This window comes from Narcine bancroftii, chromosome 3 (assembly GCF_036971445.1).
Source record: "Narcine bancroftii isolate sNarBan1 chromosome 3, sNarBan1.hap1, whole genome shotgun sequence".
Lineage (NCBI taxonomy): Eukaryota > Metazoa > Chordata > Chondrichthyes > Torpediniformes > Narcinidae > Narcine > Narcine bancroftii.
This window is the reverse complement of record NC_091471.1, coordinates 217081807-217189547: the sequence shown is the minus strand read 5'-3', so window position 1 is coordinate 217189547 and position 107741 is coordinate 217081807. Positions and strand designations below refer to the sequence as shown.

General features: G+C 41.9%; 1 protein-coding gene and 1 long non-coding RNA gene across 6 annotated transcripts; one reads left to right on the top strand and one right to left on the bottom strand.

Annotated features, from left to right (window-relative positions):
- Window positions 1–34503: 34503 nt before the first annotated feature.
- On the top strand, window positions 34504–50344 carry LOC138758115 (uncharacterized). The gene is made up of 4 exons (XR_011354152.1): window positions 34504–34585; window positions 38533–38609; window positions 47609–47746; window positions 49172–50344. It is a non-coding gene; the product is annotated as an uncharacterized lncRNA (long non-coding RNA).
- Window positions 41955–106008, bottom strand: mettl14 (methyltransferase 14, N6-adenosine-methyltransferase non-catalytic subunit). 5 transcript variants are annotated; one of them, XM_069926593.1, is made up of 12 exons: window positions 105798–106008; window positions 99310–99398; window positions 84839–84853; window positions 84228–84315; window positions 81318–81395; window positions 67703–67790; window positions 64839–64929; window positions 64570–64711; window positions 58851–58943; window positions 58029–58145; window positions 48364–48574; window positions 41955–44902 (listed from the first exon to the last, which is right to left on the bottom strand). In XM_069926593.1, the coding sequence occupies exons 1-12, from the start codon at window positions 105861–105863 to the stop codon at window positions 44592–44594; spliced, it is 1389 nt and encodes a 462-aa protein (XP_069782694.1). In that variant the 5' UTR covers window positions 105864–106008; the 3' UTR covers window positions 41955–44591. The 5 variants fall into 5 exon arrangements, with proteins under 5 accessions (XP_069782694.1, XP_069782698.1, XP_069782695.1 ...); XM_069926597.1 differs by lacking the exon at window positions 105798–106008 and adding an exon at window positions 96117–96180 and having other exon boundaries at window positions 99310–99399; XM_069926594.1 differs by lacking the exon at window positions 84839–84853.
- Window positions 106009–107741: the final 1733 nt, after the last annotated feature.

Genomic DNA, 107741 nt, shown 5'->3' with positions numbered 1-107741 from the left:
ACTGCACACAGCACTCCAGGTGTGACCTCACCAGTACCTTGTACAGTTGCAGCATGACCTCCCTGGTCTTGAATTCAATTCCTCTCACGATGAAGGTCAACATTCCATTTTTCTTCTTAATAATCTGTTGTACCTACAACCCAACTTTTTGCGATTCATGCACAAGCCCTCCCAAGTCCTTCTGCATGACAGCATGCTGCAATTTTTCACCATTTAAATAATAATCTGCTCTTCTATTTTTCCTACCAAAGTGGATGACCTTGCATTAGCCTTGTGCTCCACCTACCAGACATTTGCCCACTCACCTAACTTAACTATATCCTTCTGCAGCCTCTCCACGCCCTCTGTACAATTTGCTTTTCCATTTAATTTAGCATCATCCTCAAACTTGGCTACACTACACTCTGTCCCCTCTTCCAATGTAAATGGTGAACAGCTGCAGGCCCAGCACCAACCCCTGCGGCATTGTCTGCCAATCAGAAAAACACCCATTTATCCCAACTCTGCCTTCTGTCAGTTAACCAATCCTCAATCCATGCCAATATACTTCCCTGACTCCATTCATCTGTATCTTATCAATAAGTCTCTTCTGCGGCACCTAATCGAATGCCTTCTGGAAATCCAAATATACAACATCAGCGTGTTCCCCTCTATCTACCGCACCCAAAAAACTTCAGCAAGTTTGTCAAACAAGACCTGCCCTTTCTGAATCCATGTTGTGTCTGCCTTTGTTCTAAATGTCTCGATATTTCATCATTAATGACAGCTTCCAGCATTTTCCTGACTGCACATGTAAAGCTAACTGGTCAATAGTTACCCGTCTTCTGCCTATCCCTTTATAAAAAGTGGTGTGACATTTGCTATCTTCCAATTCTCTGGGACCTGTCCAGAATCCAGAGAAATTTGATAAATGACTACCAACACATCGACTATAACTCCCACCATTTCCCTCAGTACCCTGGGATGCATCGCATTAGGACCAGGGGATTTGTCTGCTTTCAGTCCCATTATTTTGCTCATCACTATCTCTTTTGTAATAATTATTTTATCAAGGTCCTCGCCTCCCTTCACATCTCTAGCACCACTCTTTGGCATGGTAGACATGTCTTCCAACAACATGAAGACTAACACAAAATATTTGTTCAATGCCTCAGCCATTTCCTTATTTCTCAATATCAGTCTCACTTTCTCATCTTCCAAGGGACCTATATTGTCTCTAGTCACCCTCTTCCATTTCATATATTTGAATTTTTTTTACTATCTGTCATTCAGTATTCAACCATCATTATATTTTTATTTTAAAAAGCAAATTATTTCTCTCCCTGTGTAAGATGTAAGATTTGTTAAAATATTTATCTCCATTTCAACACTGCCTAAAACGTACATGAACGGGATAAAAGAAATGGGAACAGGAGGAGTCCATCAGTCTGTCATGACTGGTGTTTGGTGAGTTTACATTTAGAGGCTTTCATCTCCTTGAGATGTTCTTCCATTTCCTATCTCCATTTCACTTTTTACTTGGCATAGAATGAACTTATTCTTACATGTTTTATTTTTCTATTATTTTGTATTTGTGGATGCGTGTTTTACACACACACACACACTCACACACAACACACACACACACACACACACACACACACACACACACACACACACACACACACACACACACACACACACACACACACACTCTCTCTCTCTCTTTCTCTGTATGTACATACATATACACCTTATATAGAAAACCATACAACCCAACAGAAGAACATCTGATGTTTTTTTGCCATCATATCAGATAGCCATTGAGTAGGAAGGACAGCATTTTTCCAACTCATCAATATTGAACATCTAGCAATCAGGGAGACAAAAGTGACTACATGGGATTGAGACATAGTTAAACTCAAATCAGTTGTTTTAGTTGATTGCAAAAGAGCAATTATGGGATTAGGTATCAGATTCACATTGAGAACTAAAGATAAGGTATGAAAGATATCTTCCTAAAAAATGGAAAAAAAGGAAAAAGACCAAAACATATGTAACAAAATACCTTCTTCAGTCTTACACCTGTCATATTTCAAGGAAATTTTGGAGTAAAATTTAGCCAATTAAACCTTAGAAAGGTAAGCTCCATGTTCTACCTTAAATTGTAAAAGTGAATGTTGGGCACAGAAAGAAAATGAATTTATCAATTTTAAGATAGAATCCCATGTATTATCCAAAATGTAAGTTGAAGATCTTGCTCCTATAATTTTTAATCTTATCTAGGGAATTATTCCTGGACTTTAATAATAAATCATATATAACTGATATCAGCTTTTTTTCATTCGGTTTAAAATTATAGATCACCCTTACCGTATTTATAACAAGGTCTTGAGGAAGTTTCAACACTACAGAGTTCAAAAAACTCCTAATTTGCAGGGATCTAAAGAATTGATGTTTTAGAAGTTTAAATGTAAGAGGTAGTTGTTTGAATGTAGCTAAATTATCAGTGAATAAATCTTGAAGCCTTTAGATACCCAACTTAAGCCATTCATGAAAAGCAGAATCTTGCACAGAAGGTGGAAAAAATAAATTAAGTAATAGAGGGATAGTAAGTCAAAATCTATCATACCCAAAGATCCAATGTTCTTCTATTGTAACAGATTAAAATGTTCTAAGTTTATGGGGTTCTTTTATTAAATTATTTTCATAATTCGTAAGATCACTTGGATCTTATTTTATGAGTTTATGGTTTCTTTTTATGGTTGTGAAATTATATGTACTTACCTGATAAATTCAGAAGGGAGGGGGTAGAATTTGTAGCATTGTCTAATATTTACTTTTTAAAATCTTTTTCAGTTAGGCATATGTTGTAATTATTTGCTACTTTTTCTTCTGTTTGAGTGTTATGATATTGAGTTTATATATAATTATTTCATTTTTCTTATAGAACTTTTTCTGTATATGCCTTTTTATATATTACCTTTGATTAATGGCTTCTACTTATGTACTATTTCTGTAAAATCCAATAAAAAAATTGAAAAAGAAAACCATAGAATACTACAGCAGAGAAACAGGCCCCTTCGGCCCTTCTAGTCTGTGCTGAACAATTTTTGTTCCTAGTCCCACTGACCTGCATCCGGTCCATATCTCTCCCATCCATGTACCTGTCCACATTCTTCTTAAATGTTAAAATTGAGCCCATATTCACCACCTCAGCTGGAAGCTCATTCCACACTCCCACACTCCTTGTAAAGAAGTTCCCTCTCATATTCCCCTAAACTTTTGCCCTTTTACCCTTAACCCATGAACTCTGGTTTATATCTCACTTACACTCAGTGGAAAAAGCCTGCCTACATTTACTCTGTCTATCCCCCTCATAATTTTAAATATCTCAATCAAATCTCCCCTCATTCTTCTACACTCCAAGGAATAAAGTCCTAACCTGTTTAATCTTTCCCTGTAATTCAGTCCCTGAAGTCCAGGCAACATCCTAGCAAATCTTTTCAGCTCTCTTTCTATCTCGTTGATACCTTTACTCCAAATTTGGCTTCATCAATGTCTTATACAATTTTCCCTACTGCTCCTACACCCAATAATTTAAAGACCTACCACACTCCTCAGGCTGTACTATTTACCGTGTATGTTCTTCCTTGGTTTGTCCTTCCAAAATGCAACAGCTCACACTTGTCTGCATTAAATTCCATCTACCATTTTTTTAATCCCATTTTTCCAGATGGTCCAGGCTTTGAAAATCTTCTTCACTGTCCACAACGCCTCCAATCTTAGTGTCATCTGCAAACTTCCTGATCTAATTTACCACATTATTATCCAGATCATTGACATAGATGACAGACAACAATTAGTTCCAGCACTGATCCCTGAGGCACACCACTAGTTTCGCTCAGCCATTGTTGAATCCAGTTCAGTACTTCACTATGAATACCAAGCATCTGAAAATTCTGACTAACCTCCCATATGGGACCTTGTCAAAGACCTTACTGAAGTCCATGTAGACAATATCAATATTGCCAAGAAAGGCAAGGGTGCTCCAAACATCGAAAGGAGAGAATGCCTTTTAGTAGACTTAATCTCTAGGTCAATCCATCTTGATGACCTTGGTATTCATTATAGATGAATCCAAATAGTAGCAGATCTACTATTAGCTGCCCAGTTATAAAATCTAAAATTAGGTTATGCCAAACCTCCATTTATTTTAGTATTTTGAAGTAAAATATTTTTGAGGTGGGGGGTGCTTGTTTTTCCCCCAAACAAAAGAAGAGATGAGAGAATCTAATGAATCGAAAGAAGGATTTAGGAACAAAACCCATTACACACTGAAAGATGTACAAGAATTTGGACAAAATATTCCCTTTGATAATATTAACATGTCCAATGTTGGGTGAAGCAGCTGATTCTGATGTTCAAAAATGGGGAAAAACTCCACATTTATCTGCAGAAAATAATTGAAAATTGTGACACTTGCCAAAATAAGTCTTTAATGGTGTTGTGACCAAGCTTTATAAGGATCTGAATCAGAATTACAATTCTGTCAATACAAGAGTAAAAAAAGTAACTAGTGCAAAAAAGAGAAAAAAATTAAGTAGTGCTTATATGTTCATTGTCCATACAGAAATCTGATGGCGGAGGGGGAGAAGCTGTTTTGCAAATTTAAGGTTGTGTTTTCATGCTCCTGTACCTCCTTCCTGATTGTAGCAGTGAGAAAAGGACATGGCCAGGAGGTGAGGGTCCTTGAGGATGGAATCTGCTTTCTAGAGGCATCGCCTCTTAAAGGTGTCCTTAATGTAGTGAAGTCTAATGCCAGTTAGTTTACGACCCTCTGTAGCCTGTTCCTGTCCTGTGCATTGGCACCTCCATACCAGACAGTGATGCAGCCAGTTAAAATACTCTCCACGGTCCACCTGAAGAAATTAGCAAGTCTTTGATAGCACATCAAGCTCCACATGAAATATAGCCGCTGGTGTGCCTTTATTGTTGATGTCTGCATTTTCAAAGAGGAAAAGTTTATGTCAGAAGTTAAATTTATCAGCTGTTCTGTTTGTGGGAACTCTGCAGGAGGTTTCAAGCTAAAACCCTTAGCAATTTGTCACACAGGAGCATCAAGGACTTTGAACTCCTGCATGCTATTGTGTGATCAAATAGACTGAGATAACTGGGACAAATGTTCAAGAATGGTTTTCTACATGCAGGCTCCTGCTGGGAATGAATATCATATCAAAGAAAATCTCAGCTTCAAGATATTTCTTACGTTTAGATAATGCCCAAGGTCAGTTATCAACCTTAATTACAAATTTGAAAAACATTAAAGTTGTTTTCTTGCTGCACAGACAATTTGATTGCTGCAGGTCATGGATGAAAGGCAGTAACAATGTTCACGCCTCTTAACTGAGTTCACACTTTCTCTCAGCCCATCAAGGAAATACTGTAGATTAGAGATTTATTTTCATTCTAATTTTTAAATGCTAGCCCAGGAGCCCGCATTACCCAAATAAACCAATGTGACCATTTAACGCATTAACGCTGTATGGACAGAGAGGATCATTAGGGTCCCTTTCCACTCCATCAACATGATCTACTGGGATCATTGTCTGAAGAGGCCTCACAAAATCGTCGAGGACTCCTACACCCTGCATGCAGCATCTTTCAGCTGCTCCCATTGGGGAAGAGATACAGGAGGATCAGAGCCAGCACCACCAGGCTGAGGAACAGCTTCTCCCCATGGGCAGTGAGAATGGTGAACGACTGAATAAACTGCTCATATTAACCCAGTGGTTCTCAACCTTTCTCATTCCACTCACATACCACTTTAAGTAATCCCTATGCCATAGGTGCTCTGTGATTAGAAAGGGATTGCCTAAGGTGGTATGTGAGTGGAAAGAAAAAGGTTGAAAACCACTGTTTTAATAGTTCCTAATTGACTCGTTACGTGCACAGTTTCAGAACTCAAAGGAAATGGGCCAATGACAATTTTTCTCAAGCAAAATATTTCAGTAGCAATTGGGTCTGGAGCAGTGATTCTCAACCTTCCTTTCTCAATGGCAAAAGGATTGCTCTACTGACCCTTGGACGGGCCTATGAATGCAAGACTGTGATGGCCGCAGAGTACGTGGAGGACTGAATAGGGATGCCTTTGTCGCCAGAGACTACTGGAGGAAGGTGAAGGGCAGTCGAATTGCCAGGCACACTGGAAGTGGCCCTTCAGAACATAGAGGCCTACTCAACCGACAACATAGCTGCCTCGTGGTTGCCCTGAGCACTGCCAACTGGGGACATGCCACCACTGTCACATTCAACCAGTGCTCTAACCATGGCAGTTATATGGCATGAGTGCCTAACACTGCTACCACCATGTCCCATAAGTGACCCGAAATGCCACTTCTGCAGCCTGAACAAGCACCCAAGGAAATTCTGCCCAGTGAAAGATGCGGTCTGTTCCAGCTGCAGGAAGAAGGCACATCCTGCTGGTCAACTGTCCTGAACAGAGGAGGGGCTGAGGGACAGTCACCTTTATTCAGGAGCCTGAGGGAGGGGCCACAGGTACAATCGGCCGATGGATATGCCCAGTCAGATAAGTATATACATACAATGGTTTACCACATTCATCCCTTCTCATCTTCTGTTCACTCTGCTGACCCACGTTTTGCAGCTCAACACAGCTCGAACCACATCATCAAGCTCACTGATGACATGACCGTGGTGGGCCTTATGAATAAAAACAAGGAGTCAGTGTACAGAGATGAGGAGAAGTCATTAATGGACTGGCACAGAGCCAATAACTTGAATGTTAAAAAAACAAAAGAGATGGTTGCCGACTTCAGGAGGGCTCGGGGGGCCCAAGCTCTGCTGACCACTGACCGCTCAACCGTTGAGGTCATCAAGAGTATTAAGTTCCTTGGAGTGCACTTGGCAGAGAATCTCACCTGGTCCCTTATCACCAGCTCCACAGTCAAGAAAGCCCAGCAGTGCCTCTACTTCCTGCAAAGGCTGAGGAAAGTCCATCTCCCACCCTCCATCCTCTCTACATTCTACAGAGGATGTATCGAGAGCATCCTGTGCAACTGTATCACCGCCTGGTTTGGAAGTGGTACCTCTTCGGACCACAAGACCCTGCAGAGGATAGTGGAGTCAATGGGGGACCTCTTCCGACCATGAAGGACATCTACAACACTCGATGCAGGTGAAAGGCAATAAACATTGTGAAGGACTCCACACATCCCTCACGTAAATTGTTCTCCCTTCTTCCATCTGGTAGGAGTCACTGCAGCACTTGGGCCCATGCGTACAGCTTTATCCCCCAAGCCATCAGACTCCTGAACTCCCAGAACATATGGGGATAGTGTACCATGGACTTTTACTGTATACGTCTTAATATTTTAATGTGTTTAACTTCTATTCTAACTTATATTTCTGTAAATGTGCTCCGTAGAGAAACACTGTCTCGTCTTTACCGTGTGAGTATGGTATGAATGATAAATAAAGGTGACTTGACTTGTCTGCAGACTTTCTCGTTGCACTTTTTGGTTGTTCTGCATTGAAGTTTGATGTTGTGATTCTACTTTATCCCAGTAGATGGCAGTACTTCCCCATTAAACCCCAAATATCTGCCAGCTGTTCAATATGGACACACATTTTCTTTTATCTCAAAATGTTTGTCACTTCAAAATTGGTATATATTTAAATAATCAGAATTATAAAAATCACAAATAATAAGTATCAAACAATAAACATAAAGGCCTACAAATTGCATTTCACCAGTGTGCTAAACTGTTCTCCTTAACACTGCACCTCAACCACTTCCATCACAAAAGTGGTGGTAAAGAAGTTGGAGCCAGTGCAACAGTGGATTCCTCCCCAGGACGTGTGTTGAATTGGGGCCTGTGTGTCTCCCTAAGGAAGCTGTGTGCAGGGAAGATGCCCATTCATCAGACCTCAAAGAAGCTACCTGCCGCAGCAGACACGGGCAAGCTGCCAAAAGGTTGTCATGGAGGTGTGGCGGAAACGCGCTGCAGGGTAAATATGCAGATTATCAGTTTGGGTGGTTATTCACCGCACATCTCAATGCCAGTGCAGTCAACACAAGACATTGGAGCAGAAATTGGCCATTGCCCCCCCCACCCACCCCATTCGAGTCCACTCCACCATTCTATCATGAGCTGATTCATTCTCCCACTCAGCTCCACTTCCTATAGCCTTTGATACCCTGGCTATTCAGATACCTATCAATCTCTGCCTTAAATACACCCAACGGCGTCTCCACAGCCGCCCGTGGCAGCACATCCTGCCTTATCCCCATGATCTTTTACACCCTTTGGCATCAAGAACCAGATGGCACGGTTGGCGTAGTGGCTAGTGCAACACCTTTACAGCGCCGGCAATCGCGACCAGACCTGGGTTTGAATCCCACGCTGTCTGTGAAGAGTTTGTATGTTCTCCCCATGTCTGCGTGGGTTTTCTTCTGGGGATCTGGTTTCCTCCCACCTTTCAAAAACCTATTGGGGTGAAGGTTAATGGGGTGTAAATTGGACAGCACGGTCTCATGGGGCCAAATTGCTGTATATCTAAATATTTTTTAAAATTAACTTATCAACCTCCACTTTAAATATACCCAATAACCTGGCCTCCACTGCCAACAGTGGCATCAAATTCCACAGATTCAACACACTTTGTTGAAGAAATTCTCCTCATCTCTGATTTCCTGTCTAAACCCAACTACCCATATAACTTGATTCTTTTAATCTTTGGAGATTTAGCAATCCCTGTTTGAGTGAACAGAGTATAGAATTACAAAGGTTCTCTGCTCCCTGAGAGAAGAAATTACTGCTGATGCAGGGTCTCATCTCAAAATGTCACCATCCCTTTGCCTCCAATAGATGCTGCTCGTTCCATTGTGTTCCTTCCACAGATTGGTTTTGTTTTGGAAACAAAGAAAAGCTGGAAGGACACAGCAGGACAGGCAGTATCTATGTAGAGATGAGGAGAGTCGACGTTTCAGATCGAGGCCTATGATCAGACTATGTAGGAAGGAGGAAAGAAAGGGAGAGAGATGGGGGGAAGAAAGGGGTCATGGAAAAATGGATGTGAATGTGGTGGAGAGACGTTTAGTGTTAGGATGGGGAAAATGTGAACTAGTAAAGGAGAAATGGAAACAGTGGAACCGGACCTGAATGGGCGTTATCAGGAATTGGGTCAAGGGCTACCCAGGTGGAACACAATCCTAGTGTGGCACGGTTAGCATGGTGGCGGGGGGGGGGGGGAATGGTCACGATTAGTAGAACCAACAATTCTAATGGCTGCACCTGTGTGTGTGCGTCCACGCACCTGCGTGCGTATCTCTGTTTGTCCATGTGTGCATGTGTCTGTTAGGTGTGTGTGTATATGTTATGGTGTGTATGTGTTCATGTGTGTATGTTTCTGTGGGGTGTGTCTGTGTATATATTTCTTGTGTGTGTGTGTGTGTGTGTGTGTGTGTGTGTGTGTGTGTGTGCGCGTGCATATGAATTTGTGTGTGTGTGTGTGGGGGGGGGGGGGGTGCGCGCATGCATGTGTGTGAGTGTTGTAAGGTAAAAACATCATGAGATGGGACCGGAGAAGGAGTCACCCAGTACTAAGGAGTAACAGAATGCAGATGTGACCTTGTACACTCAAGATAAGCTTGGCACTAACAAGAATGATGTGCAGCAGACTAACAGAGAAGGATCGCAACAGTTTATTCATTGGACAATGTCATGGTATGATCATTTACTAAGTACGTATCCTGAGGTATAAAAAAAACACCACTTGCTGATAACGGCAGAATGCGCCTTCTCCAACTAACACTGTTAGTTGCAAGTGTTACAATCCGGCAATAAAGAACAAAGAACCTTGATTTCGACTCAGTCTGGTGTTTGACTCACTCATTCATGATCAAAGCAGACCTAACAGTCTGTATATACATGTTTGTGAGTGTTTATGAAATGAATAGGTTGTAAAGTTTGTGAATGTAATATGTTACTCATTTGGGATTCGTGCGATGTGAACAGGAACTTCAAATCCTGCTGTTAAAATACAAATAAAACAACCTCTTGGAATTTGAGTTTCTACTCATTGTCCAGAAATATGAGGGGAGAATGACTTAGTTTGAGATGTAAATTATAAAAATTGTGACTGGATTTGGGCTGCTTCGCAACAGGCTGGGGAATGGGCAGCATCTTTCACCTCTCCCTCACGAGTTCATCGTCTTCTGCATCTGCACCTTAGAAATCTTTTAAATTTATAACAGCACATTCATTCATAGAATTGATACTGTTTTGTTGCTAAACAACGTTGCTGACCAAGAAGTTGAAACAAAAATCATGACTATCTCAGGAAATCAATCTTGATCACTAAGGCAGTCACATAGAGACAAGTGAGGAGTCCAAACACACTTTTAATAGCTTACAATCAAAGGCCCATAGATACAATAGTCCTCAGGTGTATCTGAGGTAAGGCGGGAAAACCAGGGTTTATATTGGGATAGGTGAGGGTAGAGCTAGGGGAGGAGCCGGCCATCTGAGCAACACAGAGGCAGTGAATTCCAGTTCACTGCACATATGACATGTGCATCTTACAATATGGACTCAGAGAATCTCAGATTCCTGATAATGAACAAGGACTGTTTCCCAGCATTAAAACACAAGGATGCTGGAGAAACTCAGCAGGTCTCTCAGCCTCCATAGGAGGTAAAGATATATAGCCGATATCTCTAGCCTCAGCCTTTCTTCAAAGTGTGAGGAAGAAGCAGACAGGAGCCTGAATTAAACGGCTGGGTTGAAGGAAAGAAAAGGCAGAGAGAGGAGTTCAGACAAACAGACAAAAGGAGCTCATTGGATATGATAAGAGGATAGGAGGGAGGAAAGGTGATCATTTACAGGGGGAGGGAGGGGTTTGTTTGGGACCCTGAGTGCAGCACTAGGGGAAAAGGAGACAGAGGGAAGGAAAAATGGGGCGGGGGAGGGGGGTGGTTCTAATGGAAAATGGAGGTCAATGTTAATGTCATTGGGTTGGAGGGAGGAGCCCAGTCAGAAGATGAGGTGTTGTTCCTCCAATTTGTGGGTGGTTGATCTGAACTATCAATGACTCCAAAGGCTGAGCGAGAAACGATCGGCTTTAATATACATTAGATTTCAGCTGGCCTAACTCCACATGCTCAAATGAATGGGGGGGGGGGGGGGGGTGTAGGGAGGTCGACCTTTATGGCCAGGTCACAGGGGGCAGGGTTACAGGGGATCAAGTCATCAGTGGGCAGGCCAGCCACAAATACACAGAACAGTATATACATATCACAACATTCACCCCCTCTTTAAAAAAACAAAACCCAGTCCTAAAGGTTCAGCCTCTGTGATCTGCACAGCTCCGCTAGTGGTGTACTGGATGACTCCATGGCTGGTCGGGTGTCTTAAGGTGGGAGGGGCAAGGATGTCACCATGGGGGTGGGGTTTGGTTGTCTGTGGGGACAGTTGTGGTGGTCGATTTGGCAGGACAAGGGTCCTGGGCACTTGGGTGGGTGCCCAGGGGGCGTCATTAACCTGAACCAAGTCCCTATAGGGGACAATGTGTGTATATGAGGTGGTTGGGGCCGGGGGTGGGTGGGTGTCTCCGGCATGTGCCAGGTCCCGGACAGGGACTGTGTCTTCATGGCCGTCAGGTTACTGGACGTATGTGTATAGTGAATTTGCGTGCAGGAGCTGCACCTCTTCCACTAGTGGGTTGTTCTTATGGCCCCTCATATGTTTCCTCAGTAGGATGGGTCACGGAGATGAGAGCCAGGGTGGCAGAGTGGTTCCGGTCGCTGACCTCCTGGGGAAGGAAAACATGCATTCATGTGGAGTCATATTTGTAGCTGTGCGTAGGAGGGATCGGATGGCATGGAGTGCCTCTGGCAGGACTTCCTGCCAGTGAGACACAGCCAGGCCTTTTGACTTGAGGGCCAGGAGGATGGCTTTCCAAATAGTAGCATTTTCTTGCTCCAGCTGCCATTTCCCCTGGGGTTATAGCTCATAGTCCTACTAGTGGCTATGCCTCTGGCCATTGGGTCAACGAGGACCCCCGATCACTATGGATATAGTCCTGGTACCCGAAGAGGGTGAGTATGCTGCGGACTGCCCTGATAACTGTGACATAGGTCATGTCGGGACAGGAGATGGCAAACGGGAATCTGGGGAACTTGGCTATTATGTGAAGGAAATAGATGTTCCTATTAGTCAAGAGCTGGTATCTCTTGAAATTGACATTCAGCCTTTCAAAAGGGCGTGCGGCCTTGATGAGGTGTGCCTTGTCAGGCCTGAAGAACTGCAGTTTACATTCGACGCAAACCCAACAGTGTCTGGTCAGAGACCTGATGTCCTCAATGGAGTATGGGAGGTTCTGGCCTTTTATAAAGTGGAACAACCTCATGGGGGAAGGGAGGTTGACATATATGGCCAAGTCACAGGGGGAGGGGTTACAGGGGATCAAGTCATCAGTGGGCGGGCCAGCCGGCCACTTATACACAGAGCAGCACAGAACAGTATATGCATATCTCCATAGTGGTCTCAGTCTGGCAGTACATAAGACTATGGACAGTCATGTTGGCAAGGGAATGGGACAGGGAATTGAAATGGGTGGCCACTGGGAGATCCACACTATTGTTACAGACAGAGCCAGGATGCTCAACAAAGTGATCGCCCAGTTGGTGCCTAGTCTCTTCGATGTAGAGCAGACCACAGAGGGAGCACTAGATGCAGTAGATGACCCCTGCAGATTCACAAGTGAAATGTTGTTTTACTAGGAAGGACTGTTTTGGGCCCTAAATGGTGCTGAGGGAGGAGGTGTGGGTGAAAGTGTAGCATCTCCTGCAGTCCACAGGGATAGGTCCCAAGGGGATGATTGGTGGGCAGGGAGGAGTGAACAAGGGGGTCATGGAGGGAGTGGTCCCTGTGGAAGGTGGAGAAGGGAGGAGAGGGGAATATGTGTCTAATGGTGGGATCATGTTGTAGGTGGTGGAAATGGCGGAGGAGGATGTGTTGGATGCGGAGGCTGGTGGGGTGGTAGGTGGGGACAAGAGGAATCCTGTCCTTGTTGCACTTGGGGGCGGAGGGGCCCAGGGCAGATATACAAGCAGTGGAAGATGTGCAGATGAGGTCCGAATTGATGGTGGTAGAGGAAAAGCCATGTTGTTTGATGAAGGAGGACATCTCTGATAACCTGGCATGGAAGTCCTCATCCTGGGTGAAGATGCAATGGAGAAGAGTCGAGCATCTCAGCACACACCATCACTGCTACACCAAGATAAGGAAGGCCTACTATTCTTGCCTGAGACCGCATTTTGGGAAGTCTGATCACCTGGCTGTGCTCCTTCTGCCTTCATACAGACAGAGCCTAAAAAGAGAGGGTCCAGAGATCTGGACAACTAGAAGGTGATCACAGGAGGCTTGAAGAATGGTTACAGGAATTCCTCGTGTCAACAGATTGGGTGGTGTTCAAGGACTCAGCTGAGAGGATCTGAATGATTACACCAGGCCTATCACAGACTTCATCAAAACAGCTGTGGACAAGTGTGTCCCCACCAAATTGTTCAGGGTTTTCCCCAACCAGAAGCCCTGGATGAACACTGAAATCTGGAACCTGCTGAGAACAGGCATTTCTGTCTGGAGATCCAGATCAGTATAGCAAGAGCAGGTATGACCTGAAAAAAGCTATCTCCGAGGCAGTGGAGGATCTGGATGAAAATGAAAGCAACAAGAGACACCCGACAGCTGTGGCAGGGACTAAATCCCATAACCTGCTAGCAAACCAAATCTGGTAAGGCAGCAGACAGCAAAGCTTCTCTCCCAGAGGAAGTCAATGCCTTCTATGCCCAATGTGATGACAGTAATAGTGAAGAACCACCCCTCCACTCCTCCACATCTTCTGATGATCCCATCCTGTCCGTATCTGAGGACAACATGTGTGCTGCCTTCAAGAAAGTGAATCTAAGGAAAGCATCTGGCCTGGATGGAGTAACTGGCTAAGTATGAAAAATCTGTGCTGACCATCTTACCAATTTATTCTCAGATATATTCAATATCTCACTCCAGCAGGGAGTGGTACCCACCTGTTTCAAACATTAATGAATCTACTGGTGCCCAAGAAGAGTGTAGTACCCTGCCTTCATGACTATTGACCAATCGCATGTACATCAACAGTGAAATGTTTTGAAAGGCTGTCTGAGCAGTGACATGGATATCTTCCTATTTGCCTACCATAGAAATAGGTTGTGATAGTACAGATTCTATCACCAATGTGTATATGTTCAGATGGTAGTGTAGGATGACTGTGATTGGCTGAGAGTGTAGCCACAACTACTTAAAGGATTGCTCCTAGCCAGACCAGGTCATTCTGGACTGGTCGACCTACTTGTGATATGCTCTAGACTTTTAGTTAATAAAAGCCTTGGTTTGGATCAACAAGTCTTTGGTTCTTTCAACGCACTCTACTTAGGTCTACGGTGGATGCCATCTCACTGGCTCTACACAAAGCCATGGAACACCTAAACAGTAAAGATGCATACATCAGAATGCTCTTTATCGACTACAGTTTGGCATTTAACACCATCATCCCATCGAAACTGATCAGCAAACTCCAAGACCTGGGACTTAACACCACACTGGGTAATTAGATCATGGATTTCCTTACATCCAGACTACAATCAGTGAAGATTGGTAAGAACTTCTCCTTCACAATCTCCATCAGTACCAGAGCACCAAAGGGCTGTGTTCTTAGCCTCCTGCTCTACTCACTTTACACTCATGACTATGTGGCTTGGTACGACAATAACACCATCTTCAAATTTTCTGATAATACCACGGTAGTGGGTTATATAAAAAGGGGCGATGAATCAACATGCGGGAGGGAGACTGAAAACTTGGCTGAATGGTGTGCCACAGCCCAGGACATCACAGGCAAAACCCTCCCCACTATTGAGAACATCTATGGGGAGCGCTGATGTTCTCACTGCTGCCGTCAGATATGGGTGCCACAAGACTCACACCACCAGGTTCAGGATCAGCCGCTACCGCTCCACTATCAGACTCCTCAATGACATACGCAATCAGGGACTCGTTTAAGGACTCTTACTTGTGTACTTTATTGATTATTTTCCTTCTCTTACACAGTCATTTTGTTTACATTCATTATCTGTTTACAGTTCTTTATTTGTTTACATGTTTACACTGTGTGCAGATTTTTTTTACCCTACCAGGAAAAGAATCTCAGGGTTGTATGTAATGTCCTGTATGTACTCTGACGATAAATCTGAGATCTGAGGCAGAATAACTGAGAGAGAGGAATGGTGTCCTTACAGGGGACAGGGTGGGAGAGGTGTTGTCGAGGTAGCTGTGGGCATTGGCGGGTTTGTAGAAGATGTCTGTCGAGAGTTGGTCTCCCTAGATGGAGACAGAGAGATCGAGGAAAGGGAGTGTTGCTAGAGATGGACCAAGTGAATTTGAAATTCCCAGCATTAACGACAAAGGATTTAAAAACCTTCTGAGATTGTGAAAGAGACTTCGTTAATCCAAGTGCTTCAATTATAAATGAAAGCTTTTAGATGTTATTAATGGTTAAACTAAATATGAACAATATGGGCTTAGAAAATGGAAATGAATTTAAGTACATAGCATTGTGGTGTGCCAATACAGTGTACAGATGAGCAGGAACAAGTGCTTTACCACCAGGTTAAGAATTGCCTTTCGAGGGTGATAATGAGCAGAAACTTGGCATCCTCCTCACTGAAAGGAAGTTTAAAGATAATCACATTGGGGATCCTTCTGCCCAGAAGAAAGATCAGCAAAAGTACTGTGAATCACACAGAACAACATTGGCCGCCCATCTCCCCCTAGAAGGATAATTGAGAGGAGGAAGCAGACAATTAGGAAGAGAGAAAATAAAAACAGGGTTAGAGGCACAGATTAAACAGGGCAAAGAAAAATGAGGTCGAAACGGCTGGTAAGTAGCAAATATTCACTCAGAGAGAGGTACTGCAATATTCATTACATTCAAAGTCTATTTCAGACCTCCTTAAATTAAAGGACTGTAAAGCAAAGAATACCCTGCCAAATGAGTCCACAGTCTTCTCAGGGGAAAAAAAAAAGATAAATAAGAAGTGCTCATTGCTCAAATTATCACAGGCCAAAGGGAAAAGATGATTCAGTACTTTTACCCCACCAGGTTTGGATGTCCCAATTAGAAATGGTGTAATGTAAATGAATAGGGACAGTGTAAGGGAATGGGTGCAGGGTGAGGCCATGGATACGTGTAAGGGAATGGATGCAGTGCAAGGGAATGAAAGCAGGGTAAGGGAATGGGTGCAGTGTAAGGGAATGGATGCAATGTAAGGGAATGGATGCAGGGTAAATGAATGTGTACAGGGTAAGGGATTAGATGCAGTGTAAGGGAATGGATGCAGGGTAAAGGAATGTGTACAGGGTAAGGGAATAGATGCAGTGTAAGGGAATGGGTACTGAGTAAGGGAATGGGTACAGGGTAAGGGAATGGATGCAGTGTAAGGGAATGAGTACAGTGTAATGGAATGGATGCAGAGTAAGCGAATAGGCTCAGTGTAAGGCAATGGCACGATGTAAGGGAATGAGTGTGGTGTAAGGGAACAGGTGTAGGGTAAGGGAGTAGGTGTAGTGTTGAGGAATGTGTGCGGTGTAAGGGAATGGGTGCAGGGCAAGGGAATGTGAACTGTACAAGGGTATGTGTACTGAGTAAGAGAATGGAAACAGTGTAACATCCATGGATTGAGAGCTGGTGCTCAACAAAGCAGTTGTTCGATCTAGGCTTGCCTCACTGATGTAGAGGAGGTCAGCATAGAGATTAGAGCAAAGTTATAAAGGAAGAATGGTTAGTATAGTAGTTTGTGCATCTATATTAAAACACAAGTGACCCAGTTTCAAATCTAGCGCTATGTGTAAGGTGTTCAAATATTATCCTCTTGTATGCATGTGTTTCCTTTGGTGCTCTGGTTTCCTCCCACCTTTTAAAACATACAGGGATTTCAGGTTATTTGGTATATTCAGGCAATATGGGTTTGTGGGTCAGTAGGGCCGATTACTCTACTAGATATCTAACTTTAAATTTATGCTTCAGGGTTACTATGACAACCCTGCTGCTTTTGCAGCTTCCATTTTCTGTCTATCCATCTGTTCCTCTATCTCCCAGTTGCTATTGGGAGGCCTGTTGTCAATCCTATCAGAGTGGTTGCACCTTGCCCATTTCTAATCTCAACCTACACTGCCTCACTACATGAGCCCACCATGACCTCCTCACTGAGAACAGCTGTGACGCTCTCCCTGATGAGCATTGCTATGCTTCGAACTCTTTTTTTACCTCCTTCTCTCCCCCACCTAAACCAATAGCCCCTTCTATCCTGTAAGGCCACCTTTTTCTCATAGAAGTGACCTGTCCTGGGAAGTCAGCTTGCATCTTCACACAGAAACAAAAAAGCCGGCTCCGTGAGTCAAATATGCTCCATTGCTGAGACTACCTACCTCGGTGGATCGAAGCCAGGTAAGTCTAGACCCCCTCAATCCACCTTGCGATTCTTTCACACAGTGCTCAAGAGGTGGATAAAACCCATCTTTCATGCTCTGTGTAAAAGGGGCTAATGAAACCCAGGCAAATTCAGCTGCCAAATCTATCCCTTCTTGTAGCCATGTCTCTCTAATGGCCACAACATTGTATTGGTAGATTGTATTGGAACATGAGTTTCTCATGCATTGAGAAAAGTGGAAGTCTTCCTTATCCCCATATGAAATATTAAATTTAAAACCTGCAAATTTAAATGCAAGTGCCAGAAATTATTTTATTTTCCCTCTTCATTTGCCAACTAAGTGACTTGGGAATAGATTTTGTGACAAGGTGTGAAAATCACGACCTCATTTTTAAAGACTGAATGATTGCTCACAAGCTTTCTTTAAATAAATTCAGTGACTGCAAAGTTTAATCCTCCAAATAAGGTCAATTTGTTTATTCACATTACAAAAATCTACTGCGTAGTAACTTCCTGGGTTAGATCCAAAGTTAAATTTCAAGTTCATTTGTCACGCTGTGTTACCAGTACAAGCCGACGAAAGAGCATTCTCCGGTCCACGGCGGAGAACATTCCGACAAATATAACAAACGTACAAACTACACATATATCCACTACATCCAGTATGTATAAACAGGTCGAGTACCCTTTATCTGAGAATTCGAAATGCTCCAAAATCCAAAACGTTTTGACTACACGAGTAGAAAATTCCACCCCTGACCTCACTTGCCCACGTGGGGCTCTGATGCTCTGCTCGCCAGTTTGTTACCAACCATCGTCACTACCAGACAAAGACCATTGTTAATGATGCAGATGACTCTGGAAGAATCATTTTAAAAAAGCCAGAATTTCTAGTTTTTGGTGCTGCATTTATCTTGTAAGCAGAGAGCAAGTTTCTCTTGGTAAGTATAAAACATTATTTTCAAGTGAAATCTGAAATTCACCTCCACCTAAAGTGCCATGTTTGAATGTAACATGACATAAAATAAAATACAATGTACTGAAACCTTTTGATTAACACACAGCATCGGTGTTTGTGGCTGATACAGGTGTACTACTGATGCCATTGTACTGCTTAAACACATTATTCCAAAATCCGAAATAATCCAAAATCTGAAACACTTCTGGTCCAATGTATTTTGCATAAGGGGTTATTGACCTGCATTTTATATTAAAATAAATATTCAATAAATAGTAGTCATGGAGAGCTGTTTTAGCATTCTCTCTGCCTGTAGGAAGAAGCTGTTCCCCAGCCTGGTGGTGCTGGGTCTGATCCTCCTGCATCTCTTTCCCAAGGGGAGCAGCTGAAAGATGGTTATAAAAGTCTTTAATGATTTTGCAAGCTCTCTTTTGACAACGACCCCAGTAAATCCCATTGATGGGGGGAGAGGGAGATCACATTGACCATCTCTGCTGCTTTTGTGGTCCTGCGGATAGACCTCCGATCCATTTCTCTGCAGCAATCATCCCAAACTGTGACGCAGCCGGCCAGGACACTCTCAATAATGCTCCTGCAGAAAGTTGATAGAATGGCGGCCGGTAGCCTTGCCCGCCTCAGTCTTCTAAAAATCATATTTTAGCCTCTGAGTAGCAAGTCTTCAGCAAAAGTAATCCAATTACTTATATTTAAATATGAAGGCACAAGGATAAAATTGCTATTGATTCATATGATGTGGTATCTTCAAATTATTTCCTTGCTCTTTCCCTGCACTTTCCAGACATTTTATCTTACTTATTTGTGGCCATTGGACTGACTTGCCACACAGTTTGCTTCTTTCATGCTGAACAAAATAAGCAGACAGGTGCTTATCTTTCCTCAGAGATTGGCAATTGCACACCAGTTAGAAAAATAAAAGCACAAAATCTGTGTTCAGCTTGTGGAAGTGCATTTAACCTATTTATTGCCACGGAACTGAAGAAATTCACAATGCAGCTCATCACCAAAGCTGCACAGAGCAGAAGAGAAAACACACCAACATCATACCCCAGAGGCTGGGAGAGAAGCTGTCCTCGCTGGGACTCAACAGCCCTCTCTGGAACGATATTCTGGGCTTTCTAACGGAAAGACTGGGGTCTATCCGGGTCGGCAGCAGAACCTCGAGCACCATCATGGTGAACATGGCGCACCTCAGGGCTGTGTGGTCAGCCCACTCCTGCTCATGCTACTAGCCCATGACTTCAAACCAGACCCAGCATCACCAGATGACAAGACAATAGTCGGCCTCATCAGCGATAATGGTGAGTTGCACTACGGCAAAGAGGTGAAAAATCTCGTGAAATGGTGCGAGAGTTACAAACTGAGTCTCAACATGGGCAAGATGAAGGAGATGATCGTGGGCTTCAGGAGAACCAGGAACAACCACCCTCCATTACACAATTAATAGCTCGGTAGTGGAGAGAGTGGAGAGCACCAAGTTCCTTCAGAAGTGATCTATCCTAGACACATGCCCTCTCTTCACTGGAAGGTATATCAGTGACTGCACTTCCTCAGAAGACTGAGGTGGGTAAGGCTTCCGGCCACCATCATGTCAAGCTTCTACAGGAGCTCTATTGAGATCTGTCTAACCACAGTGTGGTACAGTTGCTGCAGGGCATTTGATAGGATTAAAGCATCAGAGAGCGTCAATATAGTCTCTCTCCCTCTCTCTCTCTCTCCCATCGATGGGATTTACCGGGATCATTGTCTAAAGAGGGCTCGCAAAATCATTTTGGACCTTTACTACCCCGCACACAATATCTTCCAGCTACTCCCACCAGGTAAAAGATATCAGAGCCTGAACCACAGGCTGAGGAACATCTCCTTCCCACAGGCAGTGAGAATGCTGACTGGCTACTGACGCAATTCTCCGTGTCTCTACTATTAATTAAGAATATGTATTTTAGTATATGTACATATGTACTGTGTACATGAATCATCTGTCTGTATGTGTGTTATGTCTGTATGCGAGTTCTGCTCTGAGAACGCTGTTTCGTCTGGTTGCACTGGTACAATCTGATGATAAATGAACTTGAACTTGATTTTGAACACCTGCATGATCGATCTGATGCTTCCAGTAAAATGAAAGGACATCAGTTTTTCCATCAGAGAAAGTGAAATGAAACACCCCTTCTGGACTTACTTCCTGCTGAAATAAAGAATAAAAAAACTCTGTCCATAAAATGGTACAAAATTAATAATGCCTGAAAGACAATGAAGGTGGTCAAAAATACAATAGAGGGGTGTTCTTGTCCAGAGAGTGCTAATTGTTGCCATATGATAGAAGAACCTTTAATTGTAATAAAAATAGAAAATGCTGAGGACACTCAGCTGGTATGACAGATGCTGCAGAAAGAAGCCACAGAATTCATATTTTAAGTTAATTTTCAAGACTCTTCATTTTATTTTAATTTAGGCCATAAGATGCAGGAGTAGAAGGCCATTCAGGCCATCGAGTCCGCTTCACCATTCCACCATGAGCTGATCCGTTCTCCCACTCCCTGCCTTCCCCCCATAACCTGAATTTACTTGATTTTGCAGTTAAAAAAAAGCAATTTCTGGATTGCAGAGAACATTTCAAAATCTTCAGCCAATCATAATTTAAAAAAACAGACATACGGCACGGTAATCGGCCACTTCGGCCCATGAGTCCGTGCTGCCCAATTTTTATACCCTACACCCCTGGTATGTTTGAACGGTGGGAGAAAACCAGAGCACCCTGGGGAAAACTCATGCGACACTGGGAGAACATGCAAACTCCTTACAGACAGCATGATTGCTGGCGCTGTAAAGCTGTTGTGCTTTCCGACCACCAGACTTAATCCTCTGGATTGTCCAGCTGCTTGCCAGGTATCCATCATTGGAAGAGAGAAAAATTGCTAACTAAATATTGCATTGGGCATCATTTGTCTCTGGTCCCCATTACAAACTCCACTTCACTACTCACAAAATGATGTACTCTCGCTGACAGCAGTCTGAAACAGAACCAGAATCTCCAACTTCTGATTCAGGTTGTGTTGTCACCAAGGCCATTTATTTAAATGTTAATAAGATGGGCTCACCATGCCCTGACTCAGCTCATCTGCTGTTGGAGCTCTCAACTTGTGTTAATGCCACATGCTTTTAGACTGCCTCCTTCATTATTCTTGTCCTAAACCTGTGGTTATTTTAAACTCTGCAGGCCACATTCCCCTGTGGACCCTTCGACAACGCACATTTGAATCTGGGTTGACATTGCTTTACTGACTCCTGCCCTACTAGGTTGTGCATTGCAGCAAGTCTCCCTCCGGCAAGCCATAGGGACTGCATTTTGTTCAATAATGTGAAAGCATAAATAAAGCAGCCTTTTCAGTGACACGCTCCCTTATGAGGGCTTCATCGTGTGCAGTCCCCAGCTGGATCAGCGTCTTCCACCACTCAGTGTTTATTTCTCTGTTAAATGTTTATTTCTGTGCTGAATTTCCCTTTCAGCAATTTCACTGTTGGTTTTCTCCGGCAAACAACATATAGTTATCTCAGCTGTGTTTGTAACTTAGCTCCAAATTTCTGCAGAGCATAACTCCATATGTTTCTGCAGGAGTAGCCCAGCGTGAAAATATGCATTTGTCTTCACTTCATTAAGGACATCTTTAAGATATGGTGTCTCAAGAACGCGGCCTCTGTCCTCAAGGACGCTCACCAGGTCATGCCCTCTTCTCACTGCTACCATCAGGAACAAGATGCAGGAACCTGAAGACACGCACAACATTACAAAACCAGCATCTTCCCCTCCTCGGTCAGATTTCTTTTGCTTTTTTAAATATTTTTTATATTTATGGAATTGTAATTAGCAGTGATTTTGTACTGGCACTGCACTGGCAATGCACTGGCAATGCACTGGCAATGCACTGGCAATGCACTGGCAATGCACTGGCAATGCACTGGCAATGCACTGGCAATGCACTGGCAATGCACATCACTGCTGCTGATAAATAAATTCGGTGACACATTTTCACAACAATAAAACCTGATTCTGATTCTAAAAATATGCAGTGGGATATTTGAACAAACCATGTTTTAGATTAGCTGAATGAATTACACGGGACAATTGTTTTCCCCAAATGTTTGTTTCCTGAAACAAAAATTGGGGTTGATGATAGAAAACTTCAAGCGGAACACAAAGATAATTTCAGATCTGCTGTATCACGGAGGAAGTTAGAGAAACATTAACTTTTATTGAATCTAGCATGTTTAATCACGTATTGCGATAGTTCAACCGACCTAAAAATGTTTGGCAGCTGATTTTCGTTTGCACTCAGCATCTGATGCCTCTCATGTCCGTGTCCAACAACAGTCGTCCAGCAGTGGTGGATTCCACTTGCCCTGATACCACTTTTCCATGGTCGCAATGTCCCAGTGAAACCTTTCACTATGTTCGCCAATGACTGCACCAAGATCAGCAGGGAAGACGTCCCAGTGCGAATGCAGAAGATGAATTGGATGCTTTGTGGGCAATATATTGGTAGACTTAAAATATGACTGGAAATCACAGAAATAGGTTATATCTAAACAAAACCGCACATGAGAGAAGAAAAATGAAGGTAGTTTTTGTGATCAGCAGCCCAAAATCCTAAAATGCACCTGAAAGTGTTCAGGTTCAGGAAGAAAAATCTTTGTTGTCAAGTATAATACATGTGCAGGACCTCATCCCTCACTCTACCCATGTCATTTCTACCAATGTGTGCATTGGCCCCTGGCTGTTCGTTCCTTTAGAGAATGTTCTCCAACTACTCAGTGGCATCCCGAAACAATGCACAATCCTGGCATCTCTCCCACAGCTACCACATCTCTTGTCTGTCTCCCTCACTAGCACTATCGCCCTGCCTGCACCCTTATTCTCTGTTCCTCAGAGTCGGTCACATTGCCACTGGCCTGGTTGCTGCTGCTGGCCCCCAAAATTTCATCGTCCCCCCCCAAACAGCATCCAAAGCAGTAGAACTACTCGTGAGGGGATTGGCCACAGGAGCACACTGCACTGCCTGCTTACTCCCCTTGCCTCTCTTCATCTATCTGCCAGATGATCCTGAGTGCTTCCAACTCCATCTCCAGTTTCTTGACCTTGTCTGCTTCCAACTCCATCTCCAGTTTCTTGACCTTGTCTGCCAGGAGCTGCAGGTGGACATGCTCCTACTATGGCCACTCCACTTTGAGCTTCTTTGCCTTCCATTGGCTACAAGGCCAGTTCACTTTCTTTATATCTCCCACATCGACCGGCAATCACGTCTCCTATTGGCTGCAATGAATCCGGTTAACCTTTAGCTTATAGTAAAGTACGAAAGTCTGCAGGCCCCGTGTTTGAAGTAAAAACACAAAGCTGGAGAAACCCAGCAGGACAAGCAATGTCCTTCAGCTGATATTGAGAATCATCAACATAATGAAAAAGGACACAGAGGGGGAAGACAAAGTATGTTAGAGCAGCCATTCTCTAACTTCTTTTGGCTATGGCTCTGTGGAACAGAGTTAAAAATGGGTTAGAGAGTGGCCCACAGGAACCTACCGATTTTCTCCATAGGGGGGACACGTGAAATGTCTGACCTCGTCCATGCTTGTTACAGGATCCTCAGCCTCAGCAACTGATGATGGGGGAGAGGCAGAGGAGACCTTGATTGAGAGGGAGAGTGAGACGTCTTATGTTACTAGTGGAAGCCTTGACAAAAACTTCATCCATGGCTGTAGAAGGGGGAGGGGCAGGGTCCCTCGACTGATCCAGAGCCTGTGGACTCTGAGAGGAGAACTGTAGATTGGATTACACAGTTGTCTGTACCACATCTGTCAGGGGTTGGATGTTGCTGATATATCAAGTGTGACGCCTGACCACCAGGATGCCTCAGTCTCAGATCAGTCTGTCATCCGTGATTTTAGTTCTGACATGGCTGTGAATGTTGTTACAAGATCAAACCAGCAACCACAAAGAAGGCATCTCACACAGGGGTAAAGATGAACAATTACTTTATTAACAAAAAAAATTCATCTTCAAACTTTTGTTCAAAATCCTCCCCCCTTTTATAACAATGCCCATTGGCTACTATGCAAATTTCTATAATAGTGTAAAACTAACACATTCCCCAGCCTAAATATAACATATGTAATTAAAGTCTAAGCTACACTTCCAACCAGCCCACAGAAAAACTTAGAATCAAAACAAACACAAAACACACGAAACCCACAAAACTTCAATCTCAACCGAAGCAAAGATCATAAACAAAATTCAGTTTGTTTGGTAAACTGAAGCCAAAAGATCTTTGAGAGACATAGAGAGAGAGAGCACAAAATTTGAAGTGATCTTGTGTTGCTTGCAGAGAGAGGAACCACTGGCTTGGTCCGGATCCTTCTGGCTGTCTTCGGAATGTTCATCCTTTTTGAAATCCCAACATTCTAAACTGTCCTCTAGACCATGACTCATGCTCTTGGCCTCCTTCCACTCCCACAGCACCCCCCAGTGGTGTTTTATCATCCAAGACCAGAAATTTTTAGATCGTATTCTGCACATGCTCAGTCCGTCTCCCACTCTCTCTCAGCAGTTCACCTTCACCTTGGCTCTCTAAGGCAAACTGTCACTTTTTAACATAAAATCACACAACACAGAGGCCAATACACAACACAGAACTCTGTAACAATGTTCAAATGCATAGGAGACAGCCAAACCCACAGGTCAGTTCGAGATTTGGTCGCCTAGTCAAACCTATGAACAGGCTCATGCAAACCATGTCCAGGCAGATTGTTGTTCAGGACAAGGCCAATGTTGAGGCTGGTTGCAAAGCTGTGTTTCAGGCTCTTGTTGACTAAAACATTCCTCAGATAGCCTATGGGTTAATAAGTTTTGTATTGGTAAAAATGATCCACTGCTTCAAGCTCTTCTCTGTCATAGGCCTGTATTGGGGTCATGTGGGGTGTAAAAGGCACCCTATTACCAGTTGCTGGATTGAGAGATACACTTCATCTTTATGGGATCTCTTTGGTGTTGGTCTTCTTGTCAGACGTAGTGTTTTGTATGGTGCGTTCTGTGTGTTGGAAACTCATATTCAAAAGAATTCAGTGGGGGTGGGTGTAACAGAGTTAAAATTGGGTTTCAATAATTTTTATTCTCAATTCTGTATTTGTGAATTTTACCTCAATGAAGTATTTGTATTAACTGTTATTTTAATCATGTTTCCAGTGGGAATGAGTTTTGGGTGCACACCTCTTCTGTACCTCCTAAGCCCCTCCCTTCCTGTTCCTCACACTGCTTGTTAGTTGCTCAGGGTAAGTGTGGGGAATTCAGTTGCTGGGCTACATTAATATTTTCTTTAATGTTATCTTAATATATATTGTTCATAACTAATATTGCTATGTTTTACATTTGATTTTGTATTGTTTTAACCATTAATGTAAAGTTTATGGATTTTTTTTATCTTACTGATGTTTTGACTCCATTATCTTGTGCTGGTCATGTGATCAATGTGGCTTTGGTGAGATTTCAGTGTAAATTCTGTTATTGTATGCTTAGGAGAAAAGAGGCTGAAAAGGAAAAAAATATTCAGAAGGCAATGGTTGTGCTATTTTGACTTCAAAAAAGAACAGAATTTTCTTGTTAAATGTATAATTTTGGCCAGTTAGTTACTCTATGGAACTTCTAACTCGACCACCAGGTGCCACTGTTTTTCACTTTGTTTCTACACAGTTTTTGATAAATAGTTTGAAAGGATTTTAAAATGCAAAATGTTTTCTGAGGCAAATTTTACACTAAGTTGAGTATATATTGAAATGTTAAAGAATCTGTATGTAATTGAGGAAAAGAATGCAGACACTGCTTGTTACTTGCTAAGGAAGAAAAGGGGCAATAAAGAAAGATAACTCAGAAGGCAAAGATTGTGATATTTTGCCTTTCAAAAAGGGAAAACAGTTCTGTGAGTCATCTCTTTTTCTACATCCTATGTGAACCCTTTACATCTGCTCAAATGTTATGGGCCCCATTCCCTGTGAAGCAGTCATGTTTTGGTTTCTTCTGCATTTCTCTTCTACTAACTACATTTAAAAAAAACAGAAAATGTTATTTACATCAGGTGAAAAGAATTGAAGGCTTTTACTTCAATGTGCTGTGGCCTGCAGGCGAGTTCCAATTTGAGCAAGTGCGCATGGTTTGAAGCAACAAAGCATCTTTTGAAGGGGAGTTTCATTGAGCCTGAAGCAGATGGCAATGCTTTTTGCTGAATTTACTTATTTTGGAAACATTGCAAATGGGTAAACATAGGGAGAGAGTAAACTTCAAGGTCTTTGTCTGCTGAATCAAAGGTTTATGGTGGAGGAGCAGCAGAGAGGTGTTCTTATTCCACCCGAAAGGGACAGAGGGCTAGGAAAGACTGATGTCTTGCCCTCTGAGGGTAGGTTTCCTGGTTGTGGCTGCAAGATTGTCAGCAGCCTTACTGTCACTATGGAAACCCCAATATATAGCTTGTTGTTTGCATCATTGAATAATGGTTATTGGTCATCAATACAAGCTCTCAGGCAGAAACCAGATACCCTCCATCACCATGAGACTTCAGTCCATAGATAAATGTCTGTAATCAACTGAACACAGAATGTTCTCTGGCTTGGCTTCGCGGACGAAGATTTATGGAGGGGTAAAAGTCCACGTCAGCTGCAGGCTCGTTTGTGGCTGACAAGTCCGATGCGGGACAGGCAGACACGATTGCAGCGGTTGCAGGGGAAAATTGGTTGGTTGGGGTTGGGTGTTGGGTTTTTCCTCCTTTGCCTTTTGTCAGTGAGGTGGGCTCTGCGGTCTTCTTCAAAGGAGGCTGCTGCCCGCCAAACTGTGAGGCGCCAAGATGCACGGTTTGAGGCGTTATCAGCCCACTGGCGGTGGTCAATGTGGCAGGCACCAAGAGATTTCTTTAGGCAGTCCTTGTACCTTTTCTTTGGTGCACCTCTGTCACGGTGGCCAGTGGAGAGCTCGCCATATAATACGATCTTGGGAAGGCAATGGTCCTCCATTCTGGAGACGTGACCCATCCAGCGCAGCTGGATCTTCAGCAGCGTGGACTCGATGCTGTCGACCTCTGCCATCTCGAGTACTTCGACGTTAGGGATGTAAGCGCTCCAATGGATGTTGAGGATGGAGCGGAGACAACGCTGGTGGAAGCGTTCTAGGAGCCGTAGGTGGTGCCGGTAGAGGACCCATGATTCGGAGCCGAACAGGAGTGTGGGTATGACAACGGCTCTGTATACGCTAATCTTTGTGAGGTTTTTCAGTTGGTTGTTTTTCCAGACTCTTTTGTGTAGTCTTCCAAAGGCGCTATTTGCCTTGGCGAGTCTGTTGTCTATCTCATTGTCGATCCTTGCATCTGATGAAATGGTGCAGCCGAGATAGGTAAACTGGTTGACCGTTTTGAGTTTTGTGTGCCCGATGGAGATGTGGGGGGGCTGGTAGTCATGGTGGGGAGCTGGCTGATGGAGGACCTCAGTTTTCTTCAGGCTGACTTCCATTTTGGCAGTTTCCGCAAAACAGGACGTCAAGCGCTGAAGAGCTGGCTCTGAATGGGCAACTAAAGCGGCATCGTCTGCAAAGAGTAGTTCACGGACAAGTTTCTCTTGTGTCTTGGTGTGAGCTTGCAGGCGCCTCAGATTGAAGAGACTGCCATCCTAAATAATATGCTACAGCACAAGGAAATGGTCTTGATCACAAATAATGGATAAAAATGCAGAAACCCCCCCCCCCCCCAGTATTTGGCACCTATGGGGATTGGTAGGTGCCAGATAAGTGAATTTGCCGGTTGCTTGAGATTGTGTGTTGCATGATTGGCAACACTTACAGTACGAGAGAGATGCAAAAGGAAGTTCCGTCAGTCACCGAGTGTTGGTGGATTCGCCTCTAGGGCTTCTGTAGCTGGGACAGACTCCTGTTTGACCCATCAGTAACCCTAACCCCAGATCTTAACCTCCAACATGATCAGGAAGCCTTCAGCACCCAAGGCCCCTTGGGAACCCTTGTTGCCCTCAGCACCCACTTGAATCCTAGTTCCCATGACCCAGTCTTCAGCAGCCCCTGTGGGTCTCCTGACCGCAGGTTGCCCGCAGCCCTTGTGGGTCTCAGTCACTAAGCCCTTCATTGGTTCACTGCTGTGGCCACAGACCTGTAGGGTCGTCTCCTCTGCTTCTCCTCCGTGCTCTGACAGAGTCTGCCACCCGCTGTGGCTGCTGCAAGCACAGGCACCAGCATATTGGGCACAGACTTCCACGGCTGCAGGATTTCACTTCCACACACCATCAGTTACTTTACCGGCCTTTTAAAGCCTGTATGTAGGGGCCAGCTTATAGACCTGGTGGTTGGACCCTGCAGTGCAGCGCTGTGTCTCCGCTCTCCGTGTCCACATTAGCAGCAGGGCTGCCATTACTGCAATTCTGGTGCCTATGGCGTTTTTGGTTCAGATGCCACAGGACTTAGTTTTCCAGTCAAATGGTCAAAGAAAAGCAAACATCAGAATAATGTACAAGTGTTTATTTTGTACACCTCCTAGAAAATCACCAGCAGGGCTTTGGAGCAAACCTCTTCAGTTGAAAATATAGAACCATAGAACACTAGAGCACAGAAACAGGACTCTTTGGCCCTTCTAGTCTGTTGGGGGCTTCGGGTTCATGGTGACTTTTTGTTTGCCTTACAGCTGGCAAAAGTTAAAGGATCACATTTTTAGTGTAGCATAAGGAGACCTTGACTAGATGACTAGTCCTCCAAATATACAACCAACTTGTTTGGCGTCTCTTGATAGTGCAAGCCTCTCATCCGAGAAAAAAGCCTGGTGAAACTTTGAACGAGCTCCTGGGCCACAGCAGCAGGACAACACAGTGGCATGGAGAACAGAGCAGCTGTTCTCGGGTTCAACCCTGACCTTGGGTGTTATTTTTTAAAATAATTTTCTTTTAAATGTAGACATATTGCACGGTAACAAGCCCTTCTGCCTGTGCCACCCAAATTAACCTACAATGCCCAGTACATTTTGAAGGGTGGGCGGAAACCAGAGCCCCCAGAGAAAATCCACACAGACGCAGGGAGAACATTATCTTAAAGTTAGGGCTGGATTCGAGCGCGGGTCACGATACGATAACCGCTACTCTAACCATTCTGCCCAACAGTGTTATCTGCGTGGATCCTGTTTCCTTCAGGGGCTCTGATTTCTTCCCACGTCCCAAAAATGACCAGAGCATTCATGTTACTGGATACTGCAAATTGCCCTTGTGTTGTAACTGAGTGGGAAAACCTGTGGGGGTTTGCTATAATGCACAGAGAATTGGATCAGTGTAGGTTGAACATGTATGGATGGTTGATGGTCGATCTGGACTCCATGCCAAAGAGAAAACAAAGAAGAGTTGGAGAAACTCAGCCGGTCTTATAGCATCTAAAGGAGATAAAGATACATTAACGATATACGGAGCTTGAGCTGTTCTTCACACGTGTGAGTAGATGCAGGCAGGTGCCCGAATTAAAAGGCTGGGGAGAAGGAAAGAAAGTTCAGGGGAAGGATCACAGGCCAACAGACAAAAGGTGATGATAGGAGGGCGAGAGGAAAGGGGAGAATTGATTGGGGGGTGGAGGGCTTTACCTTCCCCCCCCCTGTCTTTTTCTTTTCTTCTCCCCAGCCTTTTAAATCAGGTGGCTGCCCTGTTTTTACTCTGACCTTGAAGAAGGGCTCAAGACTGAAACGTCGGTTATATTATTTTTACCTCATATGGACACCGAGAGACCTGCTGAGTTCCTCCAGCATTTCTGTGTTTTTACTACAATCACAGCACATGCAGACTTCACGCAGTGTGCCAAAGAGCCTGTTTCCGCAACATGTCCGTCTATGATTCTGTATCCATAGAGTTATCTTGGAGGATCTTTCCTGGACCCAACACACTAATGGCATTGAGAGGAAAGCACGTCAGCGCCTCGACTTCCTCAGGAGTTTGAGGAGATTCATAGGACACCAGAAACTCTGGCAAATTTCTGCAGAGGTGTGGTGGAAAGTGTGTTGACCAGCTGCATCTTGGTCTGATACGGGTGCACCAATACCCCTGACCATAAAGCCCTCCAAAGGCAGTGGACAAAGATCAGGACATCACAGGCAAAACCTGCCTCATTATCGAGAATATCTACAGGGGTCGATGCCATCGGAGGGCAGCAGCAATCATCAAGGATCCACGTCACCCAGCACATGCTCTGTTCTCACTGCTGCCATCAGGAAAAAGATGCAGGTGCCACAAGACTCGCACCACCAGGTTCAGGAACAGCTGCTACCCCTCCACCATCAGACTCCTCAACAACAAACTCAATCAAGGACTCATTTAAGGACTCTTGTGCACTTAATTGATTTTCTTTGTTCTTTCTGTATTGCACAGTCAGTTTGTTTACATTAGTTATCCGTTTACAGTTCTTTATTTGTTTACATGTATCCACTGCGTACAGGTTTTTTTGTACTACCAATTAGTAGGAATTCTGCCATACCCACAGGAAAAAGAATCTCAGGATTGTATGGATTTCATGTATGCATCTGACAATAAATCTGAAATCTGTCCTTTGTTAAGTCAGGGAACCAAAATGAGCGCAGCAATCCGGGAGACGTGCAGGAAACTGAAGATGCTGGTATTCGGAGCTGAACACGTGCTACTGGAAGTACTCAGCAGTTGAGCAGTATCCAGTGGAGTAAAGGAATGGTTGTCACTTTGAGCTAAAGTCTTCACTGAGTCTGGAGAAATGTTCAAGGTGCCAGAGTGGGAGGGGTGGGATAGGGTCTCCATGTGGGATTTGTGAAGCATGATAAACAGAGGATCGGCTGTTGCCAGACAAAGGGAGAGAGGCAAGAAAAACCAGTGGGCCAGAGGAAGGTGAGTCAGACTAGGTGGAGTGAGGGATTAGAGGAGCAGATGGAAGTGAAGGGAGGAAGGGGAAGGGAGCGGAAGAATCCAGTGAGATGGGGGTGGAGGGGAATCAAGACTGGGTGGAAGAGGGTGGGACAGGGGAAGGGGTAGAACAGAAGCAGAAAGAACAGGAGTGAGGCAACTCATTGTCTGAAATTTGAAAATTCTACATTCATACCATTGGTAAAATGCGAGATGTTTGCTCCTTAACTGTACATTGGGCCTCACTCTGTCAGTGGAGAAGGCCCGGGGCAGACAGGCTTTAAGACCATTTGAGAAGTTTGCACTCAATCTATGAATATCACATAGCAAAGTCACAGTTACCTTCATCTGCCCATAAGTGGTGGAAAAACACAGGAGACGGCTATTGCTGGGATCTGAAGCTAAGCACAATCTGCTGGAGGAACTCAACAGGTCGAGTAGTGTCCGGAGGGAGAGAAAGAATGCTCGGTGTTACGTACCCAGACCCTGCGTCAGGACAATAGGTGGATGAAGGGGTTCCAGCCACAACATTCATAAATGACACTGCTTGACTGACTGAGTTCCTTCTGCAGGGTGTGTTCAGTATAAGTTGGGCAGGTGAGCAGAGGAATGGTTAATGGAATTCAATACAGAGAAATGGGAGGTTTAACATGGGTAGGATCTACTCCAGTGGTTCTCAACCTTTTTCTTTCCACTCACGTAGCACTTTAAGTATTCCCTATGCCATCGGTGCTCTGTGATTAGTAAAGGATTGCTTAAGGTGGTATGTAGGTGGAAAGATAAAGTTTTAATCGTACCTCATTGACTCGTTATGTGCAGGGTTTCATAACTCCAAAGGAAATGGACCAATGACAATTTTTCTCAAGCAAAATATTTCAGTAACCATTGGATCTAGAGCAGCGGTTCTCACATAAGCAATCCCTTACTCATCACTAGATAGGGATTACTTAAAGAGGTATGTGAATGGAAAGAAAAAGGTTGAGAACCACTGATCTACACAGTGAATGGTAGGCTATCTGGCCCGTGTTGTAGAGCAGAGGGATCTCGGAGTACAACTACATAGTACCTTAAAAGTGTTTTCACTTTATCTAGATAAAACCCCTTTCACCACATTGGCCTTCAGATTTATTGAGTACAAAAGTTGGGACGTAATACTACTGTTATATGAGACTTTGGTGAGGCCCCATTTGGTGTGCTGAGTTCGGTTCTGGTCACTGCTCTGTGGGAAAGATTTTGTCATCCTAGAGAGGGAGCAAAGAAGATTTCAGAGGATGTTGCCAGGGGCTCATGGGCCTCAACTATTGTGTTGATCTTTGGAGCGCAGGAGGGATCACATAGAGGTGTATAAAATCATGAGGAATAGATCAGGTGGACAGTTAGTCTTTTGCCCAGAGTAGGATAATCAGAGGAATGGGTTTGAGTTAAGGCGAGAGAGATTTAACAGAAAATTGGGCAGTAAACATTTTTTACACAAAGGGTATATGCAATGAGCTGCGAGAAGAGGAGGTTTAGGCAGGTGTTATAGCCGCACTTAACAGAGAATACGACAGATACATGAATAGGACAGGTTTAGAAGGATATAGGCCATATGCAGATGGATGGGACCGGAGTGGGCGGGGCAGTTTGGTTGGCGTGGGCAAGTTGGGCCCAAGGGTCTGTTTCCAAGCGGTATGACTCAAATTGGTGGATGATAAATTTGCATTCGTGTTGGCTGGTCATTGAGCTGCAAAATGACAGAGCTGGCATTGGTTCAACATTAGACATCAATTAAGATCATGGTCAGTCTGGGCTGCACATTTGCAACCCAAGTGTTCCAGGCTCAAGAAGATTAAAATGTTTCATCCATATCTGCTGCAACCCAGCAGCAGCTCTCTTTAATCAGATATGCTCAGCCACGGTCCAGATACTCATAGACAACATTCTTCGACACATTTCCACACCATACAAATTTGTTTGCATCAGAGGTGTGGGGACAGTCATCTCGCATTCTTTATAACTTGTTGACATAAAAAGTCAAATATAAACTACCACCATTAATAAAGCATAATTCTCATAGTGTGCAAATTTTGACATTTCTATGGTGTGTTAGGCTAACTGGAACTCTAGTATGACAGATGATTGAGAGCATTCTCTTCTCATCATGTAGATGCTCCTTCTCTGAGTTAGGGTTTCTTCAGGGTTTCCTACCTCCTCTAGAGTACATACAAGATTTGTTATGATCTGCAGATATAACTCTAAGGAAGATAACCTTTATTGGAGTTTTATTTGTGTGGTTGAGTCCAGAATATATTTGATTTGGAAAGCTTCAAACAAGAATTATCTGATTCCCTTCATGGAACCATGGCCCTGAGCACTCAGAATTCCATTTTCTGGTCTGCTCTCTCTATATTCCCTCTCTTTGGAGCTCCCGTTTTAGTAAAATAGGATTATCACTGTAAGGGATAGTATGGACAGGAGGGACTGAATGGTCACCATTAACATTTAACATATCAAACAAGCACCATCACAGCACAAGTCACAGCCCAGCGACTATGCGATATATTGGAAGAACTGAGGAAAGGTTTGTCACTGTCTGTTCCAGATTCGATTCATTTGCAAAGACCTTGTTATTTTGCAAAGGGAGAAACATTCTGACTGCTGGAGAGAAAACAGCTTTTTAAAGCAGCTCTTGAGGTCAGTCATTTTGAGGAATTCAGAGCAAAGACAGAGCCTTTTCAGTGGATTGACCTGTGCCAGGAATGGTCTTTTGGGAAGCAAAGGGCTTCATTTTGATTGTGACTAACAGTGGAAGGTCACATGGAGAGACGACCGGTGGGCGCGCGCGCGCGCGCACGCACACACACACACACACACACACACACACACACACACACACTATAGTTTAAGATTTAGAAATAAAGTAATTGTTTCAAAATTAAACACTGGTTCATTGTCCCTCGCTGCTCATTATGCTCGGTTCAAGTATTTTAAGACAAATGTTTTGACTTTGATGTTGGAAAGATAAATCAGGAGTAGAATATTATCAATGCTGACAGATCTATTACTGCCAATTTTTACACTTTTTACCCAGGGTTAAATTTATTTTCTGATTGCAGATTTATGAGGGGAAAAACAATTCAACTAGAGTGATCCCAACTTCTACAATGGACAGAGTGAGTGAAGCTGATATTTATCTGAACAATGTACAGATGCTATGAAACTCTTGCATGCTGCTGTGTCCCAGATAAGTGTAACACATAACACACATAAGAAAAAAAATTGCAATGGAAAAGAAAGAGGAAAGAACTACTGGATAATAAATATTCACAAAATATGTGCTAAGTCAGTAGTGGAGACAGATGCTTGGAGGTCTGGGAATAGTGTTAAGTTTGTGTTATACAGGGAGGTACAAAATCCTGATAATTATTGATTTTTTAAAAAAAAGTGTCCTTGAAGCTTTTCAGCTTTCAGTTCCTTCTGCCTAAAGGCCGCGATGAGAAGAGAGCACTGGGCGGTCTTTAATGATGCTGGCAGCCTTCTTTAGGCAGGCTTTAATAGTATGAAAGGGACTGTCTCGTTGAGAATAATGTTGATTAATACAACTTGATGAATGCTTGTGGCAGATACCCAAGGGAAGTGGGGACCCCCCAGGATGTTTGTTGCCGAGCTGATAAAATTCCATTAGCCCTGATTTCTCCAAAATCATGTGACGTACAAGAACAAGGGGAACATTATGACTCCAGCCTTTTGTCAATTGTAGAACTTCGGATTCATCCCCAGCTTCAGGTTAGTGTACACCCATATAGACTTAGCTGGGATACACTCATCCATGCATTTCATTAAAATGTTGGTGACGACTGGGACGTATTCATTCAGATCCTCAGCAGGATACAATCCATTCTATTGACTCCAAACACTCACCAAGCCAATCTGCTGCCTCCTCAGACCACCTCTGTACCCACCCCTTTACCGTGCAGTTTCTGCCTGTGCGCAGGAAGAAGATGAACACCCAGGTGATCCTACTTTCCAAAGTGTGGTTGTGGTTCATGCAGGGAGGTTAGCATTCACTTTAATGTGGTTGGAAAACAGCCCATTTTAATGTAGTGCTTGGACCTGACTACTTGTGTTCAGTGAGACGTTTTATTTGGAAGCTAAGTTGTAGCCTTGACTGTAGTCAAAGACACTAGCAGTGGTTAATGATTTTTTTTTTCCGACAATTAGCAAAACTATAAAGTTTTAATAATAATTACAATCAAGGTCCAGTTATAATTTGTGATGGTTATATTCCATGATGTAAACATAATTTCTGTAAAAGTTGGTTGTCTTTCCATATTAATATATTGTAAGTAGAAGTAGACCAGAGTTGGATAGCAGTGGAGACTGCTCCTTGCACTCCATGACAGATCATGTGAAATAAACTCTAAAACGACACTGGAGGTCTCTGAGAGGTTAATTTTGATGGCAGTAGGCAAGGGATGGAGCAGTAAGCATTCTTGATGGTGGTGTAGCAATGGTTGAGGGAGTTCATACTCCTGGTGTCCACAGGACAGGACAATGGCAAGTTGGAAGTACCTTTTTTGAGTTGAGTTTAGAGGAATGAGAAGAAATCTCACAAAAATGTGTAAAATCGTGAAATGAATCTATAAGATAGAAGCAGGGAAGTTGTTTCCAATGATGAGGAGACACGGTCTCAGGGGAGTAAATTTAAGACAGCAATGAGAAGGAACTGCTACTCTGAGAGATCATCGAATCTGTCAAATTCTCTGACAATGGGAAAAAGTAGAGGCTGCTTCATTGAATATTTTTAAGATTTACAGGAGATAGACGATTGTATAGTTGGAGAATTAATGGTCATGCGGAAAAGACCAGCAGATAGAGAGGAGTCCACAGCCAGATCAGCCATGATCTTGTTGAATGATAAAGGATAACAATGGTGGTGCTGTTGTAATGCCCTCGGCACCTCCTCGCATCCCTGTTCTGATACCTGATAAGTAGTCAATGCTTTCTTTGGATTAGATGTTTCCTCCCAGGTGCCAGAGTCTGAGATATGCCTGATCAAGCCCATGACGTTGAGGAGGGTGCACGTTGATCCCAATGACATAGATAGGAAAAGGGACAAAGTCCTGAAGAGTGAATATAGGGAGTCTGGAAAGAAGGCCAAAGGCAGGACCTTAAGAGTGGGCCAGTTGCCGTAGTGATTAGCGCACACTGTTACAGTGCCAGCAATTGGGACTGGGGTTCAAATCCTGTGCTGTCTGTAAGGAGTTTATACATTCTCCCCGTTTCTGCATGAGTTTCCTCCAGGGACTCTGGTTTCCTTCCACCGTTTGAATCGTACCAGGGATGTAGGTTAATTGGGTGTAATTGGGCAGCACGGACTTGTGGACCGAAAGGGCAACAGTTGTCTAAATTTTAAGGATAATAATTTCTGATTTCTGACTCTGTCATGCAGTCAGTTCGATGGGTTGAATTGTACTTACTTTACTGTGAGAAGTATTAAGATTCAACGTTATGTTATTGTCATGTAATAATACAGAAAATGTGATATTACACAAAATTTCCTTTAGTCTATCGCAATGCAAGCAAGGATTCGCTATCACAAAAATTGCTCAGCCACCCCCCCCCTCCTTACAGCCAGGGAAAGAGAAGCAAAGCCCTTCAGAGCGACTGAGTGTGCGTGATTTCGCCTCCAGCAGCCTCCGCCTTCACTGTTCTGTCCAAACCATCAGCCACCCGAGATCCAGATGCACACTTCTGATATGATCAGAAGCCTCCAGCACCCTCTTGCATCCCAGTTTCGTTACCCTACCCTTCCTTCAGCCAGTCTTGAGCCAGACTCCAGCAATCCGCAGCCTGGTGTGAGTCCTTTGATCAGTCGCTAATACCGCTCATCCACCGTGGGTACCTTGCCTCAAGTCACCATGTTCTTCGCCTCAGAGACCCTCACTGTGACCTACTTCTCCTTCTCAAACGAGGGGTGGTCTCTCAGTTTTCTGGTGTCCTGTGCCAGTCCTCCGCAACATCTCGTGGCCACCGCTGATCATAGATGCCACCATCCTGGGCACAGACCCCGGGATTTTAAAATAAACCACTGTCAGCTCCTTTAACAGGACATAAAAAGGATGCAGAGTTGTGGTGAGAGGTGGCAAATGGAGTTCAATCTGATTAAGTGCAAAGTGATGCACTTTGGAAGGTCAAACCTGCAGGAGGAGCATATGGTTAATGGCAGGATTCCTATCAGAGTGGAGGAAGAGAGATCTTAGAGCTCAAGCCCACAGATCCCTCAAAAGTTGCTGTGAAAGTTGATAGGATGATTAAGAAGGCATATGTGTGTTGGCTTTCATTACTTGGGGGATTGAGTTAAAGAGCCAAAGAGGTAATGTTACCTCTGGTTTGACCACCCTTGGATTCAGTTCTGGTCACCTCATTAAAGGAAGGATGCAGAGAATTGCCAGGATGTTGCCTGAATTGGAGAACATATCTTATGAAGAGAAGTTGACTGTGCTCGGGTTCTTATCTTTAGTGTGATGGAGGACAAGAGGGAACTTAGTAGAGTTGTATAGAATTATGAGGCATTCAATGGTGTGGACAACCAGCACCATTTTCCAATAGGTAATACCAGAGGACATCTGTTTATGGTGAGTGGAGGGGAGATGTTAGAGCTGAGTTTTTTTTAAATACGGAGAATTGTTGGTGCCTGGAATGCATTTCTGATGGTCGGAGTGGAGGCTAGTACAATAGGAACATTTAAAAGACGTATGGATCTAAGAAAAATAAAAGGTTCTGGGCAGCGAGATTCACATGGAGTAGGTTTAAATGTCACTTGTTGAAGGGACCATTCTGTGACACTTCATCGGTTTTTAAATGCACCCCATTCTCTCATGTTTTCAGTTATAATTTCTAATTTTAAAATGCATGCTGTTGAAAAGTACTCTGCACACCGTTTGATTCCACCAAGTGAGAGGTGACTTATAATGTTTCTGTAACTTCCGATTGTAGCTAATGTTAACATAATGTTGGAAGAAGTTCATCAATGCACAATTGGCATAACTTCAACAACTTAGCATGTCTGTGGTTTGAAATATAGCTTTAAATCTATTCTAATTGCTTCATGCTTTAGTCTTTTAGCGCCAAGAAGGAAAATAAAATCTGTATGATTTGGAACTACATGCAGATTGGAGGCAATTATGAAGTGAGGTATGGAAAATCTAACTGCTCTCAACCTCAAAATACCTTTGCTTGACAGCTCTCTTCAGCCTCAGCTCTGAAAATGTACATGTTAATTTTAATGGTCTGGTACGTAACTCTTGCATTATGCCAGTCTTATTTTGTGATACAAACCTCTTCAAATTAAGAGTGATCGGTATCCTCGCGGTAATTGTTTTGGGAGGCTGAAGACTTACAAGTATCTGATTAATACTGTTGACAAAGAAATCTGAAGCTGAGCCAGGGGGAATTATTACTTCTTGAGAATGGAAATGGGTTCATGAAAGCTTCAAAAACATGTTGGCACAGAAAATAAATGGAACGAATAATACCTTGGGGTTCTGTGATTTCATTTCACCTTGTTAACTGGGCTATTTTCCCACTTGCACTTGAGACGTTTATTAAAGGAGAAGCTAAATGACTGTTGTTTTAGTGGCCTTTTGAAGAAAAGGGTTTTCGTTTTGTACTCTCTTCTCCTCCTTTAAGGGATCAGGCCCACACTCCCACTTCGGAAGAAGAGGTCCCCAACCTGGAGCATTGACCATTGTTTCTCTTTCCTCGGAGGCAGGCTCTTGAATTTCTCTGGCATTTTCTGCTTTTGCCCCACTCCTGTTTCCAGGCTCATTGGTTACAATGTGATGCGCTATCAATAACTCCAAAGACTAGAAGCTACCTGACTGATAGGCTTTTATTACCATAAACTGATGGGACGTCTCATTGCTGTTGACCTGAGCTTGTACTGGGGAGGGGTTATGGCGTTGCCACCTTTATTAGGGGAATCAAAGGGGAGGAGTCACAGATACAATCAGCAAGGGGTGGGCCAGCCATACACGTACAAACAGTAATACAGTGGTTCCATCATAAGTTTGAAAGTATCAGTGATTGTCAGTTAATAGTACAAAAAAACTTGGATATACGATTTGCCTGCTGCAAAGGTAAAAAAAGAGTTAGCATTGTCCGGTGCCCCAACAATAAGAGAAAGAGAAGCAAGAGAGTCCCTGCAGAGAGAGAGTCTGCAGATTCACCTCCAATGTTACCGCAGCCTCTGCAGCTGCCCAGATTCCTGTTCGATCCATTGGCAACCTGAGCTCTAGATCCAAACCCCTTGATGCGATCTGAAAGCTTTCAGTTCCTGAGCCCTTTGGAAGCCCTTCTTGCCCTCCGCACCCTCTGAAATCCTGGTTCCAATACTTGTCTCCAGCAACCCATAGCCTGTGCAAGTCACCAGCAGGCCGAATCTCGTGTGAGTGCTTTGACTGCAAGTCACCACTGAGCTGCTTGCTGGTCATCTTCTCTGTAGGATTGTCTTCCAGCCAACTGCTTCTTCTCAACAGGGTGTGTTCACCTGTTTCTCTTGCCCTGCACCCCCAGAGTCTGCAATTCCTCGAGGTCCACTGTGCAGCACAGACCTCTGTAATTACAAGATTGTAGCAGCTGCTAACGGCAGCGCCTCTGAAATGAAGCACATCCACACAACACGAGGGTGAACCAGTAACAGACTTTATTTGATTCTCTCGTGTTGCTTTTAGGGACGACCCACTTCCTGTCTGGTGTGCACTGGTGTATGGGAGTGACGTCAGCGTATTGTTGAGTCACTGCCTGCCCAGCGATGTGCAACCAGGAAGTGGTGACATCTCCCAGGCAACGCTTGTTGCCAAACGCAGGCTTCTCCCGAGAAGGAAAGGTGGACCCGCGCCATCTTCTCCCAACCAACTAGGGCGCTGATTCTACCCATCTAACCGTGTGGTCGCTCGGCCTGCTTAAGGATGTTAAAAATACTTGGCTTTTCTAATAGGTTGTTTAAAGTTGAATGGAGATGTTGGGATCACTAAATCCTGGGATTGTGAATATTCTGGGGCAAGAGATATAGGAAAGCTAGAGTGGGCTGCGAAATGGCTGATGGAATTTAATATGGATAAGTGTGAAGTGTTGCATTTTGGAAAGGCAAATTTAAATAGATCATATACATTGAATGGTAGGCTATTGAGATGTGCAGAGCTACAAAGGAGTTATGGTAAATAGTACCCTCAAAGTTGATACTCAGGTAGATAGAGTGGAGAAGAAGGCATTTGAAATGTTGGCCTTCATAAATCGGAGTATTGAATTCAAGAGTTGGGATGTTATGATGAAATTGTACAAAGCATTGGTGAGGCCAAGTTTGGAGTACTGTGTGCAGTTTTGGTCACCAAATTATAGGAAGGATATAAACAAAATAGAGAGAGTGCAGAGAAGGTTCACGAGAATGTTGACAGGATGTCAGGGTTTGAGTTACAGAGAAAAGTTGTGCAGCCTGGGGCTTTTTTCTCTGGAGCGTAGAAAATTGAGGGGGGATTTGATGGAGGTGTTCAAGATTTTAAAAGGGACAGAGAGTCAATGTGGATAGGCTTTTTCAATTAAGAGTGGGGGAGGGGAATATTCAAACCAGAGGCCATGGTTTGAGATTGCAGGGGGAAAATTATAAGGGGAACATGAGGGGAAATTTCTTCACACAAAGGGTGGTTGGGATGTGAAATAAGCTTCTGGCAGAGGTAGTTGAAGCAAGGACGTTATTTACATTTAAGGAATGACTGGATAATCATTTGGAGGGGTATGGACCAGGTGCTGGTCAGTGGGACTAGGAGGGCCAAACTGACCTGTTCTGTGCTGTATATGATTAATCAATGCTTTCCGTCTGTGTTGATCAAAAGGTATACTGTATTATTTCAGTATACGTTGAACCTTGTAAACCTCAAAAAGCACTCAAAATTAGGGGTATTTTTATTAGGCAGATACAAAAATGAGTCCTTAAATTTAAAAACTAGATTTGGCGTACACCCCAAATTTGTTTTGTATCGCAATAGTCAAGTTATAATGACAACAACTAAACGAAGAAGCAAAGTAGCATTTTCGACAGCCAAGGAGGATACTGGTACTTACCATGGCTATATTCTAAAAAGACTTGAGGGGTTCCTTGTGGAGATTCTGGCAGGTTACGGGAATTCTGGATAATGCAACACAACTAGACAGTGGGTGGTTTACAATTCAGGGCTCAGCGAGTAGTGTTTTCACTTTTAATCCACTAATTTAGCTGACATTGCTGGGTGGTGTGCTACTGTGTAGATGGGATGTTAAATGTGTACCCTCTGAATCGTAAACAGAAAATGCTGGAACCACACAGGTCAGGCAGTATCTACAGAAACAGACTTAACATTTCAGATTAAAAACAGTCAGTCAGAAAGGTTCTTCCACCCAAAATGTTACGATTTATTTTCATACTCGCCACGTTTCTTGGTGTTCTTCGTTCAGATTTTCAGCAACTCTCTTTTTCTTAAAAAAAAATCACAAATAAATTCCATCTTCACAAAAGGCTTTTTATTGAAAGAGTGAATCCTTCTGTTTTGGACTGCAACTCTGGGGAGAACGGAGCCAGGGATTTGCCTTCCATATCACAATTTTGTGTAATGCAATACAAAATGAAAGTTGAAAGAAAAATAAAATGTATTGATCTACATCTTTTCCACATGAATTTCATTGAAGCAACTTTTTGGGTAGCAATCTAAGTAGCCGTAAAGCGTGAAGTGAATGACATTGACTTTGTGTCACCTTCATTTGTCTACTTCAATCTCCAACAGTAGCTAATGATGTTGATGAGAACAGAAAGAGAACGCAGCTCAATGAAGGATAAATTGCAAACACCAGCAGACACTGTGGTTGAAGTAAAATCACAAAATGCTGGTGAAACTCAGCAAGTTAAACGGTGTCCTTTATGTAGCAAAGATAAAGATACATAATTAATGTTGGCAGGCATCTGAGAAAAAAGGAAGGGCAGGGGGATGGCAAAGGCAGGACATGATAAGTGGAGAAGGGAGGGAGGGGAAAGAAAAGGCAGGTTTAGCAGAAAGCAGAGAGGTCCTTGTTAATGCCATTTGGCTGAGAGTGCCCCGATGGAAAATAAGGTATTGTTCCTCCAATCTGCAGGTTGTCAGGGTGGGATAGCACACAAGGCCATGGACAGCCATGTGACTCAGAATTGAAATGGCTGGCTACTGAAAGGTCTCTGTTGTGGTGGACAGTGTAGAGGTGCTGAGTGCTCTCTCAAGCTGGAAACCACAAGGCACAAGATGGCGGCAGAGACAAGTAGCGAGGAAGGCAACGTGGCTGTGGAATCGAGTCTGGGTGAGTATATGGTCATAGAGCTTGAGAGCAGCCAGGTTTGCAGATGAGAGCAGTGAGAGAGAATCCCAAGCTGGAAACCATGAGTCACATTGAAAAGATGTGTCAATGAACTATGGTTATCAGGTGCACAAAATTTCATTCCCAAGAGGGACAGTGTGTTTGAGTGACGTTTCTATTCAGGTTTTCCCGAGGAGATTTATGAATAAAGATCAGGATTTGGAAAATTTCTGAACATATCTGGAAATAGTTTGAGTAGGGCACAGAGTGTGCAGTAATAAATTCAAGGTTATAAACTCCAAATCAATTTCATTTTTAAAAGTTGGCAAATCTAATTACCGTACATGTTACACATGCAAGCATGAAATAGATATTTGCCACCTACAACATCAAAGAATCAAGCACATGAACACTTTATCAAGTACAGCCACGTAATAAAACAATTTTATCTGGCTAGATTTGGGCTATAATTCATCACAAAGTTCAATTTGAAATTGTAAATGAACCGATGAACTCTACACTTGTAAAGAATTTTAATTTGTTTCATATATAAAATTCATGTGCAAAATAATTTTGAAGCAATTTAATTATAAAGATAAGTCCACAAAACACAAAAGACCTTTGGAAATACATATCCAAGCTTGCACTTCTTAAATGGCCAGGGATTATCTTGTGGTCAGTCGTGGTGACTTTTTTTAACTCGCTGAAGATGTCAAATACATTTGGCATCACAATAATCAGATTTAACCTGATGTTGCTCCCAAGCATATTCATTTAGTTATAAAAATATAAAAGAATAGACATTTAAAAAAAATCATCTCCATTGATAGTAAACAAAAATCATCTCTCACATGTAGATGGTTTAACAGCCAACTGTGAATTCCTGAGGAACTTCAACAAATTTATAGATTGAGCGAGCTTTCCACTTAGGAATTTATATGATCCCGTATTTTCCTAAAGGTAACTTGCAGGGATTCATCCTCTTAACACTGATCAGTTGTGACTAATTTGACACAACTGGATATCGACTTGCTCTACAATCTGCTGCTAAATATTACCTGACAGGAAATTTTAAAGGGGCAAAGAATTTTTAAATTTTTAAAAATCCTATAAAATGTAAGAAATGATCTTAAAAAATTCTTGCTTTGAAGGTCCAGATGCAAAATTCAAATTTATTGCTAGTGGACACATTTATTTGCAGAAATACGTTGAACTCAAGATCAGTTGGTATTTTAGAACATTGCGTTGACAAATGCTGAGTAGAAATGCGTTCAAATTGTTCTGGAAGTTAGAAAACAAAATGGGTGCAGCCAAATAAACTGATAACTTTATTTATTCTACATTTGGCAGGCTTTAAAGCTTAGTATTAAGCAGATGTAGTGGTTCAGGGACAAAATACTGACTATTGGTTACACTTCATGTGGCAGAAAATTATTCTATCATCGAATCAGCATTTCCAAATCTTTGTTAGAATCCCAAACTACAATTACATCACTAAAAAGTGACCAAACCCAATATTCAAAAGTTAAATAAACTGAACTTTAAACACTGCATAAATTGAGAAGCTACAATTTGAAGTCTTTGTAACAAATTTTAAACCAGAAAATAAATTGAATTAGATTTAAAAACAAATGCACTGCATTCCAATCTTTACAAAATGTCTTTGCAAAAGTGCAAAAGCATTTTTCTGTCACACTGCTGGTGTATATTAGATTATTATGAATTTTTTTGTTCCCTATAAACGTAGAAAAGTGGAACAGTACCAATTCAGATTGAGATTCTGAAGTTCCATTCCTAACTTAAGACTTGTGAAATCTGTCATCACCGAGCAAATCCTCCACGATGGGCAGCACCTCCACGACCCCTGAATCCACCTCTCTCTCCCCTGAAATTTCCTCTGTTTCTTTCCCTTCCTCGCTCTCCACGTCCTGCTGAAGGGCCACCTCTTCCTCCACCTCTGGAGGCTCCACCTCCTCGATCTGACTTAGATTTTGGTGGTGGTGTTTTGGGACGAAGTCTCTCAATCTCTTCTGTACAGCCAGTCAGATGGACATTTGTTCCAGAGAAGTATGAGCTGTACGTTTCAGCATTGAAGTTACTGTTTGTAAGACTAGGACCCACAGTTAGCCATCCTGTTGAAAGGCAAAGATAAATAGAAAAATTAAGGAGTTACAAATCAGAGGTAGAGACAGCTGTGAGTATCAAGGTCAAGAATACATATTTATAAAATAGGAAAATCAGGAAAAGTTAGACAATCAGTTAACTAACCTTATGATGGAATTGATCAAATGCTCAAAAATTATTTAGCTATTCAGTACATCAGTAATCATTGGTTTCCCAAAAGATGTTATGATAATGAGCATCGCAGAGGCAATACACATAATGTGGTGTAGGCTCAACATAAGGAACCTAATATATTGCAGTTTTGGATATATGGCAGATATTATTGCCCCCAAGACAGGTCTCTCTTCTTCTTTGGCTTGGCTTCGCGGACGAAGATTTATGGAGGGGGTAAATGTCCACGTCAGCTGCAGGCTCGTTTGTGGCTGACAAGTCTGATGCGGGACAGGCAGACACGGTTGCAGGGGAAAATTGGTTGGTTGGGGTTGGGTGTTGGGTTTTTCCTCCTTTGTCTTTTGTCAGTGAGGAGGGCTCTGTGGTCTTCTTCAAAGGAGGTTGCTGCCCGCCGAACTGTGAGGCGCCAAGATGCACGGTTTGAGGCGATATCAGCCCACTGGCGGTGGTCAATGTGGCAGGCACCAAGAGATTTCTTCAGGCAGTCCTTGTACCTCTTCTTTGGTGCACCTCTGACACGATGGCCAGTGGAGAGCTCGCCATATAACACGATCTTGGGAAGGCGATGGACCTCCATTCTGGAGACGTGACCTACCCAGCGAAGTAGGATCTTCAACAGCGTGGATTCGATGCTGTCGGCCTCTGCCATCTCGAGAACTTCGATGTTAGGGATGAAGTCGCTCCAATGAATGTTGAGGATGGAGTGGAGACAACGTTGGTGGAAGCGTTCTAGGAGCCGTAGGTGATGCCGGTGAGGACCCATGATTCGGAGCCGAACAGGAGTGTGGGTATGACAACGGCTTTGTATACGCTTATCTTTGTGAGGTTTTTCAGTTGGTTGTTTTTCCAGACTCTTTTGTGTAGTTTTCCAAAGGCGCTATTTGCCTTGGCGAGTCTGTTGTCTATCTCATTGTCGATCCTTGCATCTGATGAAATGGTGCAGCCGAGATAGGTAAACTGGTTGACCGTTTTGAGTTTTGTGTGCCCGATGGAGATGTGGGGGGGCTGGTAGTTATGGTGGGGAGCTGGCTGATGGAGGACCTCAGTTTTCTTCAGGCTGACTTCCAGGCCAAACATTTTGGCAGTCTCCGCAAAACAGGACGTCAAGCGCTGAAGAGCTGGCTCTGAATGGGCAACTAAAGCGGCATCATCTGCAAAGAGTAGTTCACGGACAAGTTGCTCTTGTGTCTTGGTGTGAGCTTGCAGGCGCCTCAGATTGAAGAGACTGCCATCCGTGCGGTACTGGATGTAAACAGCGTCTTCATTGTTGAGGTCTTTCATGGCTTGGTTCAGCATCATGCTGAAGAAGATTGAAAAGAGGGTTGGTGCGAGAACGCAGCCTTGCTTCACGCCATTGTTAATGGAAAAGGGTTCAGAGAGCTCATTGCTGTATCTGACCCAACCTTGTTGGTTTTTGTGCAGTTGGATAACCATGTTGAGGAACTTTGGGGGGCATCCGATGCGCTCTAGTATTTGTCAAAGCTCTTTCCTGCTCACGGTGTCGAAGGCTTTGGTGAGGCCAACAAAGGTGATGTAGAGTCCTTTGTTTTGTTCTCTGCACTTTTCTTGGAGCTGTCTGAGGGCAAAGACCATGTCAGTAGTTCCTCTGTTTGCGCAAAAGCCGCACTGTGATTCTGGGAGAACATTCTCGGCGACACTAGGTATTATTCTATTTAGGAGAATCCTAGCGAAGATTTTGCCTGCAATGGAGAGCAGCGTGATTCCCCTGTAGTTTGAGCAGTCTGATTTCTCGCCTGCTTTTGTACAGGATGATGATGATGGCATCACGAAGGTCCTGAGGCAGTTTTCCTTGGTTCCAACAAAGCTTGAAAAACTCATGCAGTTTGGCATGCAGAGTTTTGCCGCCAGCCTTCCAGACCTCTGGGGGGGATTCCATCCATACCTGCTGCTTTGCCACTTTTCAGTTGTTCAATTGCCTTATATGTCTCTTCCCGGGTGAGGACCTCATCCAGCTCTAGCCTTAGGGGCTGTTGAGGGAGCTGGAGCAGGGCGGAATCTTGGACTGAGCGGTTGGCACTGAAAAGAGATTGGAAGTGTTCTGACCATCGGTTGAGGATGGAGATCTTGTCGCTGAGGAGGACTTTGCCGTCTGAGCTGCGCAGCAGGCTTTGGACTTGGGGTGAGGGGCCGTACACAGCCTTTAGAGCCTCGTAAAAACCCCTGAAGTCGCCAATGTCCGCGCTGAGCTGGGTTCGTTTGGCAAGGCTAGTCCAACTCTCATTTTGGATCTCCTGGAGTTTGCGCTGAAGATGGCTGCATGCGCGATGGAAGGCTTGTTTCTTCTCTGGCCAGGATGGCTTTGTAAGGTGAGCCTGGCAACTCCCAAGCACCCAAATGGTATGTAAACATAGAAAAGTAGGATCCTTAATCCATAATCTCCACCAAGGGGAAGAGCAGCAGGTGTAGGACATTCCACCTCCCCCCATGCAGAGTCTGTTACCTGCCCTACAATGCTACCTGGGATTTTATGGCTGCAATGTTCTCCATGTATTCATTATGTTCTCCTGTACTCGTTATTCCAGGGGTCAAAGGAAGACGGTAAAATTCCAGGTAGAATGCAACAGACCCTTTGTGTAAGACCCCATGACAACAGTGAGGAAAGAAGATTGAGGAAAGGATCAGCAATCTGGAGCTGGGGATTGGCTCTACAAATTGCAGTTGTAAGTACAGCAATGGAAATTGAGGATGTATATTGGGGAAATCAGATCAAAACATCTGTATGCACAGACCTATCTGTATTCGAGTATCGGTGAAGCCATTTTGGAATATGGAAACATATCATGGAAATAGAATTGAAGTGTAGATCTTTGAAGAAGGATTGAAAATAAGTAACACTAGTTTTGCTTATAAATTGGGCACTTTATAGTGCAGGAGCTGAAGTTGACCCCAACACCAGAATTACCTGAAGGTTTTGCTTTATGATAATTGAATTGTTTATTGCTACATGAGATACAATGAAAAATATTGTTTTGTGTGCTATGCAGCTGAGTACGCATAAGCTGGAGCACCACAGGTACTCCAAAATAAAACCAAAGTGCAGAGAAAATGTTCAGTAAAAACAGTGCAAGGGCAGGATCATTTTACGAATGAGAGGACCACTCAGTAGTCTGAACCCATGCAGATATGGGGAAAATGGACCAACTCCTTACACAACTGAAACATAATGTGCCTAGAAAAATCATGATTCAACTTTACCACATCTTTCAGACAAATGGAAAACCTAAGAGGATAAAAAGGTTTTGCATTCTGATGATTTATTTTTTGAAAGATCACGTACCTGGCCTTATTGTACTATCCCTTCCAAAAATGTGCAATCTTCTTCGCCCCAAACAGAAATGCTCAATGATGTGAAATATTTCCACAGGCTTTTCAAGGTTCCCAATCTCTGGCTCTTCTGTAATGATCAGATCAATGTCTACATTTGCATGGATAAAGTCACCATCCATACTTCTGCGCACTGTCCCTTTGATACCCATTAGGCAGTGCTCCTAGAAAATTAAATGCATCACACATTATGGATTACACCATGCACAATTAACTGTGAAACCATTAGCTCAAACTATACTACTGGATGTGCATTCGAGATAAATTAGTAGAAATGCAAAACTAAAAATGATCAGGAATACGGTTAGGTCAGATGATGGAGCAGTTAGTGGAAAAGTAAGTATAATGTGCAGAGACTGTGAAGAAGGAATGGAACTAGATAGGGCATGAAGACAGTGGGATGTCTTTAAATATGTGTAATGTGAGAATTATTAAGAATAAGAGTGATGTTTTTTAATTTAAATTTTACCTTTTAAATGTAAATTTAGACATACTGCACAGTAACAGGCCGTTTCAGCCCATGCCGCCCAATTATACCCAATGGACCTACAACCCCGGTACGTTTCGAAAAGTGGGAGGAAACCAGAGCACCCAAAGGAAACCCATACAGACAAGGGGAAGAAAGCATAAACTCCTTACAGACAGCGCGGGATTTGAACCTCAGTCCCCATCACTGGCACTGTAACAGCATTGCGAAAACCGTGCCACCCAAACTCAGCAATGGACCAGTAAATGGAATTGCAATGTTGTTGTCATTACAGAGACTTGCAGTCAGGCATTGGAATCAGAAATAGCATCACGGCTGCAGAAAGAGATGTCGTTGTGGAGGGACTGTCTACTGATCCAGTGTGGATGGAGGTCAGTAAAAAGAAGGGACCTGGGAGCCCCTGCTCTACTAACTTTACACCTATGGTTGTGTGGCTCAGTACGACAATAACACCATCTACAAATTTGAGGACAATACCACGGTGGTGGTTTGTATAAAGGAAGGAGATGAGTCAGCGTACAGGAGGGAGATTGAAAACCTGACTAAACAGTGCACCAACAACTACCTCACACTCAATGTCACTAAAACCAAAGAACTGATTGTTGTCTTCAGTAAAGAAAAGCCAGAGGTCTACAATCCAATGATCACTGGGGGAACAGAGGTGGAGAGGGTGAGCAAATTTAAGTTCTTGGGAGTCTCAGAGAACCCAACACACTAATGGCATTATGATAAAAGCACATCAGTGCCTCTACTTCCTCAGGAGTTTGTGGATATTTGTATGGCATCAAGAACCCTGGCTAATTTCTACAGATGTGTGGTGGAAAGTGTGTTGACACCAATACCTCTGAGCAGAAAGCCCTCCAAAAGGCAATGGTCACAGCCGAGGATATCACAGGCAAAACCCGCCCCATCATTGAAAACATCTATGGCAGGGGTTCCCAGCCTTTTTGTTCCTCTGTACCCCTTGGGCATTTTTATAGGTTCCCGTGTACCCCTAAAAATTAAGGATTTAAAAAAAAACAATTGTGCAATCTGACTGCAGATTATAACACCGTGTATTGTACAGTAGTGGTTATTCTCTCAGACCCAATGTACCCCCTGAAAAGTGCAAATGTACCACTGGGGGGACATATACCCCAGGTTGGGAACCCCTGATCAATGGGGAACGCTGGCGTTGGAGAGCAGCAGCAATCATCAAGGATCCACACCATCCAGCACATGCTCTGTTCTTGCTGCTGCCATCAGGGAAGAGGTAGAGGTGCACAAGACTTGCACCATCAGGATCAGGAACAACTGCCACCCCTCCACTATCAGAGACTATTTTATTTTCTCTTGATAGTTTGCTTACATCTCTTTTTTGCATTACCAGTAAGTGGAAATTCTGCCTTGCCCGCAGAAAATCTCAGGTTGTATGTAATGTCATGTATGTACTGACAATAAATCTGAAATCTGACCACTTTATTGAGTGTATTCACTTGGTAAGAAGTGGAAGGGGTGAGTCAGTAAGATTGCAGATGATATGAAGACTGGAGTTGCTGTGAGTAGTGTGGAAGGTGGTCGTGCATCACAGCAGAACAAAGACAGGATTCACAGTTGAGCAGAGAAGTGCCAGATGGAGTTCAAACTGGAAAAGTGTGAACTGAAGCACTTTGGAAGATCGTACTTGAAAGCAGAATACATGATTTTTTGCTGCTTGGAGTAACAGAGGGATCTTGATATCCAAGTACATAGATCCTTCAAAGTTATCACACAACCTGATAGTATGGTTAAAGCAGCATATAGGTGCACCGGTCTTCATGAGTCAGGGGACTGAGTTCAAAAGCCATGAATTAATATTGCAGCTCTCTATAGCTCTGGTTAGACCACACTTGTGAGCATTGTGTTCTGGTTGCCTCATTAAAGGAAGGTACAGAGAAGGTGAGGCAGATATTTATCCAAATGCTGCCTGAATGAGAGAACATGTTTTATGAGCAAAGGTGGAGCTTGTCTTTGGAGCAACAGAGGATGAAAGATGCACAAAAATTATGAGGATTGAAAGAATGGAGAGTCAGCACCTTTTCCCCCCGCACAGTAGCCATGGCCAAAATCAAAGGATATTGTTTAAGAAGAGTGGATAAAATATGGGGAGATATCAGAGGTAGGTTCCCTACCCGAGAATGGTGGGTGCTTAGAATGCTTTGCCAGTGGTGATGGTAGAGGCCGACACAATAAAGACATTTAAAAGACTTAAATAGGCACATGGATGTAAAAAGAATGGAGGGTTATGGGCTGTGAGGGAGGAAAAGCACAGCATTGTGGGTCAAAATGCCATATTGTTCTACCTTCTAAGTAAATACTACAAATGCTTGAAAATATGATTACAAAATGAGCAATTTCCACCCCTTTTTTGGGCCCAAAATTGTTTTTTTTTGTATGACTGGTGTAAAAGTCAAACCCCACCACCCCCACTATTTTTGGGTCAATTGCCCGCCCATCTGAGCCCACACCCTGAATGGGGATATTTACCCCAGCCATCTGAACACCAGAGTCCCAGATTCTCGCCTCAGCCATCTGAGCTCCTGACGCCCAACCACAAACCTTTGCCCCGGCCACATGCCCACCCGAGCTCTCGACTCCCCGACTGCCCACTCATCTGAGCTCCTGATATCCTGACCATGGACCCTTGCCCTGGCTGCCTGCCTATCCAAGCTCCAGATGCCCCGACCAGATATCCTCACCTCCCACCCACCCGAGCTCCCAGCTTCCTCCATGGACTCTTGCCCTGGCTACCTGCCCATTCAAGCTCCCGATGCCCTGGTCACAGAATCTCTCCTTGCCCTGGCCATACAAGCTCCTGACACCCTGAACATAGACTTGCCACCTCGTCCCAGCCATCCAAACTACCAATTGACGCAATTGTCAAAAGTAGCTTCCACCCTAAATACGACCCGAAAAATTGCTCCCCAAAACCTCAACTATTACACGAATATATATGGTACTTTTGTGGGAATTTTACCTCTCAGAAGTATGACCCATGTAAAAAGTTGACCTCCTTCCCCCTCCCCAAATTTGACCCAAATATTGGGGGGAAAAAAAACTCAACTAATACGAGTATATAGTAATTATATTACTGATGCATTTTCAAAACTTTATGAACTAGTTCATTGTGAATTTGTGATGTTTACCTTTGCACATGATGAAGGGTGCTTTAACACTACTTTAAGCACAGTTCTAATTACGCTCACCTTGAGTTACTTTTGTTGCACATTATTCATGAGCTTAAGGCTCAAAAATACTTTATTTTAATAGAGGAAATTAACATGCTCATTGTTTATTCCACAATGCGATAACTTTTTCATTTGCTACATTTTCTCTTGACAATATCATCATTTATTATCATCTGACTGTACATAAACAACCAGCCAAAACAGCATTCTTCAATTGACCACAGTGCACACATACAGCAATGTATATTAATGTTTGACAGCTCTTGGCCTTCACTCATTGGAATTTAGGAGAATAAGGAGGGATCTCACCGAAACATTTCAAATGGTGAAAGGTTGTTTCCCATGGTGGGAGAGTCTAGGATAAGAGGGCACAACTTCAGGAGTGAAGGCAATCTGCTTAAAACAAGAATGCAAAGGAATTTTTTTGGCTGGAGGTGGTAAATCTGTGGAATTTACTACCACAGGAGGTTGTGGTGGCCAAGTAATTGTGTGTATTTATTATGATTATTTAGGGCACCAAAGGATATATAAGGAGAAGGCCGGGCAGTGGGGCTATGTATCAGCTCATGATTAAATGGTGGGGCAGACTCAATGGGCTATTTCTGTCCCTTTGTCTTCTGGTCTAAAATATAATAAAATAAATGCATAAATATTTTGAAATAATTTACTAATTTCCCCAAAGTAACAGGATACCATTCATCAATCTCCCAGCCTGGCAGTCCTGATTTTCATGGTCCCATACTTCCTTCCTGTTGGCAGCTGGTCGAAGACGCTGCGTGATGGATGGTAGGGATGATCAATCTTTTTTTTCCTGCTTATTGGGTATTCCAACAGCAAGACACATTTCTGCTGAAACCAACTGTATGCCAGTATTTTCATGAGTCTTTTGCCATGTCGCTTGAAGCAGCCATCATAAAAAGGTGACACTACTACTATTCTCCACACTCTTTATGGCAATCCATCTATAATTCTGCAAGTATTGAAAATGATTGCGTGAGCACACCTGTGATTACCAAACCACATCACAAACGTGTGTGTAGATTTAAAAATAAAATCAGACTGTAGGTGCTGGGATCTTGAGCAATACAAAAGCTGCCAGAAGAACTCACCAAGTTGAGCAGCAGTAGAATGAAAAAAAAATGTCAGGCAAGAACCCTGCACTAGGAATCTGGCATGCCACACTGACAATTAAGACTGGTTGGCCACATCATAAGATTTTAGAGGCATTTACTTGGGTGGAAAACTAAAGGCCATTGGCAAATCCATCTAGATATTCATGTTGGTTTCATAACTAACTTCCAACTCTGAGTTGTAGGTTCAGTTACAACTCCAGAAACGTGTGTAAATCAATTTCCAGGGTGGTACAGATTATTTACTCATCACCACATTGCTATTTGTGAGAGTTTCCTGTGCAAATCTTATCCAACACACTTTTGGCTGAACCAGTCATTTCAGCTTAGAACTAATAAACTGTTGAGCATTAGCCTTGCGTGGATCCTTTTATCCAAAATGTTTCTGTAATGATGGAGTTCTTCCACTCCCCTCACCACTTTATCACCTGACTTCCAATAATCTTTGATGGGGTGGGTACTTCAGGAACTGGCTTCTTTTTCCCCCTCTCCATATGATTTGCCACACAAACTCTCCCAGTGAGTACACAAAGGGAGCATGGCATGGCAATGTGGTGCATACAGTTCAGTCAGCAATCAGTGGGAATGGCATCCTGGCATGAGACGGCCAATAGTCCACAGCCAACATTGGAGAGCTCCTATGTGAATACAACTATGCCTTGGCTGCGTGCTTGCTGGACCGATCCCTGGCTCCCCATGGGACAGCACAGTGGCGTGCCTTCAAACAATGGAGGTGCATCCGCCTAGATGGCCACCACAGTAGAGTCGCTGGCCAAAGAAAGGGCTGTGGGATTTCGGATTAAGGGAAATCCGGATGGCCTTGCAGATGGACGCGGTATCAGTGCTGTTGTTGGTGAGATGCACTCTACACACATCCTGGACAAGTCAGAGAGTCAGTGACTGACAAAAAAAAACAAGTGGATAGGAGGACAGTTCCTGCAGAATGACACTCCATGAGGAGAACAATACACCTTTCAGTCTGTGGGAAGTGGTAGGAAGTTGTTATTTTCTGAAACAATACTTTCACCCTTCTGTGGTGCTTATTCATTTATTCACCAGGCATTTAAACTGTAACCATGTATTTACCTTTTGTGACAATGCATAAATTTATATTTTTGTAATATTGTTTTTTTTAATCATTTGGCGTGGGGTGGGATATAGCACTTTATAGTGGAAGGTCATGTGACCTCTCCGTCTGGAATTCAGTCGAAAGTCATCACCTGGCAATCAAGGTTGGACTTGATTGCCCGGGCCACTAGTGATTGCCCGGGCCAGACCCTCCAACTTACTGTACTATATATGCAAAATAAACAATTAAGAGTATGTTTGAATTTTAATCACATTTTTACTAATTCTGCAGTGGCAAAATAAGCAGATGCTACAAATCTGATACAACATAAAAATACTGAAACTATTCAGTTACACAGCATTTATAGCTATAGGAAATCTCATTTGAGATTAACGGCCTTTGGAAATAACTGGTAGTACCTTTGACCCAAAATATTGTGCTGAATTTTGTCAGGTTCTGATCCAAACACTCAGCAACCAACCATTTAAACTGCAATTCCTGGAAAGCCGAATCAAGCAGCAGTACTGTGCAGGGGGAAAAAAGCCACATGGATCCTTCCTGTATCATAATGCAGTAGCTAAATCCCCACTGATTTCCATGGAGATTCTCGGCCATGGATTAGGGGACTTGGATGGAAAAGTAGGCAGCTGGGTTAAGTAAGTTTTCAGATGACACGGAGATTGGTGGAGCTATGGATTTTGTACAGCAGCCATTGTCAACGGGACCACAGCACATTTAAGGGGGGAGGGAGGAGTTACAGACGGAAATCCTTAATAAAAGGAGGGAGGCAAGATGTCAAACTGAACCAATTACATATTTTTTGGGGAAGGATGAAACTTTGTTGCTTAGTTTTGTTGTAAAGTTGCCGAGCAATGAGAGATTCTTTTCAAGGTTGAAGTCATTTAGAGAGAGCCTGGAGTGACCTCAATAAATGCTGGAAATTAACAAAGCTTTCGGAGCATTCATTGCTTCCACATAATTTTCATCTTTTATAGTATCACCTTCAATTCCAGGAATGAAGGGTGCAAGCTGCAAAGTTTTGCGTCTGCAAGCACCCTCATTTTGCTTATGTTTTCGTGACAGGCAGTGAATGCGTGTCTCCTTCTTAGCAGAAGGGGGCATGTATTGTTCATGATTTTTACATAAGATTTAAACCAATTTTTCAGCCAACCCTTGTAAGAAGTGCTTTTGTTTTGTAATCAACTATCACTGTCCAATTTGGAGCTGACATTTAAAAAAAAAACTTGCACAGGAACATCAAGCTCAAAGACCTCACCAAAATGTTCAAGTTTTCACATCCTCGTGTTTATGCTTAAGGTTCATTTTGTACAAATAATTTGCACTTCAGGATTTTAAAGAAAATGGTTAGTAAATATATGGCACATTTCCTTCTTTCCCATATGTTCAATAAGAATGATTTCCTTGACGTCTGTTTGTTCTGGAATCACGAGCTACAGTTGTTACGCTCAGAGTAAGAGCCTTGAGCACAGTCCCAAGAGAGACAGCCAATAAAAATGTTGACAGTGGCTGGTGTGGATGATCAAAGAATACAAAATTATCAGTTACAGATACAAGTCAAGAAATAGCAGATGGTGTTTAATCCAGATAAGTATTACACTTTGGGATGTCAAATGCAAGGGGAAGGATCAGTTAGCAGCAGGATTCTTGAAAGCACTGATGAACAGAGTGATGTGGGGGTTGGGGGGGGGGGGGGGGTGGTTCATGTCCAGAGATCCTTGGAAGTGGCCACACAAATAGATAGTATAGCAAAGAAGTTCCATGGTATGCCTGGTTTCATTTGACAGGGCACCAAGAAAACAAAGTGTACCATTATGCATTTGGTAGGAAAGAAAATTAAACGGGAAGACTAGTTTTTTTAAAATAAGGAGATCATTGAAAATACCCAGATACAAAAGGCAATTGCAATAAACAATGAGCATGTTAAATGCAAATGCAATGCTGCCATTCATTTCAAGAGGAACAGAATACAAGAGCAGGGATGTGATGTTGAAGCTTTATAAGGCACTGGTGAGACCTCATGTTGTAGCGAGCGATTTTGGGCTACTTATACAAACACTGATGTGCTGTGTTTGGAGAGGTTTTAGAGGAGGTTCACAAGGATGATTCTGGGAATGAAAGGATGATGATATGGAGCAATTGACAGCTCTTGGCCTATATTCATTGGAATTTAGGAGAATAAGAAGGGATCTCATTGAAATATTTTGAATGTTGACAGGCATGAACAGAGTAGATGTAGAAAGGTTGTTTCCCATGGTGAGAGAGTCTAGGCCAAGAAGACCCTGATTCAAGATAGAGGGCATCCACTAAGAACAGAGATGCGGAGGCATTTCTTCACCCAGAGGGTGGTAAATCTGTGGAATTTGTTGCCATTGGTGGCTGTGGAGGCCAGATAATTGGGTGTATTTAAGGCAGAGATTGATAGGCTCTTGATTACTCAGTGCATCAAAGGCTATGGGGAGAAGGCCAGGCACTGGGGCTGTGGGAAAATGGATCAGCTCATGATTAAATAGTTAAAGACTCGATAAGCTGAATAGCCTACTTCTATGTCTTATGGTCTTGCACAAAACTTTGGTTAGGCCGCACTTGAAGTATTGTGTGCAATTTTGGTTGCCTCTTTTCAGGAACAATGCAAAGACTTTGGAACAGATATAGAAGATTTACCACAGTATTGTCTGGATTAGAGGATATGAGGTGTGGAGAGAGGCAAGGCAAACTTGTGTGGCCTTCTCTTGGGTGAAGGTTGAGGAGAGATCTGAGTTTATAAAATGATGAGAGGCAGAGAAGACCTTCTCCCCTGCCTCCCCCAAGATAAAAATGTCACATACTAGGGTCATGTGTTTAAGCTGAGAGGTGAACAATTTAAAGGAGATGAGCAGGGTAAGTTGTTTTGTTTTTAAACAGAGTGATTGATGCCTGGAACAGGCTGTGAGGAACAGTGGTAGAAATGTCTAAGAGGCTATTACATAAATACATGAATATGTAGGAAAATAGGGGATGTGTGTCCTAAGCAAGTAGCAGTTTTTAATTTTGGCATCACTTTACAACAGACATGTGGACCAAATGGCCAGTTCCCGAGTTTAACTATTCTGTTGTGAGAAAAGGGAAGTAAGTTATTCATAAAATTTTTGCTTTAATTTCAATGCTTTTAATTAAAATTGCTTTTGTGTGTTGAAGTTTACTCTTTCTTTAAAAATTATGTTTTGCTTTTTCTCCCAATTTTAATAATTATCAAAGACCGTTATCATTTTAATGACAGGTTGCCACAGTATTTCTTGTGAATTGACGTGGGTACTTTGTTGGACAACCAACCGAGTGGAGTCCAGAGCGTGCACAGCCAAGGACAAAGGCCCTTCACACTTGACCTTGGTACATTCAAGAGTGGGTGCTTGATGAGGAGTGATTCCAGAAAGTGGGTTTTATCCAGCCTGTCAAAACTCTTTTTAAATAGTCCTTTCTTTCCTGCCTTCCCATAAGTGAATTAAACTATGTAAATTTAAACAAAAAAACTATACAACAATGCAAAAGCAAATAATGCTTCCATATTATTTCATACAAAATAAAACGAGTTGTCAAGCAATTAATTGCCCATTCTGAGCTGCATTTCACATGTAATTCAATCAAACAGACGTTTCTTTTGACATGACTATGGGAATTAAGTTTGGACTTGATGTATAATACTGCCCCAAGGTCAGACAAGACACTTGCCTTTGTTCTCTGGAAGACTGCTTTTGGGTCCAGGGTTTTGGTTTTCCCAGGGTTATCTTTATTAGTTTTGATCCAGCAAATATCTTCACAACGTCTGAACCCCCACTTGCGCAAGCACTGAAATAATAAACAAAATATCCAATTTGAGGCTGAGTAATTTGCATCTAAATTTTGAATAATAGATTTGGAGTGAAATTTATCATCTATTATTCAGTAAAAGTGGGTAACAAACTTATTACATTCTCAAAGACATTGCCATCTTAACTACCATAATAGTCAAACTTTAATAAGAACAAAACTCTCCTTTGATTATGAAGGCAATAATCATTGAATTCTTATGACAGAATATTTAAACCATTTTGTTGAGACAATGGAAAGAATGGATTGGAAAGGTAGGATTCCAGAATGGAATAATTAAAGTTTACAAATTCTAATAAAACCTTACACTACACTTAGCAAAGTAAATAACTGAATTATTCTAGGAGTTTTTAAATTCAAGGAAACCTATCAAAGCTTTCTAGACAAAGATAGCATTTTAAGTTAGAAGATGTACAAAAATATTCAGTGAGAGATTTTTCGTTTTGTCAAAGGCATTATAACGGACAAGGCTTTGACCTCTGCAAGAGGAAAGCATTAATCAAAGTGACAGACAAAACAGAAAAGCACGTCGGGCATTCAGTGTGAATTGTGCCCGGAGCTTAAGACTCAATATGCTTCTGCCGTGGATGGCAGACAATTGGGCAGTTGTGCAGCAGACAGAATTTATCGTTAGAGTGAAGGAAGGACTTTTTTCTGGCCTAGATGGCTACAGGAATAACTCACCACTCTGCCAAGGTCGAGACCATCCCCAGAGCCACACCACAAAAATACAAATGATCTTAGAGCAGCAATTTCTTCAATTTCCAGCTTCATGATCTACAGAAGAAATTAAAAGAAGCAGCCTGTAGTTATTTCCCTGAATACTATAAACTGCACCTAATTTTTATCAATTCAGACCATATATACTCCTTTGTAAAGTAACATCAGTCCTTAAGTATGTAATGTTGATATCTACAAATATGAGCACGTAAAAGTTGATGGGGAAAAAAAACTTGATCTTACTACACATTTCACCGAGAGAAGCCTCTGGAAGAGGGTCAGAAGGGAACAGGATGAAAAATTAAAGCAATGGCTGAGCTGTTTCAGGATCGTGCTGGCAGAATGAATGAAAGTATTAAGCTCAATTTACATGTCATAACCAGCGAGAACAATGAACACAGAATCCCAAATTGAAAGAGAGCCAAATAACTTCTCATTTCATCTCTGAGACATGATTGTGGGCAGTGGGAAAAGTGGTAGGGAACAAAGACTGCAACTTAGTGTTGGCATGGGAGAGGTAGGGGTGCTTCTCCAGCTGTGGTCTTCTGCAGGGATCAGAGCACAGTTTGGGCTGTATACAAATGATCTGGATGAAAATGAAGGTGGTCGCATCAGTAAGCTTGCAGTTGACACAAAAATTAGAGTTGTGAGGAAAGGATGTTAATAGATCAGCTGTAAAGAGAAATAGCAGATGGCGATTAATCTGGATAATTGTGAGGTATTGCCCTTTCGGGAGGTCAAACGCAACAGTAAATGGTAGGACCCTTAGGAGCACTGGATTTACAGAGGTATCTCAGGGTGCAAGTTCATAGCACCCTGAGAGTGAGAGCACAGTGGATGTATGGGACACTGAGTTTAAAAGCCGGGACTTCATATTACATCTAAATAAAATTTTAGTTAAGCCACATTTGGAGTACTGTGTGCAGGTCTGGTTTCCACACAATATGAAGGATGTGGACAGTTTAGAGAGGGTGCTCAAAAGGTTAACCAGGATGTTGCCTGGATATAAAAGTATTGGCGAGAAGAGGATGGACAAACTTGGACAGTTTTTCCTGGAGGATCAAAGATTGAAGGAAAACATCATCATAGTACACAAAGTTATGAAAGGCAGATAGAGTAAACAGTTCGAGGCCTTTTCCCCAGGTTGAAAATGTCATACATAGAGGGTACGGGTCTAAGGAGAAACTGGAACAAGCTGAAAAGTATTGGAGGAACTCTTCAGACCATGCAGCATCCATGGAAAGCAATAAGTAGTCAACGTTTCACAATTGAGCCCTTCACCAAGAGCTTGATCCCTGATGAAGGGCTAAGTCCCTAAACACCCTATTGCTTTTCATGGTTGCTGCATAACTTGCTGAGTTCCACTAGCATTTGTTTATGGATGGCAGATGATTTGTTGAAAGTGGATGGAAAATGGTTTGTGTGGAATGGAATTGGTAAGGTGTGTTCAGGAAGGTTTCCTGACACAATATGGAGAAAGGCCAACTAGAGAGGCTATACTTAACCTGACATTGGGAAATGAAACAAGTCAGATCTCCCAGTGGGAAAAGAAAGTGATCACAACTCTCTCTCCTTTACCATAGTGCTGGAGAAGGACAGGAATAGACACTTTGAGCAGGATGAAGGAAATCTCCAAGGCATTCTACAAGTACGCAAAGAACAAGACAAGTTGGATGAGGATAGGTCGTTGGAAATGTGTGCATAGAGGGAACAGGTTCCTTGCTGAATATTTACCAAAGGTCCTTGGCAATTGTGAGGATGATTTAAAGCAGTCTGATATGCTTGAACATAAGAAAGAGGATATGTTGGACCTTTTGAAAAGCATGGACTTTGATCAGTGGCCAAGGCTACGGTGGGAAGTGAGGGAGGAGATTACTGAGCTATTGGCAATGACTCCACATCATCACTTGAGTGGGAAGAGGTACTGAAGGATTGGAGGATTGTAAATGTTGCTTCCCTGTTCAAGAAAGGGAGCAGAGTTAACCCAGGAACTTGTAGACCAGTGAATCTTACTTCAGTGGTGGGTAAGCTATTGGAGAAAATCCTGAAGGACAGGATTTACAAGCATTTAGAGAAGTATAATCTGATTAGTGATCGTCAGCATGGCTTTGTCAAGGGAAGGCCTTGTCTCATGAGCCTGATTGAAGTAAGAACAGTGGATGTAGCGTATATGAATTTCATTAAGTAATTTGATAAGGTTCCCCATGCAAGGCTCAAACAGAAAGTAAGAGGACATGGAATCCACTTTGTGGATTAAAATTCGCTTGCCTGCAGAAGGCAGTGGGTACATGTAGATGGTTGGTGACCAGTGGTGTTCTGCAGGGATCTATTCTGGAACACCTCCTCTTTATGATCTTTATAAATGACCTGATGAGAAAGTGGAAGGGTGGGTGAGCCATTTTGTGGATGACATCAAGGTTGGTGTTGTTGGTAGCCTGGAGGGTTGCCAAGGTTAGAGGGACATGGATAGGATACAGAACTGGGCTGAGAAGTAGGAGATGGTTTAACCCAGAAAAGTGTGAAGTAGTTCATTTGGGTAGGTCAAATTTGAAGGAAGATGACAATGTTAATGGGAAGAACTGAGACATCTTGGGGTTTGTGTCCAGAGGGAACTCAAAATTGCTGCACAGATGGATACTGTTGTTAAGAAGCCATATGGTATTTTGGCCTTTGTTAACTGTATGATTGAGTTTAAGAGCCCTGAAGTAATGTTGCAGCTGAACAAGACCTTAGTTAGACCTCCCATGGAATATTATGCTCAGTTCTGGTCACCTCTCTACAGGAAGACATGGATGCTATAGAGAGGGTACAGAGAAGATTTACAAGGATGCTGCTTGGATGGAAGAGCATGCCTTATGAGGATAGGTTGAAAGAACTTGGTCTTTTCTCTTTGGAGTGAGAGACGACATGTGGTGACCCGATAAAGGTGTACAAAATAATGAAAGGCATTGATCGTATGGATGGCCAGAGGTTTTTTCCCAGGGTCGAAATGGCTAACACAAAGGGGATTTAGGTGCTTGAGAGCAAGGAACAGGGGTTGGGGGGGGGGCGGGAACGGACAAGTTCTTCCAGAGAGTAATGGGTATATGGAATGTACTGATGGCTACAGTGGCAGAGGAAGTACAATAGGATCTTTTAGCAGACATCTGGAAAGGTAAATGGAACAGAGAGAAAAGTAGGGTTATGCAGCAGGTAAATTCTAGGCAGGTAGTCAGCACAACACTGTAGGACAAAGGACCTGTACTGTGTTGTAGATTTCTACGATCTCTGGAAGCTGTTGTGAAGTTCTACAAGTAAAATAGGCAAGAGCAAAAGCATGGGAAATGGAAACACATTAACCATACTGGGTTCCAAAGACAAGGAGAAATATTACAAGAAACCAGGTTATGAAAGTGGAAGAAGAGTTGAAAATGGTATAAAATTAAGGAAAATAAATGTTTGAGAGCAGGGCATCGATATTCAATGCTACAAAAAAAAAATTGAAGGAAGACACTAACTGGAATGCTCCATGTATTTCATGGAGCCAGGCCAGAGCCAGGCCAGAGCCAGGCCAGAGCCAGGCCAGAGCCAGGCCAGAGCCAGGCCAGAGCCAGGCCAGAGCCAGGCCAGAGCCAGGCCAGAGCCAGGCCAGAGCCAGGCCAGAGCCAGGCCAGAGCCAGGCCAGAGCCAGGCCAGAGCCAGGCCAGAGCCAGGCCAGAGCCAGGCCAGAGCCAGGCCAGAGCCAGGCCAGAGCCAGGCCAGAGCCAGGCCAGAGCCAGGCCAGAGCCAGGCCAGAGCCAGGCCAGAGCCAGGCCAGAGCCAGGCCAGAGCCAGGCCAGAGCCAGGCCAGAGCCAGGCCAGAGCCAGGCCAGAGCCAGGCCAGAGCCAGGCCAGAGCCAGGCCAGAGCCAGGCCAGAGCCAGGCCAGAGCCAGGCCAGAGCCAGGCCAGAGCCAGGCCAGAGCCAGAGCCAGGCCAGAGCCAGGCCAGAGCCAGGCCAGAGCCAGAGCCAGGCCAGAGCCAGGCCAGAGCCAGGCCAGAGCCAGGCCAGAGCCAGAGCCAGGCCAGAGCCAGGCCAGAGCCAGAGCCAGGCCAGAGCCAGAGCCAGGCCAGAGCCAGAGCCAGGCCAGAGCCAGGCCAGAGCCAGGCCAGAGCCAGGCCAGAGCCAGAGCCAGGCCAATATAGATTTCCAGAGTAATCATGAATTTGGGAGAAGTGAGAGGAGTCAAAATAAAAGTTATTCAATGAGAACACAAATTCAGTTGGATAGACAAGTGTAGTGGATGGGAATGAATTTGGTCTCTGTTCAATACCGTTCAATCTGGTGGGATAGGGAGATTTTGAGGGGTTGAGAAAAATGATACACCTCAGGCCATAAGAGTAGAAAATGTTCATGTAGAGAGGGCAATGGCAGCTTAGTATGGCAGACATTCTCAACCAGGGCCTTGCTGACTTGCTGGTGGCCACAACACATTTTAGTGAAAGCTTTGTTTTCTTTTCACTTCAGGTAACATGAATATTTTTAATGATTTTTAATGTAGGTCAGTAGGAGAGAAGTACGGGTTTATAAAAAACAAAACAACTGTCATAGGAAGGAGGCCGATATCCTTTGAGCAGAGCACGTTAATGGGGGGGGGGGGGGGGGGGGGGTGAATAACCAAAACAAGTTGGGATTGGCTGATGTAAGCAAATCTAGTATTATGTCAGATTTCTAATAGCAGCACTGTATTCATTTGGATTCTATTTAGTGGAAATAGATTCACATGCAGCCCGGTGGCTCATTTAAAATATTTGTAAGAAAGCTAATGTTAATCCAATCTCTATTTTTCATTAAAATGAGTTCATTAATGTTGGGAGCCAGCCTATACACAAATATAAATTTGTTTCATTCTATACATATATTTCAACAAATTCTTACATTGTCTTCCAATTAAGATTTGCATTTCAAAATCTACTCACTGGAAAATGCTAATTGATTTAGCAATCTTTTAATGATTCAAAGATGAACAAGTACCCACAGACATAGAGGAGATGAACAAGTACCCACAGACATAGAGGAGATGAACAAGTACCCACAGACATAGAGGAGATGAACAAGTACCCACAGACTGCAGATCCTAGAAACTGGAGCAAAAACAAAGTCCCCAGAAGAACTAAGCAGTTTGAGCAGCACCCTGTGGGGGCAAGCCCCTGTACCACAACTAAGTGTAGAGGGGACATTGGCAGTATAAAGAGACAAGATGGAGGAATGAGGAAGGGGCTGGTATGTGATAGGTGGAACTAAGAGAATAAATACCAATGTCTCTGTAAAGTAGCAAGTGTTTTTTATGCCATTGTCATGCATCACAAAGCTGGCATCCAATCAACAAGTGAACCACAGCACTATGAGTAGCATAATACCCATAATGAGTATGATCAATTTACCATGTTTGTCTATACATCAATACTTAAAATTAGACTACTTCTATGAATAAATAGTTTAAACAATTGCAGATCCTAATTTTGGTGACACTATGTAAGAATGTGAATTGGTAAATTTGCTTTTTAAATAATAATATTCTGAAATTATTTTAAAAGATTAGTGGCAAAATAATAGTTGGAAATAAAACGTACCCAATTTTATCCTTTTAAAAAGATAGCAAAGGGAAAGTTATTAAAGTAATTTTGTGGATGGATAAAAAATGGTTTTGCAAGCAGGACACTCACATCATCCCATGTCCAGCATTTTTCCATGGCTGTTACCCCAGTTTCTCTGTAATATTCTTCCAAGGGTGGTTCCACCAAAATAACATCAAATTTGCACTTGAGTTCTCGAATATCAAATGTTTCCAGATCAGCCTGTAAATACCTGTTTAGAAACAAAATTATAAAGTTAATTTCAAAATATATTCTATGCAGAATATTTTTCTGGACGACGTCATTTCTGCATCTGCAAACATCGATCTTTGTTAAGAATTGGACAAGGAAGCACTTACATGGGGGGAGTGTTAGTTTGTGAAATCAAGTCGTCCTTCAGCCGGATCAGCTCACGAAGTTTAGGATACTCTTCAAATCTGTCTGCGAGGCCTGGAATAAAAATTAAAGTATATTTTGATTTAGACAAGCTGCAGTTCAACAGACCATTGTTCAGCACCTTATGCTTGTTCCAACATTGATCAAGATCAAGGCAAACGTTTTACTGCAGCACCACATGCTTCGACCATCTAAAAAAAACATTTAATTTGTAAAGCACTTTCTGAATTTAACAAATCTCAAATCATGAAAAATGTGACAGGTTGAAATTTTAACCTCTCAATGATTCAAAGAAAACTAAATATTAAAAGACTCACTCCTGCTTTCAATGGAATGGTATAAAACGTATTTCATTCATTTAGATTACAGGTAGCTCCCAACTTACAATTGTAATGGGGACTGAAGGATCAGATTGATCGCAAGTCGGATTCGCTCCACTCACATGCCTGAGATCATGGAACATTCAACAAATGAACCTTTAGTGGGGACCTCAGGCTGCCGACATGGAATGGGGACTTGGGGCTGCTGCTTGGAGTGGGGACCACTGTATACAGTACTTTTAATACAAAATATGTACTTGTATAGTATTTCTATAAAGATTTTTTTTAAATTTTGGTTGTAAAGGTGGACGTAACTTAAGTAGGTTGGAAGTGGAGAACTACCCGAATATTGTATTGTAGCTAACTGCTACAAGCTATGGCTCTATGGAGCCTATAGTACAGGGGAAGTTATAGCTGCATGCAGGTTAGCTTAGAAAGAACATGCTGTTCCCAGAAAGAATGACACAAACCCCAGTTGGGTGTAGTTAACACACTCAGCTTTATTGGGCTCAAAGCCCTGCTTTTATTCTCAAGCTGATGGGCGTGATCAAAGCCCTCTCAGCACTGATTGATGTGTTTCCCTGATAGGCCAGTGAAGCTCTTTTGGTTGTGGCCAATGCTGCGGGGCTCGTGCAGCCTGCTGGATCGTCATGTCCGTCCTTCATTTTGTGAGGCCCCGAGGGGGAGCTGCGAAGGGCCACCACAGTATAACCTGATAGTCAGACAGCACCGTCACAGCTCAGATTGTTGTCAAAAATGCTGGAAAATCATGGCTTAATGTGCAATATTTGGCACAAGATCAACCTTAAAAGTTTACATCAGGAGTGGATAACTTTTTTAAAAATAAAACATATTTCACCATAAGTATTTCCTATGCCATCAGTGCTCTGTGATTAGTAAGGGATTGCTTAAGGTGGTATGTGAGTGGGAAGGTAAGTTTGAGAACCACTGCTCTAGACCCAATTGTCATGGAAATTCTTTGCTTGAGAAAAATTGTAATTGGCCCATTTCCTTTGGAGTTATGGAACTGTGCACATAACGATTAACACAGTGGTTTTCCAACCTGTTTCTTTCCACTTACATACCACCTTAAGCACTCTGTGACAGAGTATATCGAGGTGTTTGGGAGATAAATTGGGAAAGGTTTGTTAGCGAGATCACACACAAACACTTTAAAACACAGAATTTTTGCAGGAGCTTTTGCAAGAGTGCTCAGACTCATGATGGACTGTCAATTGCAAAAGGCAACAAACGAAACAACAGGCAGGAGCAGCTTTGTCTGGAAAACAACTTTCTGTCTGGAAGGTCATGTGATCTTTGCAGGCAGAGAGCAAGGAAAAAAAACAGGTTTGCTCTCAGAGTTGGTGGGAGAGAGAGAGAGAGAGAGAGAGAAAGAAAGAGGAGAGACCCAGACATCGGTTCCAGAGGGACAAGCTCGCCAGCTTTGGAGGACGGCCTGGTCAAAGGAGAGGACTGGCTGTCCGGTGTTTCCCATGGAATAGGGGAAACAGAAAGGAACTCTGTGATGATCTGAAAGAAAGAGGTTATCATCTGGAGAACCCTGAAGGGGGCAAGTTTCGTCAGCAAAACACTGGAGTGGCTGATTAAAAATAAATCAGTTATGGATGTCCTGGAACAAGAAAAATTCTCTCTCTGAAAACCAACAAGAACCTTTCAGAGTGGTAACCATTTACCTGTTAAGCACCAAAGCCTGGTGAACTTTATTAATATTAACATCTGTGCACAGTATAAGCATTGCCTCCAATCAGTGAGATTGGACTGTGAAGCAAAGAACTTTACTGAACTTACACACACGTGCGCTTAGAATTAGAGGGGGTTAAGTGAGTAATTTAGGTAAGTTAAAGTTTGATTCTATTTTCATGTTCAAAGATAACTGAAAGCAACTTTTGTTTAAGTAACCCTTTGTCGTGGTGCATATCTATTGCTGCTGGGTTTTGGGTCTTCTGGACTCAGAACAACTCCCTTACTAACCACAGAGCACTTATGGTATAGAAAATATTTAAGGTGGAATATGAGTTTTTAAAAAAAAAGGTTGCCCACCCCTGCTTTACATCAAGTACCTATCCCACATCATCAATTACATATTCAGTTAAAAAAAATACTTTAAAAATGTACTTCTGGACCAGTTTATGTGTTCATTAACAAAGCACCAAGTTCTTTAATCCTGACACTTAGCTATAAATAAAGTGATCTTCCAAGAACTGTACTGCAGAAAGCAACCTGGTTGCACTTCTCACAAGTCCCCACAAATTTATTGTTCCAATATCACACATACATTTGCCAACAGACAATTTAACATTAGCACCATATGATCATGGAATAATTTTCAGTAAAAATAAGGGAAATCTGTATAAGCTAAATATCAGGGTTTAAGCATCAGATTAAAATCAAATCAAACTTTTAAATTGGTTCTGCTTTCCACATTTAATATCATCTGAGCATTTCTGTGCAGTCTTAAGGACACACTGATTATTCTTTTAACTTACCTACGTCACGAATAAAGTTCTGAGGGCGATGACCAGTGTCCACAAAATGTTGGCAGTAATCATTGTGCGGATTCAAGCTTTGTGTGCCCTAGTGGAAAGTTGAATGAAATAAACAAAAAGATCTCATAACAGCATGGACAACTATACAATATTAGCATAAACTACAATACCTTTCTTCTGGATGAGGTCAATGGTTTCTGTGCTTTGCTTTGAAAGGAAAATCAATGAAGAACCCACACAAGCCCCCAGGGCGACTGTGCTCCCAACTTCGAAAGCTGATGGGAACAGAACCTTCAGGAAGACGAATCCACGAAAAGTATCAGCCACCAAAGTCACAGAGAGAAAGCCGGGGAGTTGGGCTGAGTGGGAGGATGGATCAGCTCATGATTAGAATGGCGGAGCATACGCGATGGGCCCACTTCTGCTCCTATATCTTGTGATCGTCAGTTCATTGAGTAGCATCACACCAAGAATCACGTACTCCGCGTTAGCAAAACCAAGGAGATGATGGTGGACTTCAGGAGGAAGTCAGAACACGACGCAGTCCTCATTGAGGGCTCAGTAGTGGAGAGGGTCAAGAACCTCAAATTCCTAGGTATCAACATCTCCGAGAATCTGTCCTGGAGCCTCCACATTGATTCAATCATGAAGAAGGCTCGCCAGTGGCCATACTTTGTGAGGTGTTTGAGGAGATTTGGTATGTCACCAAAGACTCTCGAAAACTTCTACAGGTGTGCCGTGGAGAGCATTGTGACTGGTTGCATCACTGCCTGGCATGGAGGTGCCAATCTCAGGATAAGAAAAAAAACTCCAAAGGCTTGTTCACTTGGCCTGTGATATCAGAAACCAGACTTCACTCCATCAGGGACACCTACATGAGGTGGTGTTTTAAAGAAGCAGCCTCTATTTCAAAGACTCCCACCACTCAGGCCACACCCTCTTCATTCTGCTATCATCGAGAAAAAGGTTCAGGACCTGAAAGACGAGCACTCAGTAGCACAAGAACAGCTTCTTCCCTGCTGTCATCAGATTCCTGAATAATCAATGAACCAAAGATTATGGCCTTACTTTTCATGCATTATTAGTATATTTTTTTCATATTTATTGTTGCACGATGGTTTATAATATGAATGTTTGCTCGATGACGCTGCTGCAAAACACCAAATTTTGTGACTTGTTCATGACAATAAATTTGATTCTGATTAACTCAGACAATGGACCTGACCGCATCCTAAAACTTCTGAGAAACCACTGGCTGTGGCTTTTGAGGACACAATTTAATTTAATTTTTTTTTAATTTAGACATACAACATGATAACAGGCTCTTCTGGCCCATGAACCAATACCGCCAAAATATCCCAATTAACCTACAATTCCTGTACATTTTGAAGGAGGAAACTGGAGCATCTGGAAGAAACCCACGCAGACATAGGGAGAGCATACAAACTCTTTACAGACTCTTGCCAGATTAGAAACTGGGCCACTGGTGTCGTATTAGCATTGCAACCTCTCGCCACAACTGTCAGAGGTTCTCACCTACTTTAAAAGCAGTGCCTCAGAAGAGTAAAATGGCATACCTCAATGCCCATCAGCCAGTGGCAATGATGTCTATCTATTATGATGAAGTGCTTTGAGAGTTGATTATAGAACCAATCAACTCTTATCTCAAGAAGGTCCTGAACCCAATGCAATTTGTCTGTTGTCACAATAGGTCAATGTCAGGTGCCATCTTGCTGGCCCTAAACTCTGCATTAGATTACCTGAACCACAGGACCACCTGAACCACAGGACCACCTGAACCACAGGACCCCCTGAACCACAGGACCCCCTGAACCACAGGACCCCCTGAACCACAGGACCCCCTGAACCACAGGACCCCCTGAACCACAGGACCCCCTGAACCACAGGACCCCCTGAACCACAGGACCCCCTGAACCACAGGACCCCCTGAACCACAGGACCCCCTGAACCACAGGACCCCCTGAACCACAGGACCCCCTGAACCACAGGACCCCCTGAACCACAGGACCCCCTGAACCACAGGACCCCCTGAACCACAGGACCCCCTGAACCACAGGACCCCCTGAACCACAGGACCCCCTGAACCACAGGACCCCCTGAACCACAGGACCCCCTGAACCACAGGACCCCCTGAACCACAGGACCACCTGAACCACAGGACCACCTGAACCACAGGACCACCTGAACCACAGGACCACCTGAACCACAGGACCACCTGAACCACAGGACCACCTGAACCACAGGACCACCTGAACCACAGGACCACCTGAACCACAGGACCAATTTTCAATGACTACAGATCGGCTTTCAACACCATCATACCAGCAAGACTCGTGTCCGAGCTAAAGGACCTTGCACTCTGTCCATCTGCAACTCAATCCTCCACTTACTCATCAGCAGACCTTGAACAGTGAGGATCAGCAACATCACCTCCTCCATAGTGACCATCAACAAAGGGGCACCTTGCTTAGCTGCCTTCTCTTACTCTCTGCACATTCATGACTGCATAGCCAAGTTTGGCACCAACACAATCCACAAATTTACTGATGACACAGGAAATGATGAGTTAGAAAACAAGATGGAGACTTAGAACCTAGTTGGATTGTGCCAGACTTGCTCTCAGTGTCACCAAGACCAAAGAGTGTATTGTTGATTTTACAAAGGAGAGGCAAAGGGACCATACACGTGTCTGCATCGTTGAGACATAGGTGAAGGGGGTCAGACCTCCAAGTTCCTGGCAGCCAATATTTCAGAAGACCTCTTCTGAAGCCAGCATATTGAGCCAACATCTTCACTTTCCAAGGCGTCTGAGGAGGTTTGGCATATCATCAAATATTTTATCGGACTTCTACATGTGCGTTTTGGAAAGGATACTGACTGGTTGCATCCAGCCTGGTTTGGGAATTCAACTGGTCAGAAATGCAGAAGAATTCTGCAGGTATAAACATAGTTAGGCCCTTCACAAGGTCAGACCTTTCTCCACTGAATGCATGTCTGAAAGGGGCTGCCTCATAAAGACAGCCAATATCAAAAAATGCTTCCATCACCATAGACACAACCTTTCCTCTCTACTCCCTTTGACAGAAGGCACAGAGACTTGAAATCCAGAACCTCCAAGTTCAAAAACTGTTTCTTTCCAACAGTAATCAAGCTCATACACATTCCCATTACACTGCAATTTTCCTTGCAATTAATATATATATATATATAATTTGTATGTCTCTTTTTGATTTAAAAATGTATACTATTGTACAACACCTCATATTCCACCTGGGCACTCAACAACCAGATGGTATTAACATCAACTTCTCCAGTTTCCGTTAAACCCCTCCCGAGTCTCTCTCTTTCCCAATGACTGTCTCCTCCAGTTCCCCAACCCTCCCCTCTCCTATCAAAGAGCTACCCTCTTCTGTTACCACTTTTTTCTCTTTTACTCTCTTACCTGCACCCACCTGGACTTAACATTGGCCTGTACTCCTCAGCTTCACTCTTCCTCCCTCCTCTCCCACCATTTTATTTAGACGCCTGCCTATTTTTGCTTATACCTTAATGAAAGGTTCAGGCCCGAACATTGGTTACTTTTTACTTCCTGTAGATGTGGCATGACCCGCAGTTTCTCGGGCACATTTGTGCATTACACACGGCCCCAGAATCTGTTTCTTGTTAAACTACCATTATAGGTGGGAGATATTTTAGTATTAAGTACCCGTTTAGCTGCAGCAAGCAAGGATTTCTGTGCATATGCACATTGTACAATGTATATGAAAATTCATTATCATAATCTTGTTATTCAGATATCTTTCAGCAAAACAAAGTAGTATTAAAGCTTCATTTAAAAACTCAAGAATTGTTTTTGTAAAAATAAAGAGATCATCTTGATTAAGCAACAATTTTCAACCACCTACATCCATTTAAACTATCCATTCTCAATAGGGGCCACAATTCTCAATAGGGGCCTGGGGGGGGTCCACAGACTAAAATCATAAAACATATTTTATGTAGACAGAAGTACAGAAGAACCCAACTAAATGGCTGCTTCACAGGGAAGGGGGCCCATAAACTTTGAGCAGAGTCTTTTGGTTCACTTAGTGCAGACCAATTATAACAAACCGATGGATCCACAAGTGATCCACAGACTGCCGAGGCTGAGAAAGACGGATTTAGATAGCTATTTCAAAGTTGGTCAGCACTGTCTGAAAATACCCAATACTTTACCTTGTTATATTTATTGAGGGCAAAATTAGATGCTAATTATTGAGCTATGTCTGATGTTCAAATTAGTATTTAAACTTTTAACATTTTCCTGCTTAAAATGAAAATCAGTAACTAGATTACAGAAGTCACAATGCGAAAGGTTTAGATGGGGTAAAATTTGTCAAAAGTGTTCAGAGAAGTATCTTCCAACAATATGTGAAGGCTCCCACAAGGGAGAGGGCAACAGTTGATCTAGTCTTGGGAAAAACCTTTGGAGACCAGCAATCCTTATACTATTAGTTTTAAGATACAATGCCCTTCATAATGTTTGGGACAAAGACACAAATCTTCCTTTTTTTTGGCCCCTGAGCTGAACAGTTTTAAATTTGCAATTAAAAAAAACACATCATGTGATTAAAGAGCAAATTCCAGATTTTATTAAAAGTTATTTGTTTACATTTTGGTTTGACCATGAAATAATTACAGCTCTTTTACACATAGTTTCCCCATTTCAGGGCACAGTAATGCTTGGGACATTTGGCTTCAGGTGTGTTTAATTGCTTTATTGGTGCTGGTACAAGAGAGCTAGGCTTGCTTTTACACCTTTAGTATCTGGAGTTGCTATTTTTCAACACGACGACCAGATTGTGGCAATGAAAGTCAAAGAAGCCATTGTGAGGATGAAAAATAAGAATAAAACAGTAAGAGATATTGCCCAAACTTAGGATGACTAAAATCAGAGGGACCTCCTGCTGGGCGTTGATGGAGAAGCAGCTTTTTGCAGTTGGTCCAATTTACCTTACTGTTTCCAACCTTTTTTAATCCTTATTCTTATATTCCACATTGCTTACTGAAGCTACTGGAGTAACTGTCTTTATCATTGCTACAAGGAATAAAGGTACTAGATAAGAAGTGCACCCTACTGTGTCTTTGGAGACTATCATCAATTTGCTTCAACAACATAGAAAAGAATCCTCAGATGAATTACTGTGCAATAATTCAGAAATGCATTTAAGCAGATGGATGCCAAACTGGATTCTGTTCAAAACACCTTAAAAGAATATGATAAATGTATTCAAGTGTTTTGGATGGAAGTTTTTTTTAATTATTTAAATAATTTAGTTTGTAAAATGTTAAGCTCTTTGATTCTGAATTAACTATTAAAATATTTTAATATTTGTGTATTCTTTACTTTAAGGTTTTCTCTTGTTAATAATGGTGATGTGTGTTATTAATATTATGGAAACATCTAACTGCACTAACTCTTGTTTTGTCTCATTTGGAACACATTCAAGGTTTCATTCTGTTACGCCTCACCAGCAGCAATTGAGAGGACACATAAACAAATGGGTTAAGTTTAACACAAAATTTATTAACAAACTAATAATAGAATTAACCCAATAAACTTAACACCCAAACAACAGCCTTAATGGAAACTCTATATAAACAACAGATTATTATACAGCATATGCAGAGAAAAAACACAGAACATTACAGTCCAAGCTGAAATACCCCGAAAAAAAATCACTAAAAATTCCCCAAAACAAAACCCCCATGTCAGTCACATCAGTCAGTCAAGAAGGATCAGATCACACTGATCCAGGCTTGGGATTATTTGATTCCTTGCCCACTGGTCTTTTAATTTGAGGATGTATGCAGATGACCGTGGTCCCTAGAGACTTTCAATCCTGTCAGGGGAACACAAGACTGGCAGGAGTTTCGAATGTGGCATCAACCACCTTTACTTTCTTCACCTGGGAATTTCACGGTAACCTCCCAGTCACCACATGAGGTTCATGCCTCCAAAGCCCTTTTTTGGATTAACAAGGGAATTTCTGTCACACGAGTCTTTTTAAAGCACTTTTTGGGGTTAACAAGTGACCTTCTGTCACACTGGCATTTTAATTCAACCCCACAATCTGATTAAGATCATTTTTTAAAGTTCTTGGAGGAACAAGTTACTTTCTTTTTTGAAAAAAAAGCACTGTGAAAGAGAATTCCAGTCTTATTGTTTGGGACGTTTTTATTAGGGGACAAATGACCTCTTATACTGCAAGCATCAAGAAAAAGTAAAATAAAGAGAAAGCTGATTTAGCTAACCAACTGAAACAATTATATCAAAGATATGCTCTGGCTCCAGACCACGCCTTATATAAACAGCATGTTGAAATTAAAACTAAGTATGAGGTTCTTCTAACATATCCAATTGAAAGCCAATTTTTAAAAGCTAAATGTCAATTTTATGTACATGGAGAGAAAAAAAAACAGGTAAACTATTGGCTAATCGATTAAAAACTTTAGTAGCTAAACAGCAAATCAAAGAAATTCATAAAGCTAATGGTGCAATAACAAATGATCATTTAGAAATAAATGATATCTGTAAGGAATTTTATTCTAAATTGTATAGTTCTGATTCTCCCAAGGATGATATTGTAATTAATAACTTTTTAGATCAATTGCTGCTAATCGAAGCAATTGGATCAACCTACTTCACATGAAGAAATTGCCAAGGCTGTAAGTTCATTACATTTTGGGAAATAACCAGCTCTTGATGGATTTCCTGGAGAGTTTTCCTCAGTTCTTACACTTCACCTATGTTGTTTTTTTTTCTGATTCTTTTAAACTGGGCAAATTTGCCACAGTCTTTTTATGAGGCTCCCATCTCGCTAATTCTTAAAAAGAATAAAAATCCAGTCAACTGCTCTTCAATATCTCGACTCAATGTGACACTAAAATTCGATCCAAAGTTTTGGCTCATAAACTTGAAAATATTTTACCATTTATTATATCTGATGATCAGATTGGATTTATTAAAAATCAATATTCTGATTTAAATATACATAGTTTATTAAATATTATATACTCTCTTTCTAAGAAGGTTTCGGAATGTGTGATATCTGTGGATGCTGATAAGGCTTTTGATCGGATAGAATGGAATTATTTATTTAAGTCTTTCGAAAAATTTAATTTTGGATCTGACTTTATTGAATGGAATAAATTACTATATCTATCCCCTTCTACCTGTGTTCATACTAATTTTCAGAATTCTAAACCATCTAAACTTCAGCGTGGAATCAGACAAGGATGCTTTTTCAGTCCATTGCTTTTTGATCTGGCTCTAGAACCCTTAGCTATCACTTTTCGAGAATCAAATGATATTACCATTATTTTAAGGAAGGGCAGAGCCCACAAAGTTTCACTTTATGCTGATGATGTATTGGTTTTTTTTACATTTATTTATAATTCTGAGACTTCATTTCCTTCTACGGTTTCTTTAATTTCTCATTTTAGTCGATTTTCAGGTTATATGTTAAATTTACATAAAAGTGAATTTTTTCCTTTGAATAATTTGGCACCGATAAATACTAATCTTTCTTTTAAGATTGTAAGAAATTAATTTACTTATTTGGGTGTATCAATTACTAAAAATTATAAACATCTATTCAAAGAAAATTTTCTCACTTTAATAAAATAGACGAGAGGGGCACTATCAAATTGGGCCCCGCTCTCTTTATCTTTGGTTGGTCGAATCAACTCTATTAAAATGAATATATTACCTAAATTTATATACTTATTTAGGCTTTGCCTGTTTTTATTCCTGTCTTTTTTTGATTCCCTTGATTCAATCTCATCTTCTTATAAATGGAAGAACAGACAGCCTCACCTAAATAAAGTCCATCTACAAAAACTTAAAAAGAATGGAGGTTTAGCCTTACCGAACTTTAGGTTCTATTATTGGACCGTCAATACAAGTATACAAATTACTTTTTGTCATATTATATTAACCATGAAGACTGGGTTTCTTTGGAATATAATTTTATTAATCTCTGAAGAAACTTGGAATGTAATTTTTAAATTGGTTAATACCTCATCTTTATGTGCTCGCCACTGTCTCCTACAATTTAAAATAGTCCATAGGGCACACGTCCAAAGTTAAATTATCTTGTGTTTATGCGGATACTTCTCTTTGTTTGAAAGATCCAACAATGGAGATGCTTCATTAATTCATATGCTTTGCACATGCCAGAGTCTTGGGAATGAAGTATTTCAAACTTTTTCTGTACTTTTAAAATTAATTTTAAGCCTAGTCCTTTAACTACCCTGTTTGGTACTGTTGGAAGAGTGACATAACTTTAATGGCATCTGACTTGCATATATTAGCCATCATTTCTCTTATGGCGAGGTGGGCAGGTGTTTCTCAAATGGAAGGACATTGCTCCACCTACTCAGGCTTAATGCTACGTGATGTAATGTCATGTTTAAATTTAGAGAAGGTTCGATGCTTAATTTCAGATTTGAATTAAAATTTTCAAACACAGAGACCCTTTTTGAATTACTTTCAAAATCTTTGATTTGGGATTAATGCAGTGGTGTTGACTAAGCCAATTTAGTACACTGATAAGGATTTTTTTTCCTCCTTTCTTTGCCAAACAGCTTCATTTTTGGTAGTGGGCTTAGATTTTCTTTTTTATAATAAAATAAAATATTATTACAATTTGTTTGATTGAAAATGTGGGGTACCTTAGATAAAATGGTATGATCAAAGTGTAATGTATTATTTTTTGACTTTTAATATGTATCTTTATGTACACTGTATTTTTCCAATGTGGAATTTAAATTTAAATAAAAATATTGAAAATATTGCCAAGAAGTATTTAAAAAAGTCTGCAGAATTCTGGAAAAAGGTCTTGTGGACAGATAAGACCAAGATTAACCTGTATGAGAGTGATAGCAAAAACAAAGTGTGGAGAAGTAAAGGAATTGCTCAGGATGCAAAGCATACTATCTCATCTGTGAAACATAGTGGTGGGTGTGTTATGACTTGGGCATGTATGGCTGCCAGAGGTACTGATGCACTTATTGATGATCATGTAACTGCTGATGGCCATAGCAAAATGAATTCTGGAGTGTATAGAAACATCAACTTGCTCAAGTTCTGATGATGTTTATGAATCACAGACTTCAAACAGTCATTGCATGCAAGGAATATGCAAAAAAGTACTAAACATGACTATACTATGCCCCAAATATTATGGTGCCCAGAAATAAGCAGCGTGTATATATATATATATATATATATATATATAAAAAGTGCTATAATTTCTACATGGTCAAACCAAAATGTACAAAAATACCTTTTAATAAAATGTGGAATGTGCACTTTAATCACTTGTGAATTGCTGGATTACAAATTTAAAACTGTGGCACAGAGGCAAATAAAGGAAAAAGAATGTCTTTGTCCCCAACATTATGTGGAGAGATAAAGAGCAGGATGAGTTAACATTCAGAATTCAGGCAAGACCAACTTTGAAGGTATAAAATGAGAACTAGCTCAAGTTAATCAGAATATGTTATTTGAAGGAAGAGCAATGCTATGAAAATGGGATGTTTTCAAAAGTATGCTGACAAGAGTCCAGGATCAGACATACAAGCACTGGGAAGCTTGGATGACGATGGAAATTCAGGCTCTAGTCAAGATCAAGAAGAAGGCATGGGACAAGTGTAAACAGCTGGGATCAAGTATACACCTGGAGGAGTTTCAAAAACTAAAGGAGCAAGCAAAAAAAGGAAATCAAGTGGGCAAAAAGGGGGACAGGTGATAGCCATGGAAAATAACATTAAGCAAAATCCCAAGAGATTTCAACGTACATAAAGGGAAGAAGGGCAACCAGATTAAAAATGAGGGATCCCTCCACAATCAATCCAGTTAACTTGGTGTGAAGCCACAGGAGGTGGCCAAGGTCCTCATGAGCATTACTCCTCTCTTTTTACTGTGGAGAAAGACACAAGGACTGGGAAATTTGGGACAGTCAATGGTATTGTCTTGAGAACAGCCAATATTGCAGTTGAGGTGCTGAATGTCCTGATGTGTTTGAATGTGGACAAATCTCCTGGGCCTCATATATCCGAGGATATTACGGGAAGCTAAAGAGAAAATTGCAGGTGTGCTGGCTGAGACTTTTGAGTCATCATCATTAAAAGTGAGGTGACAAATGTTGTGCCTCTATTCACGAAGGGCAGCAGGGGAAAGCCTGGGAAATACAGAGCAGTGGCCCTAATACAGTATCGGTAGTTGTACTAGAGAGCACTGCAGGGGATAGTCAGCATAATTTTGTATGCAGGAGGTTACGTCTCACAAAAATATGATTTGAGTATTTGAAGATGTGTCCAAGAAGGTTGACGAGCACATAACCATTTAGCAAGGGATTCGATGAGGAAGGCTGATCTGGGAGGTTAGATGGCATGGGTTCCAAGGTGAGATTTGGATTTCAGATTTATTATTGGAGTACATACATGATATCAAATACAACCCTGAGATTCTTTTTTCTGTGAGGCAGAATTACCACTTATTGGTAGTGCAAAAATAACTGTACACAATGCACACATGTAAACAAATAAAGAAATGTAAACAAACTGACTGTGCAATTCAGAGATAACAGAAGAAGGAGAGAGTGGTTGTGGATGGTTGTTTCTGGGACTGAAGGATTGTCATTAGTAGTGTGCCACAGGATTCAATAATTGTCATCTATATCAATGATTCGGATGAAAATGTTCATGGCATGATTAGCAAGTTTGTGGAGAACACTGAAGTGTCTGGTATTGTTGATAGTGAAGACAGTTGTCAAAGATTGTAAAAGATCTTGGTCAGTTGAGCAGGTGACTACAGGGATGGCTGAATGAATTTAATACAGAGACATGCGAGGTGTGGCATTTTGGAAAGTTTAAGATGGGGAGAACCTTCACAGTGAATGGTTGGGATCTGGGCTATGTTGTAGAGCAGAATAATCCAGGAGTACAGATACAAAGTATTTTGAAAGTGGCATCACAGGTAGATGAATTGAACTGCAGAGGCTGTGGGTATGCTGGAGGCGAATCCACGAACACTCAGTAACTTCAAAGAGATTTATTTTGCTTCTCTTTCTCCTATTGTTAGGGGCACTGGGCAATTCTCATGCGACACTATGCCTTATGGCAGACAAAAGCTAATGTTTAGATGTATGTGACATTTTTAATGTATTATCATGTGACAATAAAAGGAACCTCGAATGGGGTAATCACAAAAGGTTTCAGCACATTGGCATTCATTAGTCTGTGTATTGAGTGTAGAAGTTGGAATATCATGTGTTCAGTTTTGAACAATGAGTTATGGGAAAGATATTGTCAAGTTGGAAAGGGTGCAGAGAAGACTGACAAGGATGTCGCCAGGACTCAGGAGCCTGAGCTATAGAGAGGCAGCAGGCTAGGGCTTTATTCTTTTGAGCACAGGAGGATGAGAGGTGAAATCAGAAGTATACAAAGGCAGGAGAAAAGTAGATTGGGAGAATGCAGTCTTTTGCCTCAAGTAGGGAAAAGTAGAAACCAAAGGGGAGGAGGAAGAGATTTAACAGAAACCTGAGAAACAATTAAAAACCAGAGGGTGGTGAGTGCATGGAATAATGGGCTGCTGAAGGAAGTGGCTGAGTCAGTTGCATATTTTAAGGAAAAAAAAATGGAGAGGAGAGGTTTCGATAGAATGGCCGAATGCAGGCAGTAGCATGGGTGCATCATTCTAGTCAGAATGGGCAAGTTGGGCCAGAGTCTGTTTCCACCATCTACAACTATGACTCTCCAATAAATGCAAAAATGAACAGACTTACAAGCATATTTCGACCAAAAGGCAATAAACAAGAGTTAAGAAAAGCAAAATTAATTGCCTTCAAAAAATCTTAGTTCTTCCTTTTTGATGTGAAGAATCATTACACCCTCCAACCAACCCCATCACATTATTTTATGGGCAATCATCGTGGTTAACCACAGCCAATACGGTTGTGTTATGCCAATCAACCATGAACTTCAGAACTTGCTTTTTGTTGTTGTCTTGCCACAAGCAGGACATTTTCCTTACTCAGCCATCTTCAAAAACTTTTACATTAATTGCCCTTATATAAAATATACATTAGTATCTATATTCATTGTGCTGTATTGCCTAAGTTACTGATCTTAAAAATGAGGGATATGCCAATCAAGTTGGAAAATCAATTTAACTCAACAGCATTACTTGAAGACTCAAGTTAAAATGATACATTGCTGTTAATGTGATCCACTCAGCTGTGCATAAAATAGCTCTGCTCTTTCATTCAGCATTCTTCTATATACAAAAGTAACAGTCAAATTTTGAAGACCAATTTTTAGGGTAAAATTTTGGGGTTTGACTATTATACGCAGACTACTTTTGACCATGCTAAGTACCTGCATCGTTCGTGATGTTGGGAGCTTGGATGGGTACATGGGACTGGGTGTTAAGCCTATATTTGGGGGGGTCTGAAACTCCAATCAGCAAGCGGTCAGCTTGGGCGTTTGGAACTTGGATGAGCAGGCAGCCAGAACCTGAGTGAGCGTCGGTGGTAGGCACGTCAGATGGGTGGACAGCCGGCCGGGACCGGGTGATAAGTCTGCGTTCAGAGAATTTGGTGCTTGGATGGGCAGGGGCCAAAAATATGGGGTCGACTTTTACATAGGATTGACTATTACATGTGCATATACGGTATTTGGAGACTTAAGGTACATATCAGGAAAAGGATAAGGAATTGTATGATATTTATAAAATTGAACACTGCCCATACAGAATTCTGCAAGTTTAAAGAATTTTGCATATATCAAACCTTGTCTTTTCATTTCCAAACCAAAATCACCAAAAGCTAAACATTAGGAATTGAGGGACTAGACCAGTGGTTTTCAAACTACCCCCCCTAAACTCACACCCAAAGCCATAAGTGCTCTATGATTAGTAAGAGATTGCTTAAGGTGGTATGTGGGTAGAAAGAAAAAGTTTGAAAACCACTATTTTAATCGTACCTAATTGACTCGTTATGTGCACGGTTTCATAACTCCAAAGGAAATGGGCCAATGACAATTTTTCTCAAGCAAAGTATTTCAGTAACAATTGGGTCTAGAACAGTGATTTTCAACCTTTCCTTCCCACCCACATACCACCTTAAGTAATCCCTTACTAATAAGAGTACTATGGCAAAGGGATTGCTTAAGGTAGTATGTGAGTTTAGGGAGGGGCAGTTTGAAAACCACTGGACTAGACAAATTCATGTGCCATGAAATCATAGCATTCATAAAGTTTATAGTACTGTGCAGGACACTTATCGACCAGATACACAACTAATATAGGATCTTGAAACCTTCAAGATCACTGCATTCTAGTCTCTGGTGGATCACCATATCTTTCTCCCTCTCAAATTCCCAGCTGAAGCATTGCCACTGCTACCCACCACAACTTCTCCTTATCATTATTTTCTGGTAGATCACTCACTATTTAAGTTCAAAAATACAACCTATTATTTCAATCACTTGAGAGTTACTATGCTTTTATCAAATTCAGTATTAAAAAAACAGATGAAAATGTATTTACCTTCAAGAATGTGCTAGAATCTTTGTAAATTTCCTCATTGTATTGCATTTCCGTTTCCTCTTCTTCCACAACTTCATCCTATCAATGATGAATTTTGGGAACATTAAAATAGATCAAAGATTTTGGTACATATTATACTCAATTTTGCACATCACAACAGATATTTTACAATGGCATATCTGTATATGCCAGCTGGAACATTTTGCCTTGGCTTTGATCGAAAGCAAAATGTTAACGTTCTTTGTGGGCTTAAAACAGCAATATATTGCATTTTCCTTCGTCAATGGAATAGATATGCTCTTCTCTGATCAGCAAACAGAATTAATTTCAACGGCACAATGTTACAGACAATGTTTCAATATATATTTATTTTGGATTACTATGTATCCCTCGATTATCTGTAAGGTGTACTGTGGGTCTGTGCGCGCACGCACTGAGCCAAAGATGCACTGTTTCACCTGGTTGTATATGTATATATCCAATCAGATGACAATAAATGAATTGAAATTTCTAGTGAGATGCATTTAAAATATACAAATCCTTAAAGTTCTAATCAATTTGTGAGAATATCGTACAAGTGCTCCATATCATTATGCCCTTTTCGATAGTTTAAAATCACAAACCTAGCCCTCCAGCATTTTGTTTCTCTTTAGATAGGTTGTTAATAAAGGTGGGCACCAAAAGAGAGGTGATGGAACTTCGAAAGAAGACAATGCTTGACAGAAGCCATTGCAGATAAAAATCATGTAATTTATAACCAAGCAGACCATGACTGTAAACTTAAATGCATGACAATTCTTATTTAATCTAGATTTGAATTTTATGTAAACATTCGACTTTATGAACAGTGGTGTGATTTTTGCAAGATTCCCCAAAATGATACAGAGATAATGGACTGAATTATGGTGAGAGATAAAAATTTTGGAGCAGATCCAGCAGTCTATCTGGTCAGAAAGTACATTCTCATTCAACCATAGGATTTCCCTATACATCACTTGTCACTTCACCACTTCCCTTTCTACCACCCGGAGACATAATAACCTTTCTGGATGAAGCATCAATTTCACTTGCAGCTTTACCCACCCCCAAAATCAAGTTACTGCATTCAATGCTGACATTATGGTATTTATCTACATTGGAGAAATGAAATGTAGACTGGATAACAACATTATGAAGCACATGGATCAGTCTGCAGAGATGGCTCTGAGTTTCCTGCTTCCCACCCCTTACTTCTGGGTTTAACATCGCTCACTCAAACTTTAGATAACTTACTTTCTCTATCTCTATCTGAACTGGTCAACTTTGCTGCAAGTCATCCACCCATGATATTGGCTCCAACACAAAGTGCTGGAGAAACTCAGCAGGTCACAAGACAACCATAGGAAGTAAAGAGTAATCAAGCTCTTCGTCAGAAAAATCAGGATAAAAATTGATAGATGCCTAAATAAAATGGTGAGGAGAGAGAAATGGGGTGGTGGGGGTAAGAGAATACAAGCAAACAGGCAAGAGATGGATACAGGTGGGAGGGTTAAAGTGAAAGAAGCTGAGAAGTCAAAGGGAGATGGTAGAAGGCCAAGGCTAGCTCTGTGATATATGGAAGAGAAGGAATGGGGAGCTGGGGGGAAAGGAGACAGAGGATAGAGACCAAGGAAGGGTTAATGAAAATAGGAAGTCAATATTAATGCTATCTGGTTGAAGATTGCCAAGACAGAACACAAGGTGTTGTTCCTCCAATTTGTGGGTGACCTTGATTTGGCACCACAAGGCCATGGCCAGACATGTACATGTGGCAGTGGTGTGTGGAATTAAAATGGTTGAATGTTTGACCATATTGAAACAGATAGAATGAAGGTGCTCCATGAAACAATCTCCAAGTTTGTGTCCAGTCTCCCCAGTGCAGAGGAAGCCACATTGGGAGTAATGGATGCAGCAAATGACCCCTTCAGATTCATAAGGCAACTGTTGCTTCGCTTGGAAGATCTGTTTATGGGTTATATAGCGCTGAGCATAGATACCATTGTGGCTTTCTTGTAGTCACAGGGTAGGAACAATAAGTGATCCCTACAGAAGGCAGAAAGGGGTGGAGATGGATAGATGTGTCTGTTGGTTGTGTCTAGGTGTAGCTGGCATTAATGACAGTAAGATGTATTGCATGTTGTAGGTGAAAGGTGAAGACAAGAGGAACCCTATCCCTCTTTTGTTTAGAAGGGAGTAAAAGCAGAACTCAGAGTTAGACAAAATTCCAACTCACCTGTTACTCCGGTACTTTCCTCCCTTCCCCTACAATCGCCTAACACCTCCTCCACCCCCACCATCCAGAGTCCCCAAGACATTCCACATCCACCTCCTCCAACCTCATCTACTGAATTCAGTGCTCCTGATGTAGCTTCCTCTACATTACGTTCCAGTACATTACATTGAGAGCAAACACAGACATAGGGACTGTTTCAGAACATCACTGCTCTGTACACAATGGTCATCCTGAACTCTTGGCTTCATGCCATTTCATTTCCTCTTCCATACCAACTCCACATACATACTAGAGGAACAACAGCTTGTATTCCGCCTCAAGTCATCTTCAGCCCAATGATTATGTTTATAATCTGCAGACTCCTGTGACCACATTCCAATAAATTTGCTTCCAAGCATAGTGTTCAAATTTAGACCAAACCCTTTGAACAACTTCACATTTTCCCTCCTACAGCACATGCGGCCACATTGATTTTATTATTTCATACATTTAACACAACTGTCAAAAAACTAGACTTCTTAGTTCCAGCTTGATATTAATTTACCAGATGCTTTACGATTTTAAAAAAAAATTGTTTTATTTTAAAGCAAATGGAGAGCACATCTCTTCATCTTAGACCAGGGGATGAATAAACCAGAAGCATTGCATGACATAATTACTTTGTATTCTTCAAATTCTTCTTCACTGGCTTCCCCTTCTTCTAGAAGCCTACGCTTGGTAATTGTGGCAGATGTGTCATAAGTTGCCCTGGAAACATCAAAAAATATTGATTTTTTAAAAAATGACCACAGATGTAAGAATAGTTCTCTTACATGCACATGCAAGATATACTGAAGAAATAATATGCAAATGTCTCAAAATTATTCTGGCTTTCTCCAAATTTTGCATCTAAATTATCCTTACCCTCCCATTCAATGATTTAATTTACATAAATATGTATCAAACATGATTAAATTCTCTCAATGATGCTGGCAGAACGAAATAATTTTGCTATCATAAATTATGAAGTTTACACTACTGGTGACAAATGAAGCTTTAATATGGAATCCAAACCAAATGAAAGAAGGAGTTAGAGGATGGGGTGGACTTTCACAATGCTTCATTTTAATCATAATTGAAAAGGTCATAGAAAATTGTCCAACTAAAAGCTCGCTTTCAAATGGGTCGTGGAATTTTAGCACATGATCCCATTGTAGGAGGAATGTACCAATATTAAAGCTGCATTCTCCATAAAATCTTTGGAGAAAAGTTTTCATGTAAAAGTACTCACCAGAACAGTCTGCTCCTTTAAAAAAAGGGAAACAAAAATGCATCATCATCTAAAATTGTTGTGCTTTGATTAAACTGGACTTTACTCAGTAAAACTTTTAATCTAGAAGATTTATCGATGTCTGCATCCAAATTGCCCCATTTATTTCAGTTTTGCATATTTTTGATGCATAATAACTGTAACATAGGGCAAGAGGAAACAAATCATCCCCCCAAATCTTAATGAACTGATTAAGCATTTTACGTATACAAAAAGCTGATGGTGACAGAACTGGACTGAATTGTACCAGAGAATCAGATATTAGTAAAATGTTTCAACTCTTCACTTTCACCTGAGAAATTCAGTTGTGTTTCATGCTTATACCTAATAAGCCATATCAAATGTGAAGGGACTTTTTTTTTTAAAAAAAAAGCAGAGGAGTGTAATATTATCCCTCTTGAACTATGTATCAGGCAAATATTTTGGCAGTTTATTTCTAACATGAAAATGAAGTGTTTCTATTGTTTTGTATGATTCATTACTCTAACAGATGCTTTCGTCTAAAATCATAAACCAGTACAAACTCTAATCTGACATTTCCATCAAATGTAATGGACAATCCTAATGGCCCTCTAAAAAATTCAGTTAAATTATGCCAATTAAAAATTGTTTGGACCAAAATAAACAAATTACACATTGGATTTGCATTAGCAACTCCACGCATTCAAGCAGTTTATTGCCAGTGGGTAAAAGGACGATATCCAATCCTCCTTGGCAGTCAAAAAGCTTTGGAACCTCAACTACATATACAATCCAATGATCATTGGGGGATCAGAAGTAGAAAAGATGAGCAATAAAATTTAAGTTCTTGGGAGTCACCATCTCAGAAGATCTTTCCTGGACCCCACACACCAAAGAAAGCACATCAGCACCTCTACTTCCACAGGAATTTGTGGAGGTTTGGTATGACCGGCTGCATCACGGTCAAGTGTGGGGGCAACCAAAAGGTGGTTGACACAGCCCAGGCCATAACAGGAAAAACTCTCCCCACTATTGAAAACATCTACAGGCTACGCTGCTGTAGGAGAGCAGCAGCAATCATCAAGGATCCACACCATCTAGCACACACTCGGTCCTCCCTGCTGCCATCAGGAAAGCGGTATGGGTGCCACAAGACTCGGACCACCTGGTTCAGGAACACTGCTACCCCTCCACCATCAGACACCTCCACCACAAACTCAGACTCATTTAAGGACTCTTATTTGTGCACTTAATTGATTTTCTTTTTTATTCTTTCTCTATGGCACAGTTTGTTTACATTTGTTTTCTGTTTACAGTTCTTTGTTTACATGTCTATGCTGCGTACAGGTCTTTTTGCACTACCAATTAGTGGTTATCATGCTGTGTCTGTAGGAAAAAGAATCTCAGGATTGTATGGATTTCATGTATGTATCTGACAATAAATCTGAAATCTGTCCTTTGTTAAGTCAGGGAACTAAAATGAGCGCAGCAATCCAGGAGATGCGCAGGATACTGAAGATGCTGGGGGTTTTTTTTTTAATTTATTTGCTCCTGTGCTTCACAGTTTTAAATGCACAATCAAGCAATTCACATGTGATTGAAGTGCACATTCCAGATTTTATTAAAGGTGAGTTATATACATTTTCATTTGTCCATGTAGAAATTACAGCATCTTTTACACACGGTTCCCCCATTTCAGGGGGAAATGTTTGGGATATTTGGCTTCACAGACAAGTTTAATTGCTTCATTGGTGCAGGTGTAAGAGAGCTGGGCTTGCTTCTAAGCTATCGATCACCTTTGGAGTCTGCCGTTGCCAGTTTTCAACATGAGCCAGAGGTGCGCCATTATGAGGCTAAAAAACAAGACTAACAGTAAGAAATATCACCTGAACCTTAGGATGACCAAAATCAACTGTTTGGAACATCATTAAGAAGTAAGAGTGTACTGGTGAGCTCAGCAATCGCAAAGGAGGCCAAGGAAGATCTCCACTGCTGATGACTGAAGAATTCTCATCATAATGAAGAAAAATCCCCAAATGCCTGTCGGACAGATCAGAAACATTCTTCAGGAGGCACATGAGGATATGTCAATGACGACTGCCCGCAGATTACTTCATGAAAAGAAATAGAGGCTACACTGTAAGATGCAAACTGCCATTTAGCCACAGAAACAGGATGGCCACATTACAGTTTGCCAAAAAGTATCTAAAAGAGCCTGCAGAATTCTGGAAAAGTGTCTTGTGGGCAGATAAAACCAAGATTAACCTGTATCAGAGTGATGGCAAGAGCAAAATGTGGAGAAGGAACTGCCCATGATAAAAAGCATACTACCTCATCTGTGAAACATAGTGGAGGGGGAGTTATGGCCTGGGCATGTATGGCTGCCAGAGATACTGGCACACTTTCATTGATGATTTAACTGCTGATGGCCGTAAAACATCTTATCTTCTCAAGTTCATTTCACAGCACTTCATCCTATAGCAAGACAATGATCCAAAACCTACTGCTAAAGCAACAAAAGAATGTTTCGAAAGCTAAATCCTGGAAAATTCTTGAATGGCCAAATCAGTTACCCAATCTAAATCCAATTGAGCATCCCTTCCATAAGCTGAAGAGAAAACTTAAAGGGACAAGCCCCCAAAACAAGCAGGAGCTGAAGATGGCTACAGTAGAGACTTGGCAGAGCTTCACCAGAGAAGATACTCAGGACCTCGTGATGTCTATGAACCATAGACTTCAAGTAGTTATTGCATGCAAGGGATATGCAACAAAGTACTAAATATGACTACTTTAATACACATACCATTGCTATGTCTAAAATATTATGGTGTCCTGAAATGAGGGGACTATGTATAAAAAGTGCTGTAATTTCCACATGCTCAAACCAAAATGTACACAAATACCCTTTTATAAAATCTGTGGAGCAAAGGGGAAAATGATGAACAAAAAAATGTGTCAATGTACATCTGCAACACCACACATCCCCTCCATCACTTATACAACTTCCATTTATCTTGGCTCAACAGTCTCATATTCACCATGGACTTCCAATCTCTATACACCTCCATTCCTATACTGAAGATCCATAAGCCCTTGGTTTCTTTCTCGATAAGACCCAACCAGAGCCCTCCACATGGCAGAATTTGTTCTTACCTTGAACAACCTCTCCTTTAGCTCATCCCACTTTCTCCAGACCATGGGCACGCATATAGGACTCAGCTGTGCTTGCCTATTTGATAGCAATGTGGTGTAATCCATGCTGTAAGCCGACACATGCAAGGCTCCTCAACTCTTCATCCACATCATCAACTTTATCCACTTTATTGCTTACTTTTACCCCAACATCAAATTCAATTGACCCATCTTTGGCAAGACTCGTCACCTTCTTGAACTGTTTTCATCTTCAAGACAAACTCTACAGACATGTTTGACAAACCTGCCAACTCCCACAGTTATCTTGACTACACCTCTTCACCCCCTGTCTCCTGCAAGGATTCCTTTCCTTTCTCTTAATTCCTCCACATTCATCACATATGTTGGGGATGGTTGGAATGAAAACAGCTGCGAACCCTCAGCAAGGACACAGCACTCCTGTGGGGGTTCAACTGCCCAGTTATCGCTGAACAGGCTTTGAATGGCCTGTTAAAGGAGCCAATGGTATTATTATTTAAAATAATGTGACCATGGGATCTGCGGCCAAGATGGTGAGATCATGATCGGCAGCACTCACGAGTGTTTGCAGACTCCAGGAAAGCAAAAGACTGGTGCAGGGCACCAGAAAACGGGGATATCAACCCCTATCTGAGACGGAGAAGCAGAGGACACGGGCCACGGCAGTGGGACAGCGGCCACGGCAGTGGGACAGCGGCCACGGCAGTGGGACAGCGGCCACGGCAGTGGGACAGCGGCCACGGCAGTGGGACAGCGGCCACGGCAGTGGGACAGCGGCCACGGCAGTGGGACAGCGGCCACGGCAGTGGGACAGCGGCCACGGCAGTGGGACAGCGGCCACGGCAGTGGGACAGCGGCCACGGCAGTGGGACAGCGGCCACGGCAGTGGGACAGCGGCCACGGCAGTGGGACAGCGGCCACGGCAGTGGGACAGCGGCCACGGCAGTGGGACAGCGGCCACGGCAGTGGGACAGCGGCCACGGCAGTGGGACAGCGGCCACGGCAGTGGGACAGCGGCCACGGCAGTGGGACAGCGGCCACGGCAGTGGGACAGCGGCCACGGCAGTGGGACAGCGGCCACGGCAGTGGGACAGTGAAGGTTCAGCAGCTGAAGGACCCACAGAGGATGTGGGCTGTTTGTGACTCTAGGTGTAGAATGCAGGCAAGCTGTGAGCTGCTGGAGACTGTGGTTAAGGGACACACACCAGGCTGTGGATTGCTGGAGACTAGCTCAAAACTGACTGAAGGGTACCAGGTATCAGAATTGAGACGTGAGAGAGTGCCTAATCGTATCATAGGATCAGATCTGGAGCTTGGAATGCCGATGTTTGGACTAGAATTTTTAAAAATATTTTATTTAAAAACTTTCCATACATGTAGTAATCAATTAATATAATACACATTCCAAAAAAACAAACTAGAAATTACATACATGATGGCATTTACCCCCCCCGCCCGAAATAACTAATATAAAAAATACAATATAGTTATACAAAATAAAAGAAATAAAAAAGAAACTTTTAGGATTGCACATTGGGATGTCATCTAACACATGTTTAGAAAATTCATTAATACATTTCAGAGAATTCTCTCAGGTCCAGAAGCATAGGAAGGACAATTTTACAATTTTAAAATTTAAACTTAATATTTGTGTATAAAGGTGTCAAATTTTCAGAAACATAGAATATTTATTTCTCAAACTGTATGTAATTTTTCCAAAGGAATACAACTTTGAATTTCTGCATTCCATCTTGACATACCCACACATACATTTGATTTCCAAGTAACTGCAATACATTTCCTTGTCACTACTAAGGCAACTTTAACAAATTCCAATTGATATACTGATAATTTTAATTAGAGTCTTGTTCCTTCAATATTTCATAATAGAAATCTAGATTTTACAGAAATACAACACATGTAACATTCCAAAAAATTCCCTAAATCTACCCAAAAAAGGTCTTACCTTAGGACAAGACCAAGTTGAATACAAAAAAAGTTCCTACATCTTTAAAACATTGGTCTGATAAATCTGATTTCGATCTATTCAATTTCTGTGGTGTAAGATATAACTGATGTAAAAAAATACTGAACTAATCTATACCTTATTTCTCAAACTGTACAATCCCTACATCGATCTGCCCATCTTTGTTCATCAATTATAATGTTCAAATCTAGTTCTCACCTCTCTCTGGATTTATTAACTCAATGCTTAGGAGTTCCCACTTGTAACAAAGAGCATGTCATAGAAGTACATTTCTCAATAATTCCTCTCTTAATAAGAAGTTCTACTTCACTAAACTCGTCAACAACATGGTTGGTCCTAATTTATCCCTCAAATATGCTCTTATATGAAAAATACAAAAAAGAGTGCTTTAGTTATTCCATATTTATTTCTCGATTGCTCAAATAACATTAAATGGCCCCTTTCATAACAATCTTCAACATTTATAATCCCTTTACGAAACCAAATATCCAAAAATTGATTATCTTTTGAAAAAGATAGGATAAATTTGAATCAAGGCATTTTGGGCAATATACATCCTCTTACACCAATTTCATCCATTATTTTATTTTAATCAAATGCCTCAACAATGGTGTGCCTCTGGGTGGTCATCCTCGGTATGGGCTTGCTTAACATTCTATCTCAAAGAATGGAACATTAAGGAGTCCAATGATTCATTGCGTTATATCCGAATTTGCATTAAATCGGGGTTCACCTTTATCTCTTTGACATTGAGTATAATCGCCTTCCATTAATGGCATAATTTTACTTTTATCCCATTTTATAACCTGAAACTGTTCCATATTCTTCCAATTTAACATATAATCTTCGTAAAGATGTCTTGGCCTCAGTCAAGTATATTAAAACATCATCTGCAAATAAACTAATTTTATAGTCTTCTTGATCTACCATAAATTCCTCAATTTCCAAATCACTCTGAATTACTTCAGCAAGTGGTTCTATAGCTAAAATAAACAAAGCTGGAGATAAAGGACATCCTTGTCTACTTGACCTCGCCAACTGAAACGGTGCAGATATTTGTCCATTAGTCATTAATTTAGCATTAGGATTATTATTCAATGCCCTAATCCAGTTTACAAAAGCCAATCCAATTTTTTCCAACACCTTCAACAAAAAAAATCTCATTCCAGTCAATCAAATGCTTTTTCTGCATCTAGAGCCACAGCAATACTCAAATCTCCTTTTTTTTTGTGCTAGATAAATTATACTATGTAATCTAGCTACATTTTCAGACCTGTCTGATTCATATTTAATTTAGACAGCAGTTTAATCATTCTATTTGCCAAGATTTTTACAACAATTTTATAATCCACATTTAATAATGCAACAGGTCCGTAAGATGAAGTCTTTAAAGGGTCTCTATCTATTTTAGGAATCGCTGTAATTATTGCCATTGAAAATGATTCTGGGAGAGGATGGATTTCTGAAGCTTGATTTAGTACTTCTATAAAATTAGGAATTAATAAATCTTTAAATTCTTTATAAAATTCAGCCAGGAATCCATCCTCTCCCAGAACCTATTACTCTGTTATAAGCTCATCGTTTCCCTCACCTCTATCTGAATAAAAGGAGCATTCTGTCCAAACTTAATCTAGGCAAAATTATCTGTGATAAATATCTATTTTATTTTTGTATCTTAAAGATTCCGAGCTATATAATTTTCAATAAAAATTCTTAAATTATTCATTTACTTATTCAGCCTTATATGTAACATTAGTATCCTTTTTAATTGCATTAATTGTTTGAGATCTGTTCTGCTTTTAATTGCCAAGCAAATACTTTATGTGATCTCTCACCCAATTCATATCTTTGTTTTGTTTATAATGGGTTTCTGTTCTGTAAGTTTGTAATTTTTAAAATTAATTAATTGCCTGCACTTATCTTGAGAACCCTGTTTTTGAAGGTCCTTTTCCACATCTGTTATTTCTTTCTAATTGATCAATTTCTCTCATATACTCCTTTTTTAATCTTAGAAGTAAAGCTTATAATCTGACCTCTTAAATATGCTTTCAAAGCATCCCATATAATAAACTTATCATTTACTGAATTCAATTTTTTTTAAATCAAAAATTGTCCAAATTTGCATTGTAAAAAATACACAAAAATCTTTTCTTTTCAATAATGAAGAATTCAATCTCCATCTATAAAATTGTTTTCTCCTTATCAAGCTTTTCCATCATTATTAATAAAGGTGAATGATCAGATAAAATCTTTGCTTTATATAATCAGCTTGCATTTGTGCTAAGATTAAGATTAAAATTAAATAATTTCAAGAATAGGAATCATATCTACTTGAATTAAAAAATCTTTCTAGAATTAATCTTCCTCTATGTGTCTATTAAATTCAAATTTCTCTTCAACAACAATGTAGCTTTTGCTGCTTGTTTTTGTTGCTACTCAAGTAGACCTCGCTAACAATGGATCTAAACAAATATTGAAATCCTCTCCTACCAAAATATTATCACGTACCTCTGCTAAATTACAAAATGTTTCTTGAAAAAATTTCCCATCATCACTATTTGGAGCATACAAATTGTACGAAGTCCACAATTAAGAGTACATTTGACAATGCACCATTGCATATCTCCCTATTGAGTCTGTCACAACATTTTGAATTTTAGTTGGAAGATTCTTTTTTTTAAAAAAAAAATCAAAATTGTCTCACTTCTTGCCTTAGAATTAAACGAGGAAGATACTACATATCCAACCCAATCCCTTTATAATTTCAAGTGTTTTTTTTAAGTCAAGAGTTTCTGGAAAAGCTATATCAACTCCCATTTTCTTAATGCTCTCTCCCTCTTTACAGATCCATTTAACTCATTAACATTAAAATTTACAAACTTCATTATCTTACTCATCTTGATAAAATGTAATCAATCCCCTCTGTTACCTCCCTCAAGTCTCCTCCTATTTCCATTGTTTAATATTCTGTGTGTCAGTACACATCTCCTCCAGCAATCCAAATGAAAGAAAAAGACAAATAAACATTAGAACATTTATAATTCCACACTTATAACTATATTTATAATTGAAGAAAACGCTCCCTATAAGTGTTGTTTAAATATACAACACTGCCTCCCTCCATTTTACGGGTAGTGACTGAGGTCACAAAAACACACAATCCTGCAGCAATTAGTACCTACCACTCTTCCTAACCCCCCCGGTACACGTAATACAAAATCTTTAATTGATTCGAGACAACTTCCCAACTTTTAGAAAGGAAGAAAGAGAAAAAAGCCCTTTTCCAATAATAATTGAACGGGGTAATAAAAAGAAATAATTCATCCCATTAGAGATACAGCATCTTTTTGGGACTACACTCTAGGGAGAGCCTAAACAAATCCTTCTGCGTTGAGCAAAATTGGAAAAGAATCTATTTTGGTCTCCAGGTACAAATTTATAACCTTTATCGAAAAGAACTTTCTTAGCCGGGTTGAATTATTTTCTTCTCTTCAATAGATCTTCACTCAAGTCGGGATAGAATAAAATTCGATTTCCATCCCATTTAAGCGGGTCTTGCCATTCCCTTGGCTCTTTCACAGCAAGATTTAAAACCTTCTCTCTGACTTGATAACATTAAAAATTTAATTAATAGAGAAATGTGATCTCTGATTTGGAAGAGGTTTTGGTCTCAGAGCTCTTTCAATTTCAATTAGATTTTCAAAATTTTCCTCTCCCAAAACTTCAGGGATCCACTTTTGAAAGAAGCGAATTCTTTTCCTTCTGGAAGGCCTTCTATTTTAATTATTCATTTTGATGAAGTTTTCCAATACATCCACTTTCGTAAAAGCTTTTGATTCACTGTAATTAAGCCAGTAGGTGTATTTTCCACAGTCGATACCCTGTCTTCAACGTGTTGTATTTCCTCCTGTACTCTTGTAATTTCTCATCTATTTTCTCCAATTTTTTTCTTCACTTTATTCATAACCTCTAACACTCTATTAGTTTCTTCTTTCATTTCTGCCCTCAATCCTTCTTTCAGTTTTCCCTTTCATTACTTTAAACTGATGCATTATAATTGTGGTTAAATCTTCTACTTTAGCTTCTTTAATTATCCCCTCTTCCTGTTGCTCTTCTTCGGTTACAGATCCTCCTCTGGAAACCAACTTTTCATAATCTGGAACTGAGGTAGACGTCCCTGACTTCTCGATGCTTTGTGGCCCTACTCCCAGTAATGGTTCGTGCTTGCGCATGTGCAGTTCAGTTCCAAGTTCTTCTCCGACGCCATCTCTTCGTTGTTGCAGATGGGTGACACCAGCAGGGGGCCCTTCAAGAGGATCACTCAACCGGGGAGCAGCTTGAGCGCTAGCTCCCTGCTTCATCATCAAGGTAGTCCTCAGATCACTTCTCATCCCTTCTTATTAGGCTCCAGATACAGCTGTAGGTAGTTTTATTTTTTTTTCAGAGCCATTTTTAACATAAAATAGAAGTATTTTAAAGTGATTTAAAAGTATTAATTAATTTAAAACATTACTTAATTAACATTTTTTTGAACTAATTTATCAAGGGAGTCGAGTCCTTGTGTGTTGATCCTACAGCATCACGTGACGTCCCCCTGGACTAGACTCCATGGCTGTAGAGGCTGTGGAAGCGCTGGAGGAAAATCCATGGACACTTGGTGACTCTGGGGATCTCTCTTTTGCTTCTCTTTCTCTGACTGTAAGAGGCACTTCAGGCAATTTCTGCCAATGGCTAATCTGTCTGCCTTACAGCAGGTAAAAGCAATTTTGTATAATTATGACACTGTTTTTAATTAAATGACAATAAATTGCAACTTGAATATGCCCCCAGGGTGAGGTCTTCCATTCCACAACATCAGAGATGCACTCTATCAAAAATACATGGCTTTCCCTTTAATGTCAACTGAGCCCTTACTAGTATCTCCTCAATTTCCTGTACATCTGCCCTGGCCCCACTCCTCATCGCCATTCCCCAGACGAAACAAGGACAGGATTCTCCTGGTCTTCACCTACCACCCCACCAGTCTCCACACATCCAACATATTATCCTCCACAGTTTACACCATCTACAACACGATCACACCATCAGGGACACCTTCCTGTACCCTCTCAATTTCCAGCAGGGACTCCCTTTGGGACCCTTCATCCACTCATCCCTTCCATAATACCTGCATCTACAGACTCTCCTGTTTAACCAAAACGATGTTGCGTTTGCTCTGTACCAACTGGTTCTGTAGAATTCTGCATTCCTCTACTGTTTTACTTGCACTGTGTATGAGATGCCTCACTGTACTGCTTGCATATCAAACTTCATCACTATGTCTTGGCACACATGTTCAAGTTCTTGTCACGAAATTAGGTTTCGCACAAATTATTTTTCCTTACTTGGACCTGCATAACCTCATGACCAAAGCCACTGCTTATCAATTTGCAAATATGGATTCAACAGTAGTTCCATCGATTTGATCAATATATAATATAAAAATTTGATACCCCTTTGATTTGCCAACTGTTTGATTCTCATTAGTGAAAGCTTGAAAACTAATTCAAGCAAAAATTCAGAATGCTCCAACGGACTAAAACTTGCACTGAACTTTTACTTGGAAAACATTCTAAAGCAGTGCGTCTGAATTGCTGTGCAACAATTATAAAATACTCAATTTAATACATTTCTGTTTGTACAGTAAATTTGTACAGCTACAAGAACAGATGTAAAATGCAATGCATCAGCTTCAGATAGCCTTTTAATGGAATTTTTGCACTACTTCATGCCATTAAAAGTTGCTTTTAACAGCAAGATGATGATTTCTTAGTGTCTAGTAAATTCAAAATGATGCATATTGAATCATTTTATATTAGAATCTAAATTCAACACTGAACAAAACATCAAAACGAATTTTCAGTGTGGTTATGGGACTGGGATTGATGAGGTAGAACATTTCAAATTGAAACAGAAAAAATTAGTTTTTGAAAACTCTTTAACAATGGAGTATTTGGCAATAATCAAATAACTATAAACAAAAAAAGTCATTAGTGCTGAGTGAATTTGCGATCATCATGAAACTTTTTACTTCAGTGCATCTTATCCCCATCAGCTTTTTACATCAAACACAGTGCTTACCAGCTTCATGAAATATGCAATTTTGATCTATACTTTTTCTTCACTCTGTTCAAGCTCTATGCATCTAAAAACAGACAGTTCGCAATTATAAAAATACTCATCTATACTATAAATGAGTAAAATTCCAAAACTACGAGGCACCATCAAGAATTAACGACCAATTAGACAGTTTAGCATTGTAATTTTTCTTCATCAAATCAATTTTATGTGTGGTGAGTAGGAAAATCTTTCAGTGAGATTTTGCACAATCCATTTTTATAACAATAGGTAACAATAGGTAATTTACAACTAATAACGCATTATCTGTTTTTTCTTAGAATAGCAAGAAAAGACTTTCTTTCACTTGTTCCAATCCACTTGTCCTTAAGCCATCTGGACAAAAATCTTCCTTGCAAATTTTTAAGAACTCTTAGCTTCATGCTTGGCCATTCTCAACTCTGTCATGTGAGGAGAATAAGAACAGATCTGTTCACAGTTCAATCTCAATGACATGCTATCTCACCATTCTTATTTTAAATATTCATTAAGTTTTAATGTGCATTAACTGCAGTACCATTCTGAAATCACACCAGGAAACAAAGCATTGTTTCTTTTCCAAGTATACCATGGTTGTATATAAAACTATCCAGGCCACAATTCAACGTAATTGAGAAGGCAAACAAGATGTTGCGGTTCATTGCTGGAGAGACTTTCTTTGAGAACAGGGAGGTTCTGCTACAACTGTACAGGGCACCGATGCGGTTGCATCCTGGCATACTGCATGCAGTTTTGGTCTCCTTATTTGAGAAAGGGAATACCGACTTTGGAGGTGATGCAGAGTTGGGTCACCAGATTAGTACTCAGTGTGAGGGTATTCGCATTGGAGTGACCCAAGACTATACTTGCTGGAATTCAGAAGAATGATGAGAGCAGATATTCTAGAAACATAATGAAAGGAATGGACAAACTGGAGGCAGAAAAGCTATTTCCACTGGGAGGTGAGATGAGAACCAAGGGACATAGTCTCAATGCTCATGGGAATAGATTAAGGACAGAGAGGAGGAGTAACTGCTTTTGCCACAGAATGATCAATCTGCTCAAGGCAGCAGTACAGGCTGCTTCGTAAATATATTTAAGACATTGTTTGATCGATTGTTTTAAGACATTGCTCAAGGTAGCAGTACAGGCTGCTTCATAAATATATTTAAGACATTGTTTGATCAATTATTTTTGCATAACTTGGAATAAAGGGTGATGTTGGGGGGGGGGGGGAGGGAGGAGAAAGGCAGGTAGGTGGACTCAGCAATGATCTTATTCCGTGGCACAGCAGACTCAATCGGTTAGATGGTCTACTCTTGCTCTTATTGCTCAAGTTCCCATCCAACATAGGTTTTCTGCCGCAGCAATAGACTAACTTTACCTCACCTAGACTAGAGCTGACAATATTATATCAGCTCCATTATAACGACAATGTTATACAATCGTCAAACTGCATTTGTTTTTATTTCGATGGTTATGAAAATAGCTTGGGCTGTAGAAAAATATGGCAGGAAAGTGCACGACCCGCAATTACTATTCAGAATAACTTAAAGCAGTTGCAGAACAAATGAGCAGAGGTGATTTGATAAAATGGCCAGTCTCTGCAAGAAAAATTGATCTCACTTTTAAAATTCCTAACCTTTGTAAGAACAAAATCCTTTTTAAAGGCAATCTCCTAAATATATGGTTTGAATTTAGAATCTCATCAGAACATAGAAATTTCAAACATGTCCAAAAGGGGGGGGGAACAGAAAAAAATATTGGATTATGTGTGCGCTCTGGATCTTGAAAATGACTATTCAAGATCTAATTTTTTTTCCCCACAATGAGATTATTTAAAATAGCAATGACCTCACAAAACACTGCTCAAGTAACAATGGTTCTTCAGTATCAATAAAACCATAGCATTTGTTTAGAATCTAAACTTAAAGTAATAACAAATGGCAGATAATGCACCACGCAGCATTCATGCACACATGTTTTCTCAAATTACTCAAGAGCAGCAAATGCTTGGTCTATCAAGAAAATAAGTTTCACAGCATTGCTAATTGACAAATTGGATTCTGATAAATGGAGTTTTTAAAAAAAATTAGCACCATCTTGATGGCAAAGAAGATCCAAACATAGGCAATAGTTTCTCCAGTAATTTTGCGCATTGCACGACAATCAGAGTCTGCAGACTTACCTGTTTCATTCCAAGCATGAGGCACTTGTGCACAATCAAAAACTTTGCTCCCCAATACAGACCATTTCTTTCCAAATACTGGTAACTTTTCAAAAATTTGTTCAAAAAGATCCAAGTAAAATCTGAACATAAAAATTTTAACACTGAATTGCGGGATGCAGATCAACACTTGGATCATGGCTTTGGAAGAATCAGCATGCACACATGAACAGAGAGAGGCGTTAACTTTCATCTCTGAAGAGTGGCTTCTGGTAATAAAGTTTGTTCATCAACTATTCAATCGATTATGCTTAAAATATGGATCCCTAATGAAAGCACCAGCAAACTAGGTTTGAATCCAGCTCTGTCTGTAAGGAGTTTATATGTTCTTCCATGTCTACGTGGGTTTATTCCCCCATCACCAAAAATGTACAAGGTTAATTGGTGTACTTGGGCGGCTCATAAGCAGGAAGGGCCTGTTACCATGCAGCATCTCGAAAAATATAAAAAGCAAGAGCTGCTATCCACAAAAAAAGCAGCATCTTTCCATCTTTAGAAGAAGTTCACTCCACTGAGGACATCTACAAGAGGTGGTGTCTTAAGAATGCAGGCTCTATCCTCAAGGACCCCCACCATCCAGGCCATGCCCTCTTCACTCTGCAGGAGCTGAAAGACCAGCCATCAGAATCTGCCATCAGATTCCTCAATAATCAAATGAACCAAAGATACTGCCTTAGTTTGACTTTTTGTGTATTTTTATTTATTGATGCAAGGTGGTTTAGATGAACGTTTGCTCTCTGACCCTGCTGCAAAACAACAAACTTTGTGACTTGTTCATGACAATAAATTTTGATTCTGATGTTGAAAATAGTCCATTGCTTTACAGATTAAATTGACTGATATTACTAGGGTTCATTTAATATCCTATGAATCTCATCTCGCAAGTACCTTATCTCAAGATTTTAAGTGAGAGAGAAAAAAAAATCAGAAAGCAGCTGCCTTCATACTAACCTGCAAGTTTCTCTGGTTTCAGCAATCTCCCTCTGCTCTTCCTTACTGTTCAGAACTGCTCCAATGTTATCTGCATTTTCTGCTCCTAGCTAAGGAACAAAATACTTTGCATTAGTTAATCATGCATAAAGCAAGTTCATTCAGCAAAATAGTTTTAGTAAGGTTAGAGTACAGTAAAGGTGCACGGATTTCATGTTTTAATGTCCTAGAATTAGCTGTCATTGCGCAGAAATATTTCAAAAATAATCCAATAATTGAACATTTCTTAAGGTGACTAACAATAACAATGTTTGGAAGAAAAACGTATTCAGAGGGAAGTACAGTTAGCATAACACAACGCTGTTACAGTGCCAGCGATTGGGAACAGGTTTCCAATCCCGCAGTATTTGTAAGGAGTTGGTACGTTCTTGCCATGTCTGCGTGGGTTTTCCCCAGTGGCTTTGGTTTCCTCCCACCATTCGAAACGTACAGGGGAAGTAGATTAATTGGGCGGCACGGGTAAGGAAGACGGCCATGCTCCCTCACTCCCACATTGAGCCATCACCGTAAACCAGAGCGGCGTTCACAACAGTGGTACATCGTTGCCCTCCCACTCCCCACCCCGACTGCGGCAGTGACTGCTCTCTCCCCCCCCCACACCCTGATTGTGGCAGCAATCGCTCTTCCCCCCACCGAATGTGGCAGTAACTGCGCTCTCCCCCACCCAATCCCCCACCCACCCATTGCGGCAGCAGCACTTCAGCCAGGGGTTTCCCTGTGACACACATGCAAGCACTGACATTACCAGAGTAACCGGGTCAGCCACTTCCCCTTTCAAATCGCAGGAGCAGGACTAATGGGTAAGTTTTAATGGGTTCCCTGACCACCTCTGAGATAGGTCAGGGACCCAGTTGGGTTCTGACCACATACCTAGATCACTAACCATGCAAATTGCTCAGTTAACCCCATTTTACAGGGCAGTTTGAAATGGCCTAGAATCACTCTACCTGACTTTACATCTCCATCCAAGCCTCAAAGCCAGCCCTGATGAAACTGGCCAAGTTGCTACTGCTACCCTCTGAAAGATCATCCCAACACCAAAAGAAGAATCTGAAGCATGCCTGCTGTAAAGAGAATGGCCACAGGGAGACCCTGCTCTTGCTTGCCACACCAATCAGCCAGCGTGACTTTGAGATGTATAGTAAAATAACAGCATCCAGGGGAAACCTACACAGTCAAAAGCAGAATATGCAAACTTCACAGTCAGCACCCAAAATCAGGATTGAACCTAGGTGGCAAGAGCTGTGAGAATATCTGCATCACTATGCTGACATATAAATAAACAAAATATGTTCAAATTTGTTCATGTACATGACAATAAAGGATCGTTAGAAATAATGGGCAATGAATCCTGATCAGAAAAGAAATCTAATAATTGTTAGAAATGTAGGCAGAGAAGGTCTCCAATAAGATATTTTTCTAACATCAGACATTCTGTGTACAGAGACTAAATTTTAGCTCAAGGGAGGATAACACTGGACAACTAAGATTTGTTTCCTGAATACTTTTTGGTGTATTTTATGGATTTTGGGTTTTCCCATCACATACTATTGTTTAGATACAACCTATTTTAGTGATTTCCTGTCATAATTTAAGTTTATTTCAAGCTTACAAACCAGGAAGAGCAACACATCATTGAAAATTCATTTTCTGTTTTTGCACTAGGACTTCTTCCCTGCTGATCTTGGTGCGGTCAGTGACGAACATGGTGAAAGGTTTCACCAGGACATTGCAACCATGGAAAAGCAGTATCAGCATAACTGGAATCCATCGGTGCTGGCTGACTAATGTTGGACGCTGACATGAGAGGCATCAGAGGCCGAGTACAAGCAAAAAACAGCAGCAAAACATTTTTAGGTCAGTTAAACTAGCGCAATGTATCACCATCATTATACGATTAAAAATGCTAACTTCAACAAAGGGAGGACCAATGTCATGAGGTGCTTCTGGAAGGACAACAAGACAAAGATTAAGGTTTTGGGTAAGAGATGCAAGCAAGGATTTTTTTTAATATATATATGAACTCATTGATTGAACCTCCAACTTTCTGAGTGTAAAAAATTCTCATTTCGCTTCAATACTACCTATTCAACCAGGGAAAACATCCTTGCTACATCTAACATGCCAAGCTCTGCAAAGGTTTCTCATTTCAATGAAATTTCCTTCATAATCTCCTTTATCTCTCCTCACACAGCAAAGCCAGTACCCTGAGAAAGAGTCTAGTTAGACTTTGCAGCTAACCCTCTATAGTAAGTATACATTTTAAATGAGACCAAAATTATACGCAATCCTCCTGGTTTTTTTCACGTCCATCTTTGAAACAGGGAGCACAGTGTTGCCAGGGACTGAAGGCTCATAAAGATGCATAATTGTTTTCCCTTTTAATGTCAACATAGAAGGCTTTGAGTTCTGAAAACAGCCTGTAACATTGCTTAAACTGAGGGAATGCATCCCAGGGTACTGAACGAAATGGCAGAAGTTCCATTAGAGGCTTTGGTGATAATTTACCAAAATTCATGGACTGTGGGCAGGACCTGGTGGTTGGAAGATGGTGAATGTTACACCACTATTCAAACAATGATGCAGGCAAAAGGAAGTTAGTATAACATCTGAAGTTGGGGAAATGCTTGAAGCTATCATTAAAGAAGAAATAGCACAGAAATGGATCCATCAGGTGCTTCAGGAAAGATGTACTCAAGGTAAGGATGCATAGAGTTGGGGTGATGTATTAGCATGGATAGAGGATTGATTAACCAATAGAGAGTTGGGGTGCAGGGGTGTTTTTCTGGTTGGCAATCTGTGGTGAGCGAGGTGCCCCAGGGGTCGGTTATGGGCCCACAACTGTTCACGATATACACTAAAGATCTGGAAGATGGGACAGAGTGTAGTGTATCCAAATTTTCTGATGACACTGAATTGAGTGGAAAAGCAAATTTTGTAGAGGATTTGGAGAGTCTGCCAGGCATGTGAGTGAGGGCAAAAAAGGTGTACACAGCTGGGGGGAGGTGTCAAGGGGGCACAGTACCCCTTGCAGGGGGTTTGGTGAGCAGCACGTCCCCATTTGGAAAATTTTTGAAAATGTATAAACAAAATTACCAGTTTAAAGCCATTTAAAACAAAATCAATTGTTTTTCTTTGTGAGCACAGTATATCAGACAGACACTACCATCTGTACCCAGACTCCAAGCCCCTTCCAGATCACCAGGCAATACCTGCTTGACCTATGCTCAGAGTGTCTGGTTCTCCTGACCCCAAGCAGTACTTGCCCATAACTAGCACTGAGTACGCCAACCAGTGCCCTTGCTCAACTTGCATCCAATTGAAACACGGAAAATTCACATGCCTGTAATAACTCGAGAGATAAATTACTCAAGCAATGCACAGCTGCATTTTCATTGGATATCATTTTTGTTATTCCATTAATTGGAACAAAATTGTAAAATTATTTTAGCACATGCAGTGGCTAAGCAAAGCCATTTTCACAAAATATTAATCTCCACCAGAAAGTTACTTCCTAAATACGTAACCACTTCTTTGCACTGATGTTCATCTATTATTCTAGGGGTTTTCTTCAGCTAACCTTTAAAGCAATGAGTCTTTCCCATTTGTTTCTTCACATGTTGTTTTCGAGACATGGATTAAAACACAAGGGAGTGCCGCTAACATAAACGGCATAGCATTGCAACACATCAGAAACAGCTTTGCAACTGAGGTGAGTGCATGGGGATGCGCTGCCGTTGCTATACTGCAGGAAACGTGGCAGCTAAAGTTGGCAGAGCAAGATCCTAGCACGGCACAAACAGAGGGAGTCAGAGCAGGCAGGGAGGGCACTGATAAAATGCGGAGGTGGATTTTAAAAAGATGGAGGTGGATTTTAAAAATGCGGAACTGCCTGGTCTGCAGAGACATATAGATAGGTTAGTGAGTGAGCAAGGGTCTGGCAGATGGAGTAAAAAGTTGGTAAATGTGAGGTTATGCACTTTGGTAACAAAAATGGAAGATGAGATTATTATTTAAATGGCAAGCGATTGTAGCATCTTGTCGTGGATAAGGACTTGGGAGTGCTTGTGCAAAACTCACAAGAGGTCGGTTGCAGGTGGAGCGGACAATTAAGAAGGCAAATAGAATGTTTGCCTTCACTGCGAGAAGGATTGAATTTAGGAGCAGGGAGGTTCTTCTGCAACTTACAAGGTACTGGTGAGGCTGCATCTGGAGTAATCCATCCAGTTTGATCTCCTGACCTGAGGAAGGATGTACGGGCTTTGAAGGCAATACAGAAGAAGTTCATCAGGTTGATTCCAGAGATGAGGGGGTTAGCCTCATTAGGAAATGAGGACAGACTGAATTGTCTGGGACTGTACTCACTGAAATTTAGAAGAATAAGAGGGGAGACAAGAACTAGGGGACATAGCCTCAAGATTCAGGGTAGTAGATTTACAACAGAGATGAGGAGGAACTCTTTGAAGCAGTGGAAGTTACCTCAGCTGGATAGATCTTTACATAGTAGGGGAATAAGGGATATGAGGAAAAGGAAAGTAGGTGGAGATGAGCCTATCATCAGATCTCATTGAATGGAGGATCAGGCTCGATGGGCCAGATAGCCTTCTCCTGCTCCGATTTCTTATGCAAAGTTTTGAGAACCTGTAACATTGTGCCTATTTAATTTAAATTTTTTCTCCTCTCCTTCCTTCAACAAAACCAGATGATAAACTCCAAGCAGGGGTTCATTTGCAATCTTACAGACATCCTCAACTTCTCTTCTCACCTGCTTTAAGAAATACACCATCAATTCAGTGCTGAAGAAAATAATCATAGGGTTAAATGACTATGATGGAAAGTAGTCAAGTAGACAACTGGTCTCGCAGTGTCCATACGAGGTAAAGATATATAACTAATGATTCAGATCTGAGTCCTTCATCAAGGTCCTTCCGAGCTTGACGAAGGGTTCAGGCCCGAAGAGTTGGTAATATATCTTTCCCTTTTATGGATGCTGCGAGACCGGCTGAGTTCCTCCAGAATTTGTGTTTTCTCTATAATCACAGCATCTGCAGTCTCTCGTGCTTTCCTTAAATGACTACCAGTCAGTTCCTCTGACGTCCACCATGAAGTACTTTGAGATGTTAGACATGGCTCACATCAACTCCAGCCTACCAGGCAACCTGCACCCACTCCAATTTGAAAACAGTTGCCATCTCCCTGGTATTGAAATTCCCTAACAGCAAGGACACCTACATTATTGGCTCTGCCCTCCTCCACAAACGACAAGAACTTGACCTCTACACCTGGATCCACAACTTCCTTACCTACAGGCCTCAATGAGGGTTGGAGACAGTAGTTCCTCCATGTTCTCCATAAACACTGGGGCCCTATAAAGGCTGAGCAGTCTACCCTCTATTATACTCTCTGTACACCCATGACCATATAGTCAAACACTGAATCAACCCCGTCTGTAGATTTACAGATGACACCACATCCTGGGCAGGTTCTCTAACATTGATGAGAGTATAGAAGGAAGATATTGGGTCTTGCAACATGGTATTAAATCAACTTCTCCCTCAGTATCAGCAAGACCAAGGAACTGATCGGACTTCCAAAAGAGAGGCAGAGCTCTTTCCCTAGTTCACCTCAACAACAACAGCAGACAATAAGTTCCTAAGAATAAACATCCCCAGAGACTTGACCTGATCTAAACCATGTTGAAAGTGCACAACTTCCCAGAAAGTGCTACTCCCTCAGAAATCCAAGGAAACATAGCATGTCACTTAACTCCCTCAACAACTTTTACAGATGCACCTCAGAAAGTATTTTGTCAGAACCGATCAGCGCTTCTATACGGAGTCTTAAACTTATGACTAGACTGCTCGCCACAGAGACTTGGCACATGTGACAATAAACATAAGCAGCAGCATGCCAATGAAAAAAAAATTCTAATTGACCCTGGCCCATGTGTCTACAGCGGCCATTCTCAACAGGGGCTGAAATCATAAAAAAACATTTTTATGCAATTGGTAGGAGAGAAAAAGGGAAGAGGATGGCAGAGCCAAAAAAAAGTGGGGTTTGGCAACTGATGAATAATTGTCTTTACATTACACTAAAATCCTTGTTTTCTTTTCTCCTCATGTACAGAAGAAATCAACTAAACTTCACAGGGAAGGGGGCCCCATAAACTTTGAGAAGTCCTTTTTTTTGGGGGGGGGGGGGAAGGAGTTATAAACTTGACGATGGCTGGTCTGAAGGCTGAGACTGAGGCCAGCTGGGTGGAATTAGGACTCCCTACAGTATGCCGGGTGTCCAAGGGGGAATCGTGGAAGGAGTGAGGATCCATCCCGGGGAGGGGGGGGAACTGACTGCACTCAGATCTTCCATCGTAGGCCTGCTGAAGGGTCCGGGTCCAGGCCCGGCCGGCGAGGGAAAGAGCCTCAGAAACACCGGACGGCCTCAGCTCTCACCTGCTGAGCCAGCAGCTGACGCCGCAGCTTCTGACGCTCTCGGATCTCCTGCAAGCGGCTGTTCATTCTTGGCCTCCCCGAGCCCGCTGCTCCCGCCGCCGTCTATCGGCCAGATCACGCCGCGCTATTCCGGGAGGCCACGGCCGCGCATGTGCAAGTGAGCCGCGCTATTCCGGGAGGCCACGGCCGCGAGCCGCGCTGTTCCGGGAAGCCACGGCTGCGCATGTGCAAGTGAGCCTGCGGGGCAGACGCGGCGGGGCTGAGGGGCAGACGAGGTCGAGGCCACGCCTGCGCAAAGGAGCCCGCGGAGGTGAGGCATGTATGAATGACGGGGCAGGGAGGAGGGTGAGGCATCAGCTGAGGGTTTTCCAGAGAAGGCCATTACTTGCGCCAGGGGCTGGTACCCAGACTCTTATCCTCACTCCTTCTACTCTTTTTAAAAATGCAATTTGGTCAAATTCATTTAATTTATAACTTTTTAGAGCAGAGTCAATTTCAGCAGAGAATATGGAGAGGAGTAATTTAAAATTTCATTTTGTATTTCACGATGATACAGGATGCTCTTCAATCCACTGAGTTTGCCATTTCTCAGAACAATCCCATTCATTTCATTCCTCCATTTATATCCCAGTCATCTATTCCCAGTTCATTCATTCTCCTCCATTTCCCCTACCACCTCCCTCTTCTTCTTTGGCTTGGCTTCGTGGACGAAGATTTAAAGGACGTGGAGGGGAGGACGTGGAGGGGGAGGACGTGGAGGGGGAGGACGTGGAGGGGGAGGACGTGGAGGGGGAGGACGTGGAGGGGGAGGACGTGGAGGGGGAGGACGTGGGGGGGGAGGACGTGGGGGGGGAGGACGAGGAGGGGGAGGACGTGGACCTGTCCTCGGGCCTGCGCAAAGGAGCTTTTAGGTGGAGTGCAGTGCGCGCAGTACTGGCCCCACCCTTTACACCCATGGTTCGTGTGCCGTGGCCAAGCAAGTTGGGACGTGGCAGCGAGGTCCTTGGGTCGTAGGTTTTATATTGGAGTGACCTTCTCCTATGCAGGTTTCTTACCCGGGCTGGAGTGGTCTGCCTCCCCTCTTAGGTCGGTCCATACTGCCCGGACCGGGGCCGAGGCCGCCGCCGCTCTCCCTGTGCCCGGACCGGGGCCGCCACCCACAACTCTCCGCCCGGATCGGGGCCTCCGCCTGCCCCACCCGACCGAGGCCGGGGCCGCCGCCTCCCCCCCACCCCTGCCCGGACCGGGGCCGCCGCCACTGCTCCCCCTGTGCCCGGACTGGGGCAAGGGGGAGGCGGCGGCCCCGGCCCCGGCCGAGCGAGGCAGGCGCTGTAGTATTCTTGAGCAGCTTAAGTCGTTTACAACTGGAATCCCCCTTATAGTGACGGCCTTCAGCCTTCCGGATGCATTCGTCACCCAATGGATGATTTGCAAGATGCCAAGCTTGGGAGGGGAGTTCAATTTTATTAGTTGTATCATTAAAGCGTAGAAGTTCCCATATATCCAAAGGCTCACCTTGCCAGGGCCAGGTACCATCTCTAGTTGGGCCTCCACAAATCCAACAATTCTTCAACCCCAGCAAGTCAGCTGTTTGTTGACTCAAATCTACCCACTTATTGTCACCTAACGGTGAATACCAGCCTGTCTGCGAGCACCAGCATATATATCCCCTTTAATCCTACTCCATTTATAGCCCTGACTAATGTTTTGCCTTATAATTCTCCCACCATCTCCTCTGTACCATATTTTAATACTCGTCGATGCCGGGATGCAGACCCAAGCCACTCCCCTAGGACAGTTTTGCTTCCCTGGTCCATGTCTGGATCCTAAATTAAACCATATTAAATAAGGTACCCCACTGTGAATGCACTTCCTACCTGTGCCCCGTTTGCATTCTAAAGGTAAACTTATCCATTCTTCAAAGTAACTATCACCTCTGCTGCC

Excerpts from the sequence above, each read along its gene's own strand:
- mettl14 (XM_069926593.1), bottom strand. The coding sequence starts at position 105,863 with ATGAACAGCCGCTTGCAGGAGATCCGAGAGCGTCAGAAGCTGCGGCGT. Across the intron at positions 64,930-67,702 it reads GAACTTTATTCGTGACGTAG|GCCTCGCAGACAGATTTGAA; the intron begins GTAAGTTAAAAG and ends TTTTTATTCCAG. Across the intron at positions 64,712-64,838 it reads CAAACTAACACTCCCCCCAT|GTATTTACAGGCTGATCTGG; the intron begins GTAAGTGCTTCC and ends GTTTCTAAACAG.